Source organism: Saccopteryx bilineata, chromosome 4 (assembly GCF_036850765.1).
Source record: "Saccopteryx bilineata isolate mSacBil1 chromosome 4, mSacBil1_pri_phased_curated, whole genome shotgun sequence".
NCBI lineage: Eukaryota > Metazoa > Chordata > Mammalia > Chiroptera > Emballonuridae > Saccopteryx > Saccopteryx bilineata.
In genome coordinates this window covers 245438456-245582634 of record NC_089493.1, presented here as the reverse complement: position 1 = coordinate 245582634, position 144179 = coordinate 245438456, and the positions used below count along the sequence as shown (strand labels likewise).

General features: G+C 39.6%; 2 protein-coding genes across 2 annotated transcripts; both read right to left on the bottom strand.

The window, feature by feature from the left end:
• Positions 1-3705: 3705 nt before the first annotated feature.
• Positions 3706-21675, bottom strand: ARL14EPL (ADP ribosylation factor like GTPase 14 effector protein like). The gene is made up of 4 exons (XM_066277893.1): positions 21625-21675; positions 15500-15604; positions 10842-10981; positions 3706-4496 (listed from the first exon to the last, which is right to left on the bottom strand). The coding sequence occupies exons 2-4, from the start codon at positions 15593-15595 to the stop codon at positions 4274-4276; spliced, it is 459 nt and encodes a 152-aa protein (XP_066133990.1). The 5' UTR covers positions 15596-15604; positions 21625-21675; the 3' UTR covers positions 3706-4273.
• A 39960-nt stretch (positions 21676-61635) lies between these two features.
• LVRN (laeverin) lies at positions 61636-120969 on the bottom strand. The gene is made up of 20 exons (XM_066274116.1): positions 118442-120969; positions 105247-105389; positions 103589-103728; positions 99865-99991; positions 96033-96187; positions 94493-94606; positions 88759-88902; positions 87758-87823; positions 87602-87667; positions 87020-87192; positions 84425-84501; positions 83920-84059; positions 81385-81440; positions 78301-78454; positions 76487-76581; positions 74370-74477; positions 73511-73678; positions 73160-73297; positions 65839-65914; positions 61636-61925 (listed from the first exon to the last, which is right to left on the bottom strand). The coding sequence occupies exons 1-20, from the start codon at positions 119128-119130 to the stop codon at positions 61785-61787; spliced, it is 2970 nt and encodes a 989-aa protein (XP_066130213.1). The 5' UTR covers positions 119131-120969; the 3' UTR covers positions 61636-61784.
• Positions 120970-144179: the final 23210 nt, after the last annotated feature.

The following is a 144179-nucleotide window of genomic DNA, read 5'->3' as shown; positions in this document are numbered from 1 at the left end:
GGCGCTCCAACTGTAAATCTCTGTGTAAATCAGTATAGGATGACTTGTCTAAATTCTTCAGTGTGTAAGTTTATGTTTAAATGACCTTCTGTGAAATAGCTTTCCTTGCAATTTCTATTCATATTCATTTATACACCCCGTCAGCATTAAAAGATAGTCAAGCAGAAAGAGAAAAATCCTAATACAATGACAATTTCCTTAGTTAATGTAATCAGATAGTATAGCTATATTCCTTGTTAATCTGAATTTACTTCAAATAACTAGAGCTTTGTTCACTTTGTGATAAAATTAGACACTTGTAAAATTGGTTTCTGACAATTCACATAATTTAATTTTTGCAATAATCCTTTAGTGCAGAAGGATTAAAAAAAAATGTATAGAACTGGCATTAGGTCAGGATGAAGTAACCTGATTTCTAAAAAGGCACTTCATTAAATGTCTTACTAGGTTTCCATGAAAGCAGTATGAGATGTCTGCTTAGTAACTATGTAATTTTTTTTAACCTTTTTTATTGCTTTACTTGGAAAACTTATTAACATAATTTGCCAACACAGTTTTCAAGCTAGCTCTTTTTATTTATTTTAGTTTTTTTACAGAGAGAGAGTCAGAGAGAGGGATAGACAGACAGGAACAAAGAGAGATGAGAAGCATCAATCATTAGTTTTTCATTGCGACACCTTAGTTGTTCATTGTTTGCTTTCTCATATGTGCCTTGACTGCGGGCCTTCAGCAGACCGAGTAACCCCTTGCTCGAGCCAGCGACCTTGGGTCCAAGTTGGTGAGCTTTGCTCAAACCAGATGAGCCCACCCTCAAGCTGGCAACCTCGGGGTCTCGAACCTGGGTCCCCCACATCCCAGTCCAACACTCTATCCCCTGCGCCACCACCTGGTCAGGCTAAACTAGATATTTTTAAACCAGATTATTTCATCTAATGTTTCAGACTGAATGACCACCTGGCCTCCCTCTGTAAAGAAACCCAACACAGTAATTTAAAAGAATATATCAACCCCTATTTCATTGCAGCATTATTTATAATAGCCAAGATTTGAACACAACCCAAGTGTCCATCACTACATGAGTGGATAAAAAAGCTGTGATATATTTACACAATGGAATACTAGTTGGCCATAGAAAAGAAGGCAATCTTACCTTTTAAGACCGCATAGATGGACCTGGAGAGCATTATGCTAAGTGAAATAAGCCAGTCAGAGAAAGACAAATATCACATGATCTCACTTATATGTGGAATCTAATGAGCAAAATGAACAAACAAACAAAATAGAGACAGACTCACAGAGAGCAAGCTGACAGCTGTGGAGGGAGGGAGTCGGGGGCAGTGTACAATACAGTGTATAGACAATGGGTTGTGCAACTGTGCACCTGAAACCTGTATAATTCTGTTAACCAGTGTCACCCCAATAAATCCAATAAAAAGGAAAAAAAAGGCAAAAGCAGAATCCTCATAACAAAGTTTTAAAATTATAACCATAATTGTTTAAAACAAAGAATGACTGATAAGGGACAAAAGGGAAAGGTACTTTAGTGTTTACTTGCCTAAGATTATTTTTTAATATGAAAATTGGACAACTAATGATAAAGCAATCTTTCTCCAACTTACCTGATCCTGAGACTTACCTGGGGTGCTTGTTTGAAAGTATGGATTTCCAGGTCTCATCTCTAGAGGTGGTGATTCCTGAGGTTTGGGAGGGGGCTTAGGAATGCTATTATTAAAAGCACCTGGGTAAATTTTAAAATTGGACAAATTTGGGGAATGCTTGATGTCACAGAACAATGAAATAGCCTTAGGGCTCAAAGCACTAGGATTGCCAGCTCTTCTGTGTCCTTAACAGTCATTTTATCTCACTGGGTCTGAATTCCCTCAGTTGTAGAAACAAAACAAGGCAAAAAGACTGGTTTTAGTCTCTAAACCCTGTGAAGATAGGAAGAAGCTGGGTTTTACTCACTGCCCCATCCTCTGTGCCTAGTCTGGTCTCGGCACATAACAGCCTCTTTGTATTAGTTGATTAGTTTACTATTCAGACAACCTGTAAGATTACTTTGAATTTTAAAAATATATGACTGTAAAATAAATAAAACAGTTCATTTGGTTAGCCATTTGTAAAATAACAATTATTCTCAAAACAAGACATAAATAAAAAAAGCCACCACTCCTTTCAAATGGGTTCAGGGATGTACATTCTCGTGAGTATTTCAAAAGATATCACTTGGGTGATTTGATTTCACATCTTCTTCAGAGTTACTGCGATGGTTGAAGGTAATGAACTGGAAGCACTTAATACAATGTTTGGTTCAGTAAAAGTGAGCTGAAGCTGGAAACTCAGTCAATTGTGTGGAAAAGAGAGTAAGTTCTCCTGCTACACATACAGGAGTACTGTATTCATAGCATGACTTTTAAGATTTTTGTTACTTTAGTTTCAACATGTACTGTCAAATCACAAGCCCAGGATTATCGGAATCTTCCTTCCCCAGCACATGTAGATTGTACAGAATTAAATGCTTTTGAAAGTCATTATGGAGGAAAAATAAGCCCTTGAAAAGTTTAAGATTAAATACTCTTAGACCTGGCTGGCTGTTTAGCATCAACCTGGCATGCCAGGGGTCATGGGTTTGACTTCTGGTCAGGGCTTGTAGGAGAAGGAATCAATGAGTGCACAACTAAATGGAACTAAGTGCAAGAATGAGTTGATGCTTCTCTCTCTCCCCCCCTTTTTCCCCCTTCCTCTCTCTCTCTCACTCAAATAAAAAAATTAAATATTCTTCTCACCTGACCTGTGGTGGTGCAGTGGATAAAGCGATATGGAGCCAGTTGAAATCCCTGGGTTTGCCTGGTCAAGGCACATACAAGAAGCAACTACTCCAAGTAGGAGTAGTTCCCCACCTCTTTCTCACTCTCCCTCTCTTCCTCTCTCTTCCCCCCTTTCCAAAATTCAATAAATAAAATCTAAAAAAAAAATCTTAAAAAAATTATTCTTAATAATTTTTAAAAATATTTATTAAATTATCTATGTAAACCCTTCCATACATTATATATCTAATATAACTAAAGAAATGGTTCTCGCCTGACCAGGCAGTGGCACAGTGGATAGAGCATCAGACTGGGACACAGAAGACCCAGGTTCAAGATCCCAAGGTCGCCAGCTTGAGCGTGGGCTCATCTGGTTTGAGCAAAGCTCACCAGCTTGAGCCCAAGGTCATTGGCTCGAGCAAGGGGTTACTCGGTCTGCTGCAGCCCCCCAGTCAAGGCACATATGAGAAAGCAATTAATGAACAAGTAAGGTGCCGTAGCGAAGAATTGATGCTTTTCATCTCTCTCCCTTCCTATCTGTCTGTCCGTATCTGTCCCTCTTCTGACTCTGTCTCCATTACAAAAAAAAGAAAAAAGAAATGGTTCTCTAAGGGTGGTCCACACACAAGTATGAAAAGCACCAACTTAAGGTAGTTGGAATTAAAAACAACAAATTTAAGGATGACTGAGTTCAACTTTCTATAAACCTCCTAAAATGTATCAGATTTGAAAAAAAAAATCATATCTCCATTCAACTGCAGAGTAATATATTTAATTAGCAAACAGATAACAAATACAGTTTTGTATAAGTTTTCTTTTGAAAAAAATTCTGAAATACTGAGGCTGAAATGAAAAAAATATAAACCACTGGCTTTTAGGATATACAAGTCCTAATTTCTCAATTTTACAAATAAAATATAAATTTTTAATAAAAAAGATTACCAAATTTAATTTTAATATTATTGAAATAAATAAAAACGAAACCATAAATATATAATGCAAAGTCACAAGGTCTGGGTCTCTTTTTAAGTCCACATAGCAATTGTTGCTAAATTCTAAATCTATGTGTATGACCTAAGGGTAACTAGATATTATCAACTTATGATTTTAATTTAAAAAAAAAAACTCTCAGCTAAAGAATTCTTAAAATCTCAAAATTACAATTTCTCAGCTACCAGCAAAGAGAAACGAGATTTTCAGTTTGAGGGAAGAGTAGAGCTGGGATGGGAGTGTTGACGAGAGAAACTGGGGTCCACCCACTGTCACACTCTTCGGTTACAAGGGAAGGAATCTGAGAAGACACAGTAAGAATGACTGCCTAATCTAAACTGTTCTACAGTTTTGGAGGATAAGGCTCTTAAGTGTGTTTTTTTCCAATATTTTCCCCTAAGCCCTAGCAATTCACCAAGAGGAAGGGGTTGATTTAAACATAAAGAAGAAACAGATCAATTCACATGTAACAGCTCCTAGTCAGGAACATGAAAAGGCAGCGTGCTGATGACCTCTCCGGACTCGGTGACAATGTCATCATAGACCCACTTGCGGCTGCAGCGGCACTCAGGCCCACACTTGTTGGAGTTACACTTGGGGCAGGGGTAGAAGCAGCCCAGGCAGTTCTTCTCCAGGCAGTCGCACAGATCTGCATCGTTACAGATCAGTCTGCCAATTTTGTCATACTTATTCATAACTCTGCAAAGAAAAAAAAAAGACACTAACATGAAAGTGTAATTTTCCTCAAAATTGAGGATAAATTATTATGCAGCAAACATTAATATGATCATTTTATTTGGAAGAATAGCACCTTTGAGATTACCCAGCAACATTTCAGAATATTATATGGCAGTTATGTCCTGGAAAATTTAGTCAATATGTGAGCAAGTACAGTCAGTATTGTCACTGAGGGTAAAAAATACTTTACTTTTCCAGCATGCTGGAGAATGTAATATTCCATCTAAGCAAATTATGAGGAATAGCTGGTTAAAGCTCCCTTCTACAAATGTCCCAATTTTTCCTTTAAAATATACTGCTCACAAAAGTTAGGGAATATTTTATCGCTTCATATGAAGCAGTGAGCAGTATATATATTTTGTGAGCAGTATATAACCATTCTTGATCAAGTTTTCCCTAGCAAATCACATTCTTTTTTTCTTTCTTGAGAAAAAATGCCCTATAGGGAATACAATTACATTTTTTAATGCCAGGCATTAAAATTTCCTCATCATTTAAAAAGTAAATAAATGAAACAGTTTCTTAGCTAATTGTTATTGCTTCTGTTCCCTTTCTGATTCTGTTTTCACTCAGTGAGGAGGAAGAAAACAGGTGACTAAGATGGGGGATCCACTGTAAGCTCTGAGCATAGGCAAAACCTCCTGTACCAGAGGAAAACACCAGAGTCTACACCATGCCTCAGGTTCCAACACTTTCTCTGTCAGCCTCTACAACAAATCCAGGAGGCAAATGGTTTTCAAAGAATTCCAACACCCTCTCAAAACCAAACTGCTTGAAGCCTTAGAATAACAAAAGTACTTCTGTACAGCCTGAATCCATCATTACCAGAAGTCAAAAAAGGCTGTGGAATGATGATCTTCTGCACCCTGGGTCCCAAAGCAGGCATGACCTCTCCTCTCTACCTGTTCAGTTAGCTGATGCTGTTCTGTCCTCTTCCCCCTCCTAATAAAGCAGGGAAAGTTGAGGATCAATTATGTATATACTTGCTACCTGATTATCACACTTTAGCAGAGAATGAGGATTTCCATAGGAAGCATTTCTTCTGTGGAATGGAAGCTCTTCTACCCCTCCCAAGCCCACTAGGAAATTCAGGTGTCAACTGAATTTAAAATCTATTATGGGAATGATGGGAGAAGGGCGGGTGGCTCTAAAGGCAAGAGATCAGGTTCTGTCCTTTCCCTTTGCCTTAACCCAAACACTGCCTCATCCTAACTCAGGCATCAAGATAGATTTTATAGTTTCTTGCCCATCAATGTATTGTTTGCAAAATTCTAAACCATCATACATACAAAAGTATATAAAACATACAAGCACAGATAAAAACAAAATAAAACAAACTGTGTGGCCACTCCCAGCATAATGATAAAAGAGTACTGTACTTCGATGTCCTCTCTGTGCCCCATGTATTGCATCCCTCTGCCCACAAGGAACTTCACCTTGATATTATAAACATCACCTTCTTGTTTTACTTTTAGTCATTACACATGTGGATGTATCCCCAAGCATACTACATATATTCTTCTGTAATTTGATTTTTTATTCTGCCTCTGATAGTGTAGCTGTATCCAAATATTTTTACTTCTTCATGTATTCCACTGAATGAATGTATAAGTTACTTATCTTTTCCCTTATGGATGGGCATTTGGATTATTACTACTTTATTTTCTTTGCTGTTGCAGTGATGCTATGAAATGTCTTGAACATCTCATACTGTACATGTGTAACAGTTTTTACGACATATCTCCAGGAGTAAAGATGTTAGGTTATAAGCTATATAGGTAATGCCAAGTTGTTTTTACAGAGTGGTTGTATCATGCTATACTCAATTCATGTCTCATAGTTTCATCAACATTGATATCATCAGACCAAATTCTTTGCCTGTCTAGGAAGTGGGGCACTTCTTCACTTGTTACTGATGGGGTTCAGTATCCTGAGTGTTGATTAGCCTTTTCCTCTATGAAATGTCTGTTCATTGCTTGGTTCATTTTTCTGAGAAAATTTATATTTTCATTGACTTGTAGAATTCTCTCTATATTTTGGATACCAACCTTTTAAATTATAAATAACTTCTCCTGTCTTGTGATTTGTGTCATTATTTTAAGGATCTTTTTTAATGAGTATAAATTCTCAATTTTAATGTAGTAGAATGTGTCAACCTTTTTCATTATGGTTTTATTAGTTTATATTTCTAATGCACTAGCAATCATTTTACTTATGATTCTTTGTGCCCGTATGATACCTGAATCAATTCCCATAGTTATATTACTTCTCCTTCAAATGATACATCTCTCTGGCCCTGGCCAGGTAGCTCAGCTGATTAGAGCATTGTCCCAATATGCCAAGGTTGCAGGTTTGATCCTTGGTCAGGGCACATATAAAAAGCAACAATGAATACATAAATAAATGGAAAAACAAATCAATCTTTTTTTTTTTTTTTTTTTTTTTTTTTTTTTTACAGAGGCAGAGATAGACAGGGACAGACAGACAGGAATGGAGAGAGATGAGAAGCATCAATCATTAGTTTTTCGTTGCGCATTGCGACTTCTTAGTTGTTCATTGATTGCTTTCTCATATGTGCCTTGACCGCGGGCCTTCAGCAGACTGAGTAACCCCTTGCTGGAGCCAGCGACCTTGGGTCCAAGCTGGTGAGCTTTTTGCTCAAGCCAGATGAGCCCGCGCTCAAGCTGGTGACCTTGGGTCTTGAACTTGGGTCCTTCCGCATCCCAGTCCGATGCTCTATCCACTGCGCCACCACCTGGTCAGGCCAAATCAATCTTTCTTATATTTATTTATTTATTTATTTATTTATTTATTTATTTATTTACAGAGACAGAGAGAGAGTCAGAGAGAGGGACAGATAGGAAAGACAGACAGGAATGGAGAGAGACGAGAAGCATCAATTATTTTTCGTTGCGACACCCTAGTTGTTCATTGATTGCTTTCTCATATGTGCCTTGACCATAGGGCTACAGCAGACCAAGTAACCCCTTGCTGAAGCCAGCAACCTTGGGTCCAAGCTGGTGAGCTTTGCTCAAACCAGATGAGCCCACGCTCAAGCTGGAGACCTCGGGGTCTCGAACCTTGGTCCTCCACATCACAGTCCGATGTTCTATGCACTGCGCCACCACCTGGTCAGGCTCAATGTTTCTTTTTCTTCCTTCCTCTCTCTCTGAAAAGATATATCTTTTATCTTTTAATCATCTTTTCTACTAAAGTTGTTACTCTAATCCAGGGGTCGGGAACCTTTTTGGCTGAGAGAGTCATGAACACCACATATTTTAAAATGTAATTCCGTGAGAGCCATACAGTATATTTAACACTAAATACTAGTAAATGTGTGCATTTTATGTAAGACCAACACTTTTAAAGTATAATAAGTCTATGAATCCTTTTAATAACATTGTTATGCTGTTGCTAACCAATGATGAATAAAGTACTTCTTACCACTAATGCGACTGCTGCACAGTTTTGCTGATGGCTTTATAGTCTGGTTGATGCATGGTGAGGTTAAGCTTCATGCAGGCGTTGAGACTTCCATCCGTTAAACGTGATCATAGATTGGTCTTAACATTCTTTAGATATGAGAAAGACTGCTGACATACATATGTAGAGCCAAATATTGTCAGTACAGCAATACTCACATGCTGCAGTGTGTGGTATGTGACAGGAAGCGCGTTCCAAGTTTTGACAATCAGCTGGTCTGCAGGTTGAATTTTTTTCATTTCTCCCCACTTGTGTTTACTCACCAACTCTGCTTGCTGTCGTGCAAGTCTTTCCAAATCTTCATTCAGTGACTTGAACTTATTCACCCACATGTCTGAGGCCTTCAGGTCAGCAGCTTTTAGCTCAAAATCTCTGATGGAGACATTGGGGATGTAACTCAGGTTGGCGCTGTCCACTGTTCACTCGTGTGAATGAGTGATGAAATTAAAAAGACAAGTGCACTCACGAAATTCTCCAAAGTGCGCTTTCAATGACTGAAGATTAGATGTGAAGCCCACTAGCTGCTGGAGATCAAGGTATTGAGCAGGGTCACTTGCTGTGCATGCATCTTTAAACTCTCCCAGTTTTTCAAAGTGTAGGAAACGACCTGTTTCAATGAAGAGTTCCAGCTTGTTTTCAAACGCAAACACTGCTTGTTGAAGGGATATCACTGTATTTCCAACACCTTGCATTTTCACATTGAGCTGGTTCAGATGTTCAGTCATGTCCACAAGATAGTAGAACTTCAGGAACCACTCAGTGTTAGCTAACTCAGGATGCTCAACATTTCCATTTCAAGAATAGTCCGGATTTCGCTCAGACAATCCGCAAAACGGCTGAGCACCTTTCCTCTTGACAACCAACGCACAATGCTGTGCAGAAGCAGGCCAGGATAATTATTCCCAACTTCATCCAGCAGTGCTTTAAACTGGAGATCATTTAAAGCTCAGGCAACAATAAAGTTAACCACCCGAATGACCAGCGACATCACCTCACCAACGTGCTCGCCACACATCTGAGCACAAAGTGCTCCTGATATAGGATGCAGTGAAAACTTAGGATGGGTCTCTTTTCATGTTCATGAAGAAGTGCTACGAATCCTCTGTTTTTCCCCACCATGCATGGAGCATCATCAATACACAACGAAGTAAGTTTATCCATCAGTAGATATTTTCTTTAGTGAACTCAGTGAAAGACTTGAATAAATCCTCCCCTCTTGTTGTCTTTCATAGGCAAAACAGCAAGACTTTACTCACGTAGTGTGTCACTGACAGCATACCGTGCAATTATGCTGAACTGGAATAAATGGCTTACGTCTGTTGACTCATCCAAAGCTAGAGAAAAGAATGGTGCTGCATTTATGTCCTTCACTTGTGTTGCCTCAATTTGATTTGCCATCATGATGGTACAATTGTGCACAGTTCTTGCCGACAGAGGCATGTCTTTTTTCATTTGATTATCCTGTCTTTATCCGAAAAGTTGTCAAAAAGTTCATTGGTAACATCAAGCATGAATGTTTTGGCATACTCCCCATCTGTGAATGGCTTTCCGTTTCTCACAATTGCTAAAGCACCAGCAAAGCTAGCCGAATTCCAGTCACCTTGTTGGGTCCAAACATGGAGTTGCTGCTGACTAGCTTGCACTCTGCACAGTAGCTCTTGACATGCTTTCTTCCTGCTGTCCCCGCTGGATATTTCGACGCAAATGTAGTATGGTGTGTGTCGAAGTGCAGCTTTATATTTGACTGTTTCATAGATGCAATTTTATCATTGCATATTAGACACACTGCAGAACCTGCTCTCTCCACAAAGGCAAATTCCTCTGTCCATTCCAGCTAAAAAGTATGATACTCCTCATCTTTTTTCTTTTAGCCATCTTCTTTGTCATAAGGGTTTTTTTCAATTAGCTAGCTGACTACTTGATTAAAAGGAGGGAAGTTTACTTCCTGACCTCACAACGACCCGTGTACGTTATCCATTATCCAATAAAAATTTGGTGTTGTCCCAGAGGACAGCTGTGATTGGCTCTAGCCACCCGCAACCATTAACATGAGCGGTAGGAAATGAATGGATTGTAATACATGAGAATGTTTTATATTTTAAACATTATTATTATTTTTATTAAAGATTTGTCTGCAAGCCAGATGCAGCCATCAAAAGAGCCACGTCTGGCTCACGAGCCATAGGTTCCTGAACTCGGCTCTAATACAAGGGCTTCTGAAGTCTTTTGTAAAAATTGATTTCTAATTTGGAATTATAGTCTATTTCTTAAAGGTGATAACTTCCAGACACATGAGGTGATATTGTACTTTAGAAAACATATTTTTATTTTATTTTATTTTTTTCATTTTTATTTTTAATTTATTGTGTTGACATGGTTTCAAGGGACCCACTCAATATAACATGCTCTATCCCCCACCATCATGCACCCCATACCCCATGCAAAGTCTCTTTCCACCCTGTTTCACCCTTTTGCTCCCCCCGACCGCCCTCCCCCTTTCCCTCTGGGAATTGCTACCCTGTTGTTTGTATCTATGTGCTATGTACCTATAACTTGGCTAATCCCTTCACCTTCTTTGACCCCGTCTTCTCTTCCCCCTTCCCTTTGACAGCTGTCCATCTGTTCCCTGTGACCCTGCCTCTGTGTGTTTTGTTCCTCAGTTTATAGTGTTCATTAGATTCCACATGTAAGTGAGATCATATGATAAAGAAAATGTATTTTTAAATCATAAACAAGAGACAACCTTTAATTACTTTGCTTTGTCGAGGAGAACTCATGCATTTTATTATCCCGCTAATAAAATGTAACAAATTATTATCTTACTTGTAATTTATAGAAAAATACTCATTCATCTTTGACATCCGAGCTTTCTTTTTTTGCTGTCGTGTTTCGGGATTAAAGTCTGCTACCTGTGGTCCAGGGTTTTGAAATGCCAAGCATCTTAACTGCCGCTCTATCTGTTGCTATGAAAAAAATAAAATGTATTAGTAGTAAAAACTGGATAGTTTTATCTGTTTTACATCATATCAAAATAAAATTTCAGAAACTTTTACCACAATGGCATGAAAGGATAGATATTACCTAGAGAAAGAACCAGTTTAATCTGATTAAGTTTCAAAAAATGATATCAATTTCTTCAAGTGAGGTCATTATCAATAAATAAATTCATAGTTTAAAATTTATATAATAAAAATGTAAAAAACAACCAAATGGATAACAGAATTCTTTTTAAACCTGCAAAAATGCCAGTTTGCTTCTCAAATGTATTATAGATGGAAGTCAGAATTAGCATTTTATGGTAGAAAAGGACTCAGGGGGTGTCAGTGACTGAGTTGTGTGGCTTTAAGGTGGAGCCATTACTCCCACTTCCCCTTAAACCTGACTGGTGCCTCTTCCTCACAAGATATTTGCTTGTTCTACTCTCAGAGCTCTTAGCAACCCTACCCTCCAGATTCTTGGTGTCTCTGCCCTGCGAGATCTGGAAAACATCTGGGATAAACTGAGATGTGTGGCTCTGGTGTGGGTACCAAGCCCCCATCATTACCTAAGCCTGACCAGCAACTCCCCCTTACAGGAGTTCCCCTAATCCCATCCTCTGGAATCCAGGTGGGTCCACCCTGCTGAGATTATGCTCCTGGCAGAATCTGGGAAAGAATGAGTTGTGTGGTTCTAGGATGGAGGCCATTATTACCTCCCATTCTTGAGCAGTGCACAGCCTTCCCTTCACACTGGCATACCTTGGTTGTTTGGGACTGATAAACTTGGCCGGCCTCACCTTGACGACTCCCTGAGACCATATCCACCACAAAGGTGTGCAAGCACACAGCAGGTGGCAACTACATTTACTATACCCTGGGACATTTTCTGAGTGGCCTCAGAACTACCTCAGGTACCAAGTTTGAATCTGTATCAATCTGCTAAACACCCCTCACTCCTACCTGGTGACTGATGAAGAACCTACCTCATGCAACTAGAGTACTGCCACAGGCTCTTTCAGTGACTGATTCTAACAGGCAGCCAGCAGTTGGCAGCAGGTGAAGGCGAATCTCAGGGTGCCTACGGACTTTTGCTGAAATGCCCCTGGGCCTGTTGCTGGTAAAAGCTGTCACTGGTGCACAGTTTGGTCCTACCTACACATACCCAAGCCCAGCAAAGGAAGCCACAAGCTGTTGATTGCTTTGTAGCTTCAAACAGGTTGCCCAGAGTCAGTCACAGGGAGTATCTGACATCAGCTGCACCAGAGTCCTTCCTCAAAGGCCCTAGAATCAACACACCCATTAACCAACTTTACACTACAGCAGAGCAAGATACAATTAGCTTCAAAAGTGGCATATCCAAAACAGATCTCAACCAACACAAGACCCTGTTGCAGATTCTGCAACAGTAGTTTATAAACTGAGGTATAGGTTGATTCCCACTGTCAGCCAGCCTGAAGGTAGACTCTACGCATGAACAGGCCAACAGAAATCAAGATAAGTAAAACAGAGGCCCACATAACCCCCATAAGGAATTTATGTATATATTCCTGGTGCACTCTGCTTTGGTAATCAAGGATAATGGGCACCCACTACATAAGGCCATCTTAGCAAGACTACAAAATATAGCAGAAGTACCTAATACAAAACAACAAACACCAAGAGAGCACAAAAAAGGGAATACAAAGGGCAGAAATAAATGAAATAAGAGTCTAAAAAACAATGCAAAAGATCAATGAAACCAAGAATGGTTCTTTAAAAGATAATCAAGATTGACAAACCTGTAAGCAGACTCATCAAGAAAAAAAGAGAGGATCCAAATAAACAAAATCAGAATTAAAAGAGGAGAAGTAACAACTGACACCTAAGAAATACAAAGAGTTATAAGAAAATATTAAGAACAAGTATATGCCAATAGATTGGACAATCTGGAAAAATGGATAAATGTTTAGAAACATACAATCTCCTGAAACTGAATCAGGAAGAGTCAGAGAAACTGAAAACAAATTATAACTAATGAAATTGAAGCGGTCCTCAAAAAACTCCCAACAAATTCAGGTCTTAGACCAGACAACTTCACAGGTGAATTTTACCAAACATTCAAAGAAGAACTAGCACTTACCCTTCTCAAACTATTCCAAAACATTCAAGAGGAGGGAAAAACTCCCAAGCTTGTTTTACAAGGCTAGCATTATCATTATTCCAAAACCAGATCAAGGCACTACAAAAACAGAAAATTATATGCTAATATCCCTGATGAATCTAGATTCTATAATGTTCCACAAAATATTACCAAACTGGATTAGCAGTACATTAAAAAGATCTAATACCATGATCAAGTGGAATTTATTCTGGGGATGCATGAAGGATAAAAATCATGTGATCATATCAACAGATACAGAAAAAGCATTTAATAATATCCAGCACCCAATTATGATAAAAACTCTCAGCAAAGTGGGAACTGACCACAATGTAATAAAGGCCGTATATGACAAACTGATAGCCAACATCATACTTAATGAGTAAAAACTAAAAGCATTTCCTCCTTTAAAATCAGAAGCAAGACAGAGATGTCTGCTACCAGTCTTAGTCAACATAGTACTGGAAATCCGAGCCACAGTAAACAAACAAGAAGAAGAAATAAAGGCATCCAAATTAAAAAGGAAGAAGTAAAACTCTCATTATTTGCAAGTGACATTATAATGTATATAGAGAACCCTTAGGATTCTGCCAAAAAAACTACTAGAACCGATAAATGAATTCAGTCAAGTAGCAGGATACACAATTGATAACCAGAAATCAGTCATTTTTATACAGCAATGATGAACTATCAGAAAGAAAAACTAAAAAACAAACCCATTCACAATTGCACACACATAAAAAGAACTTAGGAGTGAATTAAACCAAAGATATAAAAGACTTGTACTCAGAAAACTATAAGGCACTGAAGAAATAAACTGAAGAAGATAGATGTCATGACACTGTATTAGAGAACCCTAAAGATCCCACTAAAAATCTAGTAGAACTGATAAGTGAATTTAGTAAAGTGGAAGGATGCTAAATAAATACACAGAAATTAGTTGCATTTTTATACACAAGTAATAAAATATCAGAAAGGGAAACTAAAAAAAACAATCCCATCTACAATTACATCAAGAAAAATTAAATACTTTGGAATAAATTTAACCAAGCACATAAAAAAACTATACTTGAAATATTATAGGATTCTGAAGAAAGAAATTGAAGAAGATACAAATAAGTGGAATCATACACCATGTTGATGGACAGAAAGAGTTAACATCATAAAATGTCCATACACCTAAAGCAATCTATAAATTCAACACAATTCCTATCAAGATATCCATGTGTATTTCACAGAACTAGAACAAAGATTCCAAAAATTTACATGAAACCACAAAGGACCCAGAATAGCCACAGCAATTTTGAGAAAGAAAAACAAAGTTGCAGAAATCATACCACCTGATATCAAACTGTACTACAAAGCCACAATAATCAAAACAACATGGTACTATCATAAAAACAGACACATAGAATGGATCAATGGAACAGAATAGAGAGGCCAGAAATGAACCCATGCCTTTATGGTCAATTAATATTTGACAAAGGAGACAAGAATATGCAATGGGGTAAAGATAGTCTATTCATAAATAGTGTTGGGAAAATTGGACAGACACATGCAAAAAAATAAAACTGAACCACCTTCTAACACGATATAGAAAAATGAACTCAAAATTCATTAAAGACTTAAATTAAATGCTACACTCAAAACCATAAAAATCCTAGTCAGTCCAAAATAATAGAAATATATTATAAGTAATATAAATCTTTAAAATTTCATTTTAGTGTGTATTTATGGAGTTGTACAAACTTAACCTTATGAAACAATTCTGTGTTTAGGTACAGCTGTGAAATGAGTGCATCTTAGTTCCATATGGTAATATTCTCAGTAGCACAGGTAGAACTGAAGAACACAGACAGCATGGTAAACCTATCTGTGTTCTAATCTGGGCTTTCCACTTGTTAATGGTGTATACCTTTAGCAAGTTCCTACTTCTTTAAGTCTAGCTTCTCCTTTTGGGAAATGGGGTTAACAATAGTATCTTGTGATAAGGATTAAGTAAATTAATATATGTAACATCTTGGGACCATGACTAGCATATAATAGGAAAAAAACCAAGGGCTTGTTAAATAAAGACACTTGACCATATTCTGTAAAATATTCTACTCCAAGGGCTCAGTATACTACACTAGGTTAAAAACATCAGGGACTGAGAGGCACAGAGAAGAAATGGGAGGTGAGCCCTGCTTAGCAGTGATTAGAGTTAAGAGGAGGGAAAGCCTCATCAGTAGGGAGAGGGGGGACAGAAACCCTTCCTGAGGAGTCCCGACTGAGCCCACCCTCCCACCCAAATCTGGGGCTCCTCAGAGATCCCCACGCTGGGAACTCCCCAAACACCATGGAGTCATCCGTATGCCATGCCATACCAGTTGCTTTTGTCCGATTTGATAGTTTTGCTCAAGATAATTTTGAGCTGTGTGTCCCTCTTCAGTAGAATTGTTTTTTTCTGTTTGTTTACTCATTTCTGGTCACTAAAAAAAAGAACAAGAAAAAAGTAAAACATATTACTTTCACAGATCACCAGTAACTTAATTGTCACTTTCCCACTCTGTCCCTCCATATGTCTTTTATGCGATCTGAAGAGAAACTAGAGTATATCTCTCCCTCCATATGGCTTTTAAAGTCAGATTCCACCTGCACTGCCAGTTTCTTTTTTACCACTCACTCTTTTATTCATTGTTTGTTCATTTATTTTGATTTTTAAGCTGTACATATAAGTGAAATCACGTGGTACTTGTCTTTCTCTGTCTTAAATCGTGCATCTGACTCCCCCATCCACTTCACAGATGCTCTTCTTCGCTGGTGTTCCACAACAAATCAAGTGCACTTTTTACAGTTCTTAGCACTGCGCCCTCACTGGAGCAGGCAACACTGGGACCATTCTCCCCTGCATAAACGGACTGTGAACTCTTAGGCCTCTATTTTTCCCCTTAATACTCCCTTTAAAACAGGTAAGACATTAATGCCATATATCTTCAATCAGTTTGTGAAAATCTTATCCACTTCTATGGTTTTAGTTGTTTCCTCTTCAGAGACCATTCCCCAGGCGTCCTCCTCACTCAAGTTTTCTGAAAAATTCCCAACACAACTTGTGCTAAATGAAACTCATCATTTTTCCATAAAACTCAACTGCTAAAATGCCTGTAATTTACTTTGAAATACTTCAGTATATATACAGGGTGCAGTGTGTGTGTGTGTGTGTGTGTATGAGAGAGAGAGAGAGAGAGAGAGAGAGAGAGAGAAAGGACACACACTCAGGTGAAGCTAATACAGGGCACTAATCACAAATGCACCGTCCAGGCTGTTCTGAGGTTGTGAGAAAGGCCCACGCTCCAGAGGCGGCTCCCACAGCCCTGCTGCTTTCCCTCTCTCTGTCCACTTCTGGTGCTAACTATAGGGTCCTGTTTCTACCAAAGGATGGCCTGGGTCGTTTGGCACCACCACTCCGCTGGCCAACTGGAAACTCCATTTCTATCAATACACCTTCATTCTCCCTTTGTCTAGGGTCACTAGACATTGACTGCTCACTTTTTTGTATCCCCCTCTTGAATTAATTCCTAACATTAGGTTAGGAAGTATGCTGATTTTTCCCTCCTAATATTCTTAATATTGATTCTTCCTTTCCACGCTCTTCCAGGTGTTATCCACCTTGGAGACAGTAGTACTAGTAACAGCACCTTACGCTTGACCAAGACAGCCTGACTAAGCTTCCATCAGCCTGACCAAACTTGAGACAGGCTTTTCCCCGACAGCAGGCCCCTGACCTCCCCTTCTTAGAGTACTTCCTTCAGAATATTTTTACTTACTTACTTAACAATAACTGTAAATTCTTTTTCTTCCCTGTTGAGATGTAAATCATAGCACAGACTCTCATACTTTTACAACCTAGCAGTGTCTTCCTCAAGGATGAGGAGTCATGGTTAGAAATGTAATCAGCTCGAAAAAGTGTCCCTATTTGCCAGTCTCTGTGGGAAGATAGAAACCTAACATGCTAAATGGTGGAAACCAATTAGTAAACACAGAGGGCCAAATCACAGAGATCAACATTTGCAAACTCAGGAATAAGTCAATGTGCTCTACAGTCCCAGTGATCTGACTATCTCTCCCCTAAAGTGCTCCCTTCCGGTTAGTGAAGCTGAGTTCAGACTGAGTTCTTGTTTCTCTCCCCTGTTACAACAATCTTGAATAAAGTCTTCACTGCCTGTTTAACTTTGTCCAGTGCAATTTTTTTTTTTTTTTTTTCTGAAGCTGGAAACAGAAAGGCAGTCAGACTCCTGCATGCGCCCAACTGGGATCCACCCGGCATGTCCACCAGGGAACGATGCTCTGCCCATCTGGGGCATTGCTCTGTTGCAACCAGGGCCATTCTAGCACCTGAGGCAGAGGCCATGGAGCCATCCTTAGCGCCCAAGACAAGTTTGCTCCAATGGAGCCTTGGCTGCGGGAGGGGAAGAAAGACACAGAGAGGAAGGAGAGGGGGAGGGGTGGAGAAGCAGATGGGCGCTTCTCCTGTGTGCCCTGGCCGGGAATTGAACCCGGGACTCCTGCACGCCAGGCCGACACTCTACCACTGAGCCAACCGGCCAGGGCCTGTCCAGTGCAATTTTTTGCTTTAACATCCTCACATACAATTTCTCATTTGATCAGACCAACATTCCTGTGGAGTATTTCCCAACTTGTCTGAAGAGAAAATTACATGGAGCTGTTTTAAAAACGACAAATCCCAGACTTAATGGGGTTATAATTTGCAGAACAGAATCTTGGTAACCTTCATAATTAATAAGCTCTCCAGGTGAATCCTATTCTTAGGCAGTTATGGAAGACATCAGGATAGGGAAAACAGCTATCAATTTCTCCATCACTTTCTGTCTGATTCTAAAACTATTGTCCATATTTTCTTCCCACACCTGATTCAACTAAAACATGTGGTCATGATGATATTCCTGTATCAGAAATTTCTTCATCTCATTCCTACTAAAAGACTTAACTGACTTTCTCTGCCAGTAAAGTTCCACATCCCTGGCATATCAGTGAGGATCCATCACAGCTATCTCCAATCTGCCTGGCTAGGCTCATGCACCTCATACTTTCACTTGGGCCAAAGCTTCCTGACCTCCCAACTTACATTAACATATCTCCCACCTCTTACCTAACTGACCCTTCCCCCTTTGAACTCTGTTTTCTCTCTGCCCCAAGAAGTCCCTCATCACTCCAGAATTCCAAGATCCTTTTCCCTCTTGGACTCTTGTTTATAGCTTCCTCAAGAAAATTCCCCCCAAAGCAGCCCTAAGCCCTCTAGCTTCTTCTTTTTTCTTTTCTTTTTTACAATTTTTATTTATTTATTCATTTTAGAGAGGAGAGAGAGAGAGAGAAAGGAGAGAGAGACAGGGGGGAGGAGCTGGAAGCATCAACTCCCATATGTGCCTTGACCAGGCAAGCCCAGGGTTTCAAACCGGTGACCTCAGCATTTCCAGGTCAACGCCCTATCCACTGCGCCACCACAGGTCAGGCCTAGCTTCTTCATATAACAAATTTTCCTGCTCCTGGGAATATATATGACCTTATGATTATCTTTGCAAGCAAGAACTTTTCCTGAAAAGGCTTCCAGTTAATCGCAGTGGGAGAAATGAGTATTTTATGCAAATCATCTCCCTGAGATGCCTTTGTTAAGTCCTTTGAAGAATGTAGGTCTCCACAAATAGAAAAGTATTTGTATTCCAAATAAAGAAAAAAAATTATAATAGAACCTCATCAGGGACTGAAACGGTAATTGGATTTTGTTACAAACCCAAAATATCTGTCCCAGGAAAAGTAATAAAAAGCTTCAGAACTCCCCTTTTTCCCAGCTTGGTATTCCAAAGGCAGGGGTTCTTAACCAGAGAGTGAATGCAGTGGCCCTTGAACTTGGATAAGTAAAGAATACATATTTAGCCCTGGCCTGATAGCTTGGTTGGTTAGAGCATTTTTGCAATACTCAAAGGTTGCAAGTTTGATTCCTGATCAGGCACATATAGGAACAGATTAATGTTTCTGTCCCTCTCTCTCTCCTTCCTTCTCTCTCTCAAATTAATAAATAATTTTAAAAAATACATATTTATTTTCACTAACCTCTAACTGAAATTCTGGCACTTCCTTCTACTATAATTGTGAGCTCAGTTGGCAATGGGGGAAGATCAGGTGAGGAACCAGGCCCAGGAACTTTGGCTGGAACAGCCCACACCCATGCACGCCAAAAAAAAAAATGGCCCAGAGCCCTTTGAAAAAGAACGACTGTCTGTCAGCCAATGAAATTTCGCCATGTCATATCAACCCGACCACCCTACCGATGCTATAAATTACCCCCAAACAGGGGAGGCGGTGCGACTTCTCTGGCCCCCGTCTGGTGGACGAGAGAACCTCGTCCAGGAAGTGCTCTACTAAATAAAGCTTTTGCTATTCCACACTTTGTGGTTACGCCCTTTTTTCTTCCTCAGCAGGGAAAATACAATAATGCAAGCAACAAACCACAAGAGTGTTAGCACTACTTGTGACTTTGTTACCTGTGAAAGCACAGATGTTTTCATTACCCATTAGAGTTGTTGGGAATATGTCAAAATGTTATTTGTGCTTATTTTTTCTTCAAAATAATGGTAGTTCTTAGACTTGATGCTAGCTTTTATTATATGTTAATAATGAAACACATATATTATTATTACAAACTGTTTCTTGGGTTGGGTATCAGATGAAGTAGTTGGCTTATATGTAGGAGCCATCACGGTTAAATTACGTTTACCTTTAAATCTCAGAATCACCCACCCTAGCATGTTGCTCACTGTATGGAAGCCTCAGGAACTGGGTCCCATAGAAACACCACCAGGTCCAGATGTCTACCTTCCTGCTCACTCCAAGGCATAGCTCATCAAAAGAAGTGCAGGCAAAATCACTCAAACTTTAATCACTTACACTTATGTTTAGGATGCCCGCAGCACCAGGCAGTTGAATTTCATTGAGATAATTGTGTCTTATATAATGTAGAATAAATATTTTTACCTATTTTTATCTCCAAGGACACTAGCAAATTATCATACCAAGTGAAGTGTTTTGTTTAAATTCTAGCTCAAAAGTTGGTTTCTGCTTTTATTCAGTAGCAGATAAAGATGTTTATTCAGAGATACCCCTCAGAAAACACTTAGAAGTAAAAGACACACATATTGAAACAGACAGATCATTCAGTTGGGTAATATAGTAGTCACTTAACTTTAAAAAAGCAATAAGGTAGAGAGTCAAGCTGCTTCAATCTCATTCTGTGGCCTGAGTTTTTATCCTTGCTAAAAATGACAGGTCACTGGGGTAGTTGACAGTTAAGTCAAATCCCACCAGTAACATAGAAGTAAAAGGAACAACTGAAGTTGCAGGTGTTCAATTAAGTCATTCCCTGGATGCTCCCTCCCAGCTGACTCAGCTGTTTTCATAGTCATAAAAACTTCTCGATAACCTCTAACAAAATTTACATTGCCATTGTCCATAAGAATTAAAAGTAAATTTGATCTAAGCCTTTGAGAGTGTTTTTAGATAAACATTGTTAATGTTTGATAAGCAACTTTATTTACAACACATACATTTTCCTAAAGGCACTTTTATTGCTGTATATTCCAACACACACACAAACACACACACACACACACACAAACATACACATGCATACATACACTTCTGTGGCCCAGTATAAAATAATGTAAAAACAAATATTGTATTATAAGAATAATTAGAAAGGGCACTCAGCAGAACATTTGACAAGCTGCGGAACACAATGCGACCATGCAGCTGTTTTTGCAAACACCGGGAATTCTGCAATCTGGTATTGCTCTGAAACCAAACACCCTGAAGGGCCCATCTGAGCTAGTTACAATCAGTATCCACAAAGCCTCTCTACTCACACTTCCTTTATAATCTGGATCTCTTGAATTATACACTTAAATTCTTCCTTGCAATTTTAAGGATCATAAAAACCAGAAACCTGTCTGTTTACTCTGTCCCATCAATGGAAAGCAGAGAAAGAAAAGAGCTCTTTTATGAGATGAGAAGATGGGTCATTTTCTGCATTGTCCTGATAAATACAGTTAGCATTATCTTGATAAAAATACTTCAAAACCACTCATCCTAAATTTCGAGTGTGGAAGTTCTTTTTCAGATCCCTAAGGCCCTTGTATGCTCTTCTTTTTTTCGCTTTCATTTTTATTTCAGTCCACACTGAAACAAAAGAACACCAATTTTCTTCTGTTCTTAACTACAACACATTAATATGGCAATATACTGTCAGATTTAACATTCAACAGCTTGCTTTTGCCTCTTCTTTCTCTACAAGCCTCAGAGGGAGTCAGGTTTAAATGCATCACTGAAAAAGAAGTGCCTTTGTAAGGATGACCTTCCGCTGTCCTATGACTCCCTGCTTCTTAATGAGAGTTACCTTGTCAAATGGAAGCAGGAGGTGGTTAAAAGAAAGTCCACATACCTTTAAGTTTGATGAAAAAGAAGGAAAGATTACTGCAAAAAAGAGAAACTATACTGGTTTGTTTCCTTTGTTTTGTTGAGAAACCGTGGAACCCTCTCGGGAACAAATCATAGGCCCCTAAGGTGTTTCCATAATTTAACACTTTAATAATATTGGCCAAGAGGAGGAAAGGTGGAAAAGCAGAGGGGTTTGGTGGTGAGGGGGGAGGAGTATAGATGTAAACATCATTAACTCTCTCTTCCCTCACAAGTCTATTCTAAAATCATACGAAATCAGGAAATGATAATTCATCTGCTCACTCATATTACATTTGCAATAAAAAATGAATCTAGAGTTTAAGTTTTTACTATACTAAGTCTTATACCTCAACTTCAAATGTTCAGCTAATATTAACACCAAACTGATCCCTGGCTATTTGTATAATTCAGCGTAAATAATAATATATATTATTTTATATGTATTATATATATTATTGTGTCTTGTGTAAATAATAACATGTATTCAGTGTAAATAATATATATGTGTATGTTTGTGTATATAAATACATATATATACATATACATGATATAAATGTGTGTGTGTGTGTGTGTGTGTCTTGGTAAGTTGCTTAAATATATGTATTCAAGCTAAAACCCATTTAAGAAAAAATTGTTGTCCCGAGAATGGAACCATATTCATAAGTTGTGTCTGACATATTAATCTCTAAAATCCAACCCTCTAACCATTGCCCTGAACCATTAAGACTCAGATATTGTGCTATGAACCCTTAAAACCAATTTACTGAAGGTTAATACCCATCCCATTCATTTGTGAATTAAAGGGTAAAACCGCCATTTCATTCCTCATTACTTTTGCTGCAAAGAACAAGGAAAGGAAACAAGAAAAAAAGAGCTTGCAACCCATCTGGCAATGATGTGGAACCTTAAGGCAGTATAAAAATTAAGTATATTTGACCTGAACTTTATATCCATTAAGCAACTACTATATATACACAGTACATTTTACTTATCAAAATTTGCCATTTTGCTATTTAAGGATTGCCATTCCATCTTGCTATTAAGGACTGATAAACCTCAAAGCAGGTAAAAATCTTACCAGAATTTCTACAGTAAATCAAGCCATTGATTGGCCAACATCTGGCTTTATTCTTATGTAATCAACAGGAGAAGGTACTTACTCTTCACTGATCTAACCACACAAGAAGCTACAGAAAGAACAAACACGTCAAGGGTCAGGTGCAAAGCAGTAATCTTCTTAAAAACTGGATGGAAGAAGATCTTCTAAAGGATAAGGATTGTGACCAACCAAGAAAAGTCCCAAGTGAAAACTTAAAAAAAAAAAAATTAAAGTGCTGAGAAATAACAGTAAACCAGAAAATAGATAGTACTTCCTCTTAATCTCTCAATTAAAAAAATAAATCATGCCTGACCGGGTGGTGGCACAGTGGATAGAGCGTCGGACTGGGATGCGGAAGACCCAGGTTCGAGAACCCGAAGTCGCCAGCTTGAGCGCGGGCTCATCTGGTTTGAGCAAAGCTCACCAGCTTGGAGGTCGCTGGCTCGAGCAAGGGGTTACTCGGTCTGCTGTAGCCCCATGGTCAAGGCACATATGAGAAAGCAATCAATGAACAACTAAGGTGTTGCAATGAAAAACTAATGATTGATGCTTCTCATCTCTCTCCGTTCCTGTCTGTCTGTTCCTATCTGTCCCTCTCTCTGACTCTCTCTCTGTCTCTGTAAAAAAATTAAAAAAATAAATAAATCATATAAAATAATCATCCTGTATTATTTCCAAATTTCTCAAGGAAAATCTTATAGCTTTTCAAGCTAACGGTGTTTAACTGACAAATCTTCAGAAGAACTTTACATCATGTTTTTTAAAAGACAGTGATTTATCTTAAAAGATGAAAGAGTATTTTCAAAGTTAGTAATACCTTGCTAAATTTACTAGTCCAAAATTTATCACACCTTTAACATCACTTTTATAAAAAAAATGTATTTATTTCTCTTCAGATGTTCTCAGGTTTTCTAGTGAATATGTTGAATATAATTCACAATTGGTTGTTTTTTCAAATGAAGGATTCACATACTAAACCACCCTGCAATCTCCTATTAATTTCTGGAGAGTAAAAAATTTATGTTTATAGTTGAATTAACTTATTTCATCAATTTGTAGCTATCTATATATAAATTTATAGTATATACTATGCTTAAAAGTAACACAACTCATAAGCTTATTTATCATAACATTATTTATAATTGCAAAGTATAGCAATACCCATACATAAAGGAATGGTTGAATAAATTGGTACATTCACATATACCATAAGCATGGAGTATTAGAGCAGCTGTGAAAATAGAATAAAGAAGCACCCCATGAAATGATATAGAGTGATTTCCAGAATATATTATTAAATAAAAATATCAGGCACTGCTGCACTGTGGAACTGTGAGAGTTGTACTTGTGAAAAGGCAAACTTCCTAGTGGGAATTACCATGGAGGTCCAGAGTAAATGGAGCTGGTAACTTGAGCCAGGACCAGTGGCTCCAACACTGGAGGTGTTCAAGCATATCTATCACCAGGACTCTTTGAATCATTCACTCAGCAAACTTTGATTAAATACCTCTTATTGGCCGGGCACTGTGTTAAAGATTAAAAGACAAATAAGACAGGGTTCCTTTCTTTAAAAAGCTCACAAATCTAGTAGAAAGAGATACATAATCAATCAAATACAAGATGTGTATCACAAATGCTCAGAACACTGCCAGGGCCAGTAGTAGGTGGGGAGGGACTGGTGGATTTCCCTGGGAAGGAGGTATTGAGAAAGTCCCCCAAGAAAAGGTGCCAAGTGAGCTAATCTCAAGAAATGAACAGAGAAATACAGGTATAAAGGGAGTAGGGAAATCATTCTAGGTGAGTGGAACAGCTCTGGGCAGGAGTTTTATGTAAGCGAAGTCTACATATAGAGTGGAGCAAAAGTAGGTTTACAGTTGTTCGTATAAAAACAATACAATAATAAATAAATACTAGAACAAACTGTTTCCCATACTTACAACAATAAACCTACTTTTGCCCCACCCTGTATTTCAGAAGGATCTATTTGGGGTGGGAGGGACTTATCCAGGCTATGATAAGGCTGAACCTCAAGTGTACTGCAATAGCATCGTTGTGTTTATACAGATTCTAATAAATGTTATTCCCATTGACAAAATGGAGTGTCTGACAGGCTAACAAAATATGAAAACAGATTCTACAATAAATAATCTAGAGGGTATTTTTTCTTCTTGGGACAGTTTTGCTAAATTACATTTTTCTAGTACCTTAACCATTTCTTCCAAGTTTTCAAACTTATTTACATAAATCTGTCCATAATTTAATCAAGTTTTCTTTTATAGATGCAGCACTCAGAACTACATCTCTCATTTTATTCCTAATACTATTTGTGCCTTCTCTCTCAGATTTTTCATCTTGGTAAAAATGAAAAAAAAAAGAAGTAGGTTTTCTTCCTTCCTTATTTCTGATGTTTTGGTTTTCTATTTCATGCCCTTGTATTTTGGGTATTTGTTAATGTTATTAACATACTAGTTTTCAGTCTTCTCCCCCACAATATAAGCATTTGTGGGTATAAATCTCATTTGGTCTGTTTCTGCCAGCTCAGTTTACTTTTTATCTTCTCTTTTTAATTTTTAAATTATTTTTTAAACAAATAAGAATTTATTTTTATCTCATAAAAAGAAATTGAAGTCTGACTAGTGGTGATAGCGCAGATAGAGTTTTGACCTGAGATGCTGAGCTCCCCAGTTTGAAACCCTACAGTCACCATCTTGAGCACGGGCTCATCTGGCTTGAGCGCAGGCTGACAGGGTGGGCACGGGGTTGCCAGCTTGAGCATGGGATCGTCGACATGATCCTATGGTTGTTGGCTTGAAGTCCAATGTTGCTGGCTTGAGCAAAGGTCACTGGCTTGGCTGGAACCGCCCCCCCCAGTCAAGGCGCATATAAGAAGCAATCAACAAATAACTAAAGTGATGCAACTACAAGTGATGCAACTTCCTGGCCCTTTCTCTCTCTCTCGCAAAAAAAAATTAAAAAAAATAAAGGAGCTTAAGGCAAATAATATTCTTTAAAAATAACCAAATGTAATATAGGTAAGTAGAGATTTTCAATTTCTTGGTCTCCTCCTTTTGGTATGCCCTTGACGCAAATGTTCGTAGGTTTTAGTTGCCCCAGAAGTTCCTTATACTATCCTCATGTTTTTAGATTCTTTTTTCCTTTTGCTGTTCTGACTGAGGGTCTTTTACTTCCTTACACTCCAAAAAGCTGATCTGATTCTTGGCTTCATCTATTCTACTGTTGATTTCCTATAAATTATTCTTCATTTTAGTTAGCATAGCCTTCATTTTTGACTGATTCTTTTTTTTGCTGTTGAGGTTCTAAGTTCACTGAGCATCCTTATAGCCAGTGTTTTGAACTCTGCATCTAGTTCAGCAGTTCTCAACCTGTGGGTCGCGACCCCGGCGGGGGTCGAACGACCAAAACACAGGGGTTGCCTAAAGCCATGGCGACCCCTGTGTTTTGGTCATTCAACCCCCGCCGGGGTTGCGAACCACAGGATGAGAACGGCTAATCTAGCTGATTGCTTGTCTCCATTTGATTTAACTCGTTTTCTGGAGTATGTTCTGTTATTTCATTTGGGACATGTTTCTTTGTCTCCTCACTTTGGCAGCCTCCCTATATTTGTTTCCTATGTATTAGGTAGAGCTGCTACATCTCCCAGGCTTGGTAGTATGTGTTCTGTAGGATCTAGTGGCACAGCCTCTCTGATCACCAAAGCTGGGAACTTGAGCTCTGCCCCCCCCATCCCCATGTGGGCTGTATATACCCTCTTTTTATAGTTGAGCCTTGATTGCTGCTGGAATGACAATGAGAGGAATTTGCCCCCAGGCCAATCATGTGTAAGGACTGGCTGTGACCACTGACCACTGACCTCTGAGGAGTATTAGCTGTGCAAGGGCCCAGCTCACAAAGCAGGACTTACTTCAGCAGGGCTCTAGTACCTGCTGAGCCTGCCCCTTGAGTGTGTCACTTGTGGAGGTGGTTGGGTGGTGGTGCTTAAACATGGTCTGAAACTGACTACTGGTTGCACTGGCTCTGGGGCCTCCTCCAGAAGTGCAGGCCAAGTCAGCCACTACCTATGTTCTGTCTGGGGCCACACTACGTGAGCTACACAGTGATCTGCAGGTGGCTGCTACCTGTGGTGGGCTTGGAGGTGCCCAGGAGAGGCCAAGCTGTGAACCAAGGCCAGCTGCTGCTAGTGCTGGGCATAGGACCACTTAGCAAGAGGTACAGGGCTCACTGAGGCTGCGTGCTGCTTGTTTGAGAGATTTTAGGAAAATCTGAAGCATGAGCCAAGACAGGCCATTCATATGGAGAAGCCGCTGGAAACAGCTTGGGTGGCCAGAAAGCTGGGTGGATTGGAGCCTCTGGGAATCACCCAGGCAGGGCAAACAGTGTGAGCCAGGTTGATGGAGTCTCAGAAACGTTACCCTCCTGCCTGCTCTGTGGGAGGAGGGCTCATCAAAAGACCAATGGTCTTTGCCAGCACCTCTGTCTGAGAGTTTCCCCTCCCCAGTTCTTGTCCTAATACCAGGAATTCCGTTCATCCCCATATGTCCCTGGCACCCTTCAAGCTGTTGCCCCAGTGCTGGAGCACCTGAGTACATAAAACAAATCATGCTGGACATAAAGGGAAAGATCAACTGTAATACAGTCAGAGTAGAAATTTTAGCACCTCACTGACATCAATGGGTATATCTTCCAGACAGAAAAATCAACAAGGACACAGTAGCCTTAAATGATACAGGAGATTAGATGGATTTAATTGATCTGTTCAGAGTATTTCACCCCAAAGCAGCAGAATATACATTCTTTTCAAGTGGATATGGAATATTTTCTAGCATATACCACATGTTAGGATACAAAAAAAAAGTTTCAATAAGTTTAAGAAGACTGAAATCATATCAAGCATCTTCTCTGACCATAATGGTAAGAAACTATAGAAATCAAGGGAGATTCCAAGATGGTGACAGAGTAGGCAGATGTTTCAACTGCCACCTCTCAGGACCAAACTGGAGTTAAAACAAAATTTAAGAACAACCATCCTGAAAAATCAACTAGGACTAAATGAATAGGAGTCTATAACCAAGGATTCACAGAAGAAGCCACACTGAGATTGGTAGGAAGGGCGGAGACCCAAAAAGGGGCTGCCCCATTCCCAGGAGCAAGCAGTGGCTGAAGGTCTGGAAAGACACTCAGCTGCTGGGAGATTTGCCCTGAGAGGTGAAGGTTCTAAGCCCAGTCCAGGAGCCCTAGCCTAGAGCATCAGAGCCTAGAAGAGATGCCCACATGGCATTTGGTGGTGAAAACAGGTGAGGTTTCTGTCTGGAACATCTCAGAGACGCAAGAACCCTCTTAAAGGGCCAACGCAGAAAAATCTCATTCACAGCCACTTACCTGGGGCTCTGGTGGAGGGAGGGCTGAGAGGACTAGAGTTGCGTGAGGATAGTGTGAAATTGGTGGCCCAAGAAGAGATGTGGTGGGAGACAGCTACCAGAACCCCCATGCTGAGTCATCTTCAATATGGCAGTCACCATCTTTCTCATCTTTCTTTGGTGGAGCAATCTTCTCCATGTAGCCACAGCTTGAGGGGAAAGCAAATGTCCCACCCTCGGGAATCTCTCCTGCCCCACCCTGTGGCGATGGCACCCAATTGAGAAGCAGCCTTGGCCAGGAAGCAGGGGATGTGAAGTGACTTCATTTTCTGGCACTAAGGCCAGAGCATTTCCCACACTTTCCCGAGATTATGACTGGTGCTTCTGCCTCACGGGAGACTTGGTAGAAAACTATTCGGACTATGGGCAGACCACATCACCGGGGTTCAGAGACCATACCTAACAGACTGCTAGTGACTACACTCTACTGAGGTCTGTGAAAAAATTTAAGACAAACTGATACTGGGGCCCTGGGATGGAAGCCACACCCACCAACGTTCCTAATCCCTGAATTGCCCCAGATTCTAAACTCTACCAGAGGTGTTTTCAGTGGCCAACCTCAACAAGCAGCCAGAAAACAGAGGCAGCAGGGAACCTTGGGCCTTTTGCTGACTTGCCCTCAGGCCTGGGGCTGGAAAAAGCCAACCTTGGTGTGCAGTTTGGTCCTTCCATGTGCACCTAAGCCCAGCAAAGGCAGCCAGAAACTCTGGTTTGCTTATAGCTCCAAAAACATTGTTGAAGTAACATCACAAAAGTACAAAAAATTGTAAGAAAATACTATGAATAACTATATGCCAAAAAATTGGACAACGTGGGTGAAATAGATAAATTCCTAAAAACATACAATCTTTCAAAATTGAATCTGGAATAATCAGGAAACCTGAGCAGACCAATCACAACAAATCAAATTGAAACAGTTAAAAAAAAACTCCCAAGAAACAAAAGTCTGGGACAGAACGGCTTCACAGGTAATTTAGGAAATAGTCAAAGAAGAACTAACACTTATCCTTCTCAAGCTATTCCAAAAAATTCAAGAGGAGGGATTACTTTCAAGCTCACTTTACAAGGCAAGCATTATCTTAATTCCAAAATCAGATAAAGATACTACAAAAAAAATAAAATTATAGGCCAATATCCCTGATGAGCATAGATGCTAAAATTCTCAACAAAATATTAGCAAACCAGATCCAGCAGTACATTAAAAAGATCATACAGCGGTCCTGGCCGCTCAGCGGTAGAGCGTCAGCCTGGCGTGCGGGGGACCCGGGTTCAATTCCCGGCCAGGGCACATAGGAGAAGCACCCATTTGCTTCTCCACCCCCACCCCCTCCTTCCTCTCTGTCTCTCTCTTCCCCTCCCACAGCCAAGGCTCCATTGGAGCAAGGATGGCCGGGGCGCTGGGGATGGCTCCTTGGCCTCTGCCCCAGGCGCTAGAGTGGCTCTGGTCGCGGCAGAGTGACGCCCCGGAGGGGCAGAGCATCGCCCCCTGGTGGGCGTGCTGGGTGGATCCCGGTCGGGCGCATGCGGGAGTCTGTCTGACTGTCTCTCCCCGTTTCCAGCTTCAGAAAAATACAAAAAAAAAAAAAAAAAAAAAGATCATACATCATGATCAAGTGGGATTTATTCTGGGAAGGCAAGGCTGGTACAATATTCATAAATCAATAAATGTGATTCATCATATAAACAAAATGAAGAACAAAAATCACATGATTATATCTGTAGATGCAGAAAAAACATTTGATAAAATCCAGTACCCATTTATGACCAAAACTCTCAGCAAAGTGGGAATACAGGGAACATACCTCAATATAAAGGCCATCTATGACAAACCAACAGCCAACATCATACTCAATGGGCAAAAATTAAAAACAATCCCCTTAAGATCAGGAATAAGACAGTGGTGTTCCCTTTCACCACTTTTATTCAAGACAGTACTGGAAGTTCTAGGCGCAGCAATCAGACAAGAAGAAGAAATAAAAGGCATCCAAATTGAAAAAGTAGTAAAACTGTCATTTGCTGACAGAATAATACAGTACATAGATAACCTTAGAGTCTCAGCCCAAAAACTATTAGACCTGATAAATGAGTTTGGCAAGGTGGCAGGATATAAAATTAACATTAAGAAATCAGTTGCATTTTTATACACCAATAATTAACTGTCAGAAGGAGAAATTAAGGAAAAAATCCTATTCATGACTGTAACAACAATAAAAAAAATAAAGCATCTAGGAATAAACTTAACCAAGGAGGTAAAATACGTGTACTTGGATAATTAAAAGATATTGAAAAAAGAAATCAAGGAGGATACAAATAAGTGGAAGCATATACCATGTTTATTGGCAGAAAAAAATTAACATCATTAAAACGTTCATACTACCAAAAACAATCTATATATTCAATGCAATACATATTAAAATACCAATAGCCAAATTCATAGATTTAGGGCAAATATTCCAAAAATGTATATAAGACCACAAAAGAACCTTAACGGCCTCAGCAATCTCGAAAATGAACAAAGTGGGAAGTATCACACTTCCTGATATCAAGCTACAAGGCCATTGTAATCAAAACAGCCTGATGCTAGCATAAGAACAGGCATACAGATCAGTGGAACAGAACAGAGAACCCAGAAATAAACCCACACCTTTATGGTCAATTAATATTTGACAAAGGAGGCAAGAGTATACAGTGGAGTAGAGAAGTAGAGACAGTCTCTTTAATAAATGATGTTGGGAAAATTGGACAGGTACATACAAAAAAAATGAAACTAGACTACCAACTTACACCATTCACATAAACAAACTCAAATTTAATAAAAGGCTTAAATATAAGTTGCAAAACCATAAACATTTTGGAAGAAAACCTAGGCAGTACACTCTCACACATCTCTTATAGCAACATTTTTGCCAATATCTCTCCAAACAAGCAAGTAAAATAAAGGACAAAATAAACAAATGGGACTATAGGAAACTAAAAAGCTTTTGCACCGCAAAAGACACCATTAACAAAATAAAAAGAGAACCCACTCAATGGGAGAACATATTTGTTGAATGCTGATAAGGGGTTGATAACCAAAATTTATAAAGAACTTCTAAAACTCAACACCAGAAAGGTCAACAATGCGATTAAAAACTAGGCACAGGCCTGACCAGGTGGTGGCGCAGTGAATAGAGCATTGGACTGGGACACAGAGGACCCAGGTTTGAAACCCTGAGGTCACCAGCTTGAGTGCAGGCTCATCTGGTTTGAGCAAAGCTCACCACCTTGAGCCCAAGGTCACTGGCTTGAGCAAGGGGTCACTTGGTCTGCTGTAGCCCCCCCGTCAAGGCACATATGAGAAAGCAGTCAATGAACAACTAAGGTGCCACAACGAAGAATTGATGCTTCTCATCTCTCTCCTTTCCTGTCTGTCTGTCCCTGTCTATCCTTCTCTCTATCTCTGTCTCTGTCACAAAAAAAAAAAAAAAAAGATAAATAGTGGGCAAAGGACCTGAATAGACACTTCTCCAAAGAGGACATACAGATGGCCAATAGGCATATGAAAAAATGCTCAATGTCACTAATCATTAGAGAAATGCAAATTAAAACCACAATGAGATATCACCTCACACCTGCCAGATTGGCGCTCATTAACAAATCAACAAACAATAAGTGCTGGCAAGGGTATGGAGAAGAGGGAACCCTCCTGCACTGCTGGTGTGAATGCAGACTTCTGCAGCCACTGTGGAAAACAATACAGCATTTCCTCAAAAAATTAAAAATGACCCAGCTATCCCACTTTTAGGAATATATCCTAAAAATCCCAAAACACTCATTCAAAGGAAGAGATGCACCCTTATGTTCAATGCAGCATTGTTTACAATGGCCAAGATCTAGAAACAGCCCAAGTGTCCATCAGTGGATGAGTGGATAAAAAAGCTGTGGTACATATACACAATGGAATACTACGTGACTGTGAAAAAAAAGGAAATCTTCTTACCTTTTACAATGACATTAATGGACTTGGAGATTATTATGCTAAGTGAAATAAGCCAGGCAGAGAAAGGCAATATCATATGATCTCACTTACATGTGGAATCTAATAAACACAATAAGCTGAGAAACAAAATGGAGACAGAGGCAGGGTCACAGGGAGTAGATAAACAGCAGTCAGAGGGAAGGAGGAAGAGGGGATGGGGTCAAAGATGGTGAAGGGATTAGTCCAATTTGTATTGGCTATTCACAGATACAACAGGGTAGCAATTCACAGAGGGAAAGGGGGGATGGTGGTAGGGGGATGGAAAGAGACTTTGCATGGTGTATGGGGGGCATGAGGCACAGCATAGGGGGTGATATATTGAGTGGGGTATTTGAAACCATGTCAATACAATAAAAATAATTAAAAAAAAAAGAAACTAGAAATGAATCACAAGAAAAAATCCCAAAATCCACACAGAGACATAGAGGCTAAATAACAGATTACTAAACAATGAATAGATTAACACGAAATCAAGAAAAAAATCAAAAGATACCTTGAAACGAATGAAAATGAGAACACAACAACCCAAAATCTATGGGACACAGTGAAAGCAGTCCTAAGAGGGAAATTTATAGCATTATAGGCCTATCTCAAGAAACAAGAAAAATCTCAAATAAACAATCTAATTTTACACTTAAAAGACAAAAGAACAACAAACAAAGCCCAAAGTGAGTAGAAAAAAATAATAGTAAAGATCAGAGCAGAAATAAACAGAAAAGTCTTAAAAAAATACAAAACATTAGTGAAACCAAGAACTAGTTCTTTGAAAAGATAAACAAAATTGACAAACCTTTAACTCAACTCATTAAGAAAAAGAGAGGACCCAAATAAATAAAATCAGAAGTGAAAGAGAAGAGCAACTGACATCACAGAAATACAAAGGATTGTTAGAAAATGTAACAAATAACTATATGCCAACAGATAGAACAATCTGGAAGAAATGGATAAATTCCTAGAACAATACAGCCTTCCAAAACTGAATCAGAAAGAAACAGACAATCTGAACAGACTGATTACAACTAATGAAATAAAGGCAGTAATCAAAAAACTCCCAGCAACAAAAGCTCTGGACCAGATGGCTTCACAGGTGAACTTTACCTAATATTAAAGAAGAACTAACACCTATCCTTATCAAACTATTCCAGAATATCCAAGAGGTAACAAGACTCCCAGGCTCATTTTATAAGGCTAGCATTATCCTAATTACAAAACCAGATAAAAACACTACAAAGAAAGATATATAATTAAATGCCAATATACTGTACCTGATGAACATAGATGCTAAAATGCTCAACAAAATATTAGCAACCTGGACCCAGTAGTACATTAAAAATATCATACGCCGCCTGACCAGGCAGTGGTGCAGTGGATAGAGGGTTGGACTGGGATGCAGAGGACCTAGGTTCGAAATCCCGAGGCCGCCGGCTTGAGCATGGGCTCATCTGGTTTGAGCAAAGCTCACCAGCGTGAGCCCAAGGTCGCTGGCATGAGCAAGGTCTACTGTAGCCTCCTGGGTCAAGGCACATATGAGAAAGCAATCAATGAATAACTAAGGTGCCGCAACGAAGAATTAATGCTTCTTACCTCTCTCCCTTCCTGTCTGTCTGCTCTCTGTCTCTGTCACACACACAAAAAAAATCATACACCATGGTCAAATTGGACTATTATATTGCTGGGGTGCAAAGTTGGAACTATAGCCACAAATCAATAAATATGATACACCACATAAACAAAATGAAGGATAAAAATGACATACCATCAACAGATGCAGAAAGAGCATTTGATAAAGTCCAGTACCGATTTATGATAAAAACTCAGTAAAGTGAAAATAGAAGGGACATATCTCACATTATAAAGCCCATATATGACAAAACTCCGGCCAACACCATACTCAATAGGCAAAAACTAAAACATTTCCCTTAAGGTCAGAAACAAAACAGGGATGTCCATTTTCACCACTTTTTACAATATAGTACTGGAAGTCCCAGTCACAGTAATCAGACAAGAAGAAGAAATAAAAGACATTCAAATTAAAAAGGAAGAAGTAAAACTATCATTATTTGCAGATGACATGATACTGTATATACAGAATCCTAAAGATTGCACCACTAAAACTACTAGAACTGATAAATGAATTCAGTAAAGCAGCAAGGTACAAAATAAATATTCAGAAATCAGTTGCATTTTTACACACAAATAATGAACTTGAAAGAGAAACTAAAAAAACAATCCCATTTACAATTGCATCAAGAAAAATTAAATAGGAGTGACGTCACGGAAATGGCGCCGTGAGCAGCGCGTCTGACAGATCTCCCCTAAATCACAACAAATTTATCAACTAGAAACAGAAAAATTTATCCTCGGAGCATTCCGGAGTTCCACACAAACTGAAAGCGAAAAGACTGTTATCACTTGAATCTGAGAGACGAGGGTGTGGAGGAAGCTACCGCAGGGACGTTCATTCAAGCCGCGAGGGAGTGCGCCTGTGGTGAGTCAGCCCACACTCGGGAGCCACGAGCAGCCGCGGGCGCGCGCCCGGTCCGGTTGCAGAGCGAGCACCGCCCACACTCGGGAGCAGCAAGCAGCCGCTGGCGTGCACCCGGTACGGTTGCAGAGCGAGCACCGCCCACACTCCGGAGCAGCGAGCAGCCGCTGGCGTGCACCCGGTACGGTTGCAGAGCGAGCACCACCCACACTCGGGAGCAGCAAGCAGCCGCCAGCGCGCCGGTCCGGTTGCAGAGCGAGCACTGCTAACGTTCCCAGCGGCCCGCGCACTGCGAGTGAGAGTCGCCAGACACCGGTGCCCGGAGCACCCCATTCGCGTGCGTGCCCTGGGCATTCCACACGCCCAGAGCGCCCTACTGGCCCGCACACCCAGGGTGCCCCATTATCCTGCGCCTGGTGCGATCCAGCCGCCAGCGGCAGGGCAAGCGGGAGAGGCACCAGGGTGGTCTTCTACTTGGGAGATTCTCTCCATGGGCGGGGCACCTCACCCAGCCATTCAAGCTAACAATCAAGTGTTGGGGGAGGGGCGCGCGCAGGCAGCCTAAAATACCTTCGGGAGCACAGCTGCGACCCAATCACTGAAATTAGCTTAACCCATGAAATCTGCGCACCCTCGGTTCTAATTGATAAGATCTCTCTCAGTTCAGCGACCCAAGACAAGAGGCGTGATATTTTTTAGTGCCTCTCGCTAAAGGGGCGGGGGCAACTTCTGATTGATAGAGCCTCCATATTCAGGGATAAACGCTAACAAGAAGGACTTGGCAGATAATAAGATCTATACTACACTAGTCGCAAGCAGAGACTAGTGCCTCTTCTTCCCAGCCAAAACAGGCTACAAAGTGTGGAAAGCCTGGGTTGAGAGGTCCAACTGAACGCTAGGCGCTGAACAGTCACCTTGACAACAATTGACTCCCACCCCTGCCTGATTACACTGGAGGCCCTGACTGCCAGAGCCTTTCCCAAAGCCTTGCACTGAGTGGGGATAGAGTGGGGATTTCCCAGCTCTTTGAGCCTCTTACTCCCCAGGCAGAAGCAGTTGCAGCCTTATAGCTGGATCACCAGGCTGCTAATTCAGGAAGGGGGGACTAGGAGAGAGAATCCAGGAAAGCAAACTCTCTCATCGTTGGACCCTGCAAACGCCAACAAGCCTTGACTACCAGCAAGACTAAAGCCAATTATATGACATTGCCATAGAATCCCATCAACTGCAAATCCCTACCTAAGTGTGACACAGGGGCAGAGCCTGGGGTACAGAGTCACCGACCAGGAAGAGGGAGAGAAAAGAAAAAGGAAGAAGTTAACCTCTCAAAATCAAGAAAAATCCACAGACTTTACAACTTGTTCCACTAATTTTGTTGTTGTTGTTGTTTGTTTCTTCTATCTTATTGCCTTTATTTCCTCCACCTCGGTCCTTCTATTCTCTGCCCATCTTATGCTTCCCTTTTCTTGAACTACACTACCCATGAGTGTTACATTTTATTTCTCTTCTTCATCCTCACCCTCCTTTAAGGTTATACTCCAAAACACTTAACTCTCACTCTCTCCTCTTTTGTTTTTTTTTTGTTTTGCTTTATTTTGTTTTTTTCTCTTCCTTTTTTATTTCTTCCTTCGTTTTTCTCTTTTTCTTATTTTTTCCTTTCTATTCGTTTTTTCTTTTCTCGTTTTACTTTCCTCCCATTTAATCCTCAATCACGAACAAATTAGTTAATTTGGGACTCAAGGCATTTTTTGGCTTTATTTTTCTTTTTTGCTTTTGTTTTTGTTTTTTTCTTGTTTGTTTACTTTTGTGGCATTTTGGGTCCTCCCAACCCAAGGTCTCCATTGTATTTAGTCTTCGCTCCACTTAATACAACAGATTTTTACTTATTATTTTTATTTTTTTCTTCTTTATTATTCATTTTTTTGGTCCTTTTTTCTGGTTCCCTCTTATCCCTCTCATTATATCTCTTAGTTGACCATCACTTACAAGCAAATCATCTTATGCTTGTCTAAAATTTTCTTCTTTTTTTTTTTTTTTTTTTTGCATTTAGTAGGTCCCTACTCCCTTTTTTTGCCCCTTGAACTAGTCACCCCAAATCAGGACCTCCATTATAGGCACGATATTTCCCTGAGGAGGGGAGAGGAGGGAAAGAGAAGAAAAAAGGGGGAAATAATAAATTATTACTGTTTTTTTTTGTGGGGTGTTTTACCTTTTTTTTTTTTTTACTTTTTACTCTTTATTAATTCTAATTAGTGCTATCAACAAGACCACCCTCAGATGCCAATAAGAAAGAGGAAATCGAATATTATGGATACAAAAGAAAGAGAGGTAACACAAATAGATGTGGAAAAATCTATGGAGAAAAGACTTAACATATTGGAAGCCTTGGAGCTAAATGACAGAGAATTTAAAATAGAAATCTTAAAAATACTCAGAGAGATACAAGAAAACACAGAAAGGCAATATAGGGAGATCAGAAAACAACTCAATGAACACAAAGAATATATTACCAAGGAAATTGAAACTATAAAAACAAATCAAACAGAAATGAAAAACTCAATTCACGAGCTGAAAAATGAGGTAACAAGCTTAGCTAACAGAACAGCCCAGATTGAAGATAGGATTAGTGAAATAGAAGACAAACAACTTGAGGCACAACAGAGAGAAGAAGAAAGAGACTCAAAAATAATAAAAAACGAGAAAGCCCTACAGGAATTGTCTGACTCCATCAGAAAGAATAACATAAGAATAATAGGTATATCAGAGGGAGAAGAGAAAGAAAATGGAATGGAGAATATACTCAAACAAATAATAGACGAGAACTTCCCAAGCCTGTGGAAGGAACTAAAGCCTCAAATTCAAGAAGCAAACAGAACACCGAGTTTTCTTAACCCCAACAAACCCACTCCAAGGCACATGATAATGAAGATGACACAAACCAATGACAAAGAAAAAATTCTCAAGGCAGCCAGGGAAAAGAAGAGTACAACATATAAAGGAAGGCCTATTAGATTATCATCAGATTTCTCAGCAGAAACTCTACAAGCTAGAAGAGAGTGGACCCCAATATTTAAAGCCCTGAAAGAGAGGAACTTTCAGCCAAGAATACTATACCCATCAAAGCTATCCTTCAAATATGGAGATATAAAAACATTCACAAATACAGAAAAGATGAGAGAATTTATCAACAGAAAGCCCCTACTCCAGGAAATACTAAAGGGGGTTTTCCAACCAGATTCAAAGAACAAAAGAAAACAACACCACAAGTAACAGCTCCACCAAGAACAAAATAAAACCAAACTTAAACTGTGACAACAAAGGAAAAAAAGGGGGGAGAGGATGGAGATTAATAGTAGCAAAGGACGATGAAGTGCAGAAATACTTATAAGATAGGGTACTACAATGAATATGGTAGGTACCCTTTTCATTACTTAATGGTAACCACCCTTGAAAAAACCACCACAAAAACACTTGACTTAAAAAAGGTAGCAACAGAGGAAAGAAGTATGGAACACAAACAATCAAAAACAAATGATAGAAAAACAAAAGAGAAGAATCAAACTAGATACAAAACTAACAGAAAGCAATTTATAAAATGGCAGTAAGGAACCCACAAGTGTCAATAATTACACTAAATGTAAATGGATTAAACTTACCAATAAAAAGACACAGAGTAGCAGAATGGATTAAAAAAGAAAATCCAACTGTATGCTGCCTACAAGAAACACATCTAAGCAACAAGGATAAAAACAAATTCAAAGTGAAAGGCTGGAAAACAATACTCCAAGCAAACAACACCCAAAAAAAAGCAGGTGTAGCAATACTCATATCTAATAATGCTGACTACAAGACAGAAAAAGGACTTAGAGACAAAAATGGTCATTTCATAATGATTAAGGGGAAGTTGAATCAAGAAGACTTAACAATCCTTAATATATATGCACCAAACCAAGGAGCACCAAAATATATAAGACAGCTACTTATTGACCTTAAAACAAAAACTAACAAAAATACAATCATACTTGGAGAAATCAATACACCGCTGACCGCTCTAGATCGGTCATCCAAACAGAGAATCAATAAAGATATAGTGGCCTTAAACAAAATACTAGAACACCTGGATATGATAGACATCTACAGGACAATTCATCCCAAAGCGACAGAGTATACATTTTTCTCTAGTGTACATGGAACATTCTCAAGAATTGACCATATGTTGGGCCACAAAGACAATATCAGCAAATTTAGAAAAATTGAAATTGTACCAAGCATATTTTCTGATCATAAAGCCTTGAAACTAGAATTCAACTGCAAAAAAGAGGGGGAAAAACCCACAAAAATGTGGAAACTAAACAACATACTTCTAAAAAATGAATGGGTCAAAGAAGAAATAAGCGCAGAGATCAAAAGATATATACAGACAAATGAAAATGAAAATACGACATATCAGAATCTCTGGGATGCAGCAAAAGCAGTAATAAGAGGAAAGTTCATATCACTTCAGGCCTATATGAACAAACAAGAGAGAGCCGAAGTAAACCACTTAACTTCACACCTTAAGAAACTAGAAAAAGAAGAACAAAGACAACCCAAAACCAGCCAAAGAAAGGAGATAATAAAAATCAGAGCAGAAATAAATGAAATAGAGAACAGAAAAACTATAGAAAAAATTAATAAAACAAGGAGCTGGTTCTTTGAAAAGATCAACAAAATTGACAAACCCTTGGCAAGACTCACCAAGGAAAAAAGGCACAGGACTCAAATAAATAAAATCCAAAATGAAAGAGGAGAGATCACCACAGACATCATAGATATACAAAGAATTATTGTAGAATACTATGAAAAATTATATGCCACCAAATACAACAATCTAGAAGAAATGGATAAATTCCTAGAACAATACAACCTTCCTAGACTGAGTCATGAAGAAGCAGAAAGCCTAAACAGACCAATCAGCAGGGAGGAAATAGAAAAAACTATTAAAAACCTCCCCAGAAATAAAAGTCCAGGCCCAGACGGTTATACTAGTGAATTCTATCAAACATTCAAAGAAGACTTGGTTCCTATTCTACTCAAAGTCTTCCAAAAAATTGAAGAAGAAGCAATACTTCCAAACACATTTTATGAGGCCAACATAACCCTCATACCAAAACCTGGCAAGGATGGCACAAAGAAAGAAAACTACAGACCAATATCTCTAATGAATACAGATGCTAAAATACTAAACAAAATACTGGCAAACCGAATACAACAACATATTAAAAAAATAATACATCATGATCAAGTGGGATTCATCCCAGAATCTCAAGGATGGTTCAACATACGCAAAACGGTTAACGTAATACACCATATCAACAAAACAAAGAACAAAAACCACATGATCTTATCAATAGATGCAGAAAAGGCTTTTGATAAAATACAACACAATTTTATGTTTAAGACTCTCAACAAAATGGGTATAGAAGGAAAATATCTCAACATGATAAAGGCCATATATGATAAACCATCAGCCAACATCATATTAAACGGCATAAAACTGAGGACTTTCTACCTTAAATCAGGAACAAGACAGGGTTGTCCACTCTCTCCACTCTTATTTAACGTGGTGCTAGAAGTTCTGGCCAGAGCAATCAGACAAGACAAAGAAATAAAAGGCATCCATATCAGAAAAGAAGAAGTAAAGGTATCACTTTTTGCTGATGATATGATCCTATACATCGAAAACCCGAAGGACTCCACAAAAAGATTATTAGAAACAATAAACCAATACAGTAAGGTCGCAGGATACAAAATTAACATACAAAAGTCCATAGCCTTTCTATATGCCAACAATGAAATATTAGAAAACGAACTCAAAAAAATAATCCCCTTCACGATTGCAACAAAAAAAATAAAATACCTAGGAATAAACATAACAAAGAATGTAAAGGACCTATATAATGAAAATTACAAAGCATTGTTAAGGGAAATCGAAAAAGATACAATCAGATGGAAAAATATTCCAAGATCGAAAAAGATACAATGAGATGGAAAAATATTCCTTGTTCTTGGATAGGAAGAATAAATATAATCAAAATGGCCATATTACCCAAAGCAATATACAAATTTAATGCAATTCCCATCAAAATCCCTATGAGATTTTTTACAGAAATGGAACAAAAAATCATCAGATTTATATGGAACTATAAAAAACCCCGAATAGCCAAAACAATCCTAAGGAAAAAGAATGAAGCTGGGGGCATTACAATACCTGACTTTAAACTATATTATAGGGCCACGATAATCAAAACAGCATGGTATTGGCAGAAAAATAGACACTCAGACCAATGGAACAGAATAGAAAGCCCAGAAATAAAACCACATATATATGGTCAAATAATCTTTGATAAAGGGGCCAACAACACACAATGGAGAAAAGAAAGCCTCTTCAACAAATGGTGTTGGGAAAACTGGAAAGCCACATGCAAAAGAATGAAACTCGACTACAGCCTGTCCCCGTGTACTAAAATTAATTCAAAATGGATCAAAGACCTAAATATAAGACCTGAAACAATAAAGTACATAGAAGAAGACATAGGTACTAAAATCATGGACCTGGGTTTTAAAGAACATTTTATGAACTTGACTCCAATGGCAAGAGAAGTGAAGGCAAAGATAAATGAATGGGACTACATCAGAATAAAAAGTTTTTGCTCAGCAAGAGAAACTGATATCAAAATAAACAGACAGCCAACTAAATGGGAAATGATATTTTCAAACAACAGCTCAGATAAGGGCCTAATATCCAAAATTTACAAAGAACTCATAAAACTCAACAACAAACAAACAAACAATCCCATAAAAAAATGGGAAGAGGACATGAACAGACACTTCTCCCAGGAAGAGATACAAATGGCCAACAGATATATGAAAAGATGCTCAGCTTCATTAGTTATTAGAGAAATGCAAATCAAAACTACAATGAGATACCACCTCACCCCTGTTAGATTAGCTATTATCAACAAGACGGGTAATAGCAAATGTTGGAGAGGCTGTGGAGAAAAAGGAACCCTCATTCACTGTTGGTGGGAATGTAAAGTAGCACAACCATTATGGAGGAAAGTATGGTGGTTCCTCAAAAAACTGCAAATAGAACTACCTTATGACCCAGCAATCCCTCTACTGGGTATATACCCCAAAACCTCAGAAACATTGATACGTGAAGACACATGTAGCCCCATGTTCATTGCAGCACTGTTCACAGTGGCCAAGACATGGAAACAACCAAAAAGCCCTTCAATAGAAGACTGGATAAAGAAGATGTGGCACATATACACTATGGAATACTACTCAGCCATAAAAAATGATGACATCAGATCATTTACAGCAAAATGGTGGGATCTTGATAACATTATAAGGAGTGAAATAAGTAAATCAGAAAAAAACAAGAACTACATGATTCCATACATTGGTGGAACATAAAAATGAGACTAAGAGACATGGACAAGAGTGTGGTGGTTACCAGGGGTGGAGGGAGGGAGGACATGGGAGGGAGGGAGGGAGAAAGTTAGGGGGAGGGGGAGGGGCACAGAGAACTAGATAGAGGGTGGCGCAGGACAATCTGACTTTGGGCGAGGGGTACGCAACATAATTTAATGACAAAATAACCTAGACATGTTTTCTTTGAATATATGTACCCTGATTTATTAATGTCATCCCATTACCATTAATAAAAATTTATTTAAAAAAAAAAAAAGAAAAATTAAATAAATTTAACCAAGGATATAAAAGACCTACACTCAAAAATTGTAAGTGAATAAAAAAATTTAAAAAGACATAAATAAGTGGAAGCATATACCATGTTCAGCATAGGAAGGTTTAACATTAAAATGTCCATATTACCCAGAGTAATCTATAGACTCAATGCACAGCAAAGGAAACCTTCAGTGAAATGAAAAGACAATCCACTGAGTAAGAGAACATTCAACAATGACATATCTGATAAGGGGTTAATATCCAAAATTTATAAAGAAACACCAAAATAAAACAATCCACTGAAAAATGGGCAAAGGACTTAATAGACACTTCTCCAAAGAGGATATAGAGGTGGCCAACAGACATATGAAAAGATGCTCAAAGTCACTAATCATCAGATAAATGCAAATTAAAATCACAATGAAATATCATGTCACATCTGTCAGAATGGCTAGCATCAATAAATTAACAGACAAGTGTTTGTAAGGATGTGCACTGTTTTTGGGAATGCAGATTGGTATAACCACTGTGGAAAACAGAATGGAAATTCCTCAAAAAATTTAAAATTGAGGCCCTGGCTGGTTGGGTCAGTGGTAGAGCATCAGCCTGGTGTGCAGAAGTCCTGGGTTTGATTCCCGGCCAGGGCACACAGGAGAAGTGCCCATCTGCTTCTCCACCCCTCCCCATCTCCTTCCTCTCTATCTCTCTCTTCTCCTCCCGCAGCGAGGCTCCATTGGAGCAAAGATGGCCCGGGCGCTGGGGATGGCTCCTTGGCCTCTGCCCCAGGTGCTAGAGTGGCTCTGGTCGCAACAGAGTGATGCCCCAGAGGGGCAGAGCATCGCCCCCTGGTGGGCAGAGCGTCGCCCCCTGGTGGGCGTGCGGGTGGATCCCGGTCGGGTGCATGCGGGAGTCTGTCTGACTGTCTCTCCCCGTTTCCAGCTTCAGAAAAATACAAAAAAAAAAAAAAAAAAATTAAAATCGAACTGCCATATGACCCATGATTCTACTTCTGGGAATATATCCAAAGAAACCCAAAACACTAATTCAAAAGAATATATGCACCCTTCTGTTCATTGTGGCATTATTTACAATTAACCAAGATTTGTAAGCAGTTCAAGTGCCCATCAGTATATGAGTGGATAAAAAAGCTGTGGTACACTTACACAATAGAATACTACTTGATCATAACAACAACAACAACAAAAGGAAATCTTACCTTTTGCAACAGCATGGAAGGATCCAGTGCTAAGTGAAATAAGCCAGTCAGAGAAGACAAGTACCATACGATTTCACTTATACATGCAAGCTGATGAACAAAATAAACTAGCAAACAAGATAAAAAACAAACTGATAGATACAGAGAACAGACTGACAGCTGTCAGAGAGGATGGAGATTTGGAGGCTGGGTGAAAAAGGTAAAGGGACTAAGCAAAAAAATAAATAAATAAAACAACTAACAGACCCAAACAGTACGGTGATTACTAGAGAAAAGGGAGGGTAGAAGAGAATTAAAGGGGAACAAGTGGTGATGGAAGTTATTAGACTTGGGGTGGTGAACACAGAATATGTACTATATAAGTGTACACCTGAAACCTATATAATTTTACTAAGCAATGTTACCCCAATAAATTTAATAAATTGTTTTAAAATTAAAAAATAACATAAACCAAAGCCAAAAAATAAAATATTCTTGTATACATGAAAAGAAATATTGTTAAAACTTACTAGTAGCTATTTTTGAATTTTTGTCTTATCCTTTATTATTTCCTATACTTAAACATTTGCTATAATAAATATATACATTATAATTTAAAAAATATTAACAAATATTTTAAAGATACTCCTGAGAATGTACAGTTCTCTCACATATGTACAATATAAATATGTCCAGCAGATGGTGCAAATACCTAATCCAAAACTAAAACATTTTAAAAATAATAACCCTTATCATTTTAAGAATGCTATGTGGACGATATGTTTCTAAGTTACCAGGAATCAGTCAAAATGGATACTGGCTCCAGAATTTTCATGTCTATTAAATATAATTTGCTTGACTACTTCTACAGTCAAAGCTGAATCACTTCAGGGGTAAGTAAGTAAAAGGTTTTTGGAAAAGGGACGTATGAGGCCTACAGAGGCTGTAAAGCAAGATAATTTAGGTTGAAGAGTCTTCAGGAATGGAGACTAGATGTCAGTGGGATGTTGTAAAAGAAAAAAGGGCCTGGAGATCACACCGTCCATCAGTTTTAAACACTGTTTTTTTGACTTTTTTTCTCTCTACATAAATTCCGTTATATAAAAGCAACAAAACTAGAGTCATCCTAATTGAGGTGGAGGTTGGGAACAAGAGTCATGCTGGGCCTGCTCTTAAACAGAGGCAGATTAAGGTCAGTTGAGGCCCCGGGAGCAGAAAAAAATATTAGTCCCCCTAAAAAAAAAGAGAGAGATAGGGAAAATAAAAATACATGTTAACCACATTTTTAAATAAATAAGAAACATTATGTACTGTTAATGTTAAAATTGCACATATAAAACCAAACTTGGTGTCATTAGAAAAACGTCTAAAGTTGGGGTTTTGTGAGGCCCTTCAGAAATCAGGGCCACAGGGTGCACACCTGGTGCGCCTGCCATTAAATCCGCCTCTTCTCTTAACCCCAAACCCCCACACCTACACTTCCTTGGTGGTTGACATAATCAACATCTCTGGAATCCACAAAATACTTCCAAGAAGCTCTGGAGAAAACTTCCAATACAGTGTAATACTTTCCCTTTATTACTGAGAAAAGAGAATCTCAGAGAGGAAGCGCTTACCTTTTGGAGTAGAAAACTATGTAAAAAGCAAATAAAAACCAATTTTTAAAAAAGACAATTCAATTCAGTAAGGTCATTCAAAATGTATGAATAAATCCAACACCAATATTTTTCACAAAATTGACAGAGCATTTAGAATTTATATTGAGTTGTTTCTGATATTTTAAACTTTGGATTCACTTCAATCCTTTTTATGTATATGGTTTATGAAAACCGTAGGACCTCAGCATTTAGCTAAAGCTAGCTTTCACGAGTAACATACACATAATTTTTAAATGTGAATATAAACCAAACAAGTGATGATCTGACAGTGTAAAGCGAAAGAATTTTGCAATCCTTTAAAAATCTAACGTTTGCAAAGTCGATACAACCTATTTAAATAAATTTATCTCGTTTCTTTTCAATACAAGTCCAAATACAAGTCTCGTAAAAATCATTCTTAACAAGTTTTGTTTTGAATGGTTATGTCTACATGAAGCAAGGCCTGCTATTTCCAAGTGCTGCCTACTTGACGCCTGACATTTCTGATCCACAGATGTGTGTGGAGTAAAAGCTTTCACACGAAGCCTCTCAGTATATAATAGTATATTTAACCATAGTTAACTTACCAGGTAAGAGGGAAAACAGAACAAAACAGAAAACTAATGGGGTTTGGCAGTAAACAGACTGGATCTCAAATCTGGCTTCTGCGTCGGCACTAAGCCTCTCGTTTCCCCGTGCATTAAAATCAGAACAAGCACACTGACCTGAAGCTCACACTCACTGGGTTCCAAGTTCACTCTTCCGTTCGCGGTGCAGTGTTGGGGCAGGAAGTCGCAAACTGCATTTCCGCCTTAGCAACAGGGGGCGCTGAGGGACCCCGGAAGGCCAGAAGAGGGCGGGAGCAGCGGCTGGCTTCTTTCTGTTGGCTTCCGGTTTCTATCAATATCACCTCTGCAGTGATTTTTACCGACTTGTGATAGTTGAGTTCCGGTTGTCAGGATTTACCCCTGTCCCGCCCCAGTCTCGCAGCCTAGAGTGTCCCCTCACAGATGCTAGCACCTACCCAGTGCCCACTCCTCAGAGGTCCGGGTCCAGCTGTATGAGGCCTTAATCTGAGTTCCTGCAGCATCCGCACCAGTCAGGCCATTTCCCTCCTCAAAGCCTGGATCTCAGTTTTGCCCAACCCTTTCCCTGAGCTTCGGAGGAAACAGTACCAGCATCTAGATTCTAAACAACTCCATCCCTTCCTGTGTGCCCGTGCCCTAGAAGTGCTAGCTATTTCCTGCAGTTCCTATCTTAGGGTTAGCTAAGTGTTACCCTTTTGCCTTTTTTAGTTCCTTATATACCATTGCTTTATAAAAAGTTCTCTTAGTCAAAAAAAGCTGATCTGGACCTGGCCAGTTGGCTCAGTGGTATATCATCCGCCCAGCGTGTGGAAGTCCTGGGTTCAATTCCCTGTCAGGGCACACCCAGGAGAAGCGCCCATCTGCTTCTCCACCCTTCCCCCTCTCCATTCTCTCTGTCTCTCTCTTCCCCTCCCGCAGCCAAGGCTCCACTGGAGCAAAGTTGGCCCAGGCACTGAGGATGGTTCCATGGCCTCTGCCTCAGGTGCTAGAATGGCTCCAGCTGCAATAAAGCAACGGCCCAGATGGGCAGAGCATCGCCCCCTGGTGGACATGTTGGGTGGATCCCGGTCTGGCACATGCAGGAGTCTGTCTGCCTCCTCACTTCTCACTTCAGAAAAATACAAAACTAAAAATAAAAAATAATAGCTTATCTGGTTTCTGTTTTTCCAACTGGTCCCAGACAAATACCATCAGACTCCCAGGAAATGGAATCTCAGGTGAGATTTTGATCATGTCCTGTCCTTGAACACAGAACTGACACCTAGTTCCTCCACGATTAATCAGGTAATCACCTGGGGTTGATTATAATGAGGTATCTACTGGAGCAAGTGGCTTCTGGGACCCAGTGACTGTTGTGTGTAACCACTGTGACTACAAAGATCCATAGGATGGGATGGCTATTTCCGAGTGCATTGGATGATTAAAAGAGGAAAATGGTCAGCTCAAGTCAATGATTTCCAACCTTTTCCATCTCATGGCACACATAAACTAATTACTAAAATTCTGTAGTACTCCAAAAATTATATTGTGCTTTTTGCCTATCTGACAAAAAAAAAAGTATAATTTTGATTCTTTCACACCAGATGGCTATTGTGGCAGCTGTTGTCAATATTTTGACAATTTAAAGGAAAAGAGCTCAGTGCCCCTGACTAAACAATCAAGTATTGCATGTTTTAAAAATTGTTGCAGCACACTGGTTGAAAATCGCTAGCTCAAGTGAAAGAACCAGGCCTTGGCCAATTGGCAGATCATCCATCAGGTGTGTGGATATCCCGGGTTTGATTCCCTGTCAAGGCACATAGGAGACGCACCCATCCCTCTCTCTCTCTCTCTGTCTCTCTCTCTCTCTCTCTTTCTCTCCTCTTCCTCTCCTGTAGCCGTGGCTTTATTAGAGAGAGTGGGCCCCGGTGATGGCTCCATGTCCTCCACCTCAGGTGCTAAAAAGAATGGCTCTGGTTGCAAGGGAGCAAAGACTCCAGACGAGCAGAGCATCGCTCCCTAGTGAGCTTGCTGGGTGGATCCTGGTCAGGGCGCATGTGGGAGTCTGTCTCTGCCTCCCCTTCTCTCACTAAATTAAAAAAAAAAAAAAGAACCAAAGAACTTCAAAGGCAGTTCTAAAAGAATCTCCTAATTCTTGTAGCTTCTCTGTAAGATGCATGATTACAGTGCAAGTTGAATTCACAGGTTTTCTAAGTCCCTACTGTGAGGCATTGACTGCAGAGGAGTGAGACCCTGAGATCTGGAATGAGGACATGTCAGTGGACCAACCAAAACAAAATCTTGTGCTGCCTCTCCAAGCTTCTACATTCTAGGAACCCCAGCCTGGTATTCTCTACCACTAAGGGAGAGAACTACTTCCTGTGCTATAACTTAGGGGGTTTTTTTTGTTTTGTTTTTTCATTTTCACTTCTGTAAGAGCTGATAAACAAATCTCTAAAATTAAAATCTCTTTGATAAATCAAACAAAAAATGTTCTGGTTTCTGTTTTTCAAACTGGATCCTAATGGATACACTGCCTCATAGGATTATTTTGAAGATGAGATAAAGGGACACACAGCTCAGTACATCCTCTGTAGGGGGCACTCAACAGGTAATAGCGATTTCCTGCTGACCACATCTCTTCTGTACTTTACAGAGTGGGGCAAAAGTAGGTTTACAATTGTTCTTATGAAAAAGAATACAATAATTAATAAATATTAATACAAGAATAAACTGTTTCATTTACTCACAACTGTAAACCCACTTTTGCCCCACCCTGTATCATGCTACTTTGAGTTGGCTAGCTCATAACTTCTCTCTGATCTTATCTATAAAATAAGTATATTTCCTCAAAAATTTGGAATATGTGTCAGAGTGAGGGAGATGAGGAAGTACATCAAACTTTTGAAGAAATAATTACTCTCATCTTACTTATCTCTCACAGGAGCTTATAAATACTGAAATCTTTCTGGTGCTTGCAATTAGGAAGGCCTTCTGCTTACTATTGGTAAGTTCAAAAACACTTTCTGAAAAAAATATTTCTTTTCTGTTGTGGGATATTCTTAGAACAGTTTCCTTAAATGAGGCCTGAGACCCCTGGCATCGCCAAGAATTGTTCAAGTTCATAGGAACTGATGAAACTGACAGACTGTTGATCCCAACTAAGATATGCTAAGACTCAGGGGCCATTCCAAGTAACAGGGCAATCATTGCACTGAGGATAGAGAAGAAGAAACTCTTGCAAACCCCATGCTTAGCACCCCTTTACTCCTCTAATATGTATCTTTGAACCCCTAGAGTCCAGGACTCATCAAAAAGGCAGTTTGACATTGTTTGTGTGAGAAAGTAAACAAAAAGGACACCTTTGATTTGTTCTGTTTAATATCCTGTCATTTCTTTTCCATGGCAATCAAAAGAATCAATATGCAGTTCTGCCCAGGACAGGCAGGTATTCATATACACTTGTTTATGTACATATATATACATATACTGGTTAAATATACACATACATACATACATAACCTTTTCACACAAAATAAAATTTTAGCAAACAAGTTATAGTAAATAAGTTGTAATATATGTTTAAGGATATAGCTTGCATAGGAAAAGTTCCTATAAATATGCCTGCAATTTATTATTTTGAAAACTCTGATCCAAGGATATTAACTTTTAAAATAGAGCAGAAGTGTCAATCTATATTTTTCATTTTATACCTCTAAATCCTATTTAGAATTTTGAAGTCATGCATGTTATAGCACCCAAGTTAAAATAATTTATATTCATCTAGTTATATTTTTCTCCAGTTAAGGAGGTGATGAAAAGAGCTGGTATATGTACCTAGCAAAAAGTCTTTATTAAATCAAGATAGTAGTACTTAAGAATACATAGCTATATGGCAGCTTTGGTATACTATACAACTTCTAGACTTATATACCATTTATTACTAGTTGTGTAAAATGGCAATGTATTATTTAGGCCTTACTCTGCATAGATAAAGTCAAGGTGTTGCCAGAGTGACTTTTCAAGGTTACATTCATCCATGTATATATGGGTTTTTTTTAAAGAACTTAAAATTTTAATAACTGCAGAAGCATAAATGTGACAAACTAACACATAAATTTCAAATAAACTTTATGTGAAAGGTTAATGATTTACATTTACTTTATATTTATGTAACTTTGCTAATTTTTGAATAATGAATTTTTATTTTAATTTGTTAGTCCCTCTGGTTTAAGATGGAAAATATTGGCTGAAAGAAGAAATGAAGTCTTGTGCAACAACCTGTGTTTTCATTTTGTGCTTACTGAAATGCTTAATAGATCACTTTGGGACCGTGGCCACTGCCATTGCCAAGTTGGCAAGGAAATAAAGGTTTGAAAGAAAAATGCATTGCAGTTCTAGAAAATATTTTATTTTTAAATTTATTTAATTACAAATTTATGGAGAAGAATTACAGTAAAAACTATTCTTTCTGCATCATTAAGTTGTCACACCTGATGCTGCATTCACCCCCTGATGTGTATTTCCTACAATAGGGATTGTTTCTACATAAATACAACTGTCAAAGTCAGAAAATTAACATTGATACGTGTCTAGTACCTAATTCTCAGACTCCATGCATTCAAAGTTTTCCAATTGTCCTGATAATGCACTTTATAGCAAAAGTATACAGTTCAGAATTACATGTTACATTTTGTTGTCATGTATCTTTAATCTTCTTAAGTCTAAATGGTCTTCCATCTTTCCTTAACTTTCATACTTTTTTTTTGACAGAGAAAGAGAGTCAGAGAGAGGGACAGATAGGAACAGACAGACAGAAAGGGAGAGAGATGAGAAGAATCAATTCTTTGTTGCAGCTCCTTAGTTGTTCAGTGATTGCTTTCTCATATGTGCCTTAAAGGGGGGGGGGACGAGGGGAGCGGGGCTACAGCAGAGCGAGTGACTGCTCAAGCCATCAACCTTGGGCTCAAGCCAGTGACCTTGGGCTTCTAAGCCAGCAACCTTCGGCCTCAAATCAGCGACCATGGGGTCATGTCTATGATCTTACACTCAAGCCAGCGACCCCTTGCTCAAGCTGGTGAGTCTCTACTCAAGATGAGCCCACACTCAAACTGGTGACCTCAGGGTTTCGAACCTGGGTCCTCCACATCTCAGTCCGACGTTCTATCCACTGTGCCACTGCCTGGTCAGACTTTCATACTTTTGAAGAATATTTTGTGGCATGTTACTCAATTTGAGTTTGTCTGATGTTTCCTCATAATTAGATTTATACTATGTAGATTTATCAGGAACATGACAAAAGTGATGTTGTACTTTTGTCATTTTCACTTTATTAAATGGAACAAAACTTTTATTTATCCCACTATGATGATGCTCACATTAATCTGTTGATTAAGGCGGCTTCTGCCCACTTTCCCACTGTAAATTACTTTGCCTTTGCAACTTATCAGTATTTTGAGGGAAGTTACTTTGCAATTGTGCATATATTCTTTTCCCATCAGAATATTCATTTATTCATTACTTAAACATATAAGTATAGATTCATGAATCCTTAGTTCATTCTATTACTGTCTTTTTTACAATATTGAAGACTTTCCATATTTGACTAAAGGGGGCCCTTTTAAGCTGGCTTTTGTGCCTTTGATATGTTCTTATCATTCTTTGAGAAATTCCTTGTCATTTAGTACAAAGAGATGTTCCATCTCTAATTGTCCCCTTCTTGTCCCAGCCCTGAAATCATCCATTTCTCTTAGAAACCCTAGTTCTTTTAGCAGAACATGGCATTTAGAAGCCAAGATCTGGGCACTAACTGTGATCATTGTTATTAGCATGTTGCTGCTCCTAGGCTTTCCCTAGGTTGAAAAGTAGAGTCTACATCTATCTATATCTATATCCCTATCTATATCTATCTCTCTATATATCTATAGCTATCACCACATACCTATGTAAAGAGCAAAATAAGTCTACAAACACATTTATATCTCCCATATATTGAGACCTGTAAGACCTATTTATATCAATACCTCCAATTTTAATCCAAAAACAAAGGATTCATTTTAGGGATTTTTTTTTTAAGTATCTGCACCTCTCTTCTCCAACAGTGATAAACCTGAATCCTAATTTATGTATTTTCTTATTTGATTCATAACACTATGGTATCCAAGCTCCCATCTCTGCCCCTTCCCCACTGCACATGGATGCCCTCCTCACCCTCCTCGCCCTCCTCAGGCTCTGATGCTTCATGCTGGGCCACCCCAGCCCCAGTCTAGATCGCCTCTTCATCCAGTAGGACTTGGATTCCCCATTCCCACCCTGTTTGGGCTTTGACTGCTCACACCGGTGGCTCCCCTGCATAGATATCCTCCTTACCCTGTTTGGCTCTGACCCATCATGTCATAAGCCCCCTCTGTGCATGGTGTGATCACTCAAATCACTCTTTTTGGGATCTGACATCCTGTGCCAAGCTGCTCTGACTACGTGGACACCCTCTTTGCCCCACTCAAGCTCTCATACCTTTTTCCGGGCCATGGGCCAGCACTGCTCCCTCTTGGCTCCCACTGGGGCAAAAGCCTACCTTTCCCTGCCTCACCCTTAGCACTGATCTCTTTATGAAGGGAAGGAAGAGGAAGAGTCCAAATAATTCTTGTGTTGTAAGAACATCTGAAGAAATATATGTGTTGTAAGAACATCTTTGCTAAATTTTGTTGAATTAGAGAGAAGATCAAGCTGGAGGCAATATATGTGTGGTTTCAGATGCTGCTACTATGCTACGCAAGTCTTTGTGGGGGGAGGCAGTTTTATTTAGTTGTAAGCCCCCTTAAGACTTTGCTTTGGACATATGAATTCTGCTAAAGTTTGGATGGAACAAAGATAGCATTTATTGGGGGTAAACAGGAAAAGTAATCAAGTATAGCTCTCTTTTCAATGCCATCTTATTTTGCTTCTTCATTTTTTCCTTAGAATAATTTGCTTTACAGATAGATTCCTTTACAGGGTTCTAAATTACAGAGGCTCTTTAAAATTTTTTTTCCCATTGATACGAGATAGAGAAAGAGAGGGAGAGTGTGAGAAGCATCACCTCATTGTTCTACTTAGTTGTGCATTCATTGGTGCTTTTTGTATGTGCCCTGACTGGGGATCAAACCTGCGACCTTGGTATGCAGGAATGACACTCTATCCCCAGAACCACCCAGTCAGGCCTTAAATTACAGAGGATCTTGAGTCTTCAAGACTAAGGCATTTCTTCTTTCACTTAATGTCAACAATGGTAAAACACTAACTGGGAGCAGAAAAGCAGCATAAGATTGTGAAAAAAACTTTAATTTCTTTTTTTAATTGATTTTAATTTATTGTGTTTACATAGATTTTAGTGTTGCCCTGAATGCATTCCCCCCTCCCCCATATTCCTCTCAACATCTTCCTTGACCCCCTCCCCCAAATGCCCTCCTGCTTCCCTTCAGGATTATCCCATCCTATCATCCCCTTTCCCTCTGTCCTCTTTTCCTCTGGTCCCTTTGATCCCTCCTCTGTCTCAATTTCCGTTCCTCAGTTCACATTGTTCATTGGATTCCTCAAATGAGTGAGGTCATGCGATATCTTTCTTTTTCTGCCTGGCTTATTTCACTTAACATAATAGTTTCCAGGTCCATCCATGTTGTCACAGAGGTATGTCCCCATAGTATTCCATTGTATATATGTACTACTGCTTTTTAATCCACTCATCGACTGATGGACACTTGGGCTATTTCCAGATATTGGCTATTGTGAACAATGCTGCCATACACATGGGGGTGCATTTCTTCTTTTGAATCAGTGATATGGTGTTCTTGAAATATATTCCTAAAAGTGGGATGGCTGGGTCAAAAGGCAGTTCAATTTTTAATTTTTTGAGGAATCTCCATACTGGTTCCCACAGTGGCTGCACCAGTCTGCATTCCCACCAGCAGTGCAGGAGGGTTCCCCTTTTCTATACATCCTCGCCAACACTTAGTATGTGTTGTTTTGTTGATGAGTGCCATTCTGACTGGTGTGAGGTAGTATCTCATTGTGATTTTAATTTGCATTTCTCTAATGATTAGTGATGTTGAGCATTTTTTCATATGCCTATTGGCCATCTGTATGTCCTCTTTGGAGAAGTGTCTATTCATTTCTTTTGCCCATTTTTTGATTGGATTGTTTATCTTCCTGGTGTTGAGTTTTACAAATTCTTTATAAATTTTGGTTATTAACCCCTTATCAGACATATAGTAGAATATGTTCTCCCGTTGTGTGGTTTGTCTTTTTATTCTGCTCAGATTATCTTTAGCTGTGCAAAAACTTTTTAGTTTGACATAGTCCCATTTGTTAATATATACTTTTACTTCACTTGCCTGTGGAGATAAATCAGCAAATATATTGCCGCAAGAGATGTCAGAGAGCTTACTGCCTATGTTTTCTTCTAAGATGCTAAGGTTTCATGACCTACATTTAAGTCTTTTATCCATTTTGAGTTTATTTTTGTGAATGGTATAAGTTGGTGGTCTAGTTTAATTTTTTTTCAGGTAGCTGTCCAATTTTCCCAACACCATTTGTTGAAAAGGCTCTCTTTAATCCATTGTATGCTCTTACCTCCTTGTCAAATATCAGTTGTCCATAGAGCTGTGGGTTTATTTATAGGTACTCTGTTCTGTTCCATTAATCTATATGCCTGTTCTTATGCCAGTACCAGACTGTTTTGAGTACAATGGCCTTGTAGTATAACTTGATATCAGGAACTGTGATACCACCCACTTTATTCTTCCTTTTCAAGATTGCTGAGGCTATTTGTGTTCTTTTTTGGTTCCATATAAATTTTTGGAATATCTGTTCTATATCTTTGAAGTATGTCATTGGTATTTTAATTGGTATTGCATTGAATTTATAAATTGCTTTGGGTAATATAGACTTTTTTAAAATAATTTTTTTAATTTTATTTATTCATTTTAGAAAGGAGAGAGAGAGGGAGGGAGAGAAAGAGAGAGAGAGAGAGAGAGAGAGAGGAGAGAGAGGGAGAGAGAAGGGGGGAGGAGCAGGAAGCATCAACTCTCATATGTGCCTTGACCAGGCAAGCCCAGGGTTTCGAACCGGCGACCTCATCATTTCCAGGTTGACGCTTTATCCACTGCACCACCACAGGTCAGGCAATATAGACATTTTAATGATGTTTATTCTTCCTAACCATGAGCATGGTATATGCTTCCACTTGTTTGTATCTTCCCTGATTTCTTTTATCAATGTTTTATAATTTTCTGAGTACAAGTCTTTAATCTCCTTGGTTAAATTTACTCCTGGGCACTTTATTTTTTTGGTTGCAATAGTGAAGGGGGTTGTTTCCTTAATTTCTCTTTCTGATAGTTCATTGTTGTTGTATAAAAATGCTTCTGATTTCTGAGTATTAATTTTATATCCTGCCACCTTGCTGAATTTATTTATCAGGTTCAGTAGTTTTTTGACTGAGACTTTAGGGTTTTATATATACAGTATCATATCATCTGCAAATAATGATAATTTTACTTCTTCTTTTCCAATTTGGATGCCTTTTATTTTTTCTTCTTGTCTGATTGTTGTGACTAGAAGTTCCAGAACTATGTTGGATAAGAGTGGTGAAAGGGGACACCCCTGCCTTATTCATGATCTTAAGGGGATTTCTTTTAATTTTTGTCCATTGAGTATGTGTTGACTGTGGGTTTGTCATATATGGACTTTATCATGTTGAGGTATGTTCCTTGTATTCCCACTTTGCTGATAAAGTTTTGATCATAAATGAGTGCTGGATTTTATCAAATGCTTTTTCTGCATCTATTGATATTATCATGTGGTCTTTCTCCTCCTTTTGTTTATGTGATGAATCACATTGATTGATTTGCAAATATTGTACCAGCCTTGCCTCCCCAGAATAAATCTCACTTGATCATGGTGTATGATTTTTTTCATGTATTGCTAGATTCAGATTGCTAATATTTTGTTGAGGATTTTAGCATCTAAATTCATCAGGGATATTGGCCTATAATTTTCTTTCTTTGTTTTGACTTTGCCTTGTTTTGGAATCAGAATTATGCTTGCCTCATAAAAGAAGCTTGAAAGTCTTCTCTCCTCTTGAATTTTTTGAAATAGCTTGAGAAGGATAGAAGTTAGTTTTTCTTTGAATATTTGGTAGAATTCACCTGTAAAGCCATCTGGCCTAGGGTTTTTGTTTGTTGGGAGTTTTTTGATAACTGTTTCTGTCTCATTTGTTGTAATTGGTCTGTTTAGGTTTTCTGATTCTTCCAGATTGATTTTTGAAAGATTCTATGTTTCAAGAAATTTATCCATTTCACCTAGGTTGTCTAACTTTTTGGCATACAGTTCTTCATAGTATTTTCTTACTATCCTTTGTATTTCTGTTGTGTCAGTTGTTATTTCTTCTCTCTCATTTCTAATTTTATTTATTTGAGTCATTTCTTCTTTTTTTCTTGGTGAGTCTGGTTAAAGGTTCATCAATCTTGTTTACCTTTTCAAAGAACCAGCTCTTGGTTTCTTTGATCCTCTATATTGTTTTTTTAGCCTCTATGTCATTTATTTCCACTCTGATCTTAATTATTTCCTTCCTTCTACTTCCTCTAGGCTTTACTTGCTGTTCTTTTTCTAGTTCTTTTATATGCAGGGTTGTTTATTTGAGCTTTTTCTAACTTCTTAAGGTATGCCTATAATACTATGAACTTCCCTCTCAGAACTGCTTTTGCTGTGCCCCATAAATTTTGAGTTGTTTTATGCTCATTATCATTCATTTCTAGGAATTTTTTTATTTCTTCTTTGATCTCATTGTTAACCCATTTGTTATTTAATAACATGCTATTTAGTTTCCATATGTTTGAGTATTTTTTAGTTTTTCTGTTGTGGTTGATTTCTGGTTTCATGCCATTGTGATCAGAGAAAGTGCTCGATATGATTTCAATCTTCTTAAATTTGTTGAGACCACTTTTGTGCACTAACATCTGGTCTATCCTAGAGAATGTACCATGAGAACTTGAAAAGAATGTATATTCTGCTGCTTTAGGGTGAAATGTTCTGAAAATATCTATTAAATCCAGTTGATCTAGTGTGTCCTCTAAGTCTGTTGTTTCTTTGTTAATTTTCTTTCTTGAGGATCTATCTAGTGATGTTAGTGGGGTATTGAAATCCCCTACTATTATAGTCTTGCTGTTGATCTTGCCCTTTATATCCAACAAAGTTTGCTTTATATATTTAGGTGCTCCTATATTAGGTGTGTAGATATTTATAATGGTTATATCTTCCTTTTGGATTGTTGCCTTATCATTATTTAGTGACCTTCTTTATCCCTTATTATAGCCTTTGTTTTAAAGTCCATTTTGTCTAATATAAGTAATGCTACTCAGCTGTTTTTTCATTTCCATTTGCATGAAATATTTTTTCCATCCTTTTACCTTCAGTCTATATGCATCTTTTGTTTTGAGATGTGTCTCTTGTAGACAGCATATATATGGGTCCTGTTTTTTTATCCATGCAGCTACCCTATATCTTTTGATTGGATCATTTAATCCATTTACATTTAAGGTTATTATTGATATGTAGTTGTTTATTGCCTTTTTATTCTTTAAAGTTATATTCCTCTTTTACTATATTCTTTTCCCTTCTTGTTCTGTTTACAACAGGCCCCTTAACATTTCTTGCAGCATTGGTTTGGTTGTAATGAATTCCTTGAATCTTTTTTTCTGGGAAGCTTTTTATTTCTCCTTCATTTTTAAATGATAGTCTTGCTGGATAAAGCACTCTTGGTTGTAGGCTCTTGTTGTCTGCATTACTTTGAATATTTCTTGCCATTCCCTTCTGGCCTCATGTGTTTCTGTTGAGAAGTTGGATGTCATCTTTATGGGGGCTCCTTTGTAGGTGATTGACTTTTTGCCCTTGCAAATTTTAGTGTTTTTTTTTTTATCTCTTAGCTTTGGAATCTTAATTAAAACTTTAATTTCTAATTAGCAAACTGAAAAAAAAATCATGAGTACATTGCACATCTTAACTTTTCTTTAAATGAACAGTATAAAGAAAAACTTTTATAGTTGGAGTGCTAATTGATAAGCTAGTTTTTTACTTAATAAAATATTTATACCATTTAGACAAACCTGTCTCGGTATCACTCCCTGACTTATTGCTATCACAGGAATTAATCAATAATTACTTCTTTTTTTTTACTAAGTACAAGGTGCATTATAATAAAATGTTATTCTTATCTGGAGTAACTGGATTTATCCAAGCCAGAATAACATTTACATTATTCAAAATTCCTTTTCATATTTAGAGGAAGGACAACTAACCAAATATTTGAGCATTTTCTTTTGCAGAAGCACTTTCAGCACTACTTAATCACAGGATTCCCTGGGTTACAAGTGTAATAAGTTCTATAGGTTTGTTCTTCAGGTAAATTTGTATATAAGTTCAAACAGGTACATTTACCTATTAAATGCAACTTAGATGTTTGTCTTAACATAGTATTTATTTTTATATTTCTAAGCATATAAATACTTAAACATTTTCAAATACAATCTTAAACAATCTTGGATGATACAGAAGATGATGGACTTGTTGGAGAGAATGAGGCTGGAATTAAAGAGTCATTCTGCTGCTGGAGTCAGTTTCTTGAAGTAGACATCAAGGGAGGTTTGTATAGAGCTTTTCTTTTTCTCATCATAAACGGCCTTGTAGTATCTCAGGCCTTTGACAATCATACAGTAAACTTTGGTGAACCTCTCTGTATCAGGATCTTACTCCTCTAACTTTACCATTTCTACTTCAGTGAGACAAAAAAAATTAGCTAACTGTTTTGTAGAAGATTTTTTTGGTCCTGGAGTTTCTATGACTCTGTTTACTTCCCTAAACACTATCATCTGCTGCTCTAGTTCCGTAAGTTATTCATTGGTTAGTTCTTTGCCATGGGAGTCCAGTAACTCTATGATATAATTTTCACTGATGTACAACTGTAGCTGGTTACCAATAGCCTTATGGTGTTCCATTTGTAAGTGCAAGTTGTAAGCCAGGTGTTTGTAACTTGGGGACTTACAGTACTACAGAAGCTAAGATATAATGGGATTTTAATTTTCAAAAGATGGCCTGGAAAGCCCTGCCAATGTGCTTCTGGGTAGGATCAGGCTGTGCTTGGCTTCACCCAACAATGGACATCAGTGACACAGGGGTCCCAAGTATCAGCCTTCAACTGCCCTTGGAATGAGAATACAGTGAGGTAGGAAAGACCAAGGACAGAGGAGAGGGACAACCAGGCAGAGGTCAGTGGAAAGGGAGAACAAAGAGAGGGAAGCCAGGGAAGAAAGGGAGGAGGTGGAAGTGGAGGAGAGGAAGATGAGGAAGGAAAGAGCAGTGAGAGGACATGTAACATGGTTATCAAAGATGAAACTGATGATCAGAGGAAATACAGGAGATATGGAAGGAATGTTTAAGAAAACACAGGAAGAGATCTCATACATCACAATTTGAAGACATGGAGATATTTTATTGCTTAAATTTCTATATTTATTTATGTGTTTATTTATTTATTTATTTTAGTGAGAGGAGGGGAGGCGGAGAGACAGGCTCCCCTACCAGGATCCACCTGGCAAGCCCACTTGGGGTCAATGCTTTGCCCATCTGGTGTTTTGCCCTGTTGCTCAGTAACCGAGCTCTTCCTAATACCAGAGGCAGAGGCTATGAAACCATCCTCAGTGCCCAGGGCCAACTCACTCCAATTGAACCATGGCTATAGGAGAAAGAGAGAAAGAGAGAGAAGTGAGAGGAGGAGGAGTAGAGAAGCAGATGGGTGTTTCTCCTATGTGCCCTAACCCAGAATCAAACACAGGACATCCACACACTGGGCTGGCAGGCTACCACTGAGTCAACCGGCCAGAGCTTCAATTTCTAAATTTAAAACAAAAACTTCCTAAACTGTGACCCATGGTTAAATCTAATCTGAATAGATTGTGCTTTGGTTTGTCCTCATGACCAAGTCTCGTAGCCTTCCACTCAGACTCAAGGCACACATTCTTCTGAAGCAATCATGAAGTGAACTTCAGTATTGCATTTTAATTAGTGGCTGCATTAACTTATATAAGAAATAGAGTAGGAACTTTGATCACATTGTCTTGAGTTCATAAAACGTATTTAAAGGTCTTTAATTGACATATTCCTTAGTCTTTACAATATCACTCTGAAGTAGAGAGGAGATCTGTAGTTTAATCCCCATTCTACAAAAATAAAATCAAAATTAAAACATAATTAAATCATATACACACAGCCTGACCAGGTGGTGGTGCAGTGGATAAAGCATTGACCTGGGACACTGAGGACCCAGGTTCAAAACCCCAAGGTTGTCAGCTTGAGCACAGGCTCATCTGGCTTGTGCACAGGTTCACTAGCTTGAGCATGGGGTTGCTGGCTTGAGCATGGGATCATTGGCATGATTTCATGGTTGCTGGCTTGAGCAAGGGGTCACTGGCTTGGCTGAAGCCCTCTAGTCAAGGCACATATGAAAAGCAATCAATGAACAACTAAAGTGACACAGATGTAAGTTGATGCTTCACATCTCTCCCTCTTCCTGTCTTTCTCTCTCTTGCTAAATAGAAAAAAAAATCATATATACACGAACTCTAGAGTAGGATGACTTGCGTTAGCTGTCCTGATTTAATCAAGTGTAATAATACTAAGCTAATTTCATATGTTGTGACTGATGAAAATGTTTAAAGTTGTCTAAACTACAAGTAGGTTAAATTTGGCCAAATGATACCACATTTCAAACATAATCCCCTGAGTGCAGAGCTGCAAAGATTATGCAATGGTTAGCCTTTTAGTTCCATTGCTCTTTATCTGACCACCTCCCTTTGTGCTGAAGATTAGCCCGTGATCAGAGGCAGATTTGACAGCGGGGCACCGGGGGCGCGCCCCGGGCCCCGACTTCATAAGGGCCCTGCAAAACTCCAACTGTACACTTTTTTCTAATGACACCAAGATTGATTTCATATGTGCAATTTTAACATTAATAATACATAATATTTTTTATTTATTTTAAAGTATGGTTAACATGTATTTTTATTGTCCCTGTCTCTCTTTTTTTAAGGGGCCCAATATTTTCTTCTGCAACCAGGGCCTCAACCAACCTTAATCTGCCTCTGCCTGTAATTACTATTGTCTGCTGACATCAAAACCTTTGGCTAAGAGTGTCTGTTACCACAGGTGAATACAGTCAAGAGCTTCAAGGTGGAACCTTCTCCAATCTGGCCACCACAGCAGCAAGCCCAAAGGCACTTCATGGATTTTGGATCCTAAGTCTTTGTGACACTGTACATTCAGTAGCCAGTAAAGTGTGGCCCAGAGTCTTAGGCACTCTGTGGTGAGAGAAGGGGGCAGAAGACACGATTCCGCCTTTAGGGCACTTCACATAGCTGACAAAATGGTACGTTCCTTCTTTGTGAACTTGCTTTTCTTCAGCTTCTCTGATTTCTACGGAGTATTATTCTTTTGGTTTCTATTTCTTTACACTGTTGTTATTTGCTCATTATTCTTTTAAATATTGTATTAAATAAACCCAAGAGTGTTGTAAATCTGTATTACCCTTGGAAAAGAATGTGCTCATTTAGCTGATGATTTAATGTTCCACTGGCCTTCACAACAGAATAAGCAAGACTTTCTAAGGTAAATTTGTTTTTACAGGGCATTTAAAGTAAATCCTGTGGCTCTGTAGCCCAACTGGAAGTGAAATCTTCCCCAGAAGCACAGCAGTGTTGGCAAAATCCTTAGCCATCACTGAGCCTCAGAGCCAATGACATACCACGGCAGGAATAGGACCCTGAGTCGTGAATGTGACTGAAATGCAAATAACAAAACGTGTTTTTCTAGATTCACAGAGTATGGGAAGACAAAATTGTTGGCAAACTGCATTATAATACTCAAGGGGAATGCCAAAGGTGGCCACTGAATTAGGTGTTTTTCCGTAGCCATGCAGCTATCCTGGCACTTCGGTGTTTGTTTTTCAGATTTTCGTTCTTTATTGTCTGTAATTTGGCATGAACTGTGAGCCTCTGGTGCTCCTCCAACATGGGACTGAAAAACTGCTGCAGCTGAAAGGACAAAGAGATGGTCAGGGCACTATCACTTCTTATTTAGACAAAAGCAGACAGAGTTCATGCGGAGCTGCAACATGCTTTTGCAGAGAGCCCTTGAGAGTTGGAACAGGTAGAAATGTGTCAGGACCACCTACTCTGAAGGGTCAGATGTAGACTGGAAGCTCCCTAAAGTGGGAACTTCATCTATTTCATTCACTGCTCTATTCCCCGAGCACCTAGCATAGGTGCTCAGTAAACATTTACTGAATGAGTACTGGGTATGAGGTAAGATTTGTGGACAGAGATACAGTGAGATCTTTTCTTACCTCAAAAAGAAACTTTGCAACTTTCAAAACTGGCACACAACATCTGTGTATTTACAAATGTTATCCTTCATTTAAGAATATTTAGATAGTGGATTTGTTCATTGCCTAAAATTCCTTCATTGAATCAAATCAAGCATTCGGTTACAGGAACATAGCAATATTATGTACAAACCAGACCCCAATTGACTCATTGGTTATATCCCAAATCTATTTCTCCATCAATGAATTAGAACTCAGAACATGTGTGATGGCAGTATACCCATGCCAGCTCACAAAATGTCACTTAAACCACAATGCACTTGAGATTGAGTAGTAATAGGGCTACCAAGACATTACAATGTAAAAGAAAAGGAAAGTTCTAGGGAAAAATAGGTTAAAGAACCAAAAACAAACCTCCCACCCTCTCCCACACCTGCCAGGCAGTGAGAGCCACATGCCTACCCACAGCCACATCTGATTGTGCACCTGCAGCGGGTGGGAGGGGAGTGAGGGTCCGTGGCATTGTAGGCAGGGTTTCATGCGTGCTTGAGAACATGGGAGAGGCCAGACTCCAGCAGGGCAGAGTATAAGGGATAGAGCAAAAGGAGCACAAGAGGGTATAGAGAGGTATAAGAGGAGAAGGGACTCATGGGACTTTCTTTTCATCCTCTTTTTAGCAATTATTTTCAATATTATCATGTGAATTAATACATTATAGTAGGACTGTTGGGCATGATGGGCTTTTGACAAGGATATTCATAATAGCTAACTTGTTTCAAAATTGCAAAAAATTAATCACTGCTAAACATCCACTTTTGCATTAAAAAAACTGACTACCAGTGACTATACAGTTTTGGAACTTTGAGGACTGCTAAATTTATACAACCTTCTCTCATTCATTAAACAACAACAAAACTTTACTGGGTGCTGGAGAGACAAAAATAAATGGGTGCACTTTAGGAGATACACACAAACTCAGTCTTGAATGTGGGCGCTTCCCTTCCAGTATTTCTGGGTGTGCCCTTCCCTCTCTCCTCCAGGGAATCCCTGATAAATCAGGTCTGACAGCTCAGCTTCTTGACCAGCCAAACGGAAACAAAGCTTATTCCTTCAGGAATTAACAGTTCTCCCTCTCTCTCGTTATAACAACTACATAACTGATTGCTTCTCTTTTTCTTGCTCAGGATCAAATTTCAGGCCTTTGCATTTATTTATTTACTTGGCAGGGCAGGAAAGTTGATTTTCCTTTCTTATTTACAAAAGCCTTTTCTATTTTCTATTTTTATTAATATAGTTCTAGCCCATGGCTAATTTATACTCATGTATTTTTAAAAAATTTGTCATCAACATTACTGAGGTAAAATTGATATACAATAAACTGTATCTACTTAGAACGTACAAGTTGAGCTTTGATCTTTGTATACACCTGTGGAACCATAGCCACGATCCAGTGAGAGTCCATTTCCATCATCCACAGAGTATCTTTGTGCCCTTCTAGTCTACCCCTCCCTCAGTCCCAGGCAACCACTGAGCTACCTTTTGTTATTATAGCTCAGTTTGCTTTTCCTAGAAAGTGTCTGGTTGCTTTTATTCAGCATAATAATCCACATTGCTATACAAATTTGTTCCTTTTATTAATATTATTATTGTGGGGCAGTATCTCATTGTGTGAACATATTACATTTTCTTTATCTATTCACCTATTGATGAACATTTGTATGGTTTCCAGTTTTTGGCTAATGTCAATAAAGCTGATATGGACATTCATGTACAAGTCTTTGTATGCACAGAGGTTTCCATTTCTCTTGAGCAAAAACACAAAAGTGGAACTGTTGGGTCACATGTATCTAATTTACCTTTAAAAATACTGCCTGTTTTCTATAGTGGTTATACCATGTTTTATTCCTACCAGTAGGGTAAGTCACTTTACATCTTTGCCAACCTTTGGTAGTATAAATCATCCTAATTTTACCAAAGCTACTGTGTGTACAGAGATTGTATGTATATTTTACTTTTGTTTTGCTTTGCGCATGCGTAGTTTTGTAGACATTTGCTTTTATCCCTCAGTTTACCTTGTGGTTATAGGATACCCTTTTTTTTTACAGAACAAATCCCCACCCCCACCCCCATCCTAGTGTTTATGGTTTGGGAAGGGCTGCTTCCAATTGTAGGCACATGACCCAGGCCAGGACAATTAGAATATTTCATTCCCCCAGACACGGTGATTATGACCAAAGTAGGCCCAACCTGAGTCTTTCATTCAGGGCTGGAACTTGAAACTGGGTGAGAAAGGATTTCTTTTTCTTCTTTTACACCTGAGGATGCTAAGGATCATGTAAGCCTAGAGCTACGCTTGCTTCCCTGTAGAGGAAGCCAGCCTAAGGAGAAATTCAGCCCAGAGGAAAGAAGAGACTAGAAACAGCAAGCCCCGTATTAGGCTCTAGAATATAAATATAATTAAAATATGGGTTCAGTCCTGAAGAAGCTCATTTTAGCCTCATGGAACAGACATACTGTTTTTATACTCTAATTACAATATAATGTGGTAAGTGCTATGATAAAGATATTGACAGAATGACTTGGGAATATGGAGGAGGAAAGGGTATAAATCAGTTTATAAAAATTTCTTAGAGTCTGACCAGGTGGTGGCACAGTGGATAGAGCGTCGGACCGGGATGCAGAGGATCCAGGTTCAAGACCCCGAGGTTGCCGGCTTGAGCGTGGGCTCATCTGGTTTGAGCGAAGCTCACTAGCTTGGACCCAAGATCACTGGCTCAAGCAAGGGGTTACTCAGCCTGCTGTAGCCCCACGTTCTAGGCACATATGAGAGAGCAATCAATGAACAACTAGGGTGTTGCAATGAAAAACTGATGATTGATGCTTCTTATCTCTCTCTGTTCCTGTCTGTCCCTATCTATCCCTCTCTCTGACTCTTTCTCTGTCTCTGTAAAAAAACAAAAACAAAAACAAAAACATAACAAAAAAAATTCTTAGAATAAGATGTTTGAAACAGGGTCTTAAAGGATAATTAGGAATTATCCAGTCAAGAACAGGGCTGGGGACGGCACCCCAGGCAGAAGGCAGAGTGTTTCTGACATCTAGAAAATGTGAAACAACACACAATAATTTCAGAAAATCTGTAGGTGACAGAATACAGCTAGAGGAGAAGTGTTTGGAGGTGTCTGTCTCTCTTGCTTTCTGATACTCAGTAGTGAGTTGGGTAAAAATGAACCTAGAGAGTAAGGCAGGGGTCAGCTTATTAAGGGCTTTGTGTGCTAAAAAAAAAAAAAAAAGTTTACAATTTCCTAAAATGATGAGCTACTGAAGCCTTGGGAGCAGGGCAATGGCTGCAGCAATGTGAGGAACAGATGGAGGCAAGACCAGTCTGGGTAGGAAGCCTGGGCCAGTCTACTGCAGTAATTCAGGTGAGAAAGAAGGATGTCCAACCCTCAGAAGCAAGATAGAATTAGAACACACTTCATGCACACTTATAATAGCACCAGTGGGAGTATAGAGTGTAATCATTCAGACAAGCATATTATTTTTAATTTTAGCAACTCCAAGTGACATAAAAAAGTGGCTTCCAAATTATTGTTATAATTCACATTATCTAAAGTACTTACCTCCGTGATCTGTAAATCTGTGCTGATGGTTCTCCCTATTATATACATCAGAGTAACCAATGATTGTATTCCATACCTAGAAAGCAACAAGATGCTAATCAGGGTTGGGAAATGTTTTGCAAGAGAAAGTTATATTTTATTTGTCAGATAAATGCTAAATATATAGCCCCTTCTAATTTCTATCTCCCAAATCTAACAGAAAATATATATGAACTAGTTTACCTTCATTTTTTGATGGAAAATCTATTATGTAAAAAATTCTACTAGCACTAAAAAATATTTATAGTTAAATAATGATTTGTGTAACAGTTTTTAACTTACTCAAATGTAAAAAGCTCCTCTTAAAAACAATATCAATGACAACATTTTTATCTTTTTAAATGAGGTGGTTAGAACAGATGTCACATACCTCAAATTAAGAAAATGTGTAAAGAAGTAAGCTAATAATGTAAATTCGGCCTCTTAACAGTAGTTAATGTGGGAACAATTTCAGAAACTCTAAAATACCCTAAAAGCTCATTTAAAATTTTGTATTTGTATAAGCTTTTCAGAGAGAGGATCCATATCATCTGAGACTCTGCAAATGTTGGTGATCACTCAAGGTTAAGTGCCTGGCTCTAACCCACTTATGTTCCCTCGAATAAGCATGGTCATTGAAATGTCTTCCTTAGTTTAGTGTCCTTGAATATCCAACAAGAATCATCTTTTAAAAAGCCATGAAATGTTGCTATAAAGAGCAGATACATACCTGCCCAAAGTGGTGTCGTACTTAAAAAATAAACAGTTTTGAGTGCATTAAAAAAAGAAAGAAAATTAAAATAGGGTTAATATGGACTGAACAAGAAATGGTTGAACTGCCTTGACAGTTAATATACACAATTGATTTATTTCAAAATGTATACCTGAAATTGAAAATTTCAAGAGTTTATGTTGACATAAAACACAAACAAGGATGAGAGAAAACAGTGCTTTTGTTCTTTTTAAGTTCCCAGCTATAACATAAACCATGGAGGGAAAAAGACAGTCTGCATGTAATTCAGACACGCAAACTTGTTTCTATGGGGAAAGAGGAAATATTTCTTAGTTCTTCATTTTTATTGGCCCGGTATTAAAAAGCCTGTGAGATGACTCAATAAACTTGGCAAAATTTGCAAAGAAACCAAAATCCAACCTTTTTAAAAAAACTGGAAAACTACTTAGGGTACTAAATGTGTGATTTTTCTATCAGATCCAGGAGAAACTTATCCCAACAAGCAGGGGATAACTTGAAGTTACCTTGGGCAACTTATAAACTGTAAAGATGGGGACTAATACATAGTTAGAAGCATTGTTTTGGAGAGTAACTGAGATAATGCATGTTGAGGCACCTATCAGAACACCTGGCACTCATCATTCCTTCTTGTTCTTGCAACTTCATTCAAGAGGAGATATTTTCAAGACAGAGGATTTGTCACTCTTGTTGGGAGAGCAATCTCTTAGAAATATTATTGAAGAAAAATGTTTACTTTACAAATAGTTCATCTTTCTAGTAGTCAAATACATTCTAATTAAGATAAAGACAAGAGCCAGTGGGTATCTGCATAATTACCTTTTTAGAAATATTGATAACATTCAAAGCTAGACAGTGATTTGGTCCTCTAGTCTTGCTTGCTTTCTACCTCTCTTCTTTCCCACAATTCCCTTCCCCCTGTCACATCTGACTTCCTGTAGCAGGCATGGCCACTAGGCAAGCATGGGGGCACCAAGGCATCCAGCCCGATCCAGTGACAGGCCATGGGAAAGGTTCTACTCCAACATCTCAACTCATTTCCCTTGTGCTTCCTCCTATTTAACCCTTTCAACTCTGCATTCTCCATCATAAAGAAACAACAGAATAGAAGTGAAAATATGTACAGGTTTCAAGTTCCAGACTTCAGGCAATATAACAATATTTGGAGGAGAAATCAGGTGTTCGGTAAAGAAAAGGGTAAGATTCCTTTTGGACCAGCTGAGTTTGAAACTGATTATACATACCCTGTGTTCTATAGTCAAATAAAGCTAGGGTTTTCCTGGAAGCTGTGAAATCCACATTGTTTTAAGAAAGCCAAAAGCAACTTAACAAGGATGATAAGGGCACAAAATAATTTCTACCACATACAATAAAAGCCACAGAAATCCTATTGTTTCATCTCTTGTCGCACATTCTTCCATAGAATCTATTTACACCTGCATTTACATACTGATTTTCCTGTAACCTGAAAGATGTCTTCATGGTCAGTAGAGATTCTTTTATTTAGACCAGTGTTCAAAGGAGCATTTTGGGTCCATCAAGTAATTACCCCTCAGCAACCAGTATAGTGCCTGCATGTGAGAGTGAGGGACAGGACCAGACTGAAGCTATTTTCCTCAAATATTCCAAAGTATATTTTCAGATGAGGCCTCCTGAGAAGAACCCTGGGCCTGGCCGAGGGAGCAGATGTTCCTAACTGCTACTGGCAGTGTGCTCAACTCCGCATTGACTAGCCCTGTGTCCTCTTCCGCAGTGCCCTACGCTCCAGCCAGTGATCGTGAGCAGTGCCAAGTCCGTCTTTCAGTTCTTCCGTGTGGAAGGTGACTTTTTCCAACTCTGCCTGTTTAAATCTCACTCAATTCCCTTTCTTCCCTTTGAACCTCCAAAGCCCTCTCCAACTCCATCTCCACATTCTAATCACTTTATATCCGCAGCAACAGCTTAAACTGTGCCTTGGCATAGAAAAAACCAAGACATTTTATTACTACAAAGAATCTTAGAATTCGTCGGCCTAGCTTGCGGAGGACCCGGGTTTGATTCCCGGCCAGGGCACACAGGAGAAGCGCCCATTTGCTTCTCCACCCCTCCACCGCGCTTTCCTCTCTGTCTCTCTCTTCTCCTCCCACAGCCGGGGCTCCATTGGAGCAAAGATGGCCCGGGCACTGGGAATGGCTCTGTGGCCTCTGCCTCAGGCGCTAGAGTGGCTCTGGACGCAACATGGAGACGCCCAGGAGGGGCAGAGCATCGCCCCCTGGTGGGCAGAGCATAGCCCTTGGTGGGCGTGCCGGGTGGATCCCAGTCGGGCGCATGCGGGAGTCTGTCTGACTGTCTCTCCCTGTTTCCAGCTTCAGAAAAATGGAAAGAAAAAAAAAAAAAAAAGAATCTTAGAATTAATCAAATACATGTCTTTCATTTTATAGAAGAGGAAACTAAGGCCGAAATGTTTATAGGCAAACAGTAAATAGATGTTCCAGTTCCAGTTCTAAATGAGCGGGTGGAGTATTTACTTTCTCATCTTTCTCCTGATACAACAGATCTACCAGCAAAATGACACCTTGTATACATTAGCACATATAGTGTGTAGCAGGATTACAGATGTAAGATGCTAGGCGAAATATATGAAAAACTCTAATTACCTTCCACAGGGCTTCTTGGAGCCATTAAGATGCTAACATATACTGTGAATTTACAAAAGCGGAGGTTAAAACAGATGTTTTTGGGGGCTATTGTCTTCCTTGTTAACAGAAGGCTTATCAACATCTTTCATGTATAATGCTTAGTGAAATATACTGGAGAAACACTAATTTCAGTACCAACTTGCAAGTGATCAGTGACATTTTAGCAAATTCAGAATAAATCCTTTCCACATTATTAATATAAAACAATTTGTCATAGAATTCGTTTACTTATATTTTTATACCACCTTTATCATTTTATGAAGACAAGTGACATGTATATATTCATGTTAAATATAACTTTAATAAATGATAAATATTCTTATGTAGAAAAAAGTAAACATTCCTATGCCATTTTACTGTATATCATATTTTAATTATTAATTTTAAATTGTTATATATTTCCTTCTAACCATAAATATTTCCCAGGGATTAAACCCACAACATTGGTGTATCAGACGATACTCTACCAACTGGGTGCTAGGCCAGGGCTGGTGAATATAAATGGAACTCTAAAAATAAATGTATTAAATGGAGAAAACACGTTTATTTGAATCTAAAAGACTTTTTGAACCAGACATTAATGTGCAAAAGGAGTGAACTGAGATGAATTTACCATAAACAGAATAGGCATCTATTTTATGAGCATAGCATTTTGTCTATAAAAGAGAAATACTCAAGCCATGGTTAAAAGTTCATGTATTTATCATTTTAAGAACTTCCTGGGGTAAGGATAAGATCCATTCAGATTTTTAAAATTTCCTTCTCTACTCTTATTTAATACAGTAATATAGATCATTTAAATAAATTGCCAGGCAATGGGTATTTCAGAAAGTGCTACCAACATGTCCCTGTTCTGTAAATGCAGAAAAAAAAATGTTCTAAGAAATAAAAATTAAAACACACTTGAAGTCCCTTAAATGAAGAGCAATCTTTCCCAGGGCTTGCTCAAAGCCATTTGGGGGCTCCTGCGCTATGTATGGTATAAGAAAAGAGGACAAACTGAACCAAGGGCTGGTTTACCCTGAGGCAGTGCCACCCCATTGAACTTCCTGCAATGATGGGAATGTTTGATACCTGGACTGGCTGTAATATAGCTTCCGGCCACCTCGAACACTTAAAACAGGGCGAGTGCAAGGAAGGAACTGAATTTTAAGTTTTATTTAACTTTAATTTAAATGTGAATATCCATATGTTAGCTAGTGATTATCATGTTGCGCAATGCAACCTTAGATAAGTTTTTAAATCTAGTGTCAACTGGTTCCATGTTGCACTGTGCCAGAGTCACCCAGGGAGCTAGTGAGAGGTACAGATTTCCAGCCCTAGTTGGGCAGAGTCTGAATTTGAAGGGTTAGGTGCGCTTGGTAGTCTCTGGTGACCTAGCCACTCCGGGTGATTCCAAATTTCTGCCCCATTAGAAAGTGTCTGGTTGGCCCTGGCCGGTTGGCTCAGCGGTAGAGCGTCGGCCTGGCATGCGGGGGACCCGGGTTCGATTCCCGGCCAGGGCACATAGGAGAAGTGCCCATTTGCTTCTCCACCACCCCCTCTCCTTCCTCTCTGTCTCTCTCTTCCCCTCCCGCAGCCAAGGCTCCATTGGAGCAAAGATGGCCCGGGCGCTGGGGATGGCTCCTTGGCCTCTGCCCCAGGCGCTACAGTGGCTATGGTCGCGGCAGAGCGACGCCCCAGAGGGGCAGAGCATCGCCCCCTCCCCTAGTGGGCAGAGCGTTGCCCCGGTGGGCGTGCCAGGTGGATCCCGGTCGGGCGCATGCGGGAGTCTGTCTGACTGTCTCTTCCCGTTTACAGCTTCAGAAAAATACAAAAAAAAAAAAAAAAGAAAGTGTCTGGTTTACGCTTAGAGCGAATAGGGCCTGTGGTTGACAGGCACCATGCCACCTTGAACCATAACAACAACACGTAATAATCCTTAACACAAGTACACACCCAGTGCCAGGCACTAGTAAATACTAAGCCTGGACATAACTGTGAACCTATGCCTTATTCAGGGTCCAGCAGGGCTTCGAGGAAATGGAGATGTGATAGCCTATGGTGATCACAAGGTCCTCAGGCAAATTATGACATAGTTCTTAAAGAACCTGTTCTCTCAACATTTTAATTCCAAAATCACTACTAGGTTGTTCAGCAGGAAGTTCTGAAAGAAGACAGTCAGGGACTGTAGCTGTAGCGAATGACCTTGGGTAATATGACCCTAGCAGCAAGAAGGCAGATAGCTTCAAAGACCTGGCAAAGCCAGGCATTTCATACCTAGAGTGAGCATGGAGATGAAGTGTTGTTACAAGCTCCAGGGAGAGAGGTCAAAAACTAACAGACAACCCTAAAAGGTTGGCATCTCTGAAACCTCACTTAACAAGGGGACCTATAGAAATGGTCCCAAATTCCCAGTGAGAAATCAGACCTAGGGAGGAGGGTATTATCTTTAATGATTTAAGCAAAAATGGAAACACCATTTACCCCCAAGGTCTTAGGGATCCCAGGAAATTTAAGGAATTCATAAGGCTCTCTGAAGCAATGAACCTAAAATAATAAATAATTGAAAATGGGAGATAAAGACAATTTTCTCAATACGTGAGGAGGCTATGTGTAGTCCACTGATAAGCCAGTACATGGTACTATACAAATAAGCTTTTGTCTACATGTTTTTAATTTCAGATTTAAAGTTACGTTTTCTTTTGGTGTTGTAAAGGTGTTCAATAAATGTACACAAAAAGAACAAACAAACAAAAACCTACCCTATTCCATTATTTTGCACTTTAAGAGAGCCATATTCAGGCCCTGGCCAGTTGGCTCAGTGGTAGAGCATTGGCCTGGCATGCAGGAGTCCCAGGTTCGATTCCCAGCTGGGGCACACAGGAGAAGCGCTCATCTGCTTCTCCACCCCTCTCCCTCTCCTTCCTCTCTGTCTCTCTCTTCCCCTCCCGCAGCCAAGGCTCCACTGGAGCAAAGTTGGCCTGGGCACTGAGGATGGCTCTATGGCCTCTGCCTCAGGCACTAGAATGGCTCTGGTTGCAACAGAGCGACGCCCAGATGGGCAGAGCATCGCCCCCTGGTGGGCATGCCGGGTGGATCCCGGTCGGGCACATGCGGGAGTCTGTCTGACTGCCTCCCCGTTTCCAACTTCAGAAAAATACAAAAAAAAAAAAAAAAAGAGAGAGAGAGAGAGAGAAAACCATATTTATATTCTTTAAGATTTTTATTCAAATATACTTTCTGTTTCAAAAGAACTTATTTATAAAAGGTATCTTCCAACTTTACAGGTTTTTGGACTTAAACTGTTAGCTACTTTTTATCTGCTAACTCTGCAGTATGTGACCATTAGGCATGTATGCTGTGTGATATTTGTATGTCAGTGTATATTTTACTCAACAGATGGGCTAGGAAGCAAGCAGATTAATTTTAAATGATGAGAGATATAAAAAAGTTCAAGAATATGGAATTGAGATACATAAAGGGAATCTGACAAAACACATGAATAACATCCAGGCTGATGTAATAAGTTGTGTTGTTTCCTAAAGATACAGTGATGTAGTTCACAAAATAAATGAATGGGTGATGTATGTGTATACCCCCAAAAAACATGACTTGCTCTAATCCGTGTTTCAAACTTGTTCGTGGGCACCATGGGGAGATTGTGGTATAAAACCATCTCATGCAAATCCATTTTCACACAGAAAGTTGAAACTAAGGATAAGTGACTTTCTCTTCTATAACATAGCCAGTTTGTGCTGAGACTGCATGCAGGAAAAGCCATCACTTTTTTAGTCAGTACAAAGCACTTCTGTGACCTAGCCAGATGCACGCTGTGCATGCAGTGCCAACCTAATGCCCTGCATGAAGGAGTGGTCTCCTATCTCCTGCTTACCTCTCACTCACAGCTTGCCAGTTGTTGACTAAGAAGTCTTTTGCGACATACCGGCCAACTTCAGATGCCGCCACAACTTCAATTATATTTGTATCATTAAAATTGAATGGAGATGTAGTGATGGCATATTCCATATATCTGCAAAATGCATTTTCAGAAAATAATTATGTAAAACTTTTCAAACATAAAAGGTTAAATTAAATAAATGAAATCAAAATCCCATATGATTCTAAGTTAATGATGCACAAATATTTATTCATTCTTATCTCAGCACAGTTCTATTTTTCTCCCTTCGGTTTATTAATTGCATTCTTCCACCAGGAACTTTGAAGGTAAGTTGATCATAATCACCTGTTAAGTATCCATGGGTCTTTACTGCAGCTCATTGCAAGAATAAGTTGAATCCTTTCTTCTTCCTCTGTGTTATTATTGTAGATACTGAACAAAAAGTCCCATTCTTTATCGCTTCCCAAGGCAATGCCATAACATAAAATCTCAGTTTGAATTGGGTAAGGCATTCTGTAAAGTATAACATGCAATGATATTTATCAGAGCAGTTAAGTTATATGCTTATCTAGGCTATCATGTAATTAGAATTATATATCTAGAAAAAAAAGTGTTGAGATCTCAGATATAAAGATCAAAAGTAGGAATCTAGAAAGGCAGCTATCATGAGATGAGATCATCAAATTAGTTTAGAAACTAAAGGTTTTAAGAGAAGTAAATTAGAACAGTACAAGCAGTAAGTATATGCTGATAATAAATGTGGTCTCATATCTTATTACCACATTTCCCAAGAGTCCATCTGAGGTGACACACTAGAAGTAATATAATAAACCCAAAATAATAGTCTTAGTCTCAGCTCCCAGTGAGATAGCGAACTCATAGAGAAAAAGGGGCACTGATGTAGATATCTGTGATATACATATCATAAAGAATAACCTAAAGAAGACTCCAAATAAGCACATGTGCCTATAGGGAAGACCCTGGCAGTGGTGAGTCCTGGGTGACAATCACTGTATACATTCTAATCGACTGTTATACATAGACTTGCACTAGACCATTGGTTAAATAAAAAGGATACTTGAAAAAAAACAGGAGAAAGAGATCAGCCAAAGGAAAACAAAAGTCACTCCCAGAGTGAGAAGGCAGAGAAACTGTTGGTGTTGAAACAGAACAAAAACAAGGATAATTACAGTATTACTCTTACTCATTCTCTGGGTAGTGCATCCAGTTTTTGAAAAGTTCTCTTGACAGCTGAAGACAGTCTTCAAGGCCCAACAAACATGCAGTTCCAAAAAGTTTTCCCAGTGATATTCTTGAAGGAAAAGTCAAAGAAAACCACTTTATTTTGCATTACTACACTATTTTTTTTTGCCTCCAAGACAATATTTTATAAAAGGATGGATATTTTAAAACATCCTTCCAATAACATCAGGTTTGCTTTTAAAAAAATGTTTTTGTATTTAAATTTCAGAGCAATGTTTGCCGAGAGGCTCTCGGGCACCAAATAAGCTCCTAGGACTGATATTTTTAAAAAAGCTAGAAATAAATTACTGCCACCCTTCATCTCCCTCAATCACGTACGGTGTACACACTCCACATCTGTTATCAATTTATTTTTCCTCCATTTTACAATAATTGCCTTGTGGATAAAAAAAAAATGTCTTTAGAGTATTTGATCTAATATTCTTAAAAATAAAGTTCTTTATACATGGAAAGTAAAGAGGGTGGTTTATTTCTCTCCTTGGATAATGTGCTTTCCCTTGCTTAAGTTTCTGTTTCTTCATCAATTCCTCCTGGCTATTATAGTTATGGCCAGAAAAAGAATTCAAGTTATATTATACACACACACACACACACACACACACACACACACACACACACAGTTGAACAGGGGTACACATTATGGTTCAAAACAAAAATAAGTTCCTAAGCAGACAATGAAGAACAATCAATAATATCCAGAGAAGCAATGCCTTGAGGTGTGCCTCCTTACAGTCCCTTAGTTAGGGGTTGGTGGTAAAGGAATTCAAACTGGCCGTAAGTTTCCAGAAGAGGCAAGAGCCAAATCTCTATTGCTCCACCCACTTGAACTGAGGTTTCAGCCCAGCTTGACCTGGCCTTCTGATAAGTGTAAGTGTAGTGTCCAGGGTGGAGGCTCTCTGAGAGACAGCTCCAAGCATTCACTTACACATATACTCCCTCTCCCCACCCAGCCCAAGCTGGCTGCAGCAAGGGCACTCCAAACATACTGGTCTTGGGATGCTGCAGAGAGCAGGTCACTTCAGTTCAATGAACTCATCCAAGGATATGACTAGTTAACAGGTGTGCTGCCTGACTGGGCACACTTATCCTTCCTGTTTATTCACAGATGCCTACACACTTACTATCCCAGCTAGTCCTCCCTGTCTTCCATTCAATCTTGTCCATTCAACCCTATGTCCTTCTCCATTTTCAGAAGGATACTCATGAGAGATAATAATCACATTCTGCATACTGTGTATTTTTTCCTTGGTCTAATTCATTTCAGCTGGATTTGACTAGTGCTGTATATATATAGAATCCCTGTACCGCTGTTGATTACAAACTCCCTTTCTAAATCTAGAAGCCCAGCGCACACACACAAACCTCGGGTTATTGATATAGGCTGACTTTACTTAGCACAACCCTTCTCCAACTGTAAGACATACTTACAATTTTAACCAGTAGCCTAAGATTTGAGATTATTGAGCTATAAATCCCTGCATACACGCATATGTGCTTTGCAGGTAAATTAAGATCCCAAAATATTATTTTCTATTAGGATACAAGTAGCTCACCAATCACAAAGCTAATGTTCTAAAATCATAGGTATTAAGACCTTATTATGTAGGCCCTGGCCAGTTGGCTCAGCGGTAGAGCCTCAGCCCGGCGTGTGGAAGTCCAGGGTTAGATTCCCAGCCAGGGCACACAGGAAAAGTGCCCATCTGCTTCTCCACCCCTCCCCCTCTCCTTCCTCTCTGTCTCTCTCTTCCCCTCCTGCAACCAAGGCTCCACTGGAGCAAAGTTGGCCCAGGCGCTGAGGATGGCTTCATGGCCTCCACCTCAGGTGCTAAAATGGCTCCGGTTGCAATGGAGCAACACCCCAGATGGGCAGAAAATTGCATCTGGTGGGCTTGCTGGGTAGATTCTGGTCGGGTGCATGTGGGAGTCTGTCTCTCTGCCTCCCTGCTTCTCACTTCAGAAAAAAAAAGCCAGAAAAAAAATGATCTTATTATGTAAATCTGGAAGCCTATTTATTAGTATGAATCATTTCATGCAATTATCAGTTCAAAAAATACTTACAGAGCTAAATAGTCATCTTGTAATGCTGCCACATTTTCACGAATTATAGTTGAATAAATATTCCATATTGAGTTCAATCTCTTTAGTAGATACTTCTATAAACAATAAAGAAAACACTCTGTTAGTTCTGGCTCCCAGCATTGAATTTGCACTGTGTTTCTCTTTATCACAAGACATTAATAGTGACAGATATTTCTTCAGAAATGATCTCTATTTGTTAGTAATGTGTAATTGGTTTATTTTGTAATCTCCCTAGGTAGTTTTCTCAAACAAAATATGGGGTTTACATTAATACCAAATTACAATTTGGTGAAGACTAAATAATGTAATGCATGTAAGCACACTACCTGGCACATAAATCAATAAATATTAGCTATTATTATCATTTAATATCACCCCAGCCATTTCTGATTGCCTTCAAAAATGAGAAAAAATGTAAAAATTTAGAACTATTAAACTTTTACCTTGGAACTTCTATGTTTAATATATATACTTCTAAGAAAGTAAAGAGAACTGATTTATGCCTTAGACAAATTTAAGCCCTAAGTCTAAAATCAAGTTTCTTCAATTGAGCTATCCTCTGGCAAATAATAAGATTATAGAAAATTATACAGTTACAGTATACCCCTGAGAATAAACTAGATGTTATTCATGGAAGTTCTTTAAAAACAAATAGTAGTTGCTGCTTCTGTACCCCAAAGCAGTCATCAGATACTATCAATGAGCCAGTTTGATCCCACAGACACTTAAACACCTTCTATTCGTCACCATCCCTACGTTCAAGTAGGTTCCCACCAGCACTTCGGACAGTAGAGAAAAGAAAGTCTGGAACCCAGACATGCTTGTGATCTCGCCCTCCAACCGCCCCAGCAGCTCACTTGAAATCATCACCACTTAACTTACTTTCTGGTTGGTTTGTGGCCCTTAACCCTCCAAAGGGCTGCTCCCTAACTTTTGCTTTGATTTTATCTGAGCTATTTTTCTTAAGATCACTGTTGAAACTTAAAGATAGAACTTTTCTCCTTTTATATTATTTCACTAATGATGACATGTTATTTCTTCATTCATTAATTCTAATTTCCTTCTCTTCACAACATCAAAAGCAGCTTTAAAATTTGCACTTTTTTGCCTGACCTGTGGTAGCACAATGGGTAAAAATTGACCTGGAATGCTGAGGTTGCCGGTTCAAAACCCTGGGCTTGCCTAGTCAAGGCACATATGGGAGTTAATCCTTTCTGCTCTTCCCCCTTTCTCTCTCTCTGTCTCTGTCTCCTCTCTCTAAAATGAATAAATAAAATCTAAAAAAAAAAAAGTTCCTGGCCAGTTTGCTCAGTGGATAAAAAAAAAAGTTGATAAAAAAATTTGTACTTTTCTAGACATACCTCTCTGGTTTTAAATGCTGTCCCTATATATCAGAGTATTTCAATTTGCATATATGATTGTTAAAAGTAATTCTGTTTTCTTAACAATCTTCTGATCTTCTGGGGAAATAGTTGCTAATATATACTATTCTTTTCTGTAAGAGAAAAAGGCATACTATTTCTATTTACTTCTGGTTTCCTAGGACACATTGCCACTTCAATAAGAATTAAGTACCTTTCTAAAGTTCTATCGTACTCATCTCCTAGACTAGGTTTATGACTAAAGTATTTTCTTTTAAGAACAATCAGTCATTCCTTAAAAAAATGAATATATATATGGAACTAATATAACAGACTATAACTTTTGGAAAGGCCTGTTTCACAGATGCTCTTTAGAATACAGAAAGAGGAAGAACGAATTTTTTAAAACCACATAACAAAGAATGAAATTACCTTTAATAATGGGTATATATCATAGTTGTTCACATCAGAAACAAAATTCCTGGGTAGCAAGTTCACCAAGACTGCATGCCATACTATGATTTCATCTTCTTCAGCAAGGTACTTGGTTAAATCAAGTGCTGTTTCAATCTCAATATAATTGTTTCTGTTTGGTTTAAAAACACACACTAAAAAACCTTCACTTGCTAAATGAAAACCTTCACTTGCACACTTACTATATTTGTTCCATGCTTCACTGCCTGACTTCAACAAGGTAAGGTAAATCAAGAGGCTAGCAGGGAAAGGTCCCCTCTCACTGATAAGATGGAAAGCAAGCAAAGCTGACAGGTCCTCCATTTCAATTTGACATGTTTAAGTCCCCAAATTACTGGAAGCTACAGATAATCCCGGCCAAATATTGGCCTGATTATGGGGCAAAAGAATTCTTGTGCATTTACTATGCATTCTTATGAGAGTATAATTTCCCTTTAACAAGTATTAATTAAAAGTTATCATCTAATGTTTTGCCAGCACAAACTAGAATATAGGACATACTCTTGCCTACCATTGAGGAGGTTACTACCTCCAGGAGGAGCTGAGGTTTATGCATAAGTAGCTGTTGACAAATGTCCTAAAAAAGGCAATGAACATATTAAAGTAGCAAAGAAGGAAAACATAGGCATGTGATGAAAGAATTAGCAAAGGCCTCCTGGAGGGAGCATTTGAGCAGAACAATGAAGGATGGGTAGGATTGAAATGGGTGGTAAAAAAGAGGAAGGCAGCTTAGGACAAAGAAGATAAGTGGGAATTAATATGATGGGCAGACCAAGCTAACTGAAGCAGAGGATTTCTTTAGTGTATAGTTGAGAGATGAGGCTTAATTACAAAGGTGTATCAAAACTGCAGAAAGCCACAGATTTCCAATGAAAAGTTTACATGTGGTGGGAGGTGTTTTGATAACTGGGAAACATGGTGACACTGGTGCCTAAACATTTTCTTGCAATTGTGCTGAAGAAGACAGAATGGAATTCAATAGAACTGAGGGCTAGGAGCTAATGCAGTCGGCCAAGCAGAAGACTTTGAAAGCTTGACTTAGTATGGAAGCAGTGAAGGTAGTAAGTAAGGTGAGGATTCAAAAGACTATCCCAAGAACAAACAGATAAGACATGGTGACTATTTTGGGAAATGTAGAGGAGTTCAGGATATCTCTGATGTTTCAAGTTTGGGTGATAGAAAGAACAACAGCACCTTTGACAGAGAGAGAACAATAATAGCATGAGCAATTTAAAAACAAAGTCCAGTGTCCCAGGTGCTGAATTTCAATGACCACAGGATAAACAAAACACAGGAAGAGACAAGTAGAGATGTAGATGTAGAAGTTATAGACATATCTTCCACCAACATTTATTGAGTACCTTATATCTTCAAGGCACTGTACATGTACACACTAAAATAATCACTGAAATTTTTAAAAAATGCAGAAGTTATCCAAAGGAAAGATAGAAGAAAATAACACAACCATCACTGGTCTTGAGGATGCTTACCGCAGCAGAAAGAAGAAAAGTCAGATACACGAGAACCAGGTTTGCATACTAGCCAGAGTCTTAGGAAGCCAAACAAGAAGTTTCCGGGAGGATGTGGTCAATAGTATCAAAGTCACGGTAATCTTAGAGAGGAGTTTCAAAAAAGTAGTGAGCAAGGACGTGTGCTGCAGGTCACAGAGGGGAAAAGTGGTAAAGAAATGAAGGATGAAATGAGCAGACTTTTATTCAAGAAATATGACAAGCCAAAGAAAGAGGGACACACTAGATAATTTACTATGCATACTCCTTAAGTTTGTTGCCTGAAAATTTTCATTCTAAACATATATTAGTTCACCTGATTAAATACTTACCAGCAGTTTATATTGAATAAATATGATATAAATAAAATCACTAATTTTTGTAATATGTTAAAACATAGTCCATAGCTCATTAAAATTAAACCTACAGTCACCACCTTGGGTAACATAAATCATATTTTGAAATCATATTTCCAGCAACTCTTATTTTTTAGATATGTTAGCTACTTTATTTCCCTAACCCTCAATACCACAGAAAATATATGAACATATCTATAATCTTCCTAAATTTATCCATTTTAGCATTTACTAGAGTTTAAAGAGGCAAGCCTGAAACACTTGTAGTTTTTACCTAAGTTTTTATTCCTGGTTGATACTTCAAAAATAATGTTTCTTATATTTTTTTGTAATAATTTTATAAATATTTAAACACTATTATCTTTTTTCTATTTATATCTTCACTACTGCATTCTTTTCAAACGTTTCCTTTAAACGGTTTCTTTTAAAACACTGAATCATCTTTGCTGTTCTTTTAAGACCTTCTAAAAAATTCTCCATAATCAGTTTAAATCTTATTGCAGCAAAGTTAACCTAATTGAAAATGTATAGAACTTTGATATAATTACTGCCAAGTTTTGACTTGAGAAAGAACATATTCTTCCTCTCAAACTGTTGTAAAAAGCATTGTTTACTATGGCTTTCTAATTGTAATCGATGTTATTGCTCTTTCCTGATAGGACCTTTTAAATTGTCTTCCCTCCTCCCCCCTTTTTCTATTGTGGAAAAATACACATAACAAAATTTACTGTTGTAACCATTTTTAAGCGTCCAGTTCAGTGGTATTAAATACATTCATCATATTGTGCAACCACACCACCATCCATCTCCTTAACTCTTTTCATTTGTAAAACTGAAACTCTGTACCCATTAAATGATACCTCCCCTTCCCCCCCATCCCCTGGGAGCCACCATTCTACTTTCTGTCTTTATGAATATAACTATTCTAAGTACCTCATACAGTATTTATCTTTTTGTGACTATCTTATTTCACTTAGCATAATGCCTCAAGTTTTATCCATGTTGTTGCATATTCCGGGAAGTTTTATGTAATAAAATTCCACTATAACCACAGAACTTGATCCTAATCTTGATAAGTCAGGACCTGCATATGCTAAAGAACCAACTTCATAGTGATGAGGTTATTATATTTATAAGGTTCTCAAGGTACACTCTCTGAGAGAAGAAAACATACTTACTTAGATAAGGAAAATGCATCATCAATCAACTGCAGTCTGTGAATAACAGGGATAGCCTGCAAATCAGATCCCCAAATGTGCAGAAAAAGATGAGAACTTTATTTTAATAAAAAATAAATAATAATTTTCAAGGGAATAACAACACTTAAAGATCATTGCTGCTTACAAACCACTTTGACGTGAATTGTCTCATGGGCAGAGTAATGATCATCACTAAGGGTAGTCCCCATAATTTATTTATTATACATCTGTTTTTGATAAATGATCCTTCTGGACATGAATCATAAGGCTTAAATAAGGCAGAAAGTTTTGCCAAAATACTCCCTGACAACAGCATGTTAAAAAATAAAACAGAAAGCCAAGTTTAAAAGGCCTCTCCAAAACAGAAAGTATACATTAAATTGTGTTACAATGTCCAAATTATTGTCAGGGGAATTTTTTGGCATAGGAGGCATTAGATAAATATTATTTAGCACTATTTTAGTAATGCTGAGGTACTCTCTAAAATAGTATCTCTTTTCTCAAAATTTTTACTACTTTGACACAATACCACCAACAGAGCCCTTTGAATCACAGACAGGCAGGGGTCAACTGCCAACCTAACTCCTTAGGCTTCTGTTAGCACTCCCTGGCTGCTGGGCCACTGACTGTGTTAGTGTCTAAGGATGCCCAAAGCCTCCCACAGTATTCCTTCAACATCTCCCAGCATTTCCATATATTTGCTCCTAGAAAATTTATCGTCATTACATCCCTTTGAACGTGTGTGCAAGTCAAGCCTAATTTTTTCCTTGGTAGTAGTCTCATTTCTTTTCTGGCAGTAATAAAGCATTTTCTAGATTAATATTAATAATTGAAATATTTTTTATTTGCTCACCAATTATGTTGTAGGAATAATTAACCTTGGTGCGTAAACAAGTTAATCTACAGTGGTTTCAAGAAAACTTTGCTATAATGACATGACCTAGTGCTTTCCATAGCCAAGAGTGCTCTTAGAAATTAACCAGAATTCAGCTACTCTGAAAAATATTTCAAAACAAAATATCATAAATGATTTTTCTAGTTTCATTCAAAAGTGTGATAATAGTGGGGGTTTTTTTTGTGGTTTTTTTTTTTTTTTTTTTTTTTGTATTTTTCTGAAGCTGGAAACGGGGAGAGACAGTCAGACAGACTCCCGCATGCGCCCGACCGGGATCCACCCGGCACGCCCACCAGGGGCGATGCTCTGCCCCTCTGGGGCGTCTCTCTGCTGCGACCAGAGCCACTCTAACGCCTGGGGCAGAGGCCAAGGAGCCATCCCCAGCGCCTGGGCCATCTTTGCTCCAATGGAGCCTTGGCTGCGGAAGGGGAAGAGAGAGACAGAGAGGAAGGAGGGGATGGGTGGAGAAGCAAATGGGCGCTTCTCCTATGTGCCCTGGCCGGGAATCGAACCCGGGTCTCCCGCACGCCAGGCCGATGCTCTACTGCTGAGCCAACCAGCCAGGGCCACAAAAGTGTGATAATAGTTTTTAAAAATGACTGAACATGTTCTGAATACCTGATTGCGTGAGGCTTCTGTTAATCACAACACCTGCATCACTTCACTTAAACTTTACAACAACCCGTTACGGTTGCTCTGTTATGCCCATTATCATACGGATAAGGAAACTGAGGCATGACTAGCCAAATAAGAGGCCTGAGGTCACACACTTGGTAAACGATTAACAAAAATATAAACACAAATCTACCTAACCCAAACTGAATGTCTGGACCAGTGCTCTTTACTGTCTCTTCCAGTAGAAAGGCTGCTGCTTGTATGCCTCAGAGAACTTTCAAAGATAGAGAAACCTAAGACAATTCTTTTTAGTTCAACACTCTAGTTTTACAGAGTCTCAGTGAACTTGCCCAAGGATTCACAGCTGAGCCAGCTCTATAGAATTCTAAGCCAGCATCTATCTCCACCAATGGAGATTTGGATTGATTCAACCAGTTAAAACCTTACTGATTACAGCTAGGCAATCTTTTAATATTTACATATTGCATAATGACTTACAGTTATTTCACAATTTAAAGTGATATTGGATTATTATTGATATTTCGTGGATTAAATTCTCTCCTCTGAAGGAGAGTGAGAATATAATTTTTAGAAAATTAATTATTTCTAGCATATACTGCACACCTATTATGGGCTTAGAAATTTTCAGTATACATTTACCTATATCATCTCTAATCCTCATGATAAATAAGAAAGATATAATATCATTTCCACTTTAAAGTGAAGAAATGAAAGCAGGACATTTAAGTAACCTGCCTAAGATCACAAAATGAATGGTTAATAAGAAAATGTATTCTTATTTTTACCTAGAAAGATAAAATAGTGGAAAAGCGAGATTAATGTTCAAAAACACAATACAGTCAACCAAAATCTCCTCTCTCTAAGAAAAGTAGTGAGGAGGGGTATCTCTTCCCACCAGACAGATTTGTGAAAGTTCAACTCTTAAAGGCTACAGAGTACAACAATAACAATATTTAATAAAAAAATATAAAAAATAATCTTACCTTAGGATCTTTTTCAAGCTGTTGATTTAATTTCTTCCAACCTAATTTATCATAGTTAACTCGATAATATCCAGTCATATTCAAATTTAAAATTACCCAGTCATGATCGGAATCTGAAACTTGCATTTCAGGAAATAATTCTACAAAAAAAATATGTGAAATTTTTGAAATGGTATACTTGGAAAACATTTCAATATTATGTGTATACCATAACCTCTTAATTCTCAACAAACCGCATGAAACAAAAATTAAAGTAATTCTAAAAAATATATATTGATCTTACCATATAATTATATACTTTTAGATTAATAGCTTTTGATTTGAAACTTTTAAAAATCTCTGTTCAACAAGAATGATATAATATTTTAGTTTTAAACAAGATAGCTTTTCAAAAGCTAAATATTTCAACTTTCATTGTCTGCTTTTATATAATATACATTTATGAATATATGTGAAGATATTTTAATTTTTATTTGTGAAGATATTTTAAAAATTTGTTACTTACTGCTACTTTTATCTAGCCAGACTAAAGATTGTGTAGTTCCATTTTTCATCCAAAGAATAGGTACAATCCATGTGTCACTTATTGGGAAAAAAAATTTTAATTCCATTAATTTTCACAGATAAGAATGCAAGCACTGAGCCAATATTAAATGAGATGATAAAATAACAGAACTCAAAATCTTTGGTCCTTCCCTCTGGATATGGAGGACTTTACTCTTATGATTATTCCAGTGGTGGGATTCAAATAATTTAACAACCGGTTCTCTACCCTAATGCCCATTTTAAGAATAAAAAAATTATATACCAAAAGGTATATTATTATTTCATGCATTTAATACTTAAATAAGGATAAAAGAAGCACACAAAACTAGATTATGTTATGAGTTTTAAAATATTAATGCAAAAGTATTAAATAGTACCTGACAAAAAATCAGTTATTTAAGATATTTCCATATTGCTTCTTCTCTCTCTCTCTCTCTCTCTCTCTCTCTCTCTCTCTCTCTTTTATTCAGTAAGAGGGGAGGCAGAGACAGACTCCCGCATGGGATCCACCCGGCTAGCCCATTAGGGCGTGATGCTCTGCCTATCTGGGGCGTTGCTCCATTGCTCAGCAACTGAGCTCTACTTAGCACCTGAAGAGGAGGCCATGGAGCCATCCTTAGTGCCTGGGGCCAACTCACTTCAATTGAGCCATGGCTACAGGAGGGGGAGAAAGAGAGGGGGGGCGGGTAGAGAAGCAGATGGGTGCTTCTCCTGTGTACCCTGTCTGGAAATCAAACCCAGGATATCCACATGCTGGGCAGACACTCTACTACTGAGCCAGCTGGCTAGGGCCCCATACTGCTTTTTGATTGGAGTCTTCATTTGCAAATTTTTTCATCTGTGGACGAAATGAATATTACGGGCACTTAAAATACACTGTTGCACAGATGAATATTTAAAAAGAGTAAGGAATGTGAATTTGTGATTTCCACATTGGGTGGCTACCCAGGTGCCCACTTTAGAGAGAATTGTGATTACAAATGCCATTTCAACAATGTGTTCGCAAAACTCAACAAAAAATTAGGTATCAGTTCTGCTGAACCGGTGCAAACCAGCTGAATCCCACCACTGGATTTCTATAAGCTGGTTTTTCTTTAGCTATTTGTTTACTCTCTTGTTGTACATTATAGATCTACTTCTTCTTATTAGTTAAGGTAGCTACTAAGACTATCTTATATCTGAAACTTTAAAGGCCTGTTTATAATAAATTATAACCACTTGGTCTTTTCCGAGGTTGTTCAAACACTGCTGACAGACCCAAATTCATCCTTGCCAAGAGAGGTAAAGGGCAATTTAAGAAGAAAAAGTTTGACAAACATTTCAAAAATGATTTTCTGTGTCAAGCTTTCTCCCCATCTGAAAAACTTTCAGCATGAATCAGCCAGGTTATTCATATTTACTGAATGCCGATATTCTTCCCACATTGGTGACCATGACCTGGACAAAGCAGCTGACCACAGGGAGGGTGTTAGTCATCGGAAGGAACACACTACTTGGAATTTGGGCAAACTTTCCAATATTGTTCAAATGCTCTTAAGTCTGGGTTCTCAAACACAATAAACTGGGGGTCTGTGTTTACCTGATAGCTAAGGCATATCGCTTCTCAAAAGACACAGAATATCACAGTGAGAAGAGACATTTTGATCTCTTGTTCCTCTCCCCTGCAGTTTTAAAGAAACAGTAGGATGACCTGAAAATTTTGGTGGTAGTATTTGAAAATTAATTACTCATTTGTAGTGATGCTAAAATGAGATGTGAGGATCAAAACTTTACAAAAAAACCCAGCTGAAAATCATCTAATAAGTTAAGATATAGAAGGGAAGGAGAAATTGATGAATGCTAAGCCATTTTATAAATATTATTTCATTTCATTTTTACAACAATCTCCTGGGATACATGTTATTACATTTACTTTATAGATAAGGCAACTGAAATTTGGAGATTTTTAAATAAGATTTGCTTAAGATTTGAATTTTGGTGACATCAATATTTGAACCCAGGTATAATACTATCTAAAGGCCATAATTCTAATATTACAAATATTAGAAATAATACAAATATATATATATATATGCAGGTGTGACATGCACAGAGTTACCATTCAGCACTGTTTCTAGTAAAGAGAAGATGACCTTGCAACAGGATCTCCTTTTCTCTTAATTAGCAAGAGGTCATCCATGGCTCTATGGCATTGCCTGTCACTCTGAATCCTTAGTAATTCAATATTTCTGTCTGAAGGGCAAAAGGGAATACATAACACCCAAAGTATTGGTCACCGGTGTGTGTGTGTGTGTGAGAGAGAGAGAGAGAGAGAGAGAGAGAGACGCAGGCCTCCCTTAAATGAAGGTCTCTGGCGTGGCTCGGGAAATCAGGGGGCTCTGCCTCATCCTAGCACCCCAGTAACATCCCCCATGGAGTCTTAAGTCACCAACCCAGAGTCACTCGGCAAAACGGTATGTAGCCACAGGGTTCTGCTTCCTTGCCATTAGCATGATCTCCATTTGACCAGAACTCAACCCCAAGGAAGGCAAAGACAGGGAACAAATCTACCTACTTGTGGGTTAGAAGAGTCTGATTTTGAACCTTTCCAAGAAAAAATGGCTCTTGTTTCATGATGCCAGTAGATACATTTAAGGTGATAACTGGAAAGCCACTCTGGTGTGTCCAACTGTCCATTATGCTTTTTATTGTTGCTGGTAAAACAATTTTACTCTGGTTATCTATGGCCTGTTGCAAAAAATTATCAGAAAAGCAGATATGTATCATCAAAATCTTTTTTTTTTCATCATCAAAATCTTTTGAGGTAGCAATCTCCTAAAAAAAACCCAAAAAAACAACTACATAGCTATTCAATATAGTAATTTCCAGTGGGTGATATTGTGGGGCAAATTCAAAACTCTGTTCAACTCTTTATCTGAATGGTTCCTTAGCTCATTCATTCATTCATTCACTGAACACATATTTTTAGATCTAATATGTACAGGCTGTATTCTGGGCACTGGGAACATAGTGATAAAGACTAAAGAAATGGTCTCAATCAAAGGGAGTTTCACAAACAAGGCAAAACATGCATGGCTCCCCATCTTGTTAAACTCTATCATACAAACCAGAAATGTATCAGGAAGTAGGACAATACCATTTGAAAATGCTTCCATAGATCATCTTGCTCAGCATTTGAGTAAGAAAATGTTTCCAAATATGACTGTAAAAATAGAAAGTTAAGGTTAAAATAAATCACCTCCCAAAGCAATTTATGTTTAATACTTTCCACGTGACAATTTTGTAAACTCACCTTAAGTGCGCTGATAAATAAATTCTCATTCAGGAAACTAGAAAGCATCCGGGCCATCGACGCTCCCTATAACGTAAGATGCTGTCCATGACTTGAACAAAATTCATTATCTAACTACTAACACATTCCATTTTGATAAGCATTATTATGGGCTGTGCTCCTGATTGCATTGTGTAATTTAGTTCAATGTTTCAGTTATTTCAAAATATTTTAATAAAATAGCAGACTGTCAGTAATTAAAAGGTAAAAGGTGAACTAATGCCCTACATATAAAGAGTTCAGGGTACACAAAATGTTTTAAATTGATATATTTATATGGCAAGAATAAATTTATATCAAACAGAAAGGTTTACCTTAAAAGTAGTCAGTGTGTAAGTCTATTTATAATGTTAGATGGTATTGAGCACCTAATATGAGCTTGATTAATATTTACTAGATAAGAATTGATTTAACTACATTTTCTTAAATCTATCTACTGAATATATTTAAGGTTATTTGTATCAAAAGTTGGATAGGGCCCTGGCTGGTTGGTTCAGTGGTAGAGCGTCGGCCTGGCGTGCGGGGGACCCAGGTTCGATTCCCAGCCAGGGCACATAGGAGAAGCACTCATTTGCTTCTCCACCCCCCTCTCCTTCCTCTCTGTCTCTCTCTTCCCCTCCCACAGCCGAGGCTCCATTGGAGCAAAGATGGCCCAAGCGCTGGGGATGGCTCCTTGGCCGCTGCCCCCAGGCGCTAGAGTGGCTCTGGTCGCGCAGAGCAACACCCCCGGAGGGGCAGAGCATCGCCCCCTGGTGGGCAGAGCATCGCCCCTGGTGGGCGTGCCAGGTGGATCCCGGTCAGGCGCATGCGGGAGTCTTTCTGACTGTCTCTCCCGGTTTCTAGCTTCAGAAGAAAAAAAAAAAAAGTTGGATAGTAACATATTAGTCTATGATCCTTAGAATGAATTTTATGCCACTTTCTGCAAGAGTGTAGAACAAAAGGAAACATATGACTGATTTTACCTTATTGTACGTAAATAAGTCAAAGAGCTCATTTATTTCATTCATTTCTGTGAAATTCTCCACCTTCATGGATACAGCTCTAGACACCAGGGCGTGATCTTCTCTGAGAACATCATGTAAAATGTTAAAAAAAAATATCTCATTCTAAAAGGAAAAGATTGAGCCACATTAAGTTCTGAGGTGTCACAGAAACGCAAAATTCAATGTTTCCAAAATAGTTTCAAAAACTGACATTGAAGAGGAAACCCCCCCCAATATCTGAAAAGTGCTCTGTGAGCTGCTATATGCCAAATAAGTCAGGATTCCATGAACAATAAAACTCTGGGACACTTTTCTTCCCATTCAGTGTCCTTTTTATTTCAATTTTTTTAAAAAAACAATTATAAAAGTTAATGCGATTTCCAAGAAAGCCATCTACGTTTCCCCCCAGGAAGTCCCTGGGGGAAAAGCATCTCTTGGTGGTTTTAATCCTCTAGAATTTTATAGATCATTTTATTAGTATTCCTTTAAAATCGATCAGTCTCTCTTACATGGACATTTATAAACCAAAAGCATGCCATAGTTATAAATCCACAAGGATGCTGATGTAATAATTAGTAATTGAAAGTAAATCCACAGACTGGATACAAGAGTTTAGAATTTATGCACTAAGAGAAGGCAGTCTGTTATATTTTAATGAGAATTACAGAACTCTCCAAAAGACTAAATCTCTCTAACGCATGACAAGGGCCACTTCTTTCTGAAGGAAGTGTAGAAGGATGATCAAAGGATTGCTAGCAGTGTGTGGAAGGAGGCGCCAACGACGGGGCAGTGGAGAAGCTGCAGGGACAGCTCACTCATGCCCCTCATAATCCACAGGAGGCCTCTCCCAGGAGGGTCCCCACGTTGACTCTCACCCCTGGACATTGTCAGATGAACTTGCAAATTCTGTGTTGCTTCCATTAGCCAATGGTCCAATCAACCCTCTGATTAGCTCATAATTTTTAGATTTATTCATATCATTGATTAAGCTGTTATTAAACTCTGAGAAAACCTGTCACTTAGGGCAATGCATGTCAATAAAGACGATCTTTAATGTCAATAAAGAGCACCTGAACACTGTGTCAAATTCATATTCTAATTCAGTTGATCTGGGTTGGGGCCTATATTTTTAATAAACTACCAGCTGATATTGCTAGTTCGAGAATCACACTTTGAGTAGCAAAAGTTTAAGGGAGACATTTGTATAAGTCTGATGTTATTCATTAAATATTGGTTCTATTAGTTTAATATTCAAGAGTTCTGATTGTCATACTCAGTTTCAGTGTAACAACTAGATTAAAAGCCCATGATCTCTCAAAGATCATTGAAACAAGGCTTTTTAAAAAACAAAGCTTGTGGTAATTTCCTTAAGAGCCAGAACCTGACGCTCTTCTAGAAAGGGCTATATTCCCTCGGCCCCACAGCAATTGAGAAATGTAAACTCAGGAAGGAGTGATTACGAACCAATGAAGAAAATAAATAAATGGTACAAAAAGAAGCTAATCTTACCATCTGAGCTTCAAAAACACCACTAATATGTTTTCATCAAGTTTTCCCAGATATAACAACATCTTAGTCATTTAGTTGCATTAAGAGATACTGATTGATGTTAGTATATTCTATTCAATTAAGAACATATGGTGTAAATTTTAAAAATGGGCAGAAAATCTGAATAGACACTTCTCCAAAGAGGACACAAAGATGGCCAATAGACATAGAAAAAGATGCTCAATGTCACTAATTATCAGAGAAATGAAAATTAAAACCACAGTGAGATATCGCCTCACACCTGTCAGAATGGCTATCATCGTCAATAAATTAACAAACAAGTGTTGGTGAAGATGTGGTAAAAAAAGAAACCCTTATGCACTGTTAATGAGAATGCAGACTGGTGCAGCCACTGTGGAAAACAGTATAAAGGCTTCTCAATAAATTAAAAATAGAACTGTCTTATGACCCAGTGATTCCAATTCTGGGTATATATCCAAAAAAAAAAAGCCAAGACACTAATTTGAAAGAAGATATGCACCCCTGATTCACTGCAGCATTATTTACAGTAGCCAAGATCTGGAAGTAGCCCAAGTGCCCATCAGTAGATGAGTGGATAAAAAAGTAGTGGTACATATATACAATAGAATATTACTCAGCCATAAAAAAGAATGAAATCTTACCATCTGCAACAGCATGGATAAACCTAGAGGGTATTACACTAAATGAAATAAGTCAGTCAAAGAAAGACAAATACCAGGTGGTTTCACTTATATGTGAAATAGCAAAATAGACAAATGAACAAAATCGAAAGTCTTATAGATAGAATAGACTGATGGTTGCCAAAGGGAAGGGAGGTTGGGCAACTGGGTGAAAAAGGTGAAGGGATCAAGAAGTACAAATTGGTAGCTACAAAGCAGTCACAAGGATATAAAGTACAGCATAGGGAATATAGTCAATGCTATTGTAATAACTGTGCATAGTGCCAGGCAGATACTGGAAATATTGGGTAAGAACACTTTGTAAAGTGTACGATTATCTAACCACTATGCTATACACCTGAAACGAATGTAATATTGAATGTAAACTGCGGATAAAAAAGAAAAGAAAAGAAAAATGAAGTAGAGGGTGAATCTAATTGTTTTATGGGAATAGAACTTTTTTCCTTATCCTTTAAGCACAGATGAATAGAGTGCATAGAAAGAACTTCTGAAGAAAACCAAGATTGACCAGATGTATAAAAGTTTATATATGAACAGAGTCATATATTACACAGACACACACACACATGCTAGCTCGTTGAGAACAAGAACACTCCCAGTGCTTCCTCTGCGTGGTACAGTGGTTAAAGGCATGGGCTTTACAGTCAGAGAAACCCGGAATTGAATCTCATCCTTGGTATTTAATGACTCTGAAACATTGAACAATTTACTTAGTGCTTCTGTGCTTGTTTCCTCAATTATAAAATTTAAAAAAAAGAAAAACAACTGGACTCAGATGATTTTTTTTGAGGATTGTGTAAAACTATGTGTACATAGAATTCACACTACCTAGCCCTTAATTCCTAAGTGCTCAGTTAATGGTAAATACCGTATTATTATTGTTACTGTCACTATTATACTCATCATCGGACTAAATCTAGACAACTGGTTATAACCACAGTTCTGTCCGAATGAGGAAAATGACCTTGGCAAGTCACTTGACCGATACAATGATGTCCGATCCAGGGGAGGAAGAACAGGGGCGCCACAGAGCAGCTGGACTGTGGGATGGTGGGCACTTTATAGTACGTCTGCAAAGAGTAGGCTGGGTGGTGTGGAACTAGGGCACTCAGAGGCTGCTACCTCGGTGCTTCCCAGAAACTATGATTTCTCAAACAGATGACAAAAAGATTTTTAAGTTTCTATGGGGCCAAGATAGATTTGTCCACTTTTTATTCTGCCAACTCTTTAATCAACAGAAACCAAATATTATTTACCTACCCTCATTATCCTTTCATTAAAGAAGAGAAATTTTTTTTAATAAATTTTTTTATTAATGTTAATGGGATGACATTAATAAATCAGGGTACATATATTCAAAGAAAACATGTCTAGGTTATCTTGTCATTAAATTATGTTGCATACCCCTCGCCCAGAGTCAGATTGTCCTCCGTCACCCTCTATCTAGTTTTCTCTGTGCCCCTCCCCCTCCCCTAACTCTCTCCCTCCCTCCCTCCTGCGTCCTCCCTCCCCCCACCCCTGGTAACCACCACACTTTTGTCCATGTCTAAGAAGAGAAATTTTACTACCAATTTAATAGAACATAATCTTACAATCTCCTTCAAAGTGAGTAAATTTAGCCTGTAAGGGAGATCTGACCAGTGGAGATCAACATTTCAAACCAGTAGGGAGAGGACAAAAGAGGCCAAGAAACCACCTGGGAAATAGTGGGAGGGGGGAGGAGAGTTGAGGGGGGAAGATGAGGGGAGAGATGAAGGGGAGGTGAGGGGGAGGTGAGGGGAGAGATGAAGGGGAGGTGAGGGGGAGGTGAGGGGAGAGATGAAGGGGAGGTGAGGGGGGAGGTGAGGGGGAGGTGAGGGGAGAGATGAAGGGGAGGTGAGGGGGAGGTGAGGGGAGAGATGAAGGGGAGGTGAGGGGGGAGGTGAGGGGGAGGTGAGGGGAGAGATGAAGGGGAGGTGAGGGGGGAGGTGAGGGGGAGGTGAGGGGAGAGATGAAGGGGAGGTGAGGGGGGAGGTGAGGGGGGAGGTGAGGGGAGAGATGAAGGGGAGGTGAGGGGGGAAGATGAGGGGAGAGATGAAGGGGAGGTGAGGGGGGAGGTGAGGGGAGAGATGAAGGGGAGGTGAGGGGGAGGTGAGGGGAGAGATGAAGGGGAGGTGAGGGGGGAGGTGAGGGGGAGGTGAGGGGAGGTGAGGGGGGAAGATGAGGGGAGAGATGAAGGGGTGAGGGGGGAAGATGAGGGGAGAGATGAAGGGGAGGTGAGGGGGGAGGTGAGGGGGAGGTGAGGGGAGAGATGAAGGGGAGGTGAGGGGGGAGGTGAGGGGGGAAGATGAGGGGAGAGATGAAGGGGAGGTGAGGGGGGAAGATGAGGGGAGAGATGAAGGGGAGGTGAGGGGGGAGGTGAGGGGAGAGATGAAGGGGAGGTGAGGGGGGAAGATGAGGGGAGAGATGAAGGGGAGGTGAGGGGGGAGGTGAGGGGAGAGATGAAGGGGAGGTGAGGGGGAGGTGAGGGGAGAGATGAAGGGGAGGTGAGGGGGGAGGTGAGGGGGAGGTGAGGGGAGGTGAGGGGGGAAGATGAGGGGAGAGATGAAGGGGTGAGGGGGGAAGATGAGGGGAGAGATGAAGGGGAGGTGAGGGGGGAGGTGAGGGGGAGGTGAGGGAGCAGCTGGCAAAGAGCAGCAGGAAGTGTGACCCTGAGCATCAAAGATGACGGGAGGCAGGAACAGAAGGGAAGAAAGGACCTCTGGCTTCATATAAAAAAGTGAGGTCTGTGTCAAAAGATATTAAATATAAACATTTAAACAACTAAATCAAATAAAATCAATTTGGCTTTATCATGACATTCTGAAAGCACTAACTACTCTAAAAAAATTATCAGAAATATACCTCATAGTTGAAATCATCAGACTTGCATAACCATAAGTTTATTTTTTCATATTACCACTTACTCAAAACAGCAAAATAATATCAGATATAATATGTAAATATCATCTAATATGATATATAATATCAGCTATATTATATGTAATATTATATATAACATTTATAACATAGAATATTACTTATTATTAAAGTCATAGACCACTGATTACAACTGCTTTAAAATTTAGGCTATGCTCAATAGGAATAACTGAAAACCTGAAATTTAACAATAGGAAAAGATTATATACATATACATTATAAGGTAATATAATAAAATACTAGGCAACCCTTAAAAACTTTCTTTTAAAAAATAATTAATAATTTGTGTTAATGCTTTTAATATAACATGAAATAGAAAAAGCATTATACATCTCTGTGTAATTCTCACTTTTACAAATATTTATAATAAGTAAAGGCTGGAAAAAGAAAATACATTAAAAAGATAACACTGATCATCTCTGGTATTGCAGATAATGTACTATTCCTTGTATTTTTCTGTATTTTACACATTTTCTACAATGACTATGCATTACTTTTATAAGTAGGAGAAAAAAATTATAAATATATTTAATAGACATACTTACTCTCGGGAGTTTAGGATTGAAGTAGCTAATTACTCCAAACTCAAAATAAGATGCAAAACCTTCATTGAGCCAAATGTTGTTCCACCAACTCATGGTAACCAAGTTTCCAAACCACTTTTGAAGATGGAAGAAAAAAGAGCTTTCTTAAATTTAACTTAGGTAACATTTATTGTCATTTCATGTTACATAAATATAGGGTCAAAAGCCAATTAAACTTTATTTGCTATCAATAAAACAGGACTACAAAAAGCATGTTGTTTTAACATGAAGAGATATCAGTGTTGTATTTCTCTGAAATAATTATTTCACATCCAATGATTGGAAGCATTTTTGTTTTAAAACTGTAATGTTCAAAAATAATGAAAGCTAGAGAAGCATTTCTTAAACTGTCCACTTTGCGCATAAGTTAATTAAAGCACAAGTTCTGAATGTTCACTAATAGCTAATTATAGCATCTTATACTCTAAATAGTCTACATTAGGATTTTGCTGTAAGCAGTTATGTTTTAAAAATATGATTTGATCTGTGCCATGTACAAATCACTCAAGTAATCACGTTCTACAAAATGGTCCAGCTATAATTATTTTTTATTCAAGCTTAACAGAAAGAAAGTGTCAAACAGATGATGAATAGAATCAGGAAAGAAAAACACAATAATTTCCAAAACCAACAAATCCACACCTTGGTATTTAACCAAATTCTTATAACAGCTGTGATGTACTAATAGTTAGCAGGCTGTATTCCAAAACAATGCATCACTTAGGATATAATAAAAAATGACACTTTGGATGGCTGATCAAAACTTGTGAAAGTATGAGTTAACTGTGTAACAGGGTGTTTGCTATTCAATTCCAGTAAATCACTCTTTCTCAAAATTTCTTATGGATTCATATAACAAGATAATTTCATAGTTTAGATGATCTCTTGAGAGACTTGTATTAATGGAGTCAAGGTCAAAAGGCACATGTAAGAATTCCCATAAAATCAAATAACTAAATTTCCCAAATCACAACATGAAAGTCATATAATTCTGATGAAATGAGTCTTTGCTTACGTCACCTTTGGGGATGCAGCTGAAGGATTAACGACCATTCATCTTACTGACACTAACATATTGCCTATATCCCTTTAACTTCTCTCCAAAAAAATATAGTTTATAACAATCTACTGATGAAATGTGGATATCTTTCAGTGACCTTTTACAATGTACCTTATTTTGAGATGGCATGAAGATATATAATCATAACTATGCTTGGCTTATTTTTCCTGAAGAGAACTTTGTGGAGCAAAGTTAATCTTTGGATGAAAATACCTGACTCTCCAATGGACTGTAAGGTCTCATCACTATGACCCATCACCAGTTGTTCAAATCCACCCAGGATCCGATCACACAGAGCCTTCCTTGTTTTTCTCATTGTCTCATTTTTTCAAATAAATTTTTAAATTTTGGTATACTGCAGGTTTTTTTAATTGTTTTTGTTTTTGGTAGAGCAGCTGGAGAACATCGTGTGAAATAAGAAAAAAACATTTTACCACATGCCTGATGTCCGATCTCGTGGGAGACAATTTGGGAAATCAACGTCTTTTTTTCTGTTAGTTGATCATCTGGTTGTAGCAACAATAATGACTCATCGAATATCAATAGTCCCCAATTTTCCATTGCACGGTTGTCAAAAGTAGGCAAGGCAATTATATCTAAGTGGATTTAAATGAAGGGGAAAAAAAGAATCATCTCTTCCCCCACAAAAAATTGAGATTTCCAGTTATAAATATCTCAAAGTTAAATCATACAATTACTCAAAGAAAATGCAAGTGAGTATGAATACTCTGAGAGAAGACTTTAAAGACAAATACTAAAGGCAGAAGCCAGGAAATAAATTGTTTTGACTATATAAAAATCAAAAACTTTTGACAAAGGACTTGTTTCTAAAATATACAAAGATCTCTTAAAAGTCAACAATAAGCAAATGAACAACTTTATAAATTTGGCAAAAGATCAAAACAGACACTCCACTCAAGATATATACAAATAAAAAATAAGCATATGAAAAGATGTTCAACATAACATGTCATTAGGAAATTGCCAATTAAAATAATAATGAAACAAGAATAACAATGAGATACAACTACACACCTATTAGGATGGCAAAAATCCAAAACACAACACTAAATGCTAGAGAAGATTTGAAACAACAGGAATCCTCATTCATTGCTGGTGGATATGCAAAAGGGCACAACTACTCTGCAAAAAGTTTGGTGGTTTCTGATAAAGCTTAACAGGCTGACCAGACAGTCTAGCAACTGAACTCCTAGGTGCTACCCAAACGAGTTGAAAATTTATGTCCATGCAAAAATTTGCACGCAAATGAGTATTGCCTCTTTATTTGTAATTGCCAAAACTGAGAAGGAATCAAGATGTCCTTCAATTTGTGAATGGATAAACAAACTGTGGGACATCCATACAATGGTATATTATTCAGTGATAAAAAGAAATGATCTATCATGGTATGAAAGGGCATAGAGAAACCTTAAATGTATATTACTAGGTGAATGAAGCTAGTCTAAAAAAGCTACACATGGTATAATTCCAACTATACATCATTACAGAAAAGGCAAAGCTATAGAGACAGTAATAGGATCAGTGGTTTTCAGGAACTTTGGGGAGGGGGCAGAATGAATAGGTGGAACACAATGGATATTTATGGTAGTGAAACTATTTTGTATAATAGTATAATAGTGTATATAAGTATTATACATTTGTCAAAACTCATAGAACTGTACAACACAGAGTGAACCCTACTGTAAACTATGGACTCTAGTTAATAAGAAAGTATCAATATTAGTTCATTATTTATAATAAATTATCCCACTAATGCAAGCTGTTAATAGAAGGAACTGGGGGCAGAGTGGGTGGGAGGAAAAAGAGGTATAGGAGAACGCTCTAAAAAATAAAGTCTATTTAAAATTAAATATTTTAGTTTACTAAACGACACCATAAACAAATTTGAAAGGCAAACCAGAAAGTGAGAAAAGTATTTGCTGCATATATCACAACTAGACAATATTTTTCAGTAAAGAACTGTGACAAATCAAAAACATATGAACAATTCACTAAAGAATTCAAACAACCAAAATCTTATTTAAAACGTTCTAAAATGTTCCTCTTTCTCTAAAATCAATACAATAAACATTTTTTATAAATAATTTTTTAAAAATATTCTACTTCTTTAGTTATCAAAAACAAAAATTAAAACAATGATATAACTTAATCTTTCAAATGTATGAGAAGCTGAATAATTAGCAGTGGTTAACATTAATATTAATAATTAGCTATAAAAGAACTGACACCTGGCCAACTAGTGAAGGTGTGAACTGGTGCTGTCCTTCCGGAGCAATCTGATAAAATACTTCATCACCCTTAGAAATATTCCCACCATTTGACTAAATTATTCAACTTTTGGAATATATACTAAGACAAACGGCACAGGTATTCATAAACATTTCTTTACAAGGGTGTTCTTTAGTGTTTTGAAAGTAGCCTACTAAAAGTGGTAGAAGCAGTCCAAATGCTCAACCATGGAGGAGTAAATAAAGTATTTTATCAAATTGATATGTAGGTATTCTATGTATTAAAAATGACAATAAAAAGGAATATTTTGTTATCTAGATCATGTTGCTATATATATTTAAAAAACCCAAAACATTCAAAGAACAATGTCAACTCTATATCGCCATCTTTATCAAAAACAAAGAAACGCCTGACCAGGCAGTGGCGCAGTGGATAGAGCATTGGACTGGGACGCGGCGGACCCAGGTTTGAAACCACGAGGTCGCTGGCTTGAGCAAAGGGTCATTGGCTCTGCTGGAGCCCCCTGGTCAAAGCACATATGAGAAAGCAATCAATGAACAACTAAGGAGTTGCAACAAGAGCCACAATTGAAGAATTGATGCTTCCCATCTCTCTCCCTTCCTGTCCGTCTGTCCCTAGCTGTTCCTCTCTCTGATTCTCTCTCTGTCTCTGTCAAAAAAAAAAACAAAAAACAAAACAAAAAACAAGCAAATACAGAGAAAGACAGAGACCCAGACTAAGACAGGCTCTGGGCTACACTGCACGAGTCAGCCGTGGGTAGCTCTGTGCGGGAGCATTACAGTAGATTTTTCTTCTCTTTTTTGTGTTTTCCCCTATTTTTCCAAATGTTCTACAGTGTGATCACTTATTACTTTTATAACTAGAAGAACAATAAAAGTGTTTTAACTTATTTTGCTAATAGAAGAAATATCATTCTTATAATCCATGCTACACCTGCCTAGTGTCTGTTCTGCGCTGTGCTATGTTCAACAATTTAAGTTGACTTTACACCTGGTTGAAGTTGACAGTATGTAGTAAAGTGTGCACCTGGGTCATTACGTAGCCTCCACAGAGAATGCTCTATTACCTTGGGACAAATTTAGTCGACCTAGCCTAGGTTTCCCATTCTTCTAACCTTCCTTTTCCTCCCCCCACTCCTATCCCACCCACCAATCCATGTCAGAGAAACGAAACACATTTACTGAAACCCTCACCTGAAAGAGAAAAAAAAACATTGAACAACTTTCTCAGTTGAGTGGCTCATATAATTTTAAGGACATACGGTATAGATCTACAAGAGATAAAATGTTTACATATTTCCTCAAGGATATTATATTCACGCATGATTCCAATTTTACATAAGTAAAATTCACAGATGGGACCCTGAAATTCTAATCCAATGACTTGCATCTAAAGAATATATTTTTTAAGGCTATGGCTGGGTTGTTCAGTGGTAGAGCATCATTCCGTCACGCCAAGGTTGTGTATTCTATCCAGGGTCAGAGCACGTACGAGAAGCAATCAATGAGTGCACAACTAAATGGAACAATGGGTTGATGCGCATCTCTCTCTCTCTATCTCTGTCTTCCCTGGCCCACCCTCTTCAAATCAATGGGAAAAATTTTTTTAAAAAGAGTATTTTTTTTAAAAACCAACAAAACCTTACTAAAGGGAACTGGAGTAACTCATGCAGACCTGCTGAAAGAACACTGAATTGCACACTTGCATTATGAGAGAAAAGGACAGCATGCAAGACAGAAGGCAGCTCTGGAGGATGTGAGGCTGCTAGTGAGTTTCCAGGAGGGACTGGAAGCCTGAGAGCTCTCCAAATGCCCACTGGGCACACAGCCCCACACAGAAAGAATAGACCGGCCTCTGTGTGCTCGGGAGGAGATGGAACCAACTCCCAAACAGCAGCTAAATGGTGACAATGGGTCCTTGAAGGCTCGTCTGGATGCACTTAACCTCAACTTAGAGCCCCCATAATCGGAAATCAACTGCACCAAAAGGGATGATGACTCACCTGTTTTTGGAAGCGGGTAACTAATATTAAATAAATCTTCCAGAAAAGAGAAGATGGGGCCTGTGATGTTCAAAGCAAAGTCTGCATTTCCATTTGCAATGTCATCTTTCCGGGCCCAGATGCGTATCTAAATCAAAACAAGTACACTGTGATTAGGAAGCAGTTGTGATATTGGAAAATGACAACCTGCTTGCTCCAATACTCTGATACTATAGAGGAGGGGTAGTCAACCTTTTTATACCTACCGCCCACTTTTGTATCTCTGTTAGTAGTAAAATTTTCTAATCGCCCACCGGTTCCACAGTAATGGTGATTTATAAAGTAAGGAAGTAATTTTACTTTTTAAAATTTATAAAGCAGAGTTACAGCAAGTTAAAGCATATAATAATAATTACTTACCAAGTACTTTATGTTGGATTTTTGCTAAGTTTGGCAGAATAAACCTTTATAAAACAACTTACTATAGTTAAATCTATCTTATTATTTATACTTTGGTTGCTCCACTACTGCCCACCATGAAAGCTGGAACGCCCACTAGTGGGCGGTAGGGACCAGGTTGACGGCCACTGATCTAGAACCAGTCACACTTTTTCCAAAGAAACTACATAATAAAATATTTAAATGTATCTGCGCACTGAGAAAAGCCAAGAAGGCTCCTTACTAAGTTGTAAACAGTGGCTCCCCCAGAAATTGTTTTAATCTTTTGCAATAACATGGGTAACTACTGTAATTTAAAAACAACCTGTTTCTTCTCCCACAGAAAATGAAGAATCTATGTTAGAGTAAATGGGTACCTTGGACCCTCACTTCTCTGTTCTGGACATATTTCCAATGTTCAAAAACAGAATTGTGCAGTTAGTGAGGGTTATACCATACGGCACATGTTAAATCTGAATCATACCAATTTTAAATGGTTTGTTAACAAAAACATTAATAGTCCCATCTTATTCTCAAAATGTGGAATACGGTTAATTTCCCTAATTTTAAAAAGTTCATCAAAAGTCTTGATTTTGCAGTTGTTGATGCAAGTAAATTATGTTCTCTGTCTATGGCTCCTCCACTTTAGTAGGTAAAAAGAAGTCTCTGCCATGTTTTGTTAGTTTAGGGTAACCGTGTTGTTGTTTGGGCAATTGGAAGCTATTTGCATGACTTTGGTGACCACTGTAATTTGCTGTCATTTTAAACCTTTATTATTATCTTAATATGAAATTATTTTATACCCCCGAACAATGCCATCCAACCACCTTTTACTGGAATTGCCAGTATTAACGCTAAAGAACATGTATGAAACTCAATAACCCTGGAACAGAAGTTAGAAGGAGATGAGGGAATTAAAATAATTGCCACAATGTGAGTACATTTGAGAAAGAGCTCTCTGCAAAACATTAGAGAAAATGCTAAGGAAATAAAAAAAACAGCACAACAATATTTACAGACTATTACACTCTAAGGACACATTCACTTTACTTTGTTTTAATTACTGCTAGAAAAATTTGTTTTGAATTATGAGAATTTTGAACTATGCGAGAACTTGGGGAATGCTCCTCTTTCCCAAACATGTTTTGGAAGCCTCCTGCGTGGGTCCTCTCATTCCTGCCAACCTTTCCCTTGCTGCAAATGTCTCACTGTCCTGGGAAAGAGGGGCCCCGGACTCAGCCCTGCTCTAAGTGAATTTACCCTCCCCAACTCTAGTTCTAATTGCTGAGGTGCAGGAAGACTGCTAAACCAAAGCCCACACTACTGGGTAGGAAGGAAGAATAGTTTCCTCTCCCCGCATGCAAGATAATAAATGCATTTTAATTCATTTGATTATTTGGAAAATAATGACGATAGCAATTAAAGCCTGAATGTTCATTTTCAGTTTGTAAAGCTCCTCCCATAAACTACCATTCTATATGACAAAAGGCAGGCAAATAGTGGAGATTTCAAGCTGGGTGGAAGGGGTGAAGGGCTCCTGGTCGGGTAGCAAGGAGCATTTGGAGATGCAGCCATAAAGTTCCTTTAAAATCACACCAGTCCACCAGTGTGCTCTTGTGGTCCTCCTGAGACACAGGGACCTCAGCGTCTGAAAGACAGGAATACCCTTACACATGCCCATGTGTGCTAAATTCTACTCAGAATGTGCTATTCCCTTCCTGGTTCTGTGTTTCCTATGTTTACCCTCATGCCATACATTAATTACAATTTCAATTTCACTAAGTTTTCTCCTACTTGATGAGCAATTTTTCTATAGTCTGCACGCCATTCCAAGAACGTGTTCTAGTTCTCCCATAGAGTAGATGGTAGACTTCTTCATTTCGTGGAGCTGAGCCTTAGCCAAATGCAACATTCCACTGATAAACTCATCCCAAATTTCAATTTTCTGGCTAAAAACGTTACTTTCTTAGGCATGTTCCATTTCCTCTTTGCTTCCAAGACAGCTGGCTTTCTTTGCAGGATGATCTTTTTGCTAAGAAACAGATTTAATCCTGGTATAAGAACTGTTCACTGTGCAGTAGCAGGGAGAGCAACAAGCCGCCTGAGATGTGGATGCTGACAGACCAGAGCACTCCGGGTTCCTCCTGAGCTCGGGCCCCACTCCCTCTTGCCGGGCACAAAGCACATGCTTTCAACCCATGCCTTGGTAAATTTATCAACGTATATGTCACGAACGTTTGACTTGGCCAATGTTACATGTGTGAATATCAAGGATTTACCAGTGATGGTTCAAGGGGAGAAATCAGGCTGGAGCCAACCGCTGAAGAGGATAACAAGCCGTTGTTTGCCTCTAGCACAATATTTTTAATTCATCATCAGGTTAGGAGTGCAGGAGTGACCTGGAGTGATTCTCCTCCCCCCCCCCCCGCCCCCATTACAGACTTGGTTCATCCACAGCTTCCTTGTCTCCACAAGTAGGAGACAAAGGAGGAACCTGGAAGATCTTGGGCTCATGAGAGGGCCTCAGCCAGCTTGGAGGTCTGGTCTTCCTCAGCCCTGTGGGGTCAATCTGACCAAAAAGAACTCAGACAAGAGCCGAGGGGCCTTGCTTACCTCCACATTCCAGCACAGGGAGTGAACCAGTTTACAAAGTACTGGCACACCAATCTGGATATTTTCCTAAAGGCTTATTATGTAATGAGGATATAATTGGGTGAAAACTAGGTATTTCAGGACAGAGCAGCTACTTTATACAGCTCCGGGGAAGTGTTGCATGTCCCAGCGCTGAGGAAGTCCGCAGCCCCGCCTTTCAATCGGGAAAGTGTTTAGCGCGCATGCACCATTTCAGGTGCAGTGGGTGTTCCCGGCTCGTGTCTGCTTTGGTTGTTCGGGGCTCGTGCCACATTGGTTCCTAGACATTTTGGGTATCACTTAGCATCAAGGCCGCATTAACATCGTAGGCGAGGTAGACAACAGATAAACCTGCGCTAGGACATCAACTTTCCCTTATTCTCACTTGTCCTCTGAAAGACAGCAACAACTTGGGAAGAGGGGGCTCAGAATCTGCCCTGCGTGGACTTCACGTGCGGCCTTCCATGGAAACCCTCTACAGTGCTGCAGCAGGAACCGCTGTGTCTCATTCTTCAAAGCCACACTAAGGGCTGTAAAAGGGCTTAGAAAAAGTTGGAGTGAGAACTAGGAAGTGGGGCTGGGATATGTAGTCACAAGGCATGGATGCAGGAAGAAGGGATGAACAATCTGCAGCCACTGCAAACGTACCCCTACCTGGAGAACGTTCCTCACTCACCTCCTTGCCCCTTTCAGTTCTGCTGACGTGGTCATAGTCACATACAGCAAATGCAGCTAAATAAGTCGGCATGTGGGGTGTGGTGTAAAAGGTGGTAACAGTCCATTTGTTTCCATTCGCATCTTCTTCTTCAGACTGACCTGGAAATATTTATTTTAGTCCAAATCACTATAAACCTAAGCAATGATGTTTACCTTTAAATTAACTTATCAAGTTGACTATCACCTGGATACTTCTTCCCAACTACTCCTTATAGTTGAGCAGTTTGGATTTCTCTGCCCCTAAGCTGTCAAAAGCACATTAGAAAGATCTAAGGACAGCACCTTGGTCCTGAATTTTAGGTTGAGTAACACAGTCTTGACTGAGGGCCACATCCATGGGCATTGTATGTTAGGCCCACAGTCTGCCTCCTTTTTGAATCCACTTCTATCATTTCCTAGTCCAGCCCATTTCTCACAAGACTTAACCTAGAGTGTCCCAGGACCATGGTAGGTCAATAAGGTACAATTCTGCCAGTCTCAAGTTTCAGCAAGGTCTGCAGTGGAGGGAAACCGGGCCCTTGAAACCTGAAATCACAAATTGAAATGCCAGCGAGGGCCAGGTGCTTGGTGGGAAACAGACCGTGTGCACTGACTGGGGTGATGGAGACCAGGCAGCAGGGGAGCGCAGGCCCAGTCTGCAGCGGGCAGCCTCTCAGCTGTAACTATCACTGTCACGTAAGAACTGCGGGCCAGGTGTGATTAGATCTTTTAAGTTTTCGAAGAAGTAAGAATTTTAATTTTTATTAGAAATCTCTGAATTTCTAAAAGTTAAATACGAATTTAATCCAAAGAAAAGAGTCATGTGTGTCAAATAAAACACCTCTTTCTACCAGATGCAGACGAAGTTCACTAGGTTATTATCACTTATGATCAATACTGGATGCCTAAACCAGTGGGCAGTCAGGTTGCTAATGCATAAGAACGGTATAATGTCCCCAGCTTCTAATACAAAAAGAAACAGGATTCAAGACAGGGAAACAACTTAGTGTCTTTTGATAGGTGATTGGATAAAGAAGTTGTCGTACATGTATATATGATGGACTACTGCTCAACCACAAGAAGTGATGAAATATTGCCATCTGAGACAACATGGATGGATCTTGAGCATATCATGCTAAGTGGAATAAGTCAGACAGAAAAGGGTAAGAACTGTGTGATTTTATTCATACATGGGGTATAAAACAGAAAGCAACAAATAAAAATCAAAACAAACAAGAACTCATAGACAGAGACAACACTATGATGATTAGCAGAGGGGAAGAGGGCGAGGGGGGTGAAGAGGGTAAAGGGGGTCAAATACACGCTGACAGAAGGAGACTAGACTTTGGGCCGTGAGCACACAATGTAGTAAAAAGATGATGTATTATAGAATTGTACACCTGAAGCTTATATAATATTATTAACCAATGTTACCCAATAAATTTAATTTTAAAAAAAGGAAACAAGATTTATCATCTCCAAGATGTGGGTACTGCCGCATACCCCATGTGACTGCTCTCCCTAATTATAATATACTATCAACGCATTGCCAAGAAAAGCTATTGATTTAAAAACTATTACAGAGTTAAATAGATATATACATATATAATTTATCTATATGAGATGACAGATACTTACCCAGCTTCGGCATGTTGGAAAGAGCCACATAGCTTGGATGGTGAATAACTGTAATATTGAAAGTTGCCTTCAGAGCTGGTTCATCAAAACAAGGGAAAACATTCCTGGCAAATGTTGGTTCCATCTGAGATGCTAACAGGGCCCTAAAATACATTTTTTGGGGAAAAAAATCTATTTATTTTTATCTCAAACCAGTGGAAGAGAAAAAAATACCGACGGATTATGGCTTATAATTACATGTAGGAAGGAGCTAGACTGTTTTGCCCTCATCTTCCTTGCTGCCTTCCCCATAACACACACACACACACACACACACACACACACACACACACACACACTCCAATCCTCACAAGACCTAAAATACAAAATAACTATTTAATTTTCAACCACAAAATAATATTTACCTCATTACATCATATGCCTTTAAAACCTTTTACAAACAAAATAGGAACAAATACAACCAATATGCAATGCCAGAATTTTGAAAACCAAGTAATTTTAAAAATAAGATTACTATGTTAAGAATGGTGTATTGCTTTTATCTTCCATTGAAATGAAATCAGTTGAAAAATGTCTACATTTTTATCTTTTGCTCACATGTTTCCTCTTCTTGGTTGAAAACTTACAGCATGTTTTATTTTGCACATGCTTGGGGGTAAGTGCCAACAGAATAAAACAACTTGCATTTGACTTTTTGAATGATCCCATATATGGATGGGTAAATTGATCAAGTCCATGCTGCTCTTTTCCCCAATCTCCATGGAAAAATAACAGAAGGTGACATTGTCCCACTGTGCACTAGTGATTTTAGAGAAAAGCTTAGAGACAAGAGTACCCTGAGCGAACAAGGAGATTGTCAGGTTCGCCCTCTGTAAAAACTGCCAGAGTCTGACAGGAGATGAGTTCTACCAAACCATTTTTCCTCAAATTAAACCTGTAGTCTCATGATCCCATTTTCCTAGAATCTCTGGCAGGGGAACCTGTTTTTAGATGACAATCATAAAGACGAAATTCCTTTTTCCTCTTCAGGTCCTGAGACTTAATGTCTCAGAAGCATTTACTGTTGCTTCAGGCCCAGTTCTTAGACAAATAAAAGGTGAGTTCAACAAAGATATGTTGAGAGAGCACATCCCATCTAGCACCTATCCCTGAGATTCCTCCTCTACCGTGATAAGGCCCTGGCTCACACAGAAATTCACACAGCATTAGGAAGGACACACGGAACAGCTGGCATGTTCAAAAGCTTCTCACAGTCAGCTAATTTGATGTGTCACCTCACTGTGACAAAAAGACAATTTTCTTTCTTTCTTTCTTTCTTTCTTTCTTTCTTTCTTTCTTTCTTTCTTTCTTTTTAAATTTTTTTGTATTTTTCTGAAGCTGGAAACAGGGAGAGACAGTCAGACAGACTCCCGCATGCGCCTGACCGGGATCCACCCAGCACGCCCACCAGAGGCGAAGCTCTGTCCACCAGGGGGTGATGCTCTACCCCTCTGGGGTGTCGCTCTGTCGCGACCAGAGCCACTCTAGCGCCTGGGGCAGAGGCCAAGGAGCCATCCCCAGCGCCCGGGCCATCTTTGCTCCAATGGAGCCTTGGCTGCGGGAAGGGAAGAGAGAGACAGAGAGGAAGGAGGGGGGGGGTAGAGAAGCAAATGGGCGCTTCTCCTATGTGCCCTGGCCAGGAATCGAACCCGGGTCCCCCGCACGCCAGGCCGACGCTCTACCTCTGAGCCAACCGGCCAGGGCCAAAAGACTATTTTCAATAAGCCTATTTTGCCCTATTTGCTTTTTCCTCACTTTATTGAACTCTTGCTAGCATGGACTGGAATTAGGCCTCCAGGCTCTGACCCTAGCAACTTTCTCGTCAAGACTTCGCTCCATCCACTACCAACTGAGCAATCCTGAACAAGAAGCCTTAGCATTCTTGCTAAGCCTCAGTCTCCCCATCTAAAAAAATAATGATGTCATCTATTTTTGTTCTTTGAGATTTCATATTATTAGTGACTAAATTTACCAACAAATGACCTTTGAATTAGTCTATATTCCTTCCAATCTCACAAATTGTTCTTGATATAAATGAACTACAGGAGAATTCAAGGAACAAGAAGTTGTAAGGTGGAAGTGGAAGGCTGGAAATCACTAATTACAAATGCATTTTAAAAGTTTCCAGAGGTCACAGTTGACCACAAACTGAATATGAACCATGTCTGTTTCCCCAATAAATTTTAAACTACCAAAAGTTAGGGGTTAAGTGATTTTCCTTTTGTATCATTTATATCACTTGGCAAAAATATGGTTCATAGCAATTGAATTAGTGTTTTCTCAGCTTTGACAGGACTATAAAATAAAGGCAGCTTGATATTAGTATGTACAAAGACTACGAAGTATTTTTTGCAGAGTTTTTACACTGGCATTTGTCTGTTTCCCAGCATTGGCTGCTAACTTTACAAAGGGTGAGCTAAAGCAGAGAAGACGGAAACAACTGAAAATCCTGTGGAAAAAATAGTGAGCAGGAAATTCAGCCACCTGAGTCCTTGCTCAGGATCTGCAGGATAAACACACAAGTGTAACTTTGGGAAAGTGGCTAAACTCTTTGGGCATCCCTTTATATAAAATACATAGATAGAACTAGATGATCTCTTAAGTCCACTTAGAGCTCTAAAACTGATTCTAATAGGGTTAAAGATATCCAGTGGGATGAAAGCAAAGAGCCCATGAGGTCATCCAGGTTTGGGAAAAATTGTCCCCTAAGAGTTCATGCAGAAGCTTCAGATCAAGAGCTCTCTGAAATTGCAGGACGTGTTGTACTAACAGCGATATATTAGCATGAAAAGGTGTCATGTAGAGTCAAAAAGCACATCAAATGCATGCTTATATATTTGGAAGGCCTACAAATGCCTATTGTTTGTATAACAGAAACTATAGAAAGTAAAGCTGCATAACATCTCCGTTGCTGCCATGATTTCACAAGCGTATAAATCTCAAGGAGGTTGCAAGGTGGGGAAGAGGGAGAAAGTCAAACTCTCTCAGGAAATGAGAAACTTTGACGCTCAGCAAAATGCAGTACAGGTTTACAAAGGCTAACAGACACATAGAGTCCCCACTTTGAGAAATCAAACATTAAGCAAGTGCCTTTCAACTTCGTGAGTCAGGTTTCCAGAGAAGTGAAATTAAAGAAACTCTTGGATTTTACTCAACTATTTCTCTCCCTGTTATTATACAAACAAACAAAATGGGAAAAATTCCTACAATAGTCTTTCTGGCTCTCAATATCAACTGCAAAGGTCAGAGCCAACCAGAACACATATGATCTGGTTATGCCACATCTGGGGACCAAAGGCTGGTATTTATTTCTCTTCTCTCTGCTTTGGACTCAAGCAACCCTGTAAGGATATCCTGGCCTCAGAAAATAGAACCATCCACCACCCTCTCCTCCCCTCAAACCTCACTGAAACATGCTATTATGGTGCCTATAAAGTCTGAGTTTAGAGTGCTCAGCTGGTGAGGGAGTTAATTTAGGAGAATTTGTCTCCTAACAGCTCAGTACTGCAAAGCCACTCTCTTTCCTGACCTCTTGTGTAGTCAGAGAATTATGGACTCACCACTTTCTCGTGCTGGAAAAGGTCTTAGTGGTAAAGACCACTTGATGCCCCTGGGGATAAATCTACTACCATATAAAAATATCCACTCAGTAAGGCATTTCATTTGAAATTATTTTATGAACTCCATATGCCTACAACTCTCGTTAACAAGTGCTAAATAATATAGCTGGTCAAAGATTAAATAAGACTCTTTGGAGAATTGTCTCCAATTTTTATTTTTTTATTTTTTTTTACACAACACACTCAGAAATCAAAATATTTAGTAAAGACAGATATTATACCACTGGACTGTGGTTCAAGGATTGGCTCATGAATCATGTTTGTTTATTACTTGTGTAATAGGATCTTAAAACTGAAGTTTCCACCAGGCAACAAAACATAATACAGTCTGTAGATGTAAAATTCCAAAGAAAGGTGCCAAACCATGTTATGAAGATTTTCAAAGTAAACGGTCTCAAAAACCTGTGGACTCTTCTTGGACTTCTCAGCTATATTTAGGACAGAAAAGAAGTGTCAGGAAATGGAGACAAAAAGATCAGAGGAAAGATTTCTTGGTGGGGGGGAGGTGGGCATTATTTTGCCAAGCCCTCCTGCTCTCAGGGAGCTGGGTGGGGCGCGGTGGGGGTGCAGCCATCTAACCCTGAGCTAAGGGCTGAAGGTTCCTCAGGGAGCAGCAAATGTGTTTCCTGAGCCTGAGATTTAGAGGCTAGTGCCCAGCTGACTCTTGAAAAAGTTCAAGTTGACACTAGCTGGCATCTGACTCCTACCAGGTGGGGATCTGAAAGGCAAGAGAACTGACTGCTTTGGAAGCAGAAGCAGAGGAGGGCTGCTGCCTGGGGACCCACGTCAGCCTTGGGCAAGGGATGGATGGCCCTGAGACACAGAATGAGCCAATGTGGGGACTCTCTTGGGTTCTGTCCAATAGAGCCACCTGGAGGAGCTTAGAGATGCTCTAGTCAATGTCTAGGGGCTAAGAAAGGAGTCACAAGTGACCATAAGAACAGAAAAATAAGAAAAACATCCTACAGGGTCAAGGGAATTGCAGGAGAAAGGAAAACAGTGAGAAAAGTCTTAAGGGTCCAGGAAAATGACATCTCAGGGAATAAAGGCATCTGTTAGACTCAAGTGAGATTAAATAAGAGTGCTGGTTCAACTAACACTGCCCTCTGTGCCCCACTCCCTGTCTCCCCCAGTCCCGCTGGACCCAGTGGGGTTGAGACAGCAGCTCTCAAGATGGAAGGGGAGAACTAGAAATATGAGGCGGAGAAATGCAAGGACCACTGTCCCCAACCTCACTGAAGGTTTCCATCCTGAAATCAGCCCAAACTTGGAGAACTGAGGGTGGAGGGAGAAAGAGGGAGATTTTGTAGTAAATTAAGTTCAAAGTTTTAATATCACATAGGACTAAATTTTCTAATTTCTGTATCTGGATAGTGTTTGTGACTTAGTGACCACAGATCATCTGCCACCTAAGAATGAACAGGAGAATATAGGCGACTAGAGTATTCATGTGGAGGCAGGAGAGATTACTAAAGAGATTAAAAAGTAAAAGGACAGTGAAAGAAACATGGCAGCATTTTATGGAACCATGAGGTATGCTTTGCCAATATGCTGGAAACCTTGGTTTTAAAAAGAGACAGGATCTAAATCTTTCATGAGCAAAACTATCTCACAGAGAAAACTGCTCAGCCACATGAAATGTATGGGTGCAATATCTCTACAGGATAACAAAATGATTCTTTTCTCTGTGATACCAACAACATCATGTGCCTGGCTCTTGAGTTCACTGACCTTGTTTTGAGACTTCTCAATTCTTTCCTAATATTACTCACATTTCTCCCTATGTGTCATACCCTGAAGACTGTGCCAGATTTCCTAGCATAAACAGTGACTGGGAAGCAGTCTTTCAATTCTTTGTGTACTCTTTCTACACCTGCACGAATTGATTGATTTTGATCATGCCGTTCTCACCTTAATTTGTGTCAAATAAAGATTCAAGTTTTCTCTAGCCATTTCACACTAGCAAGCTGTTCTTGCTTCTTTGCTCCTGAAGGTGACAAGTTTGAGGTGTGGCTCACATTTTCTCCAGAATTCTCCTCCATGGGACTTTGATTGATCTCCTACCCTCGCTGGGCCTCCTTCTCTTCCCAATCATACTTCCCCATTCTCCAGTTGGTTTTTTCCTAAGGATACTTCCTAAGAAATTACTTTCACAAGAAAATCTGTCTCAAAGTCACACCGTCAGAAGAAGAAGAGTGAAAAGTAAAGATACTTGTTTTGTCTATATGTCCTTCTATCTCTCTTCCTAGTCTTCCTCCCCTAACAAAAACTTAGGGGACAAGTAGGCTGATTCAGTATTCAAAAATCAATTAATACAAAACACCATATTAATAGACAAAAGAAGGAAAATCACAAATAAAATTAAATATATGTAAATGTAACAAAAAGATATAGGATAGTATGCTAGAAATTATAAAATGATAAACTAAATCAAAGGTCTAAATAAATGGATAGACATTCTGTATTCATGGATTGAAAAATTCAACATAGTAAAGAAAGGCAGAAAAAGAGTGGAAAAAAGAGGAACAAAGAACATGAGCAACAAAGAGAAAAGATAATGAACAGAGTAGATATTAATTCAACTACATCAATACCAATAACACGAATGCAAGCAGGGACATCACTACAGATCCCATGGATATTAAAAGGATAATAAGGAGGAGGGTGTAGGGGAGATAAATGGCGATGGATGAAGACCTGACTTGGAAGGGGGGAACACACAATACAGTGGACAGAGATGTGTTGCAGAATCGGGCACCTGAAATGTGCATACTTATGTTAATCAGTATCACCCCAATATATTCAATTAAAATTAAATAAGTGATAAAGATAACAAGGAATACTATGTAATATACTGTGCACACAAATCTGACAGTCTAGATGAAATGGATCAATTCCTTCAAAGACATAATCTGGCAAAATTTACATAAGAAAAAAATAGATGATCTGAATAGGCCCATATCTATTAAAGAAATTAAATCAATAATTAATAATTATTGTTAAATAGAGTGTCTCAGGTACCTTGCAACAAACAGAACTGGGAAAACGAGGACCTCGGGCCCAGGGTGACCTTTCCTCCCCCCAGCATATCACTGGTTCTGCCGTTCAGACCCTCCCTGACCTTACCTCCCCTAGCAGGTTGCTAGTCGTGAAGGTTAGACCCCTTAAAGGGGGAAGGGAGATAGGGGCCAGATAATAGCCTTTAAGCATTAAACCCCCAGGAAAATATGGTTCTCATCCACATCAAAAACATCAGCCCCAGGCCTAGAAAAGCAGCAAAATCAAACAAGCTACACCATGGCTGTCTCAGGACCAGATACATTGATTAGCAACCCTGCTCTGGCACTGACCAATCAGTGGAGGCCAAGACCCTGAAAGAACACACCTGGAAAGCTGATGACTATTATACTGAGATCTTCTGCACTGATCTCGCCTTAAAATCTCCACCCATAAAAGCCCTTAAGAAGGAGGACCTAGGACAGAAAATGAGCTCCCTCTCCCTCTGCAGTGGCTGCCAGTCTTTCTCTCACCCACCTCTTCCCCACCAGGTGGGTTTTCCCTGCATCTTTTTTTCCTAAGCTCAAAAGGCCCTACTTTTGCCTCTGTACCTTGTTTCCTAAAGTGTATTTCTGCTACTTCTGTGACTTTCTAAATAAACTTTATCTTATAAAAATAATTAATAATCTTCAAATAATTATTAATAATTAATGATCTTCCAAGACAAAAATACCAGGCCCAGTTGGGTGTACTGGTGAATTCTACCAAACATTTAAAGGAGAAATAATACCAATTCTCTACAATCTCAGAGGATAGAAGCAGAGGGAATACTCTTACTTAGTCTATGAAGCCAGCATTAATTACCTTAATACCAAATCCAGACAAAGACATTACAAGAAAATAAAAATATAGACCAGTATCTCTCATAAACAAAGATGTAAGAATTCTCAACAAAATAGTAGCAAATTTAGTTTAACATATATAAAAAGAATTATACACCACAGCCAAATGGGATTTAGCACAGGTATGCAAGACTGGTTCAACATCTGAAAATCAATTAATAAAATCCATCACATCACCAACAGAAACCCTAAGGTAAACTATGAACTTTGAGTAATTATGTCAATATAGGTTCCTCCTTGGTAAACAAAGAAAAAAGACCCTTCTGATGAGTGACATGATAGTGGTGAAGGCCATGCATATATGAAGGTAAGGGCTATATGAGAAACCTCTGTACTTCTCTCTCAGTTTTGTTGTACACTTAAAACTGCTCTAAAAGATAGTCATAAAACAAAGAAGTCTTAGACATGACACTAAAAGCATGACCTATAAAAAATGGATAAATTGGACTTGGTTAAAATGAAAAACTTTGCTCTCTGACTTTGTTTTTTTTAAAGAAACTTTTAGATTTTATTTATTTTTTTAGAGAGAGGAGAGAGAGAAAGTGGGGAGGAGTAGGAAGCATCAACTCCTAGTAGTTGCTTCTTGTATGAGCCTTGCCCTCAGCATTCCAGGTCAGCGCTTTATCCACTGCGCCACCACAGGCCAGGCTTTGAAAGATGTTATTAAGAGAATGAAAAGACAAGCTACAGACTGGCAGAACATCTTTGTACACCATATATTTCACAAAGGACTCATATAAAATATATAAAGAACTCCCAGAACTCAACAGTATGAAACCAAACAATTCAATGAGAAAAATGGGCAAAAGAGAGAGAGTCACTTCATTGAAGGTGATATACAGATGGCAAATAAGCATGAAAAGATGTGCAACATCATTAGCCATTAGAGAAACGCAAATTAAAATTACAATAAGATATCTCTATACACCTATCAGGACAACTAAAAAAACAAACAGTGACAATACCTAATGGTGGACAAGATGCAGAGAGACTGTCATTCAAACATTGCTGGTGGGGCTGCAAAATGGTATAGACACTTTGGGAAACAGTTTGGCAGTTTAAAAATGAAACTACCATACAATGCAGCAATTGCACCCTGGGCCTTTATTCCAGAAGAATAAAAACTCACAATCACACAAAAACTTACACACAATTGCTCATAGAAGCTTTATTTATAATAGCAAAAAACTGGAAACCAAAATCCCTTGTGAAACATTCCTCACTCCCCCAGTCATTAGCAACCACAATTCTACCTTTCATCTCTGTGAATTAGACTACTCTAGGTACCTTACATAATATCCTCAAGGTTCCCTAATGTTGGAGCATATTTTAGAATTTCTTTCCTTTTTTTGGCTTAATAATACATTCCATTGTATGTATAAACCACATTTTTTAATCCATTCATTCATCAATGGAGAGTTGGGTTGCTTCCACCATGTGACTATGGTGAATAATATTGCTATCAACACAAGTGTACTGCCTGACCAGGAGCTAGTGCAGTGGATAGAGTGTAGGCCTGGGATGCAGAAGATCCAGGTTCAAAACCCCAAGGTTGCCAGCTTGAGCACGGGATCATCAGGGTTGAGTGTAGCCTCACCATCTTGAATGAGGGTCGCTGGCTTGAGCAAGGGGTCACTCACTCTGCTGTAGCCTCCTGGTCAAGGCACATGTGAGAAAGCAATCAATGAACAACTAAGGTGCCACAACAAAGAATTGATGCTTCTCATCTCTCTCCCTTCCTGTCTGTTCCTGTCTGTCCCCCTCCCCTCTCTCTGACTCTCTCAAAAAAAAAAAAAAAAAAAACACAACAAAACACGTGTGCCCTAGGAATCTGCATGTTTAATAAGCTCCTCTGGTGGTTGTGATGCATGTAAAAAGTTTGTGAACTACTACTCTAATGCAGGATTTCCCAAAGTATAGATGAAGATAAATTTTTGGTAGCCCTCAGATACACTACAATATAGATTTGACTCATACATGAGAAAGTCAGTTCTTTTCCAATTTTACGGATCGTTTTAATTTGGTCAAGAGAAAGTCTTGGTATGGTGCTATTTATCTTAATCATCTAATTTTCCTTTTTAACAAAGAGAGATAGCTCTCAGATTCAGAGCTTTCAGATACTTCAGTAGGCAATAACAGGTAGAACTTACTAACTTGTTTTTATTGTATAAAACAAGTTTTATATTTATGCAATGGTATAGAGTTGCTTTTCATAAATCAAGTAACTTTTTCTTAAGTAAGAAGTGGGGAGGCAGACTCTTGCATGCACCCCAACCAGGATCAACCCAGCAAGGCCCCTACTGGGCAATGCTCTGCCCATCTGGGACTGTTGCTCTGTTGCTCAGCAACCAAGCTATTTTGCACCTGAGGCAGGCCATGGAGCAATCCTCAGTGCCCAGGGCCAACTTGCTCTAACTGAGCCATAGTTGTGGGAGGAAAAGAGAGAGAGAGAAAGGAGAGCGGGCAAGAGGTAGAGAAGCAGATGGTCACTTCTCCTGTGTGTGCCCTGATCGGAATCAGACCCAGGACGTCCATATGCTGGGCTGATGCTCTTGCCACTGAGCAAACCTGCCAGGGCCAAGAAACATGTTTTTAACCAAATAATATGGCTGGAGACATGACACAACCTGAAATAGTGTTGCAAATAGTGAAATGCCAGTGGATAAAGTTTGGGAAATACTGCTTTGAGGGACATTAACATTTCAATCTTGTTTTCAACTTTCTATACATGGAAGGGGGGCACCAGACACTGACACACATCCAAGGTATTCAGGAGGTGGCTTCTATATGGCAGAAATGTGATGGCACCTGCCAACTGGAGAAAGGCCAAGAACAGGAAGAATTCCCAGAAACCTCTGAGAGTAGAAAATCATAAACTAAACATTAGATAGAATTGGGAGACAGTGATGCTCTTTGAATCATTTTCTGGAATGACTTTCTTTCTCTTTTCCCTTCATGTTGAGTAAAATTATTTAAAGAAAAACAAACATTAGCTCTCCAGACTGTGATAAAAGGTCACCAAAGAAGACAGGTAAACATGTTCTGAATACTGCAGCTGAAATTATAGATACTCTAAGAAAAAATGTGAAATCAGTAGGCAGTTTCTTTCCATCTGGGAATCTTCTTTAAACTCATGATCAGCCAGGGATGTGGAAGGTTCCATGTTTAGATAACCCTGATAGTAGCTACCACTAGGTGTTGAGTCAGTCCCTGTCCCCATCCCCTTTCTCATTTAATTCTCACACCACTTCACAGGTTGACATTTTTTATGTATAGTCCATGCACAGAGGCAACAAACTCAGAGAGGTAGAGAGACTGGCTCAAGTAACATGCCTCAGGTTCAAACTTAGCCTGTTGGGTTTCCCAAATCTCCCTCATCATAAGGCATCACATTGTCTAGGTTCTTTGTGACCTTAGCTTCAAGCTCAACTGCAGGTTTCTTTTCTTTGTGACTTTGGAAGCAGAGACCCAGAAGAACAAATTTGAGGTGACAGCTTCTTTAAGATACCACCATTTGGTCCTGGCCGGTTGGTTCAACAGTAGAGCATCACCTGGCATGTGGTTCAGTTCCTGGCCAGGGCACACAGGAGAAGCAACTATCTGCTTCTCTACCCCTCTGCTCCTCCCTCTCTTCCCCTCCTGCAGCCATGGCTCAAATGAGCAAGTTGGCCCTAGGTGTTGAGGATGGCTCCATGGCCTCACTTCAGGCACTAAAATAGCTCAGTTGCTAAGCAACAGAGCAGCAGCCCCAAATGGACAGAACATCAGTCCCAGGCTGGGGGGGGGGTGCCAGGTGGATCCCCTCCAGGCACATGGGGGAGTCTGTCTCTCTGCCTCCCTGCATCTCACTTGATTAAAAAGAAAGATGCCACAATTCTGGAGCTCCATCTTGGTCTATGAACATCTGTAAAACTTTATTAAGATTTCTGCCTGTTTGAATTTTAGTGTTCTCAAAATATGGTTTCTAGTTACCACTAGAGTTGGCAGCACAATAGGAAAAGGGACTTTCCTTTCCCATGTTTGCTACGGCAGTTTGTCCAGGCCACTGCCCCATTCAGACTTCCCATTGAGGAAGAAAAAAAAGATGGTTTACTTACTTACAGAGAGATGATTTACTTGCTGACAGCAGGAAACACTATTAGATATGTGTGCACACTGGCCATTTTTTTTTCCTATGAAAAATCTTGCACCCTGAGCTACACATAGTTATTTCAAAAGGTTTCCAGTGTTTATAGTCTGGTTACACATCATCCTAACGAGAAACGTTTCAAACACAGTTTTTTCAAGCATTAATACATTTTTGAAAGAGAAAAACCAGGCATACTGTCCTTAAAAACAAAAGTTACAGATTACACGTCTACCAAGGCATCTTATTAAACTTATTTTAAAATCCCTGAAGTTTTTAAAATAGCACAGGAGATGATTTAGGGGGTAATTTAGTGGGTTTCTAACATCTGAGAACATTTTCTCTAATAATAAAGGGTAAAGTACATGCAGTTGTGTAAACCGCAAATGCTCCTCCAGTGAGTGAGCGAAGGAGTGCGCCAGTTTAGGCGGTGGGGGGAAAGGACCTTTTTGGTATCTTCCACCTAAGCCATGTATCCCCCGATGGTCGCCAGAGGTCAAGTACTGTGGTCGCCCACCGTGGCAAGAGGCAGTTCCTGAACTGGAAACTTTCCCTGTGGGAGACATTATCACCAATGAGTAGAAAAAGAACATATGTACACTGCGTGAGCCTGCAAACTCAGAGGGGCGGCCTGTCATCGCTTTTATTTATTTATTTATTTATTTATTTATTTATTTATTTATTTATTTATTTTCCCCAGCAGAAGGATCTCAGTCGCGCCGGCACGGACACTCGTGAGAGTGTTCAAAGAACTAGGTGGCGTTGGGGATGTGGCTGCTCACCAGCAAAATGAGACGAGAGCCCTAGGCAAGGGGTGGATGGGGATGAATTGAAGGGGATTTGGAAGGTTTGGAGAACCTTGGAGGGCGGAGGGAAGCTCGAGAACTAACAGCCCCGACGTGAGTCTGTTTGTTGCAAGAGCAGCGGCTACCGAGCGCGAGGGAAAGAGGCCGGGCCGGGCGCCGGCGCGCAGTGTGCCCGGGGGCGCCAAGGCTGCGACGGGCCCGCGCTTCCCCGACCTTGTGCCCGGAGATCACCTGAGGATCTTATTGAAACGCACATTCTGATTCCTTAGGTCGGGAGTGGGGCCAAGGAGTCTGCGTTTTGAACAAGCTCCCAAGTGTGACAGCTCTTGCTGGTCCGCGGACCAAACGTTGAGTACCAAGGGATGTGTTTACTGCGATGAGGATTGCGGATTAGAGGAAAGGGGACTTTCTACAGGGAACGATACATTTCTGAGGTTGCAACGACCTTGAAAGGGACAACGAGAGAAACAAACTGGATGGGCAGGGATGAGAATGAAAATCTGCCACGAGCTTCTATTCCGAGCAGGGTCTCTGGAGGGAAGGGGAGAGAGGAGGTGCCCTCCTGGGGCTCCGGAAGGAGACGTCGCTAGGGACGGGCTAGGACTAGGTGCTTCTCGGGAAGGGCAGGGGACTCGCGCCTGGAAGTAAGTGGGCAGCTAAACGGACGGACGCGGGGCCCGGGGAGGCCCGCCGGCCTGCCCTTACCTGCGCTCACCCTGGTCCGTGTAGACGTTGAGGAAGAGTCCCTCCCTCGTGTCCCGGTTCGCCCGGCCGGAGAAGCTGAGCTGCAGCTCATAGAGGTTGCCGGGCTGCAGGGCCTCGCGGAGCTCCAGAACCACGTACTGCATGTCCAGCGCGAACCACACGTCGTCCACCGGCACGCGTCCCGCGGTCGTGTTGCCGGTGCCCGAGAACAGAGGACCCCGCACCTCGGCGCCGTCACAGTCCAGGAGGAAGCTGTGCAGCAGCAGCCGCGCGGTGGCCACAGCGCAGCGCACCGTGACGTTCACGCGGCCGGTGAAGCGCAGGGTCGGAGGCGAAAGCTCGTCCGGCCGCAGCCGGGGCCACAGCTCCAGCTCGTAGTGCAGCGGCACGAGCCAGGGCGGCAGGCGCAGCTGGTCCCAGGGCCCCGAGGGTCGCCGCCTGCCCGGGGTGGCCGCCCCTGCTGGCGCACCGGTGGAGCTGGCGGGGGGCGACTCCCCCTGCCCGCCAGGCTGGGAAGGCCGGGCGTCCGGGGCGCCGCAGTCCGGGAGCTCCGACGGCGCGACGCGCGCGCACTGGCCGTACAGGGCGGCGAGCACGGCCAGCGCCAGCAGGAGTGCGGCCCCCAGTGCGGCCAGCAGCAGGGCTGCCGCGCGGCTCACGTAGAAGCCGGAGCTGGAATGGGGTCCCATGGCTGGGACTGACGGCGAGGAGGAGGTGAGAGCCCGGAGACCGCGGCGACGGCTCAGAGCCCCGGCCGGGTGCTCAGGGTGCCCCCCCTCGTTTGTACTGCCCCTCCTCCTCCCCGTGGAGCTGGGAGCTGGGAGAGAGCGTCTGGGACCACGGCTTCCCCCTCCCACCTAATCAGATCCAGGTCCCTGCCTACCCCCCCCTCCCGCCGAGCCGGGCGAAGAGGCGGGTCCGCGCACCCACGCGCGCGCCCTTAGGATCGATCCAAAGGAAAATACCTCCCCGAAGAGGCTTCCAGACTTGGTGCGAGGAGGGGACAGTTGGAACAAACTCGAATTTGGACATCTCTGGCCAGGATATTGGGTTCATGAAACGTGCTGGGTGTGCCTTGGTGCAGTTCAGGTGTCGTCAGAGGAGAGACGGGAGCAGAGCGCTTCCAGCGCGTTGACCGCAGTGAGGAGCTGCAGGCAGCACACCTGCTGACCGCCGCCGGGCGCTCGTGCCCTGGGTGCGTGGATGGAGGTGAGGGACCTGGGCTTTGGGGTGCGTTCTGAACTGACTGCGAGGGACAACCGCGCGGTCAGAATCAACTTCCGGAGCTAAATCATTAGCGTGAAGTCAGCCTTCTGAACGAGTTCGAGACACGCCGCAGAGGCAGCGAGTGCTGGGATGGAAGCGAGGTCTGGCGTCCCGGAGCCTTTTCGGAAAAGAGGCTGGAGGAGGGAGGGCGAAGAAACCCTGGGAGCGCGGCATCTCTTTCTCCCGCTGAAGGAGAAGGGAGGGCCGCCTTACCTCGGGACGGGGCGGGACGAGGAGCCGCAGCTTGGCTCCGCGAATGCCAGGCACTGGGTGTCCAGCCCTGGAGCCGGGTCTGGCTCTCCGCTCCCCTCCCCGGAGAAAGGGGGATCCTGCTCTCAAGATCGGCCTTTTCAAGCAAAGAAAGTAAGACAGTCCGGCGGCCAGCCTTTCCACTCGGAAACAGCCGGGCTGGACCTCGTCTCCCAGGCAGTGCCCTCGGTGAGGCCACAGGCACGCGGGCATCTGCTACTGAGCGATGCTCCTGGGAGAGTGCGGGCTTGCGAGCGGGTTCCGAGTCCGCACGCGCTCTCGGGGGAATTGGGTGTGGGTTGCAAGTACTCAGGACGCGCTGCGGACCGGGGAGGAAAGGGTGGGAGGAGAAGGTGGTTAAAGATCCTGTTGATGCTGAAGATTTATTAGAGTATATCCCGTCGTTAGACCCCTTAAGTTATTTCAGATCGAGGAGAAAATTTCCATTACAGCCATAAAACGATCTTCATTTTGCTTTTTTCACCGTTATCTCTCTTCCAATGAGAAAACCCTCCCACCTGAGTTCAGAGACAGGGTAAATCCAGGTAATTTCCTGGTCAATGTGATCTTCTTCACTCCAGGAACTGAAATCAGTAACATTAACAATAACAACAAAACACACCTTCCAGAGCAGATGGAGAAGGGAGAGGACACCACGTTCACACAGATGGTTGTGCTATAATCTGTGGATCAATCTCCTGACTCCAGGTTTGATTTGCTTTCTTTAGAAATAAAACAATCATATTTAAAAATAATTATGACCACAGGCAACACTCCCAGAAGATTCTGGGTAGAACTGGTTAGAGACACTCCTATTTCTGCAAAACCTGCCCCAAGTCAGGCTGCCAGAATTGTGAGCTCCTGAGCAAGCAGGAGCCCCTGGGTTTAGGCCATTGTAAAGTGGGATTGTCACAGATGCAGTGCTAATTAATGCCCTTAAAAAACCCTGGACAATTTCTTGAAGGATCCCAGACTCCCAAGGAAAGGTACAAACAAACAAACAACCAAACAAAAAGGCCCTGGCCGGTTGGCTCAGCAGTAGAGCGTCGGCCTGGCGTGCGGGGGACCGGGGTTCGATTCCCGGCCAGGGCACATAGGAAAAGCACCCATTTGTTTCTCCACCCCCACCCCCTCCTTCCTCTCTGTCTCTCTCTCTTCCCCTCCCGCAGCCAAGGCTCCATTGGAGCAAAGATGGCCCGGGCGCTGGGGATGGCTCCTTGGCCTCTGCCCCAGGCGCTAGAGTGGCTCTGGTCGCGGCAGAGCGACGCCCCAGGGGGTCAGAGCATCGCCCCCTGGTGGGCAGAGCCTCGCCCTTGGTGGGCCTGCCGGGTGGATCCCGGTTGGGCGCATGCGGGAGTCTATCTCTCCCCGTTTCCAGCTTCAGAAAAAGCTTAAAAAACAAACAAACAAAAAACACAAAAAAAGACATCAGTAACAAAACTATTTCATATAGAGCCTCCCTCAATTTTATATAAGAAACTACCGAAAAGTGAGCACGTGGACATGGGTGTTTAATTCTTTTTCTCTAATATCATTAAAGACATAAGGACTGACTACCAAACAAAAAGTTTCAGAGTAATAAAATCTTATCGAATGATTCAGCAATTTAAATATCTTATCAAAAGGGAAACTTTCTGATGAATCACTAATATCACTCAAAAGAAGTTACAAAATAATATACTGGCTGAATTGTGTTTATGTTAATAATTAAAAAAACTCAGAAAATACTATTATATGAAATATTTAACATCTCAATAAAAGTAGTTCTGGGACATAGATCAGTTGACAGAAAAACACCAATTAAGTAAAAAAAATTTTTTAAATGAGCTATTCAGAAAACCTACTTCCTGTTCACATCAGCAAAAACAGGAATTCTCAGCTGTGGGGCTTTTGTTGTCTTCCCTCCCTGGACATTTTTCAATGTTTGGAGACATTTTTGGTTGTTACAACTGTTTTGGGGAGGATTTGCTCATCTTGTCTACAGGTTAGAGGCCAAGGATTCTGCTAAATTTCCTATAATACACAAGACACCTACAATAACAAAGAAATATCCTACCCCAAATATGGTCAGTGCTGCTATTTAGAAATCTTAAGCTAAAGCAATTATTCAAGCCTTTTATAAGTTACCCAAGTGAAACTTTACCTTTGTGTCTTGTGTCACTATTTACTTTGCTGTTTATGTTTATACTTTGGTATGTCTGCTGTTTTCCCCCCTTGATTCCTTGGTACTTATTATGGACCTCTGTAATACTTCATTATCCCCTTTGAGCTACATGACAATTTTCTTTTTCTTCATTTACTTTGAAAATGCAGTTTTTGGATAAGTAATATATTCAGAAATTTCAAAATCAAAACATGACATTTTTAGATCAAAATATGAACATTTGTTATCTTGCTTCTACCACTATTTCTATAATTAATAATTTTTTTATAGTTTTTGTGTATCCTTTCAGTATTTACTTATGCAAATGAGGCAAATACAATTATATACCCTTGTATTTCTCTTCTTACATAAAACAAAATAGTATGTGCCCTGACAGGGGCTCAAACCCACAACCTTGGTGTGCCGGAACAATGCTTTATCCGCTGAGCCACCCAGTCAGGGCCAAAGAGAGAATTTTAAAAGTAGTAAGAAAAATGCAGTTAGTTACCTGTAAGGGAGCTCCCCTAAAACTTTCAGCTAATTTCACAACAGAAAATTTTCAGGCCAGAAGAGATTGGCACGAAATTTGAGAAGTGTTGAAAAACAAGGACCTACAACCTAGATTATCCAGCAAAGCTATCATTTAGAACCAAAGGATAGATAAAGAGCTTCCCAGACAAGAAAAAGCTGAAGGAGTTCATCAACATTAAATAAGTTGTTAAGTGAAATATTAAAGGATCTTTAAAAAAAATAAAAACCAAAACAGACTCACAGAGAACATTTTGATAGTTGCCAAACGGAAGGGGGTTGGGAGGATGGATGACAAAGGTGAAGGGATTAAGAAGTACAAATTGGTTGTTACAGAACAGTCCTGGGGATATGAAGTACAACATAGGAAATATAGCCAATAATATTCTAACAACTACATATGGTGTCTGATGGGAGCAAGATTTATAGGGATGATCACTTAGTTATATAATGTCTAATCACTGGGGTGTACATCTGAAACTAATATAATAATGTACATCAACTAATTAAAAATGAAAAATGATTTTATAGAAAGAAAGAAAAAAGTGAAGGGATTAAGTAAAAAAAATAGACACAGACAACAGTTTGGTTATTACCAGAGGAAGAGGGGGGTGGGGGTGGGGCCTGACCAGGCGGTGGTGCAGTGGATAGGGCATCGGACTGGGATGTGGAGGACCCAGGTTTGAGACCCCAAGGTCCCCAGCTTGAGCGCGGGCTCATCTGGTTTGAGCAAGGCTCACCAGCTGGAGCCCAAGGTCACTGGCTCGAGCAAGGGGTCACTGGGTCTGCTGTAATCCCTCAGTCAAGGCACATATGAGAAAGCAATCAATGAACAACTAAGGAGCCACAACGAAGAATTGATGCTTCTCATCTCTCTTCCTTCCTATCTGACTCTCTCTGTTACCACAAAAAAAGAAAGAAAGAAAGAAAGAAAGAAAGAAAGAAAGAAAGAAAGAAAGAAAGAAAGAGAAAGAAAAAAGAAAAGAAAAAGAGGGTGGGGGAGGCAGAGGAGATAAAGGGGGATAAATGGTGTTGGAAGGAGACTTGACTTCCACAGCACGATATACAGATGAAGACATTGAACTGTACACCCAAAACCTAAATAATTTGGCCCTGGCCGGTTGGCTCAGCGGTAGAGTGTCGGCCTGGTGTGCGGGGGACCTGGGTTTGATTCCCGGCCAGGGCACATGGGGGAAGTTCCTGTTTGCTTCTCCACCCCCCCCCCCCTTCCTCTCTGTCTCTCTCTTCCCCTCCTGCAGCCAGGGCTCCATTGGAGCGGGGATGGCCCGGGCGCTGGGGAAGGCTCCTTGGCCTCTGCCCCGGGCGCTGGAGTGGCTCTGGTCTCGGTGGAGCGGCGCCCCGGAGGGGCAGAGCGTCGCCTCCTGGTGGGCGTGCCGGGTGGATCCCGGTCGGGCGCATGCGGGAGTCTGTCTGGCTGTCTCTCCCCGTTTCCAGCTTCAGAGGGATGCAAAAAAAAAAAAAAAAAAGTCAAAACCTAAATAATTTTATTAACCAATGTCACCTCAATAAATACAACTGAAGAAAAAAAAAAAAAGAAAAAATATGTAACAGTGACCTAGATACAAAAAGAAAGAAATAAAGAAAGAAAATTGTTGCTATAAATATTCTTGTATATATGTTTTCTGGTATAGATTTTTGTTGAATATATTTGTGGAAATTAAATTATTAAGCCATAGAATATGTGTGTTTCTTCAGCTAGGGTAGATGATGCCAAGCTGTTGGCGGTACCAGTCTGCACTCCTAGAATCTGTGTGTGAGTCCCCACTGTTCCAGAACTTGGCCAATATTCAATGTTATCTATCTTTTAAATCTCAGCCATTGTGGTATGTTTGTCGTTTTAATTTTCACTTCCTAGATTTATAATGAGCCTAAGGGCTTTTTCACATGATAGGTCTTTGGATTTGATTTGTGAAGTGCTTATTCAAGGGTTTTGTACATTTTTTACTGACTTCCTTAGTTTGTTATTGATCGCTTTCTCATACGTGCCTTGACCAGCAAAGCCAGTGACCATTTGTTCAAGCCAGAGATCCTGGGCTCAAGCCCCCAACCTTGGACTTCTAGCCAGTAGCCTTTGGACTCAAGCCAGCGACCATGGGGTCATATCTATTATCCCACACTCAAGCCAGTAACCTCGGGGTTTCAAACCTGGTTCTTCAGCATCCCAGGCTGACACTGTATCCATTGCGCCACTGCCTGATCAGGCTAGATTACCTTTTTTTTTGGCTGTCCTTTACTAATTCGAATAAACTTTTAGAGTGAGTCAATACTTATCATTTATGGTGCTCAGGTTTAAGGTTCTTGGCTGATTGCATGCAGTGGCCATGAAAATGTATCATTCAGATCTCCTGCGGGAGTGAGTATAATTGACTGACAAACCCAGCCGCTGCTCTGTGTCCACCACCCTGTTCACGCTGAGGCCATGCATCCCATGGGCTGCTCCCAGCCAATGAATGACTGAATGTGGCAGGGGTCTTAATGAAGTTCCTGGTAGAGGATTCTGCTGATAGGCAGCTTTGACTGGAAGACTTCCCATTGGCCCGGAAACGTTCTTAACACTGCACTGCAGACTGAGACTTCTTATCCAACTCTCCTCTTCCCGCCCTCCCACATAAGTGGTCAGACCAGCATCACAGGGTGGCCCTCTGCCCACCTCCTCTGGCTCCCTGCCCTTTTCCTCTCCCAGTCATTCTCCCCCACCCCCAGTACATCCTTTTCGCACCTAATCCTATCTTAGAATTGCTTCTTGATTCCCAAACGAACATACTATAGAAAAGTCCTGTTTAAAATTCCATTACACTTCTGTCAGGATATATAAAAATTTTTTCTTTTCCTCATTATTCAAAAATTATTGCTAGGATTTATTTAAAAGCAAGCCTCTTCCATTGATTTTTTTTTTATTAGAACATCATGTTCTTTTGAGATTTGTAAGCCATTTATTTCCAGTATAAGAAAGTTCTTAGACTTATGTTTTTAATTATTTCTTCTTCTCTTTTGGTTGCTCTTGTTTCTTTATCAGAAATATCCACAATTCTTAGATTGAACCACTGTCATTTGTCTTCATTCTTTATTATGCTTTTTCTCTTTATTTTTATCTTAGGTCATTTTCTCTGTAGTTCTTGGAGAATTTATCAAGTGTAATCAGAGGCAGATTTAATGGTGAGCACACCAGGACGTGCACGCAGAGCCCTGACTTCTGAAGGGCCCCACAAAACCCCAACTTTACACTATTTTCTAATGACACTAAATTTGGTTTCATATGTGCAATTTTAACATTAATAGTACATAATATTTTTTATTTATTTAAATATATAGTTAACATGTATTTTTATTTTCCCTGTCTCTCTCTCTCTCTCTCTTTTTTTAAGAGGCCCAATATTTTCTTCTGCACCCAGGGCCTCAACCGACCTTAATCTGCCTCTGCAAGTGTTTCCTCCCCATGATATAGCTGCACAAAAGGAAAACTCTATTCAGTATGGGACTTGGGCAAGGACAGTAACCAAGCTGACAAAGATTTTGTCCAAATACGTACAGAGTGAAATCAAGAGTCCTGCACACCTGTGGATGGTGAGAGGGGTCTGATATAGGGCTGTATTCCACGAGGCCAAAGTGAAATCTTCACTCCTTGTGCCCACTACCACCAGCACCGGACCCCGAGTAGATAGAATATAAGGAAACTCTAGTGCCCAAAGGCTTTGCTGCTCTTATTTCCATCCCCACTTACAGTATACCACTCACAAAAATTAGGGGATATTTTAATTTGGGGAATAATACCATTTTGGATGCAACATGTCATTCCCTGGATACCCTCCTCACTATCTTAGAGTTGTAATTATTTATTGGATGTAATGAAAGAGCGGAAGGAAAGAAGAGAATTGGGAAGCAACAGCATTATGGCTGCACCAAAAAGCCACACTTTTAAAGTAGGTGACACTTGTGAGTTTCTAGTCAGAACAGGGCTACTGGTTTTGATCTGGGGAGAGGGTAGTTGGAGTTCTACAGTGATTAGGTGCTTGAGTAACAAGCTGAGGGAGGGTGCATCAGGAGCTCTAGCCTAGCACTCTGTCTTATGTAAGACATGTGCAAATTGCTCTCTTCCCTTCTGTAGGTTAAAGTTACTTGTCACAGAGACCATGGCCTCAGTGTTAATGAGGCCCCTGAGCATAGCACCTTCACAGCATATTATGTTCAACAAATGTTTGTGGAATGAATAATGGAATTCAAATGATTAGTTCCTAAAGATTCCATTTCTTTTGCTCTGTCATATGGCATATAATCAGTGATGGGATTCAGCCGGTTTGCACTAGTTTGGCAGAACCAAAACCTAATTTTTTGTTGAGTCCGGCGAACCGGTTGTTAAAATGGCACTTATAATCAGGGTTCTCTCTAAGGTGGGTGCCTGGGCAGCCGTCCAATGTGGAAATCACAAATTTACATTCCTTACTCTTTTTTAATGTTTATTTAGCAACAGCGTATTCTAAGCGCCATTAGTAATGTTCATTCCATCCATAGGTGAAAAAAATTGCAAGTGAGGACACCAATCAAGAAACAATATGAGAAAGATTTATACTCTATATTGTTCAAGAAGGTTAATATTTTTGATCACCATTGGTTTTTATCAGTTATTTCTTTTTTTAAGGACGAACAATACAAATGCTAAATCCAAGTTAAAAATTGTTCACCGTAATATTCATTGCCAATACTCTTAAATGAGAATATAGATACTTTGTATGTGTTACCTGACACAGGCTCTCTCTCACATAAAAATCAACTAAAATTAAATCCAGACTTTGCAAGGTATAATGATAAAGTAACTTTTAATTTGTACTTTGCTATTTCACAATCCTAAGGAAATATATACTGATTTTCAGTTTCCTTTTTTTAAGAATTGCTTTTCAATTAGAATGTTCTCTGAAAAAATAAGGCAGTGATAGTCAATAAGGTGCAAGTAAGTTTTAAGTATGAGATATGTAAAATTGTCATGTTCATTCTTGAAATTATTTGACCTAGAATTTGTAATTTTATTTATAATGATAAGAAAGCAACAGGGGCTAGTGATTTAATATAATTTCTACAATTTGATTTCTAGAGAATGGAGCTTAAACTCCATTAATTGGTTCAAAAAAATGACATCATAACTGATTTTAAGTACTTTTATTCAATATAATGTGTGCCAAGACCTTTTTCCCCCTAAACGGGACTTTAATAGAAAATCACTTTATAAGTGAAAGAAAACTGTCAATAAAAATTTTTTCTCAGAAAACAAACAAACAAAAAAACAAAACAAAAGCAATATGGAAATATCTTAAATAACAGTTTTATTGTCTTTTTGTCAGGTATTATTTAATATTTTTTCATTAATATTAAATGCATGAAATAATAAACTACTTTTTGGTATATCATTTTTTTATACTTAAAGCAGTCATTAGGGCAGAGAACCAGTTGTTAAATTATTTGAATCCCACCATTGCATAGAATATTTTAGTCACTTTCACTAAATTAATGTGTTTAAAATCAAGTGTGAGTCAGTCCTCTTTCCTAAGTTAGGAAGCACACTGCCTATTTTGGCAGTTCACATTTAATAATTGAGAACAAACCTTAGAGAAGAGGAGGACCACGTTCTGCTTTCTTCTCTGTAGAATCTTGCATGCAATCTGATGTGGGAACCAGAAATATGGAAAACAACCATTGAAAAGGAGAGGAAGAAAACCACACGGAGAAGAACACCATCCTAGATATAAGGCTAAAAGAAAATACAGTAAAATATCTGCTCATTTCTTTTTTCAGCTCTCCATTTAATTACATAAGGTCAAATTTTAAAAAGAGAAACCGTGACTTTCAATAAAATATGTTGTTTGGTCACCTGTTTGGATGGGAAGTTAGGAACTACAGAAGAACCTCAGACAAATTTGCACAAAATGATCAGCTGGCATATTACTGTACTTCGCAATGAGGCCTGATCTAGTAGGTAAGGTTTAAGCTAAACTATTGTAACAAAGGGATCCGAAAAAACAGCAGTGGATCCAGCAAGACAGAAGTTCACTGCTTTCACACGACCGCCCAGAGGCAAATGGATGATCCAAGATGAGCAGGTGACTCTTCAATGACATCCCCCAAGCAGGTAGTTCTTGTTCACATGCTTAACACCGGCTCCTGCCACATCTGCAACCTGGCCCCAAGAAAGGAAAAGAAAGAAAGAGGAGGCAAGTGTTTTCTTTCAAAAAAGTGATGCAGATGTGTTGCACATGTCTTCTTTGTTGTTCATATTCCAGTGGTAAGGAAATCACATGGCCACATCTAACTCCAAGGAAAACTAGATTTGTCTGAATTTCTCAGGGGGATTCTTATTACAAAAAGGAGGAAAGAATGAGCAGACATTGGAAGACAATTAGCAGTCTCTGCCATCCTTGAAAAAGAAAAGTTTAGTACTGTCATTCTTATCTCGGGATTTAAATAAAACACATACAAAGAGGAAGCTTAAAGCTAAACCTCAAAGAAAGCGTTGTATCGTGGCCAACATTTTTATCAAAGAATGCAGAGAAAGCACTCTCAGTGTGGTTATCATTTGTCACATAGTTTATAAGCCATAGGAAAGCAATGAAATGTGCCCTAAAATGGAGCTAAGACTTGCCAGCTACACTTTCACTTTTCTAGTGTTTTCTCTAAAATTACCTCTCTACCCCATTTCCTATGCCTTAAGGAGGAGGGAGTTTTACTGAGTACTTCCCCATAATTGGCATCTCATTCCGCCTACTCAGAGGACAGAGACCCTTAGTCAACATCAAGTGAAGCCTCAGCACTTGTGTAAATCAGGATCACTATACAATGGCAAAACGGAAACCTCTGGAGTTCAGGCAGAGAACAGAACAGCAAGCAAAGAGTTGGACAATTTCATTTTCCTTCCTGGTTCTATTACTAAGAAGTGATCTCCATGGACTGACAGTATTAAAATAAGATCAAGAATAATAAAACACTTTTAATTTCCCATATTCTGGGAGCAACCCATCAGTGGCCAAAGATACATTCAAGGTAACAAATGCCAAGGTCAACAGAAATTTCATAAAGATCTGTTTTGTTCCTGTAGCAAGTTTTGGGAAAGAGTTGATATCTTGGGCTAATTATTCTTGGTTCCCCATCACCTAATTCAGTCTTTGCCCTTTCCATGCTCTAAGGGGCTGTAAGGCCAGTAGCCGCGGCAACCATCAGAGCTGCCTGACCCATGCAGGTTCGCATTTGATTCGGACAGAGGGTAATGAAACAATGGAGCCAAGAACTGGTGGGCCATTAGCTTTACCTAGCTTACACCCGGCGGGCAAGAAATACACACAGTGGGAAAACACTTCCCTTTCTATTCAGGGCTCCCAAAGCCACTGATTTATCCGAGTTTCCTAGAATCAAAGGTTTCTACCTCACCAGCCGTATTCACTTCTGTTCCCCATCTCCTTCTCTCTGCACAAACTCTGCACAAACTGGCTTCTCCTTCAGCACTCCGCCATCTTGACTGCTTCTCCTCTCCTCCACGTGGCCTTTCTCTGCTCTCCTCCAGCATGGGCTCCTCTGCTCCATTTTATAGTGTAAAAATCAAAACCTTTAATCCAATATACAAACAAGGAAGTTTCTGATACAAAGTCACTTATCTGAGGCATAATGGGATTCCTCATGAGCGTGCACCGCCGCACATCATGCGGCAGTCAAGGGTGTGGGGAAAAGCTTAGTCTTTAAACTAAGCCTTAGGCTATAACGACCCTGCCTGCTTACAGCCTGTCCCCCACACTCATTGTAAACTATAAACGAGCAAATATATATATCATATTTACAAACTTATTTGACCAACAGGGGCTGATCTCTACTAACTGCATCAACCATCCCCTCTTGACCTCTGAGTCCAGTTGGATTTGATCAATGAGAGGCATGGTCAAGAGATCAAAATGCAGAAGAGAGAAGTTGAGGCATTTCTTCCCCCTGGCTTCTTGGCCCCTCAGCCTCATGATTCTGGCAAGAGCTGAACTCGCCTCCACAGGTCCTACCGAGTCTCTCTTTCACAACTAGCTTTCTCCAGGCTCTACTCGAACCATTTCCTCTTGCCCTGTTCAGGTCTAAGTGCGGTAATGAGAAATTCCTTCAGCATGGTCTTGGGACCTCTTCTGTTGTAGCTCTGTGCTCTCTCTTCTCTGTGATGCCACCCTGTCCCATAAGGCTAAGTATTGCACAGACACTGGGAGAATCCCACAGTTGTGTCTGCGGTCTCCAGCCCTGCGCTCACCTGCTCCGTGACATGCTCGCTGACTGTCTCATAGGCCCCTGGGCCTGACCTGGACTCATTCTTTCTCCCGCCCTCACATCTGCTCCTCTTCTGGTGTTTCCTGTCTTGGGAAATGGCATCGCTACCCCCACCCCCAGTGGCTCAAACCTGAAAGTTGGGAGTTAGCCATGTTTCCCTCCCTCTTCCTCATTTCTCACATCTAATCAATCACTGAATTTGGGGAGTTACCCAGGTTTCCCCTTTGCATTCTTCCGTGACAATCCAATCAATTGCCAAGTTTTATCAGTTTTGCTTCCAAAATACCTCTTTAGTTTTCTCTTTTCAGTGTCTGTATACACCCCCAAGCCAGGCTAATGTCATCCCTGACCTGTTGTATTGCAAAAGCCTCGTAACTGGCCTCTTGGCCTGTGATTGCTTGTTTGAAGCCGGTCTTATCACAGCACTGTTTAGTTCATGACAGCAAAGATAAAAGCTGTCTTAGTCACCACTTTACTTATAATTTCTATTAGGCTGCTTGGCATAGCTTATACCCAATAAGTCTTCTATAAAAGTAATGAATATAACACTCCTGAATTCGGATCAATTACTATATCACTTCAAGCAAACACATCTTTTACTCATCCAAAAATCTGAAAGGAAAAATAAAAAAACCTTTCCAGTAGTGATCAAAATAGATGTCACAGATTTAAGTAGTCTGCTCTTCAGCAGTCATAGGAAGGTGTCTTCAGGACAGAGGAGGGGATGGGAAACCATGTGCCTCATAGCCATCACACAGCTGGTTGTTCAAAGAGTAATAACTAGTACTCGGAGCTCCTGGCTCCCATTCAGGTCCCTCTTTCCCACATTGCCACAGACAGGGCCTATTAGTGTAGCATTAGACATAAATTAATCTCATCCTAACAAGTTTATTTACCTATCCCCTGGAAACACTGGGATTCTTTGCAGGCTATAACCACAGTTCACGAGGAGAGCAGATGATGAAACAGGAGTGCAAGCTAGCACACTGAGAAATAAATATGGCAGAGCCAACAAACATGTTCACAAACATCCTGGGACAAATAATGTCTAATATGTTCCTAATTCATTAAGCAAATGTATTTGGAGCTCCTATGAAATGCCAGGCACTGCTGAAGGTGCTGGAGATACAGTCGTGAATAAAACAGCCAAGTCCCTGCCCTCAAGAAGATGACGCTAGTCAGGGGAAACAGACAACACATGTGCAAACAAATCAATAACACTGGGTAGAAATAAATGTTTTAAATAAATACAAAGTAAGAGAACAGTGCTAGTGGAGCAATTTGAGAAAGAATGGCTAGAGAAGGCTCTCTCTGAAGAGGTGACATTTAAACAAGTGAGCAAGCAAATCATGCAAAGATCTGGAGGGAGAGCACGCTGGGCAGAAGAGAGAGCAAGGAGTGTGCTTACTGAATTTAGGAAACAGCCAAGGCCTCACCTGCGGTGGCGCAGTGGATAAAAGCATCGACCTGGAATACTGAGGTCACCGGTTCCAAACCCTGCACTTGTCTGGTCAAGGCACATATGGGAGTTAGGAGTTGATGCTTCTTGCTCCTCCTCCCCCCTTTCTTTCCCTCTCTCTCTCTCTCTCTCTCCTCTCTAAAATGAATAAGAGAGAGAGAGAGAGAGAGAGAGAGAGAACTGTTAAAAAAAAAAAGAAAGAAAAGAACAGCCAAGAAGCCAGTGTGGCTGGAAAGGAGAGAGAGGTAAGGGAAGAGGCAGCCGAATGCTGCCGGGGCAGGATCCCTGGACCAGATGAGGACTTTAGATGCTCTTCTCTGTTCTAGGAAGCCTCTGGAAGGCTGTGCGCAGGGCAAGATATAATCAGGTTGTATTTTGAAAGGCTCACTCTACTGCTGATGGAGTCTAGATCATCACAAGGTGACAAATGATGAGATCTTGGACTAGAGTGGTACCAGTTGAAGGTGTTGAGAAAGGGTTGGGTTTTGTATATATTTTGAAAGTGGAGTCAATAGGATCTGCTCATGAACGACATGTGGAATATGAGTGAAAGAGAGGAGCCAAGGCTGACTCGAGAGCTTTGACCTGAGAAACAGAATAAAAGGAAGTGCCATTTATTGACATCTAGAATTCCTGGTAAGAATTAGGTGTGTGGAGATGACGTCAGAGTAATGGCGGAGTAGGAAGCGATACCGATAAATCTCCCCCAAAACTCAACAAGATCTTCAACCAGAAACAGAAAAACCTATACTTGGAGCTTCCAGATTCTTCGCAATACACCCAAAGGTATGATTGAGTGAAAAATTGGCTAAATATATAACCAAACCCCGAAGGAAATAGGGAGTAAGAAATGCTCCGCCTTCCTCACTAACCTAAACAGGGCGGCTTTCTCTGGTAACTGTGAATATAGAAACTGAGGCGGGCAAAGGGGGTGAATAGATCCAGGCCGCCGCAGCAAAAACGGCCGAACCAGGCTGTGGCTCAGAGATCCAAGCCGAGGAAAATCTGATCCTGTGGCAACCCGGGCAATACAAGCTAACACTCGCGCCAAACCCAAACAAAGAAAGACAAGCGGAGCGGCCATTTTACCCGGTCTCCTGGTCGGTGCGCAGTTAGTGGAAGAGAGATTTCTTCCTAAGCCGCGGAAGTGGGTGCCCGTGTTGCCCCACGGAGAGGCAGGGTCAGAGGCCTTTCTGTGGGCTGAGGGCAGAGTCTCTGGGCAGCCCCAGCGCCCTGGGAAAGCCACGCATGGGAGGGAGTGAGAACTAATCCCAACGGTGGAGATTTTCCGTGCTGGAGGCTGTTTCACTCAGAGGGAACCGCGGCCGGCCTCATATCCTGGTTTGCGCGCGCAGATAAGGAGTGAGCGATTCCTCCGAGTGCCTCGGCAGTGCGCGCCCGTGTTATCGCACAGAGGGGCAGAGTCAGGGGCCTTTGTGTGGGCCAAAGCGGAATCTCGGGCCGCCCCAGCGCCTTGCAAAAGCCGCGCACGGGGACGGAGCGAGACTCAATTCCAACGCTGCAACTTTTCCCTGCGGTTGGGGGTTTCACTCAGAGTGTGAGACTGCTGGCCGGATATCCTGGTTGCAGACAGTGAGTGAGAGTTTCCTCCAAGCGCCCCGGAAGTGGGCGCCCGCTTGTGTTACCGGATAGAGTGGCAGAGCCAGAGGTCTTCGAGTGGGCGGAAAGCCCGCCTGATTATGCTAGCAGCTCTGACTGACTGAGCCTTACCCAGAGCCCTGTGCTGAGTGGAAATAGAGTGGGGAGTTGCCAGCAATTTGAGCCTCTTACTATCCAGGCAGAGACAGCAGCAACCCCATACCTGGACTATCAGGCTACTAATTGAGGAAGGAAAGACTAGGAGAAAGGCTCCAGGAACACGGACTCTCTCACTGTCGGAGCCTATAAATGCTAATGAGCCTCGACTCCCAACGAGAATAAAGCACAATACATGACATTGCCATAGAAACTTATCAACTGCAAACCTCTACCTGAGCGTGCCAAAGGGGCAGAACCCGGGGTACAGAGTCACCGACCAGGAAGAGGGAGAGAAAAGAAAAAGCAAGAAGATAACCTCTCAAATTCAAGAATAATCTGCAGACTTTATAACCTATCCCATTTTATTATATTTGTTCGTTTGTTTCTCTTATCTTCATTCTTGAGACTTTTTTTTCCTCCTCCAATTTGGCCGATTAACTCTCTACCGGTCTTACTCTCTCCTCTCCCTGAACTACACTACCCATAAGTGTTACATCTCCCATTATCATTTCTCTTCTCTTCCTTTCTCTCTATGAGGGTTGCACTCCAAAACCCTTAACTCTCTCTCTCTCTCTCCTTTCTTTTTTCTTCTTTTAGTGGTTCCCTCTTTTTTTCTCTCTCTCTCTTTCTTTTCTCCCTCTATATTAGTTTCTTCCTTTCTCCTTTACATCTCCTCTCATTCAAACCTCAATAACAAACAAATTATCTTATCTGGGACTCAAACCTATGTTTGTGGCATTTTGGGGGGTTTTTACTTCACCTTTTTAACTCACTAGCAGTGCTCCCATCCCTGGCTCTCCATATTATCTAGTTCTTGTTCCACTAAATACAATAGTAAGTTTTTAATTTGTCCCCCCATTTTTCCATTTTCCTCTTATTCCTCTCATCATAACTCTTAGAAAACCAACACCTAAAAGCAAATCATTTTATTCTTAACCAAATTTTTTCCTTATTTGCTTTTTGTGGGTCCATACGCTCTTTTTTTTTTCTTTTTTCTTTTTTTTTTTTTTTCCTTTTTTTTTTTTTTTTCTTTCTCTCTTTTTTGCCCCTTTATTACTTTTCCCCAATTCAGGCCCTCCATCACAGGCATTGTTTGTTATAACTCACAGTCCACCACAAGATTTTCTCAAGAAAGAGGGGAGAGGAGAGGAGAGGAAAAAAAGAGGGGGGGAATAATTTCCTTTTTTAAAAAATTTTTATTTTATTTTATTTTTCTTTATTTCATTATTAATTTTTTTAAAAAAAAACAACTCTTTTCGATTTGTTATTTTTTTATTTTTTTTAACTTTTTATTCTTTATTAAATCTCATTAATACTATCAACAAAACCACCCTCAGATGCCATTAAGGAAGAGAAAATCGAATATCATGGATACAAAAGAAAGAGAGGTAACACAGCTAGATGAGGAAAAATCTATGGAGAAAAAATTTAATATATTGGAAACCTTGGAGCTAAATGACAGAGAATTCAAGATAGAAATCCTAAAAATCCTCCGAGATATACAAGAAAACACAGAAAGGCAATATAGGGAGCTCAGAAAACAACTCCATGAACACAAAGAATATATGTCCAAGGAAATTGAAACTATAAAAACAAATCAAACAGAGATGAAAAACTCAATTCACGAGCTGAAAAACGAAGTAACAAGCTTAGCTAATAGAACAGGTCAGATAGAAGAGAGGATTAGTGAAATAGAAGACAAGCAACTTGAGGCACAACAGAGAGAAGAAGAAAGAGACTCAAAAATTAAAAAAAATGAGATAGCCCTACAAGAATTATCTGACTCCATCAAAAAGAATAACATAAGAATAATAGGTATATCAGAAGGAGAAGAGAGAGAAAATGGAATGGAGAACATACTTAAACAAATAATTGATGAGAACTTCCCAAGCCTGTGGAAAGAACTAAAGCCTCAAGTTCAAGAAGCAAACAGAACTCCAAGTTTTCTTAATCCCAACAAACCTACTCCAAGGCATATCATAATGAAATTGACACAAACCAACAGCAAAGAAAAAATTCTCAAGGCAGCCAGGGAAAAGAAGAATACAACATATAAAGGAAGGCCCATTAGATTATCATCAGATTTCTCAGCAGAAACTCTACAAGCTAGAAGAGAGTGGACCCCAATATTTAAAGTCCTGAAAGAGAGGAACTTTCAGCCACGAATACTATACCCATCAAAGCTATCCTTCAAATACGAAGGAGAAATAAAAACATTCACAGATACAGAAAAGATGAGGGAATTTATCATCAGAAAACCCCCACTCCAGGAATTACTAAAGGGGGTTCTCCAATCAGATACAAAGAACAAAAAAAAAACAGAGCCACAAGTAAAAGCTCCAAGAAGAACACAATAAAACCAAATTTAAACTGTGACAACAACAAAAAGAAAGAGGGGGAGAAGATGGAGATTAACAGTAGCAAAGGACGATGGAGTGCAAAAGTACTCACAAAATAGTTCGCTACAATGAACAGGGTAGGGACCCTTTTCATTACTCAAAGGTAACCACCATTGAAAAAACCACCACAGAAGCACATGAGATAAAAAAGATAGCAACAGAGGAAAGATGTATGGAATACAACCAAATAAAAACAAAAGATAGAAAAATGAAAGAGAAGGATCAAACAAGACACAAAACTAACAGAAAGCAAGATATAAAATGGCAATAGGGAACTCACAAATATCAATAATTACACTAAATGTAAATGGATTAAACTCACCAATAAAAAGGCACAGAGTAGCAGAATGGATTAAAAAAGAAAATCCAACTGTATGCTGCCTACAGGAAACTCATCTAAGTAACAAGGATAAAAACAAATTCAAAGTGAAAGGCTGGAAAACAATACTCCAAGCAAATAACATCCAAAAAAAAGCAGGTGTAGCAATACTCATATCGGATAATGCTGACTACAAGACAGGAAAAGTACTTAGAGACAAAAATGGCCATTTCATAATGGCTAAGGGGACATTGAATCAAGAAGACATAACAATTCTTAATATATACGCACCAAACCAAGGAGCACCAAAATATATAAGACAGCTACTTATTGATCTTAAAACAAAAACTGACAAAAATACAATCATACTTGGAGACCTCAATACACCGCTGACGGCTCTAGATCGGTCATCCAAACAGAGAATCAACAAAGACATAGTGGCCTTAAACAAAACACTAGAGCACCTGGATATGATAGACATCTACAGGACATTTCATCCCAAAGTGACTGAGTATACATTTTTCTCCAGTGTACATGGATCATTCTCAAGAATTGACCATATGTTGGGCCACAAAAACAATATCAGCAAATTCAGAAAAATTGAAGTTGTACCAAGCATATTTTCTGATCATAAAGCCTTGAAACTAGAATTCAACTGCAAAAAAGAGGAAAAAAATCCCACAAAAATGTGGAAACTAAACAACATACTTTTAAAAAATGAATGGGTCAAAGAAGAAATAAGTGCAGAGATCAAAAGATATATACAGACTAATGAAAATGACAATACGACATATCAGAATCTATGGGATGCAGCAAAAGCAGTGATAAGAGGGAAGTTCATATCGCTTCAGGCATATATGAACAAACAAGAGAGAGCCCAAGTGAACCACTTAACTTCCCACCTTAAGGAACTAGAAAAAGAAGAACAAAGACAACCCAAAACCAGCCGAAGAAAGGAGATAATAAAAATCAGAGCAGAAATAAATGAATTAGAGAACAGAAAAACTATAGAAAAAATTAATAGAACAAGGAGCTGGTTCTTTGAAAAGATCAACAAAATTGACAAACCCTTGGCAAGACTTACCAAGGAAAAAAGAGAAAGAACTCATATAAACAAAATCCAAAATGAAAGAGGAGAAATCACCACGGACACCGTAGATATACGAAGAATTATTGTAGAATACTATGAAAAACTTTATGCCACTAAATTCAACAACCTAGAAGAAATGGATAAATTCCTAGAACAATACAACCTTCCTAGACTGAGTCAAGAAGAAGCAGAAAGCCTAAACAGACCTATCAGTAGAGAAGAAATAGAAAAAACCATTAAAAACCTCCCCAAAAATAAAAGTCCAGGCCCTGACGGCTATACCAGCGAATTTTATCAAACATTCAAAGAAGACTTGGTTCCTATTCTACTCAAAGTCTTCCAAAAAATTGAAGAAGAAGCAATACTTCCAAACACATTTTATGAGGCCAACATAACCCTCATACCAAAACCAGGCAAGGATGGCACAAAAAAAGAAAACTACAGACCAATATCTCTAATGAATACAGATGCTAAAATACTAAACAAAATACTAGCAAATCGAATACAACAACATATTAAAAAAATAATACATCATGATCAAGTGGGATTCATCCCAGAATCTCAAGGATGGTTCAACATACATAAAACGGTTAATGTAATACACCATATCAACAAAACAAAGAACAAAAACCACATGATCTTATCAATAGACGCAGAAAAGGCTTTCGATAAAATACAACACAATTTTATGTTTAAGACTCTCAACAAAATGGGTATAGAAGGAAAATATCTCAACATGATAAAGGCCATATATGATAAACCATCAGCTAACATCATATTAAATGGCACTAAACTGAAGGCTTTCCCCCTTAAATCAGGAACAAGACAGGGTTGTCCACTCTCTCCACTCTTATTTAATGTGGTACTAGAGGTTCTAGCCAGAGCAATCAGACAAGACAAAGAAATAAAAGGCATCCATATCGGAAAAGAAGAAGTAAAGGTATCACTTTTTGCAGATGATATGATCCTATACATCGAAAACCCCAAAGAATCCACAAAAAGACTACTAGAAACAATAAGCCAATACAGTAAGGTCGCAGGATACAAAATTAACATACAGAAGTCAATAGCCTTTCTATATGCCAACAATGAAACAACTGAGAAGGAACTCAAAAGAATAATCCCCTTCACGATTGCAACAAAAAAAATAAAATACTTAGGAATAAACATAACAAAGAATGTAAAGGACTTATATAATGAAAACTATAAACCATTGTTAAGGGAAATCGAAAAAGATATAATGAGATGGAAGAATATACCTTGTTCTTGGCTAGGAAGAATAAATATAATCAAGATGGCTATATTACCCAAAGCAATATACAAATTTAATGCAATTCCCATCAAAATCCCAATGACATTTTTTAAAGAAATAGAGCAAAAAATCATCAGATTTATATGGAACTATAAAAAACCCCGAATAGCCAAAGCAATCCTAAAGAAAAAGAATGAAGCTGGGGGCATAACAATACCTGACTTCAAACTCTATTATAGGGCCACGACAATCAAAACAGCATGGTATTGGCAGAAATATAGACACTCAGACCAATGGAACAGAATAGAAAGTCCAGAAATAAAACCACATATATATAGTCAAATAATTTTTGATAAAGGGGCCAACAACACACAATGGAGAAAAGAAAGCCTCTTCAATAAATGGTGCTGGGAAAACTGGAAAGCCATATGCAAAAGAATGAAACTGGACTACAGTCTCTCCCCCTGTACAAAAATTAACTCAAAATGGATCAAAGATCTAAACATAAGACCTGAAACAATTAAGTACATAGAAGAAGACATAGGTACTCAACTCATGAACCTGGGTTTTAAAGAGCATTTTATGAATTTGACTCCAATGGCAAGAGAAGTGAAGGCAAAAATTAATGAATGGGACTACATCAGACTAAGAAGTTTTTGCTCAGCAAGGGAAACTGATAACAAAATAAACAGAAAGCCAACTAAATGGGAAATGATATTTTCAAACAACAGCTCAGATAAGGGCCTAATATCCAAAATATACAAAGAACTCATCAAACTCAACAACAAACAAACAAACAATCCAATAAAAAAATGGGAAGAGGATATGAATAGACACTTCTCCCAGGAAGAAATACAAATGGCCAACAGATATATGAAAAGATGCTCATCTTCTTTAGCTATTAGAGAAATGCAAATCAAAACGGCAATGAGATACCACCTCACACCTGTTCGATTAGCTGTTATTAGCAAGTCAGGTAATAGCAAATGTTGGAGAGGCTGTGGAGAAAAAGGAACCCTCATACACTGTTGGTGGGAATGTAAAGTAATACAACCATTATGGAAGAAAGTATGGTGGTTCCTCAAAAAACTGAAAATAGAACTACCTTATGACCCAGCAATCCCTCTACTGGGTATATATCCCCAAAACTCAGAAACATTGAAACGTAAAGACACATGCAGCCCCATGTTTATTGCAGCATTGTTCACAGTGGCCAGGACATGGAAACAACCAAAAAGCCCATCAATAGATGACTGGATAAAGAAGATGTGGCACATATACACTATGGAATACTACTCAGCCATAAGAAATGATGACATCGGACATTTACAGCAAAATGGTGGGATCTTGATAACATGATACGAAGCGAAATAAGTAAATCAGAAAAAAACAGGAACTGTATTATTCCATACGTAGGTGGGACATAATAGTGAAACTAAGAGACATTGATAAGAGTGTGGTGGTTACGGGGGGGAGGGGGGAATGGGAGAGGGATAGGGGGTGGGAGGGGCACAAAGAAAACAAGATAGAAGGTGACAGAGGACAATCTGACTTTGGGTGGTGGGTATGCAACATAATTGAACGACAAGATAACCTGGACTTGTTATCTTTGAATATATGTATCCTGATTTATTGATGTCACCCCATTAAAAAAATAAAATTATAAAAAAAAAAAAAAAAAAAAAAGAATTAGGTGTGTGGAGGGAGAAAAATCACAAGTTCTGTTTGGAGTATTGATTTCGGTATGCCTAATAGATACTCCAATAGAGATGTCGAGTAGGTTGTTTGGAACTCAGGACTGAACGTATAATATGGGAGTTATAACAACAGTTAGGATATTTTTATGGCTTTAGCCACAGGACTGGGTGAAATAATCTAGAAAAAATGTGTGCACTCCAATATTTTGCCTTTGGAAAGAGGAGGAAGATTCAACAAAGGACAGAGAAAAGGAGAAGCCAGTAAAGTAAGAGAGAAGCCAGATGAGTACAGAGTCTTAGAACTCACATGAGGACGTGTTTTGAGGGAGAGAGAGTGATAAATTGTGTTAAATGCTGCTGATGGGTCAAGTAAAATGAGAGCGTGGCTTTAGCTACAGTGTGTAGCTTCAGAATATAAACTTAGAATTGATCTCAGAAGTGAAAGATTTCAGTTCTTGACAGACCTTAGAAATCAGCCCTTATAATGTGAGATTCAGATGAGTGATTTGTCCAGGTTTACAGAGTTAGTTATAAGTATATCTCCTGAGCCCGTGCTTCTCTAATGTACCACTTCTCTACCTTCTAGATATTCAAAATGATTACCCTGAGTCATCCAGGTCAAAGCCAACACAGGTTTGGTTATATTCTGTCTACTCAGCTTAATGAGTCAGAAAATGTAATGACTTTCCTCCCTAAGTTTTTTTTTTTTAATTGTTTTGGTTCTTGCTTGCAAAATTTATTTAGGTGGAGCAGCTCATTTTCTGGCAATGCCTGATAAATTATAATTTAAAGAAAAAGGTTGCAAATTTGATAAACACATTTAAAGAGTTCTGCCTCTTCCTCTATGTTCCAACTCTGTTTATTTCCATGAAAGTTATGTTTACTACCATAGAATCAGCTTTAAGAATGTTATTACTAAGGCCAAGAATAATTTCTAAACACTAGAGGGCTGTGGAAGATGAAATGATTGCATGTAATTTAAATGTTGAAATCCAAATCAAATCTGTCTTTCAAGATAAAATCAAAGGCCTATGATTTCCTGTGATTTTTGGCTATGACTCTGTAACAAGTTTTCCAGCTATTATCTAGTGGCTTTTATAAATCATAAGATTGATTGTTGATTTATATTGCAGGTTATCAAAGGTCTTTGGTTTAGATAATAAGATTTATTTTACTTTGCCCCTTTTATATTCAGCATAATATAAAGTCATTATTTCTTGCTGGGACTCAAGTTGGCTTTCCTGAGTATTCAGATAAACTTATGTTAGCAAGAATTAAAATAGTCAGAACTGTATTGAAGTCATTATATACCTACAAACTGGGCGACCTCCATTTTATTTGCTGTACTTTGTCATTCTGTTTGAAAGGTGTAGTTGCATCAAGTCTTAAAAGAGATGTTCAGATACTTTTGCAATGCCATAAATACTTTACATTAGAGAAACATATTGTTCTTTTTTTTGACATTTTTTAAATTTAATTAATTGTGTTTACATAGATTCTAGGGTCACCCGAATGCCTCCCCCCTCCCCCCTATTCCCCTCAACATCTTCCTTGCCCCCCTCCCTACAGCACCCTCCCCCCTTCCCTTCAGGTTTATCCCATCCTATCATCCCCTTTCCCTCTGGTCCCTTTGATCCCTCCTCTGTCTCAATTCTGTTCCTCAGTTCTCATTATTCTTTCGATTCCTCAAATGAGTGAGGTCATATGATATTTTTCTTTCTCTGCCTGGCTTATTTCACTCAACATAATAGTTTCCAGGTCCCTCCATATTGTTGCAAAAGGTAATATTTCCTTCTTTTTCATAGCCCCATAGTATTCCATTGTATATATGTACCACTGCTTTTTAATCCACTGGTCCACTGATTGACACTTGGACTGTTTCCAGATCTTCACTATTGTGAACAATGCTGCCATAAACATGGGGGTGCATTTCTTTTTTTCAGTAGGTGATATGGTGTCCTTGGGATATATTCCTATAAGTGGGATGGCTGGGTCAAAGGGCAGTTCCATTTCTAATTTTCTGAGGAATCTCCATACTGTTTTCCACAGTGGCTGCACCAGTCTGCATTCCCACCAGCAGTGCAGGAGGGTTTCCTTTCTCCACATCCTCGCCAGCACCTATCATGTGTTGTTTTGTCAATGAGCGCCATTCTGACCAGTGTGAGGTAGTATCTCATTGTGGTTTTAATTTGCATTTCTCTAATGATTAATGATGTTGAACATTTTTTCATTTGTCTATTGGCCATCTGTATGTCCTCTTTGGAGAAGTGTCTATTTATTTCTTGTGCCTATTTTTGATTGGATTGTTTGTCTTCCTGTTGTTGAGTTTTACAAGTTCTTTATAAATTTTGGTTACTAATCCCTTATCAGATTTATTGTCAAATATGTTCTCCCATTGTGTGCTTTGTCTTTTTATTCTGTTCATATTGTCTTTAGCTGTGCAAAAGCTTTTTAGTTTGATATAGTTCCATTTGTTTATCCTGTCTTTTATTTCATTGCCTGTGGAGATAATTCAGCAAAGATATTGCTGCGATAGATGTCGGTGAGCTTACTGCCTAAGTTTTTTTCTAGGATACTTATGGTATCACGATTTATATTTAAGTCCTTTATCCATTTTGAGTTTATTTTTGTGCATGGTGTAAGTAGGTGGTCTAGTTTCATTTTTTTGCAGGTAGCTGTCCAGTTTTCCCAACACCATTTGTGACAGAGACTATCTTTACTCCACTGTATGCTCTTACCTCCTTTGTCAAATATCAGTTGTCCATAGAGGTGTGGGTTTATTTATGTGTTCTCTGTTCTGTTCCATTGATCTATATGTCTGTTCGTATGCCAGTACCAAGCTGGGGTTTTTTTTGTTTTGTTTTGTTTTTGTATTTTTCCGAAGCTGGAAACGGGGAGAGACAGTCAGACAGACTCCCGCATGCACCCGACCGGGATCCACCCAGCACGCCCACCAGGGGCGACGCTCTGCCCACCAGGGGGCGATGCTCTGCCCCTCCGGGGCGTCGCTCTGCCGCGACCAGAGCCACTCTAGCGCCTGGGGCAGAGGCCAAGGAGCCATCCCCAGCGCCCGGGCCATCTTTGCTCCAATGGAGCCTTGGCTGCAGGAGGGGAAGAGAGAGACAGAGAGGAAGGAGGGGGGCGGGGAGCGGAGAAGCAAATGGGTGCTTCTCCTATGTGCCCTGGCCGGGAATCGAACCTGGGTCCCCCGCACGCCAGGCCGACGCTCTACCGCTAAGCCAACCGGCCAGGGCAGTACCAAGCTGTTTTGAGTACAATA

What these genes read in the sequence shown, in the direction of transcription:
- ARL14EPL (XM_066277893.1), bottom strand. Translation starts at nt 15,595, where the DNA reads ATGAGTAAACAAACAGAAAAAAACAATTCTACTGAAGAGGGACACACA. An exon ending in AAATCGGACAAAAGCAACTG is followed by an intron (nt 10,982 to 15,499) that starts GTATGGCATGGC and finishes TTTTTTTCATAG; the next exon opens with CAACAGATAGAGCGGCAGTT. An exon ending in TATTTTTCTATAAATTACAA is followed by an intron (nt 4,497 to 10,841) that starts GTAAGATAATAA and finishes TTTTCTTTGCAG; the next exon opens with AGTTATGAATAAGTATGACA.
- LVRN (XM_066274116.1), bottom strand. Translation starts at nt 119,130, where the DNA reads ATGGGACCCCATTCCAGCTCCGGCTTCTACGTGAGCCGCGCGGCAGCC. An exon ending in ACTTATTTACGTACAATAAG is followed by an intron (nt 87,824 to 88,758) that starts GTAAAATCAGTC and finishes CTTACGTTATAG; the next exon opens with GGAGCGTCGATGGCCCGGAT. An exon ending in AGCTTGAAAAAGATCCTAAG is followed by an intron (nt 81,441 to 83,919) that starts GTAAGATTATTT and finishes TCTGATTTGCAG; the next exon opens with GCTATCCCTGTTATTCACAG.